The following is a 144,179-nucleotide window of genomic DNA, read 5'->3' on the forward strand; positions in this document are numbered from 1 at the left end:
ACCCCATTTCTTTTAGTCCGGTTCCATTACTACCCCTCATTTCCTATCTTTCAATGTTCTTCTCTTTACTTTCATCACCGAATCACTTTCTCTCAGTACCACTAGTTTAGTCCTCTTCTCCTCTCTTTCTTTCTTTTGCTCCCTTACTCATTTTCCTTTCTTCACTCATTGTACTCCACTTCACTCAGTCCTTCTCTTAGTCTCTCTGTGTACTAACTTCCTCACTCCTTTTCCCTCAATCCTTCTATATTATCCTCTCTCCCTTCATCCCTTCACTCTATGACTCTCCTTCACTTACTCTAAGTTATCTTCCATTCCTCATTCTTCTAAATGCATCCTTAATTAGACTCATTTCCCTCTCAGTCATTGTCTTTTTACTTACTCCTGTTTCCTGATTTAGTTTTGCTAACTCACATTCTTTTAGTATATTTCTTACCTTCAGTTCATTTCTCTCTTCTTATCTTCCTCTCTGTCAGTGAATCTATATGCCTTACTCTTAGTAATTTGCTCTCTTTCTATTTCTTTTACCCTCTTTTTGTCCTTCTACATTACTTTATTTCCCTTTCACTGTGTTTCACTCGTACTTTATTTCTTAATACACTGTTATGATTTTTAACCTCTTCATTTGTATCTTTTATTTTAAAATATATATTTTACTAATTATAACTTATTTTTTCTTCTCTCTTTCACAGATACAAAGTGTAGTAAAAAAATGTAATTAAAGTTACATTAATTATATGGTAAGTGTGACTATAAAAAAATGTAGTTTGTCATCACCCTTTGCTTTAACTTCACTATTATTCTCTCACCCTACCTCACTCCTGTTTCCTTACTCTGCTTCCCTCACTTATCCTTATCCTCCATGTTTACTCCCTTTTCCCTAACTCCCCTTCCACATTCAACTTCTTTCAGTCCCCCTGCTTTACTTCCCTTACCCTCTGTTCCCTTCCTTTGCTCCCTCACTCATTCCCTTTCTCTTAATCATTTACTTCAGTCCTGTCACTCCTTCTCTCAGTCCGTCTGTCGTCACAGTTCCTCACTTCCGTTCCGTCAGTCTGTCTTTCTTACCGTCGCTGTCTCTGTCCCCAGATTCTGTCAATATTCTTTCGTCATGCTCACTCCCTACAACTCACCCACACTCCTTCACTTACCTTTGTTTGCTGCTTCACTCACTCCCTTTCAGTCACTCCTTCCTTTACTCTCTCTCTCCTTTCTCTCTGTCACTCCCCATGTCTTACCCTTATTCACTTTTATCCACCCTCTTTCACCCCTCTTTACTTAGAGTCACTGCTCTTTTCTAATCCTCCCTCACTGTTTTACTATCTAATACACAGTCCCTTTGTGTTGCTCCCTCTAGCTCTCTTTCTCTTAACATCACTCTCTCTGTCCCTTTCCCTCATGCCCATGCTCACTCCTTCATTCTTTTTTTTTTCTTTTTTTTTTGGTGCGCGCCCCGGTACGCGTACCGGGGAGCGTACCGTTACGCGTACAATGGAGAAAACAGAATGACAGAGTTTTTAAAAAATGTTTTTTTTTTATAAATTAGAGGTAGTTCTAAAAAGAACTGTTTTTTTATTCTTTTTGTTGTTTTATTTTTTTTTTATTGTTTTTTTGAACATTTTTAATTTTGTTGGGCTTTTCTGAAGTTTTATATTTTTTTTGTATTTTTTATGGGGAGAAACAAAAAACAGGGAATTGAAAACGGCTCAACTGGAGCAAAAAAATTATCAGGAAAAATTAAGGTTTCTTCGGGCATTTGTGGTTATCACCAGCAACATTGATGAGTGTAATGCTTTGCTCACCATAACTAAGTGTTTTGTTACAATATATACAAACAATTTTGTATCCCCCAAACTTTGTTTGTATATTTGGAATCATCTGACTTGCCTCTGGACCCGATGGAGTGGGTTCTTTGGTTGTTGAGGTTCGGGAAGTTAATTGGGGTAGGTTTCTGCAGAGTTCTTTCACCTCTGCTGCAGAATAGGGTGCAAACGCTGCATGTGCCGAATCATTGTATGATTCCCAAAGGAATATTTTTTCGCAGGGTTCCCCCTGGATAGCACAGCACCATAGATGAGACAAGTCACCTTTGCAGCGTTGACTTTTTTGGAACCCCTTGGGATTTTATAAAACTCCCATATGAAGTGCTCCCTAGGCTTGTATGGGGTTGTGTCTTCAGGCAGGAACTGCCTTCTCTCCTCCTCCTCTTCCTCCTCCGCCTCCTCTTCTTCTTGATCACCAACATGATGTTCTGGTGGTCCTTGTGGTGGTGGTGGTGGTGGTGGGGCAGATGCTCCAGCTGCTGATAGTACTGTAGCCATATCTGTAAGCAAAAAGCAGGTCTTCCTCACTCAAAGAACAAACACCGGTGAGCGCAGCGGTACGCGCCCGGGAGCGCTCCGGGGCAAAATAAATAAATAAATAAACATAAAAAAATAGTATTACATAATTATACAATATAAAATTCATTATAAAAAATATTACATTTCATACCTATAGAGATTTGCTATTAAAAACCCATGAAATTCACTGAAAAAATCATAGGTTTCACACCAGTTATAGTTAGGAATTAGCATTTCAAAAACCTATTAAATTCACTGAAAAAACCATAGGTTTCACACCAGTTATAGTTAGCTGGAAATTTTACTCGCATAAAACCAATGAAATTCCCACGTTATAGTTAGTTGGACTCACTATGACTTGCGCGTGCAATGCACTGCTGATGACGTCACATATTACATCACTCATGACATGGTCAGTGACATCACTCATGACATCACTGATGACACCATCCTTGTGACAGAGTGACAGACCTCCTTTCACTATAATGTAACCCTTCAAACACATATTCAAAAATAGAAACTAAAATTTTCAAAAAAATGGAGATACCCATACCAGTTACAACAACCAATTCAATAATTCCACCATCGGTATACACATCCACACATTCACCAACAGTTCTATATAGTCACTCATACATATACTCACTCATCATATGTAGTGATACACCTATACATCCTGTTACACACTGACAGTCATCCAAAAGATACTCTCACACATACTCACACATGCAAATAAACTATTGAACATCCATTTATTTGCATATACAGCTATACACACACTACCACCTTACTTCTAAGGAAACTTACACATACTTACTCTCTTAAACAATCACTTATAGAAACACATACTTATTTAAACAGGAACTCTTACAATCCCTCACTTTCACATATACTCACTTATATACATCAATATTCACATATATTAGATTAAATCATATGTAGTTACTGATAAAGACACTAGTGAGACAGTCATTCACTCACTAACACACACATATACACACTCATCCACCCATACAGTCCTGCACATATGCTGTCTTCAAAACATATACAAAGAGAGAGTCAGTCATTCATGCATCTATGTGCTAAGTAATACCCCACCAAACCATACAAACACTCATACTGATACTAAGAAGAACATCTAATAACCCATATACATACACATGTAGCTACTCACCAACCCATGCAGCCACTTATACACAAAGTGAAACACTAATACATATATTTAAATATTTAAACATTACTCTCTAATATATGTATTCACTAAGATACACTTAATAAACCAGTTAACCAATCAATTTTTTTTTAAAAACATCCATGTAAACACTTAATTAAACATTTATTCTTTCATCAACTTTTACATATACATATATAACACATATTTATTTTTTTAAAAGACACACATTCACTGGATGGTGTCATCAGTGATGTCATGAGTGATGTCATTGACCATGTCATGAGTGATGTAATATGTGACGTCATCAGCAGTGCATTGCACGCGCAAGTTATATTGAGTCCAACTAACTATAACGTGGGAATTTCATTGGTTTTATGCGAGTAAAATTTCCAGCTAACTAACTGGTGTGAAACCTATGGTTTTTTCAGTGAATATATATATATATAAAATCTCCAAAATCAAACTATTATTCAGGAAATAATTCACCATGGAAAGTGTGTATGGAAGGCACAAACCTCACCCAATGCATTCCGGCGAGCTAGTCGCCTTGGTCACAGGTGGGTGGTTGCCGCCTCCTTACATCTTTTTAAAGATTTTGTGAACATGCATTGCTGCACATAAACAAAAAAGAAGGGCTAACATAATTATTAATAAGGCATTCTGCCACGGCAGCTATTTTATTTTGTGGCTTTGAATAATACATATACTCAATCAATCAATCAATCAATCAATCAAGAATTTGTAGAACGCACTACTTACTCGTGAGGGTCTCAAGGCGCTGTGGGAAAAAAGATGGGGCGCTACTGGTCAAACAGCCAGGTCTTGAGTAGCCTCCTGAAGGTCAGCAGGTCTTGGGTCTGTGGTAGGCTCAGTGATAGGGTGTTCCAGGTCTTAACGGCGAGATGGGAAAAGGATCTGCCGTCGGTGGTTCTTCTTCGGTTGCGAGGGACGGTGGCGAGGGCAAGGTCGGTGGAACGGAGCTGGCGGTTGGGATGTAGAAGAGGAGTTGTCTGTTGAGGTAGGCTGGGCCAGTCTTGTGGAGTGCCTTGTGTGCGTGGATGAGGAGCTTGAAGGAAATCCTTTTGTTGACAGGGAGCCAGTGTAGGTTTCTCAGGTGGGGGATGATGTGGCTGTGGCGTGGTACGTCAAGGATCAGGTGTGTAGAGGTGTTTTGAAAGCGTTGCAGCCGTTTGAAGAGCTTGGCCAGGACTCCCGCATAGAGGACGTTTCCATAGTCAAGTCTGCTGCGACGAGGGCCTGGGTGACTGTTCTTCTTGTATCTGTCGGGATCCACCTGTAGATCTTGCGGAGCATGCGGAGGGTGTTGAAGCAGGAGGAGGAGACTGCGTTGACTTGCTTGGTCATGGAGAGTGTTGAGTCGAGGATGACTCCAAGGTTGCGTGCGTGGTCGGGGGGTGTCGGGGCTGCTCCCAGTGCTGTAGGACACCAGGAGTCATCCCAGGCTGAAGGGTTGGAGCCAAGGATGAGGACCTCAGTCTTGTCCGAGTTCAGCTACAGTCGGATGATCATCATCCAGTCGGCGACGGCCTTCATTCCTTCGTGGAGGTTGGATTTCGCAGTGAGGGGGTCCTTAGTGAGGGAGAGGATCAGTTAAGTGTCGTCGGCGTAGGAGATTATGTTGAAGTCGTGCTGTCGGGCGACTTGTGCGAGCGGGGCCATGTAGATGTTGAACAGTGTCAGGCTGAGAGATGATCCCTGGGGTACGCCGCAAATAATCTTGGAGGCTTCGGATCGGAATGGGGGAGGCAGACGCTCTTGGTTCTGCCGGAGAGAAAGGAGGTGGTCCATTCCAGGGCCTTGTCTCAGATCCCTGCGTCGTGGAGGCGTGTGCGTAGTGTGCGGTGGCAGATGGTGTCGAAGGCGGCGGAGAGGCCCAGGAGGATGAGGGCAGCGGTCTCACCGTTGTCTACAGTGTCTTGATGTCATCGGTGGCGGCGATGAGGGCAGTCTCGGTGCCGTGGTTGCTGCGGAACCCTGACTGGGATGGGTCCAGGATGCTGTTTTCTTCGAGGTAACTGATTAGCTGTCTGTTGACGATCTTCTTGATGACCTTGGCTGGGAAGGAAGCAGGGAGATGGGCCGGAAGTTCTTGAGGTCTCTTGGGTCGCCTTGGTTTTTTTTGAGTAGGGCGTTGATTTCGGCATGTTTCCAGTTCTCTGGGAAGGTCGCGGTCTCAAAGGAGAGATTGATGACGTTGCGCAGGTGGGGTGCGATAGAGCTGCTGGCTTTGTTGAAGATGTGGTGAGGGATTGGGTCTGACGGTGAGCCGGAGTGGATTGTGCTCATGGTTAAGCATGGGCGGATTTTGCGAATTGGCAATCCGCGAAATTGCGTATTTACGGATTTGGAATCCGCAAAATCCGCGAACTCTCGTGAATTTTGCGGATTCCTTTTTTTGTGTGTTCGCAAGTGTTTCTGCCATTTCGCAAGGGTTTTTTACCAGTTCGCAAACGCGAACTTACTTGTCGGGTAGCAACGGTTGCGACCATGTTGTTTCTACATCTGGTTCATCACAGCACCCTCTGTTTCACCACTGCCACCCTCTGTTTCACCACTGCCACCCTCTGGCTCACCCATGCCACCCTCTGGCTCACCCATGCCACCCTCTAGTTCATCACTGTAGATTATGGGGGGGAAAGCACACCTGCCCTGCCTCAACTGACATGAATGAATTAGGGGCTGATTAATGTGTCACTGAATTTGAACTTCCAGGCTGGCACCTGCTTCCTTATCTGTAATTGCTTTCTGTTGCAGTGTAATTTATTTAACAGGACCTTTGTTGTATACTTGTAGCTATTCTCTGAGCCTGCTGTGAGGGTCAGAGCAGGGTCATAGAATAGTTGCAAGTAGGCAACTGAACTCTGAAGGGGCCCCTCAGGAAGCACTACAGGGAATGGTTACGAATGATAAGATTGAACTTTTGCACCTGCTGAGTGCTTTCAGTTTTGCAAAAATCCAAATATCCAGCAGCATCCACAAAAAGTAATCCTTCCAGGTCAAGATCCAAATCAAAGTGACCAGCACATGAAGAAAGCACTGGGAGGAGCCTGCTGGACAGGAACAGGAAGTTGGAGACTGTGGGGCACTTCCTTCCTCCCACCCCCCCCCCCAAAATGGACTCCTTGAAAAAAAAAAGTGCAGGCAAATGTCAACCTGAGGAGTTATTCTGATAAAAATCATAATTTTCAAGGTTTATGCTGCCTGCTGGTGGATTTCTTGTGCAAAATTGCAAATTTTGCAATCTCGCAATTGCGAGATTGTCGCTGCCCGCCGCATCTACGTGTTCGCAAGTGTTTACTCCCGCGAAATTGTATAGTATTCTAGTTGGCAAGTGCGACCAAGCAAAAAATCCGCTTCGCACGGATTTACGAATTTTCGGCAAGTTCGCGAGAGTTGGCGGATTGCGAATTTGCCAAAAATCCGCAAAATCCGCGAGCGGAACGGATTTTACGCCCATGCTTACTCATGGTGTTGATGGTGTCATCTATGTTCACGTTGGCCCAGGCTGGCAGGGGGTCGTGGTCGATGGTGTGCGGAGGGTCTGTTGTGTTGCTGTCTGTTGGGGGCTGTCTGGGCGTTGAAGCTGGCGTGGATGTTAGCGATCTTGCGGTGGAGGATGGTGGCGAGGGAGTCGTACAGGGCTTGCGACGGCGGGATGTCGTTGGTGTTGGAGCTGGGGTTGGAGAGTTCCTTTAAGATGTTAAAGAGCTCCTTGCTGTTGTGTGTGTTGTTGTTGAGGTGGTCTTTGAAGGAGGTCTTCTTGGCAGACCTGATGAGGTGATGGTGTTTGCAGATGGCGTCTTTGTGTGCTGGGAGGCTGTCCAGTGTCTTTTCATTTTGCCGTTTCCAGCAGGTTCGCTTGGAGGCTAGGAGTTCTGGGGTGAACCAGCTAGCTCTCTTGGTGGTGTCTCTGTGGGTGGGTTTCCTCAGCGGGGCAAGGGTGTTGGCACAGTCGTTGATCCAGCTTTGCAGGCGGCGGCGTCGATGTTGGAGGTGTCGGTGGGTGGGCTGAGAGCGAGGTTTGCGTGTAGTTGGTCTTCGGTGACTTTGCTCCAGCAGGGACGAGGGATCTGTTGGGTGCGGTGGTGTGTGGTGGGTTTCTGGAAGGCGAAGTGGATGCAGTGGTGGTTGGTCCAGAGGAGTTCGGTGGTGTGGCTGAAGGAGACGTGGGAGCTTGAGGAGAAGACCAGGTCGAGCGTGTGGCTAGTGGAATGGGTAGGCGTTGTGACGAACTGCCTCAGTCCGAGGTTGTCGATCAGGGTGGTGGAGTTGCTGCCCTTGTTGTTCTCAAGGTGAAAGTGCAGGTCTCCGAGGACGATGTAGTGGATGGAGGTCAGGGCGTGCATGCTGATGAAGTCGGCGATGGAGTCGCTGAATTAGGGTCTGGGTCCGGGGGGTCTGGGGTCTGTGTGGATCTGGAAGTGCATGTGTTTGGCAATGCTGAGCGTGTCGTCGGTGTTGGTCGAGACCCTGTTCTTGTGGACGATGGCAATTTCTCCTCCGACTCCGTTGGTGCGGTCTCTGCGGGTGATCTTGCAGCCATCTGGGATGGACATGGCGATGTCGGTTGCGGAGGAGTCGTTCATCCAGGTCTCTGTCAGGAAGGTGACGTCCGGGGATGATGTGTCGAGCAGGTCCCAGAGTTCAAAGAGCGCCATGAAACCGTCCGGTGACCGAGCGCGGTATAAATAATTGTAACATAACATAACATAACGGCGTGCTTGCGTGCGGGGCAGGTGTTCAGTAGGATGCATCGGAGGTGGTTGAGGTTTTTCTTGGCGGGTGGTTCGGCAGCTCTGAGGCTTGTGTAGCTACAGTTCCGGCAGGTGAAGGGACCATGTGTGCGTTTTGGTGCGGCCTTGAAGCAGGTGTGGGTCCGTCCGGGGTTGAGGGCGTGCAGTGTGCAGTGGTCTTCGTGCCTGGCGCGGTGGCCAGGGGTTCTATAGCTGGGCACGGGCCAGAGGCGCGGCCGCGCAGCAGCCTCCATATATGGGTAGGTGGGAGAGAGGAGCAGCTGGGAGGCGGGAGGCGGGGCCAGTGAATGGGCAGTCAGGGGGGTGGAGTCGCGGGGGACGCAGCGGCAGGACAGAAGCAAGGGTACAGAGTCCCGGGGGCAACGGAGGGGACAGAAGGAGAGAAAGGCACAGAATCATGGGGGCAGCGAAGGGGACAGAAGGAGAAAAAGGCACAGAATCACAGGGCCAGCGAAGGGGACAGAAGAAGAAAAAAGACACAGAATCACAGGGCAGCGAAAGGGACAGAAAGAGAAAAAAAACACAGAATCATGGGGGCAGTGAAGGGGACAGGAGAAAAAAGGCACAGAATCACGGGGGCAACTAAGGGGACAGAAGGAGAAAAAGGCACAGAATCATGGGGGTGGAAGGAGAAAAAAGGCACAGAATCACGGGGGCAGAAGGAGAAAAAAGGCATAGAATCACCGGAGCAAAAGGAGAAAAAAAGGCACAGAATCACGGGGGCAGCGAAGGGGGAAACAGGCACAGAATCACAGGGGCAGAAGGAGAAAAAAGGCACAGAATCACGGGGGCAGAAGGAGAAAAAAGGCACAGAATCACGGGGCAAAAGGAGAAAAAAAGGCACAGAATCACGGGGGCAGCGAAGGGGAAAAAAGGCACAGAATCACGGGGGCAGAAGGAGAAAAAAGGCACAGAATTACGGGGCAGAAGGAGTAAAAAAGGCGCAGAATCACGGGGGCAGATGGAGAAAAAAGGCACAGACTCATGGGGGCAGAAGGAGAAAGAAGGCACAGAATCACGGGGGCAGAAGGAGAGAGAAGGCACAGAATCACAGGGGCTGAAGGAGAAAAAAGGCACAGAATCACGGGGAAAGCGAAGGGGACAGAGGGAGAAAAAGGCACGGAGTCACGGGGGCAGTGAAGGGGACAGAAGGAGAAAAAGGCATAGAATCACGGGGGCAGCGAAGGGGACAGAAGAAAAAAGGCACAGAATCACGGGGGCAACAAAGGGGAGACAGACAACAGCAGTCATGGACAGCAAGAGAGTGCAATACAATGGAATGACAAATGACAAACAAACCTAAGGCCTACCACTGGCCACCATGGATGAGGCGCGGGTGGTAGCCTGTGGGTGGTGGAGGGCCTTGAACTTCCTCAGCAGCGGCAGCTGAGGCAGGGGACACATAGGCGGTGCTGTGCGGAGGAGGAGCGACCTACCTGGTGGGGTCAAGGGTAATGGAATAAATATACATTACATTTAGTGTAAAAAATAATAAAATCAAAGAGACTACAACACCACTCGGCATGTGATAGGGAAAAGACTGTTGCAGGGATTCTGCACATAGACACAACTATGCACAGGATTATGGGAGCTTGGTGTATAGGGACTATACCTCCTACCACCTTAGTACCTATGAGCCCTGGACCGACTAGCTATAGTGTCGCATTCACTCTCCTACACTCTCATGGAGAAGCAAATGATTGGACACCCCAGAACTCAACACTCCAGGATCTCTCAGGAATCGCTGTAACAAGACAAACCTTTTTGCTTACACCCTCGTACCTGTCCACAATAAGATCTGACTGAGACACGAATATAGTTTAAAATGTTTCTTTTAACTATCACGCTCTAACATGCAGTATAAATGTCTCAACAAGCAGAAAAATGCATAACTCCAATATAGTTAGCATTGCAGCTAGGCCATACATCATAAAGTGAGAAGTCATCATTTAAAGACAATGGAGAAAGGACTATAGTGCCTAAGCTCACCCCCTTTGTAAGAAGTAGTATTATTATATAATAGAAGATTTCTAGGGCAGACCCTATAGCTTAGACTATAGGTGGTATTTCTACATTATAGTTGCGTTTTGCTCTTCTCCCTGGAAAGGTCCCTCACCAAGTGTGTACTACGTAAACATGCATCCTCGTAATCAAACTACGAGCTTCCAGCAGCAGCTGAGTTAATGTGTTTTGTCTATGTGCTAGGGCCTGACCATAGCAGAATAACAAGGGGCATTGTTTATCAACCTTGCTTGCAATTGTCATACTAAACTCCAGGAACAGGCAGAGAACGAACACAACAGATGGTTCTTATGTGAAAGGTATAAACAAAGTCTTGCATAAATAAAGCCATATAGTAACATGCGTAAAAGCTGCATCATGGCTGCAAGGCACATGCTAAGCTAGTGATATTGACAATGTACCCATCGGCCACATGACAAGATGGAGGAAGAGGACATGGAGGAAAAAACCAAGGAGAGAGGACAACATAACAAAGGCAATAGACGCCATTGGAATCACAACAACGAGGGACCAGACGACAGGACAATGATGAAACAATACAGCACGGTAAATGTATCTAATCATACACTTTCTAATGAAGAGCTTAGAGTTTTCAAACTAGGCTTCTCTTTTTGTCCTACCAACTCTTTCACCTATGCTCAATCTCGCATTGACTTACAAAAATTTACCAAGAGGTTAAAACTCCATAAGTGGTACTCGCTTAAGAAACAGTCTTCTCCTATGATGATAACTAAGCTGAAACCTAGCAATTTAACTATCAGTGATATCGATTTGCTTCATACACGTGCTGAACTTGAGCCTGCGAGCAATCAACAGGGAACAAATTTCAAAATAACAGCCAATATGGACACTGACTTGGAGGTGAGTTGTCCAAGTCAATGTAGTTTGAAGGCCAAATCCACCTTCATGCCTACCATAGCATTCTATGCAATAAATACCTTTGAAGCAGTGACCACACAGCAACTGAAGAAATTAGCTATAGCCTGCAGAAGGAGAAATAGCTGGAAGGGTGGCATTCTTGACCTAAAAGAAAGAACAGCTATAAAGAGTTTGCAGGCTGCCAGCAGTATTGTCATCAGATAGTCGCACAAAGGGGGCAAGGCTGTCATCTTTGTCCAAAGAGATGTATCTGAAGTAGGGTTTCAAATAATTGAGTGTTAAGGACTGTTATGCAAATGTACAAAAAAGTGAGATCTTGACAGCTTTTCATGTCTACTTTGAGACATTAAGTAAATGGAGAAAGAGAGGTCTCATACAATGGGAAGATATACATTTCTAGCTTGAAAACATTCCCATATTCCCATTTTATACATGCTTCTGAAGATCAACAAGAATGAGACCAACTCTGTGGGAAGACCTATCGTATCCTCTATGGGTTCAGTGCTGGAGAATACCTCCAAAGATGTTGACTTTTTTCTATGCCTATTTATCTTCCGACTCGCTTCATACATACAAGACACCGAATACTTTTTGACGCATATTGATGGCATACATTGGGAACCAGACTTTGTGCTGGTCCCCCTTGATGTAGGGAGTCTATACACCAGCATAGACCACAAGACAGGAACACTGACTTCTAGGCACTTTCTGAAATTCGATCATTTTCTTACATTTTTCAGAGTTTGTAATGACTTGATGCTGAATTTAGAATGCAAGTGGTCATTGATGACATATGATGGAACCTGGAGTTTTGAAGAACAACAGCTAGTGAGCTGTACTCAGCTGGGGATGCTGTGATTTTGACTTCTTAATCAATAAATCCTTCTAAACATCAAGACCAAGATTACGAGTATCTTTACAGAGTTGATTCTGGAAATGATTGAGTTTTGCCTCAAGAACAACTTTTTTGTATTTGATGACAATTACTTTAGAACCTTCGCTGCGGTGCAAATTCCGCCGCAGTGCTGGGACATTCCAATCTTGGGCATGGCTCAAACGGCCCCAGGCCATCGTGAGCACACGCCCACCGTGACTCATGATGGGCGGGGGCCATCATGAGCACGGAAGAGGTTAGACAGAAACAGGGAACAGCTATGGGTACTTGTTTTGCCCCCAGTTTTGCTAACCTGTTTCTAGGTTGGTAGGAAGAATAAATTGTGGGCTCCCTTGATGCATTTAACTCTCATGTGATCTTATGGATTGGATTAATCGACAACCTGTTTATAATATGGAAGGGTGAAAGTGATGAAGCTGAGGACTTTGTGAGTCTACTGAATGAGAATGAACTGAATTTAAAATTCATGGGTAAAATGAGTAAAACATTCATCGATTTCTTAGATAGCAATGTGAAAATTGTTAATCACAGTTTAACTTTGAGTTTATACAGAAAATCCACTGCAGAAACACACCTTTGCAAGCTGAGAGCAGTCACCTCAAACCCTTGAACCATAGTATTCTATATGGAGAGCTAGGCACAAATGCAGTACTGAGGAAGATTTCCAACTGGAGAGTAGAACCATGTTGAGGAGGTTCAGTGAAAGGGGATACTTTGATTCCACACTGAGCACAGCAGTTGATAAAGTTAGCCAGATAACTAGACAGGAACTTTTTATCCCCAAAAGAACAGGTGACACTGTCAATGACTGTGGCAACATAAGATTCATCACACCTTTCAATAATCAATCAATCAAAACATTTATAGAGCACGCTACTCACCCGTAGGGGTCTCAAGGCGCTGGGGGAGGCGGGGTGCCGCTACTGCTCGAAGAGCCAGGTCTTGAGGTGCTTCCTGAATGTGAGGTGGTCCTGGGTCAGTCATAGGTGGGCGGGGAGGGAGTTCCACGTCTTGGCCGCCAGGTAGGAGAATGATCTTCCTCCGGCGGTGGTTCTGCAGATCCGTGGGACGGTGGCGAAGGCGAGGCTGGCGGAGCGGAGTTTGCGTGTTGGAGTGTAGAATGTGAGGCGGTTGTTGAGGTATTCGGGACCTATGTCGTGGAGCGCTTTGTGTGTGTGGGAGCCTGAACCTGATCCTTTTGTTGACGGGGAGCCAGTGCAGGTCTCTCAGGTGGGCTGATATGTGGCTGTGGCGGGGGATGTCGAGGATGAGTCGTGCGGATGCGTTCTGTATGCTTTGGGGTCTTTTCTGAAGTTTGATTGTGGTTCCTGCGTATAGGGTGTTTCCGTAGCCTAGTCGGCTGGTGACGAGGGGGTGACCATCTTTCTAGTTCCGGTAGGGATCCACCGGAAGATCTTCCGGAGGATGCACAGGGTGTTGAAGCATGAGGTTGAGATGGCGTTGACTTGCTTGGTCATCGTGAGAGAGGAGTCCAGGATGAATCCCAGGTTGCGTGCGTGGTCAATGGGTGTCGGTGCGGTGCCCAGTGATGTGGGCCACCAGGAGTCGTCCCAAGCGGATGGGGATGGTCAGAGGATGAGGACCTCCGTCTTGTCTGAGTTCAGTTTCAGACGGCTGAGTTTCATACATTCAGTGACGTTTTTCATTCCTTCCTGGAGGTTGAGTTTGGCGGTGGCTGGGTCTTTGGTGAGAGAGAGCATCAGCTGGGTGTCGTCGGTGTATGAGATGATGTTGAGGTTGTGTTTGCGTGCGATGGTGGCGAGGGGGCTCATGTAGATATTGAAGAGGATTGGACTGAGCGCAGAGCCTTGGGGTACGCCGCAGATGATCACGGTGGCCGCGGAGTGGAAGGGAGGGAGGCAGACTCTCTGGGTTCTGTTGGAGAGGAACAAGGTGATCCAGTCCCGGGCTGTACCTTGGATCCCGGCGTTGTGGAGGCGGGATATTAGGGTGTGATGGCAGACTGTATCAAAGGTGGCTGAGAGGTCTAGGAGGATGAGGGTGGTTGTTTCCTTGTTGTCGAGTAGGGTCCTGATGTCGTCGGTGGCTGCGATGAGGGCGTTCTCGGTGCTGTGGTTGGCTCGAAATCCGGACTGGGATGGGTCGAGGGATCCATTGGCCTTGAGGAATGCGGTCAGATGTTTATTGACGATCTTCTCGATAACTTTTGCAGGGAAGGGAAGAAGAGAGTGGGAGCGGAAGTTCTTGAGGTCTTTAGGGTACGCTGTGGGTTTCTTCAGTAGGGCGTTGATGTCTGCGTGCTTCCAGCTCTCTGGGAAGGTGGCGGACACGAGGGAGTTGTTTATGATGTTCCGTAGGTGGGGAGCGATGATGGTGAAGATGTGCTGAGGGCATGGGTCGGAGGGAGAGCCGGAGTGGATGGTGTTCATGGTGTGGGCGGTGTCTTCGATGCTGATGGGAGTCCAAGCGCTGTGGGTGGTTGTAGGGGATGTTGGTTTGGTGGCTGGGGGCGGAGTCTGGACGCCAAAGCTGTCGTGGATAATGGCGATCTTGTGGTGAAAGAACCTGGAGAGGGAGTTGCAGAGGTCTTGCGATGGTGTGATGTAGTTGCTGCTGGCGCTGGGATTGGAGAGCTCTTTTACGATGCTGAAGAGTTCCTTGCTGTTGTGTGTGTTGTTGTCCAGCCGTTCTTTGAACAATGTCTTTTTGGTGGTGCGGATCAGCTGGTGATGTTTGCGGGTGGCGTTCTTGAGGGCTGTCATGTTTTCTGTCGTCTGTTCGCGGCGCCAGGTTTTCTCGAGGGTTTGGCAAGATTTCTTTGATTCTTTGAGGTCGTCGGTGAACCTCGTTGTTTTCCTGTTGCTGGGTTTGCCTGGAGGGTTCTTCAGTGGTGCAAGGGCGTTGGCGCAGTTGGCGAATAATAAATCAGACCATCTGAGACATATCCTGGGGAAGAACTTGCAGATTTTACGCAGCAAAAAATGTCTAAACAATGTGATACGTGATCACCCCATGATTACATACAGAAGAGGGGTGAGTCTGAAAGGCAGACTTAGTACAAGTACCATCAAGAGTAAAACCACATGGATGTCCAATATGAGAAATGGACTCTGTGTGCAGGAAATGTAAAGCCTGTAAGAACAGTCAGTAAGTGAGTACATTTCTTCCACCTCGCCTAAATGAAGAATGGAATATCAATAAATATCTGACTCATAACTCAGAATTTACAGTGTATGTGCTCATATTCCCATGCAATAAATGGTATGTAGGAGCACCATCCAGGAGACATCGTTTAGTTAGCATGCAATACATCACATACCATTACAACGCGGTGTTACAATGACCCCGTTGTTACATCGCATAGGATTACATTTCAAGTCGTTACAACGACTTGCTTTTGGGGGCAGAAGGTGTTGGATTTAAAATCCAACACCTTCCCTGCTGTTGCAGAAACTGGAGTAGGAATAGTAAATAATACTATTCCTAAGTCTAGTGCGCCCCCTAAAGCAAGTCGTTGTAACAACTTGAGATGTAATCGTATGCGATGTAACAATGCGGTCATTGTAACGACCACGTTGTAATGGCATGGGATGCATCGCATGCCAACTAATGTCATATATTCGCACAATCCACCCAGTAAGCACAAGAGTTTTGGAAGGTCTGAGGGCCATCAACCATACACTACCCTGTAGCACAACATTTTGCAAAATTCCATTAAAGTGATACTAGACTTCTGAGGTTTTGCCATGAATAGAATAAACTCTACAGCTAGAGGTGGAGCTAGAGAAATAGCCATAAGGATGGTAGAGTCAAATTTATATCCTGGAACTACAATTTGTTTCCTACATTTTTGCCCTGCAGAAAAACCCCTTCTCTAATGTGGAATAGATCTAAATCAGTTTAAAGCATTTCACATCACACAAGCATCAAAAATTGTCCAAATATATTTGCTCTGCATTTTTGCACTGGTACATTGTTTACGTAATATTCCTTTTGTGTTCTCTGCCATTAAATATAATGGGGTTACCCTGTGTCCTTCCGAACCTGGGTATACAGCTATGTTTGTAGCTTTTGTATTATCTGGGCTATAGGCAGAAAATGGTGGTGGAAGCTCAGAAACGCCCCATCAACAAAGTTCAATCTACGTTTTATTTACTGCAGTTTTATCATCATATTTCACATTTTATCAAAAGTTATCCATGTAAACACAAACAAGCTGTATTCTTTTTATCAACATATACTAGCAGCCCGTCCCGACGTTGTCCGGGTATTAAATAGAATGTGTGTAATGTGTGTATTTGGCAAGGGCAATTTATTTTAAAATCTCGCGGTAGACAACATTTTTTGTTTCATTAGAATAGGGACAGAGAAGGCCCAGCTGCAGCCCTGGTTGATGTTAGCAGGCGCGTGTAATTGGTGTAGTGATCCGCCGCCTGAGCCCGGCTATAGCCCTGGTTGATGTTAGCAGGTGCGTTTAATGTCGTTGAATGAGAGAGTTATCAGCCGCGGGTAAATCCGTTTAATGAGAGAGTTGAGTGACAGCGAGTAGGAGAGGCTGCAGTAATTGTCCCCGCAGACACGCTCATTTGCGTGTTCCCCCGCTTGAGGCCCAGATGCAGTACTGTTTGATGTTAGCAGGCGCGTGTTCCCCCGCTTGAAGCCCAGCTGCAGCCCTGGTTGATGTTATCAGGCGCGTGTAATTAGTGTACTGATCCGCCGCCTGAGCCTGGCTAGAGCCCTGGTTGATGGTAGCAGGCGCGTGTAATTTCGTTGAATGAGAGAGTTCTGTAACAGCGCGCAGGAGAGGCTGCAGTAACGTTACTTACCAGGCCTCCAGGTGAACGCGTTTGTCACGCCCCCAGCACACGGCCACAGCAGACGATCTTCTGATTAATGTACGACCCACATAGCATGAAGGGAGGAACGTAGCAGACGCCCCCAGTGTTTCTCACGCCCCCAGCGTGCCCCTTGATGCGGCGCAATTGCGTTCACATGGCATGAAGGCCGGACACATGCCCCCAGCGTTTCTCACGCCCCAGCGTGCCCTTTGATGCTGCGCAGCAACTTAATTGGCGCTTGTATGTATGACTCACATGGCATGAAGGGCGGACACACACACGCCCCCAGCGTTTGTCACGCCCCCAGCACACGCCCATAGCTCACGATGTGATGGCCGTACCACACGCCCCCGGCTTTAGTCACGCCCCCAGCCCACGCCCACAGCACAATGCAGACACGCCCAAAAGGGACTACTTTGTTGGCACGGTTCTTTTACCTTTTAAATGTATAGAGGAGTTGGCCTAGCAGCTAAGGCGCTCGACCTCGGATTTGGGGATCTGGGTTCGAGTCTTGGTAACGACGCCAAACATCCTGTGAATTTGGGCAAACCACTTAATCTCTCTGTGCCTAACAAAAATGAATGTGTGTCCTCATGTAACGTAACTGGTGCTATGTAAAGCGCTCTGATACCTGATTCAGTTCAGGTCACGTTCGCGCTATATAACACTCTGCAAAAAAAAAAAAAGAATAATAATATGTTGGCTGTCTGCATAGCCTATGTCCTTCTACTGCAACTGCCCTTTCCAACGCTGTATTGGGTGTTGTGATTGGTGCTGTGGTTACTGAGATTACTCGCCTCAAAGGTTTGGTCTCTCTCTTTATAATATTAGTATGGATATATATATATATATATATATATATATATATACTAGCTGCCCGTCCCGATGTTGTCCGGGTATGAAATAGAATGTGTGTAATGTGTGTATTTGGCAAGGGCAATTTATTTTAAAATCTCGCGGTAGACAAAAATTTTTGTTTCATTAGAATAGGGATGGAGAAGGCCCAGCTGCAGCCCTGGTTGATGTTAGCAGGCGCGTGTAATTGGTGTAGTGATCCACCGTCTGAGCCCGGCTACAGCCCTGGTTGATGTTAGCAGGCTCGTGTAATGTCGTTGAATGAGAGAGTTATCAGCCGCGGGGAAATCCATTTAATGAGAGAGTTGGGTGACAGCGAGTAGGAGAGGCTGCAGTAATTGTCCCCGCAGACACGCTCATTTGCATGTTCCCCCGCTTGAGGCCCAGTTGCAGGCCTGTTTGATGTTAGCAGGCGCGTGTTCCCCCGCTTGAGGCCCAGCTGCAGCCCTGGTTGATGTTATCAGGCGCGTGTAATTAGTGTACTGATCTGCCGCCTGAGCCCGGCTAGAGCCCTGGTTGATGGCAGCAGGTGCGTATAATTTCGTTGAATGAGAGAGTTCAGTAACAGCGCGCAGGAGAGGCTTCAGTAACGTTACTTACCAGGCCTCCCGGTGAACGCATATGTCACGCCCCCAGCACACGGCCACAGCAGACGATCTTCTGATTAATGTACGACCCACATGGCATGAAGGGCGGAACGTAGCACACGCCCCCAGCGTGCCACTTGATGCCGTGCAATTTCATTCACATGGCATGAAGGCCGGACATACGCCCGCCAGCGTTTCTCACGCCCCCAGCTTGTCACGCCCCCAGTGTGCCCCTTGATGCTGCGCAGCAACGTAATTGGCGCTTGTATGTTCAACTCACATGGCATGAAGGGCGGACACATGCCCCCAGCGTTTGTCATGCCCCCTGCGTTTGTCATGCCCCCAGCACACGTCCACACCCACAAGAGACTACTTTGCTGGCACGGTTCTTTTACCTTTTAAATGTCTAGAGGAGTTGGCCTGACGGCTAAGGCGCTCGACCTCAGACCTGGGGATCTGGGTTCGAGTCTTGGTAACGACGCCAAACATCCTGTGATTCTGGGCAAATCACTTAATCTCCCCGTGCCTAACAAAAATGAATGTGTGTCCTCATGTAACGTAACTGGTGCTATGTAAAGCGCTCTTATACCTGATTCAGTTCGGGTCAAGTTGGCGCTATATAAAACTCTGCAAAAAAAATATATATATATGGTAGCCGTCTGCATAGCCTATGTCCTTCTGCTGCAACTGCCCTTTCCAACGCTGTATTGGGTGTTGTGATTGGTGCTGTGGTTACTGAGATTACCCGCCTCAAAAGTTTGGGCTCTCTCTTTATAATATTAGTATGGATAACAGCGTAAATTGTAAAATCAAAAACGTGTTGCTCTTTCTGAAAACACACATATTTCAAATGTCAGTAGCAGTTTTAATGTTTTCTTCTGTCATCAATTTTATATATCCTTCAGTCTTCCCAACCAGCCATGACCTTCAGTTTAATGAGCCATTGACATCTGTCACCTACATTTCTTTTGCTTGAACAATAAATTGTCCCATTCTAAGATACATAATGTGGTGACGTTGATTTGGCCAGGTCACTTCTGTGGATGCTGTATTTTTATTGTATAAATAGGCACTGTTTTGTAACACTAATATCTAGCGTATCCTTTTTAGGTCTCGCCTAGCGTTGCAGCATGCATGCGCTGCTCGCTCTGAGAGGCATTTTGTAGTAGGGTATGTTTTAGAAGTGGAGTGGAAGCCCCGCCCATCTTTTTTATTGGCTGGCATTATCGTCCATGGTAAATGCTGGCTTCCAATTCAAAATTAGGCTTCTTAGTCCCTCCTTGTTACCACCCTGTCTCCTTTTGGGACCGCCCATCAGGACTGGATTGTTTACTTGCAGCGTTAGACTGCCTCCTTCAATTTAGTCAGTAAGCACTTTTTTTTCATTCGCTCAATGGCGACAGCTTGTTTAACAATGCGGCAACCTCAGCACTAATGGCTGCCGTGCTATTCTTCTGTAACTTGCGATCGCCTACCGCAGTTGCATGCCTTTTTTTCTATTTATTTACTTTTTCTTACAATAGCGGCACCCGCGCTTTAACTATCTTAAGTTTGAATGCGGATGCCGACACTGTGACACCTTTCTTCTGGAGTCACACCTTTGTTCCGGAGTCATACCAGTGCAGAGTCATAGCAGGCTTCTGTGATCTCGTGCCACTGTTGTGAAACATGGCCCTTTTAAAGGTTACCAATTAAAAATTATCTTTGTTTCTGTACAAACGGATCGCGCCCCTTAACCTTCAAAGTGCCCTCAAACATTCGGTCCGTCTCTCCCGTTGTCGTCATGCCTACCTACATTGCCTTTGCACTCACTGGCCCTTTGTTTCTTTTTATGTCTTTTCTTCTTCTCTCTCTTTTTTTTCTCTTCCCCTTCTCTAATAGTCTGACATTGCCTCGCCCCGTTCCTTGTCAGTGCTCTGTCACGGGCATCCATTGCGTCTCCTCAGCCTTGCTCGGAGCCGTACCTTGAAGTGCGCAGTACGTGTTTGGAAGTTCAGCACTCCTCGCGGGGCTGTGCCCTCTTTCATGGACTGACTTCGAGTTGCTAAAAGTCTCTCTGCCCCTTCTCCCCTCTTCCTGCTCTCCCATACACCCGCTGAAGCAATTAATCAAATCTTTGACACACAGAAGGCTGCTAGGCCTGACGGTGCTCAGAGGAGCCTTAAGGCTGTCACCGGTGGCAGCCACAGGGCAGGGCGCAAGGCCCTGGGGAGCCGCCTGCTGGCACAGAGGCCAGGCAATCGCAGGGGCATTGTAGCTAACAGGGCACATCGACTTATGCACCACAACGGCCCTTTGGGGCACAGTCACCGGTCAGTTTATTACTATGACGCACGTTCGGGGTTATTTAGCCAGGGCCTCTGGAATCATGCATTAGTAGAGGACCAAGTTATGACGCAGGGTTGATTAAATCTTGTAGCAAGAAAAAGCAAATTATGCTGCATAATGTTGCATATTTTGTGATAGTTTTACTTCATTATTTTGACATTTTTGCCAATGCTAACACTTCTGGGAAAAGGTTTCCCTCATTAGTATAAGTTTCACACCCAAATATAGCATTGAGCAACTGAAAAGTGCAAGTGTAGCTGTGTTTTTAGTGACTTTTGATGCGTTTGTGCTAGAAATGAAATTTGTTTCGTTAAAATCCACAGATTATGCAGCAGATAATGGATTATATGGCAAAATCAGCAAATCCATAATGATGTGCAAAACAGCACAACCACATAACTGAATAATTCCAGTGTCCCAGGTTATAGCATATTCAGACACCGTTTGCAGTCTCAAGTGGAGTTAGTAGGCTCCATCTGCATGGGCCTGACTGCCCAGTTGTTTGAAGACGAACACTTTTTAGGCCCAACTGGAGATCTTGAAAGACAACATAGCTGCTAGAGTGTGCGAGTTGGTTATGGAATGTTGGGGCATAGACACTAAAGTGATTGCCTTCCCACTCAATAATGTTAAAGTATGGTAAGATTATGTGGCAGCAGTCAGGTGTAAAAGGGAGAAATGTATATGGGGACACCTCTGCTTCCAGATATTTGTACGTTTGAGGATTTTGATTCGGCCCTTGCAACTCGGTTGAAGCACGGAGAGGTTTATGCGGTTATCATTTCTCTTGGTGCAGATGGTGAGCCAGCTAACTGCATTATTGGCTTCCTTAATATAAAATGTGTATTTGTAGGGGGCACAATCATCACTTCTGTGAGCTGTGCTGTGTTGGAGTATGCAGGGCCGGCTCTAGGGCGGTGCAATCGGTGCGACTGCACCGGGTCTTGACTTAGGGTGTGGCCGTCATTTTTGAAAATGTATTTTCTCATTTTAAAATCACCTGCTGCTGCGTTCCTGGCCTCCAGCAATTTTCAGGCATCAATTAAAATGTCAGGATAACTCCTGTGATTAATCGTCTTTCTGGAAAGAGACTGGAGGTTTTTCTAGTATACGTTTTTTACTCATTCTAAGATAGTACAGTGGGTTAAAATGCTGCTGCTAAGAACATGTAGCATGCAGATAATGAAGTGTCTATAATTTAAATAGGTCAGTGGCTCCCTGCTTCTGTAAGAGAGCTCCTTTTGTTACTTGTCATTTATAAATCAAAATCCTAATATAGAACATTGAGCTATTAACTGTCATCCTAGAGCTACATGCAAACTGCAAGGTATATGTTAGAGCTACATGTTTTTTGGGCCAAGTCTTTCATCATCCTAATCTTGTGAAAATGGTTCATTTGGGTAGAAAACAATTCTTATTATGAAAGAAAACCCCTAACAATGATGTTACGTTTTAAATTCCAAATTTGTGCTTTTCCAGAACAAGGACGCAAACTATATTGCCTACCAGTATCAATGATGTATCACTCCCGTGCTACACCTTGTAGTCCTGTGTGATGTAGCAATTCCTATACACTGATTTACACACATATGATTGTCTCAATGAGCATGTGGTGTAAAGTGCTCTGACACTTTACACTGGTATGAGTGGTGTTATAAAACTAAATGAATCTGAGAGACAGTGGTTATAGAGGCTTGAGAGGCACTGTTAAAGGGCTGTGGTGAGGGAATCCGTGACAGAGGTGAACATTGGGGGTTGCCAACAGACATTGTCGCACAGGGCTCCACAAGTGCTAAAGCCGGCCCTGGGAGTATGGACTTGAAGCCCCACCCACTCTCCGCCCATATTTGTCATTGGCTTATGTCATTGTCCTTCGTAAAATGCAGGCTTCTGATTCGTTAATAGGCTTGTTAGTCCCTCCTTAGTACCGCCTTGTCTTCATTTGTAACCTCCCATGAGGACTGGTCCTTTTACTTCGGTTGCTACACAGTACATCTTATTTACTCTGTAAGCACTATTTTCTTTAATGGTTTCTCCTACTGCAGGCACTACGGGCATATTATCAAGAACGGCGTTAAAAATTATCGCCGGTTTAGCGGCAGAAAACTGCTGCTAAAGCGGGGATGATGGGCTTGATAATATGCCCTTGAGAATTCCAATATAAGTCCATGTTCTGGTGTGAACATGGGCTTCTATTGGAATTCTCCAGGGCATATCATCAAGCTCATTCTCACCGCTTTAGCTGCAGTTTTCTGCCACTAATCCGGCGATAATTTTAACACTGCCCTTGATAATATGCACCTACATGCTTTCCTGTAACATTCAGTGCATTCAGTGCGCCATGCATGCTTACACAGGGAGCTTTTACAAAAAAAAGCATTTGTTTGTCAACTTGACAAACAAATGTTTTTTTGGTAAAAGCGCCCCATACCACGCTTTAACTTTAATAGCGGCTGCAGTCCTTTCTTTAGAAAGGGGCGGTGCCTCTGTTAAAGTGAAAGCACAGCATGGGACGCTTTTAAACAACAAGCATTTGCAATCCATTAGGTCTTGCATTTTAGAAACTTTGACGTATTGGTATTGTAAATGACAATGCCTTTTAATATTGCAGGTTTTTTAACGCATATAAAATGCATTGTCATTCACAATGCCATTAGCTCAAAATCTTGCATTTGCGAGACCTATTGCATTGCAAATGCTTGTTAATTTCTTTCATTTAGCATTTCATTTTTGAAGTCTGTCGTAACGGGGATTTCTGTGGTAGATAGTACATTTTGAGGTAGTTAAAATATTCCCTTTGCTGAACCTTCAACAAGTGACCAAGTGGTTTTGGCATTTAGATGCTTCAAATTGACTTAGACCTTGCAATTGACACTGGTGTGCCAGGTAGGAGGCCTACTAACCTCTCCAGCGTCTTTTAATTGCAAGCTATTTTGCTGTCCACGCAAATGTTTTGCAATGTATACAATGTGTGCAATCCCTTCTAAATCAACTGCCTTAATCTAAAATAACATTACAAGTGTATTAGTACAGTGCATGTTCACCCAAGTGTTGAGTTTCTTGCTGCTGAAATAACAGATGCTTATTGTTACCCGGCTCAGCTGTAATCGTTTTATCAACCTCAGATGGATGGATGGCTGGACGGGCCCACTGGGATTTAAACCTGTGACACAGGTCAGACACTGAACCCTTGAGTGGATGCATTAGCCCACTAGACCATCAACATGGAACAAGGGAGGATAAAAACTCACTGCCAAAACTTGACTACATTAAATCATTGACTTGAAAAGAACAAGTTCCTCTTCTATCACAGCAAGGGATGCCTGTCTAAAGCTATTGCTATATCTTAGCCAGAAGCAGAAGAGGAAATAGCCACAGCTTTCAAGGCACAATTGTAAAATGTCCACGTTAACTGAGCCATGTGTAGGCCTCACTAAGCATCCAGACAGATGCACAAAAGGGCATGTGTCCACTGTTTGCCATTAGAAGTATCTCATCTCTGTCCTGGGTACTGGTTGCTCGTAGAAATATGTTTAAAGCCCTGAGGACGGTCCATGAGGTCCGTAGTAATATTATCCCACTTTATGGTTTCCAAACTGAGCTGATATACCTTCCCTTGAGCGCTTAGATACATGGATCGGGCTCTGCTGATGGTGGAGGGAAGAAAAACATTTTAGATTACAGATGCAAAACTTTAGGGCAGACTTGCTCATATTCAGGAAAGATCTGAAGACCAGCACCAGGAAACGTTTGTGGTTGTGCGTTCTATAAATAGCATTAACATGACATAAGGATGAGCAGAGGAGAGGCTCAGGATACGTAATGTTCTGCCCTTGGCATTTTCTTCAGACATACCCCAAGACTGTCAAAAATTAAATCACTTCGAAAGACAAAATATATTGCAATTGTCATTCACACATCCCTCCACACTGGCTTATACATGATGCATGAGATATCAAAACACACTGCAAACCATTAAAATAACGAATTTGTCATTTGTTCTACATAGAACATTTTTACACTGGATATACTGCTTTACAATCTGCTTAACATAAATACTTAAGACAGGGATGATGAGCATTCATCTAGGATGGCAAGATCCATGACAGGGTTTCATGATAACCATACTGCATAACCACAAAATAAATTGTAGCGGAAATCATTTACACAGCTGATGATTATCCTGACAATGAGACCAGGATTCACACCTTGGATATTTGAAATGCAAAACATGGAGTGAAATGGACCCATACATGGAGAAGTAGAACAGTATATTTGCCTGACAAGCAATTGCTCATAACTTAGGTCCAACTTTTTCATACATTTCCAGGCATACTGCTCAATTTCTCATGAATAAAATGCTTTGTGAAGTAAGCGCATCATTGAAGGTTTTTCAAAAACAACTTGGGTCTGGTTGTCGCTTTCAAGAAAATCTTAGGCGAAAGTGTGAACAAAGGATATCCTGCTTTGGACCCAATGATAAATTAGATGTTCATCAGCACGAAGGTAAGGAAAATATTTAGAAACTACGAACATGCAAAGGAAAAAACACAAATTTGCCAACAAATGTAGTGCATGATTGTTGCAGAGTTGCTCTTCAGTCTTCTGGCTTTGGGCATACTCAGGATAAGGCGACCTTCAATGTGGTTTGAAAGCAGGCATTCTTGTATTTACTTCTGTACTTCAGCTTGGAGTCAGTACAATAAGTTGGGTAGTTGAGTTCCATCTGTCCACAGCTGGTGCTTTTGTATCAACATATAATGGTAATGGCATACACAGGTGCGATCAGGAAAGAAAAGGTTCATGGGCATCCTGTTTCCGCTCAGCTGTCCTAGCACCTGTATCTTCGCTCCCTTCACTTAGTCGCTTGCTTTCACATTCTTTTGAAAGGACAGTGGCTGTAATGCACAATTCATCCACTTCTTCATTAGAATTTACTGGCGGGAATGGTATGTCGAAGACCGGCTGGCTGAGAAACTGACAAAAAAAGGGAAATGTGAGGTCAAATCCACTGTTTAGGACTTTAAATATTGAAACTTTGAAGACACTGCATGTAAAAAAAGTAATTCATTTCTGAATTATGGCATGCCTCGAGCTTTCACAAAGTTCAAAAGAGTCACACACTGTGTCCAAAAATGTACACATCCTAATATATTTAGTGAATATATTGGTCAACATGGCTTTAACTGAGGGAGAACTCTGGAAAATAGGCGCAAACAAGACCTTGCCACCTGCGTGTGTATTGAGTGCCTTTAGGGCTCATGTCTACCTCCCTTTTACCCAGGATAAAGGACAGAGGATGTCCTTTATCCTGCCTCCTACCTTTTTCAGGTGATTTGAATGTGCTGGCCATTAGGGCACACTCCAGGGGCCCTGGGAATGTGATGGCCAAATGCAATATCATGGAGGCATTGGGTCTTGGATCACTTAAGCCAGTGGGTCCATTTAGCCTGCATCTGGAGTATTCTCAGTCACATAGGTTTCTACAGAAACCTCAAGACCTGGTTGTCCCCATGCACATAACTACTGCTATCATTGTGAGTGACCGGATCATGCAGTATTGCCAACCATGTTCTTATCTATCATGATGTAACACAATACACCTAAGAGAAAGTCTCTACTCAGAGATCCAACTTCAGATAAACAACCCAGATTCAACAAATCTAGGTAGAATGCTCAATATTCGTCATAAAAACTCTCCATTTCCCTTGCAGCCCACGTTGGGAATACTCACCCTTACTTGCTTTCCACGGCTATCAAGAACCGTTTGTTCCTATGCGCATAACTTCCTTTATTGCAGTGCGCTCTCTGGACCATGACGACCGTTTTTAACTCTGGTATGAGACCCAGCTTGATCAATCCTACGCATCTCTAGCTGCCCATATCAACCACTTCCTCAATCTCACACTCAAGTGCTGGCAACTTTCCACGCAAGCTTCCTGCTGTCAGCCTCCTGTCCAAGTTCTTCTTGCGAAACTTCTTTCCAGTCAAGACTGCTGCACATATCTCATTAAACATGCATCACCCTATAATGCACATTAGTGACAATAACCAACACTCCACCCACCAGTAGCTTCAAATCCCTGAATGCTTTTCTGGACAAAGTAATAATGATGCCACATTAGAGGTGGTACTGCACTACTGAAATGCAAATTAATATTACATTATGCTAGAGTGTTAAATCATCAATAATATTTTTATAACTGGAGCTTGCATGCAGTGAGCACACACATGTTAATGTTTCTAGGAGGAATGAAAGTCTATGACATTCCTCAGTTAAAGATGGAGGACAACAGTTTACATTTTTAGATGGTTCAAAAATATCAGAATCTCAATTGGTGACCGAAGATGGATAGGAAGGGATTTACATTGGGATGAGACCAAAACCAAAAAGCTTTGATGCCTAAGGTTCTGTAATTTGAACAGTGGCGGCCGATGACTCTGAACAGTGGAGGGGCGTTGAGAGGACCGACAGCCAAACCCAGTGACAGGCATTACAATACATCACAATGCCTTTAGGCTCATATGCTAAAGCCCTCACACATGGCTCGTTAACAGATTGTTGTTTATAACAAGCCTTGACTGAGAGCTCTGGAGCTGAGGCTCATAGCAATTTGTGTGTTACCCACAGTAGGCAAAAAGGATAATAAAAAAAGATTTAAAAAAATGAAAAAAATGTACTCACTCACGTTTCCTCGTCCTCTGTGTTTTCTTATTGAAGCAGGTAAATATAGGGGGGGATTTACCCAAATAAGTCACTAGGGACCTGGGTGCTAAGTGATATACAAAAAGGAGGGTCCCAGTGAACCGTTCCCACCATCCTATGCCATGAGCAACAAAATTCTTGCCTTTGAGGATGTGGTCACCCGGGACGTGGAGAATATGTTGTCCAGACCAAAATACACCAGATTCAACATTAGTAAAGGGGAGAAACTAGCCTTAAAGGGTCTAAAGAACAACAATGAAGTAGTTATCAAGCCCGCCGATAAGGGCGGGGCGATTATGATTCAAGATGTTAACACCTACAAAGATGAAATCTATAGGCAATTACGAGATGGCATAAGCTACAAGAAAATCAGTAATGACCCTTCAAGGGAGTTGGCTTTGGCTATTTTACAAGTAACACAGAAGGGTCTAGATGAGGGTTTCCTGTCTGAGCAGGAGTTTAAATTCCTCAATCAAAGTCACCCACGCCTTGCGACCATTTACACCCTACTCAAGGTGCACAAAGGCCTAGACAACCCACCCGGACGTCCGATTGTGTCCGGGTGTGGTTCAATGTTGGAACCCCTTTGTCAATATATAGATTTTTTTCTGAAACCTCTGGCCACGCAGACTAGGGCCTATCTCCGTGACACTACTCAAGTAATCAACCTAATTGACCAAAGACCCTTTGACCCTAGTACACAACGACTAGTCACATGTGACATTGTGTCACTTTATACAAGTATTCCACAACTAGATGCGATTGCTGTTATGGAGAAGGCTCTAGACACTAGGACCGCTCCGGTCCCGGTGCCAACCACCTTTATTCTGGAGTTATTGGAACTCGCGATGATGAGAAATTTCTTTATGTTCCAAAACAAATTCTTCCTCCAAACCAAAGGTGTGGCGATGGGGGCCACCTTTGCCCCCAATCTGGCAGTGTTATACGCTTCGCTTTGATAACTTTATTGCGGTCGTAGACCATAAAAGCACAGGTAAAATATATACATACACAGAATAAAATACATAAATAATTATAAAATACATGGTTAAAAAGTTATTAAACTGTGAGTTATCAAAGTAATGGTATCAAAACATCCCAGTTAGTCACATATTGTTGCAATTCATTAAGGTGAGCCTTCTGCGCCACATGCCATATAAAAAATGGGATACCGCAAACACAATAAAGGGGGAGGTATCATGTCGAACAATTCTGACAGCTTGAGCACATTGTCTTAAACCAAGGCTTCTACATAGCGGTGCCAACCAGCATCTCCTTATTGTACTGTAGGCTGGGCAGAAGAATAAGACATGGACAGTATCCTCTTTGATGTTGTTACAAACTGGGCAAATTCCCTCTTCTCGTCCATTCCATTTGCAAGTAAATGCCCCAATAGGTAGACAACTATGTCTTAATTGTGTGTAAAGTTTTCTTGCAAGGGGAGGCTGTATTAAGTCCAGAAACTCCTCCTTCTTAGACACGAGTTTTACCTGCAAAAACTCTGCAGACAGACTGCCCAGCGTTGTCGAGCTATACAAAAGGTTTAGGTTATAATGTCTCAGGGAGGCCAATAGCTCCAATCTCTTCACTCTCGGGCAGCTCACCTCCGGGGTCTCCCATAATTGGGGCATACCAATTTGATGTACAACGGCCTTGATGTGGGCTAGCCAGGGGATGTTCTTGGTCTTTAGGTGCCCCCAGACTGCAGCAAACTCGGCTCTATAATCCTCAAGCTCAGGCACTGTCCAGAGCCTTCTCTAATACAGAAGAGGTCGGGTGGCTAGCAGTTCTGAAATGGACTCTAGGCCTAGGTCGAGTCTCAGGGGTATGAGCGGGGTGCTCTGGTGAAGGCCTATCAAATTCCGCATAAAGGCCTGTTCCACCTTGAGGAGGCTTGGTGTACTCTTATGGCCCCAGAGCTCTGCACCATACATCACAGCTGGTCTAGCTTGCGCCCCATAGATCTCAAGGGCAGGGGCAACTGGCTTAAACAGGGTTGCTCTGTAGAACTTGCCAATGCCCCCTCCGATCTGCGCAAACCTCAATGCAGATTTGGATATCTGTGGGCCCCAGCCAAAATCTTCAGTCAGGGTAACCCCCAGGTATATAAAGGTTCTCACCCTTTCGAGCGGGACGCCATTTAATACCGGGTTAGGGCCAGTTCGCTTTGGGGGATGGAAGATCATAAACTTCGTCTTTGCCAAGTTTATCTCCAATCCCCTCAGAGCGCAGAAGGATACAAAACCATCCAGGACCCTCTGGATACCTGTTGATGTTCGAGACAACAACAAGGTGTTGTCTGCGAACATCAGAGCAGGTACCCGGCCAGTGGCCAACCAAGGAGCATCACTGTCTCTGACCTTATCCAGTTCACCCACCAGGCCATTTATATAAAGACTAAAGAGCGTGGGGGCCAGGGCACAGCCCTGGCGTACGCCTCTAGTCACAGGGAACCGGGCTGATAATTCCCCATTCTTCCCACATCTCACCTTGGCGTAATTCCCTGCGTGGAAGCGCATCAGGACGTCTAGCAGATAGGGCGGGAGGTCTAGTTCTTTCAGTACCCTCCACAGGCTTTCCCTGGGGACAAGGTCGAAAGCAGCCCGCAGGTCTACGAAAACAAGATAGAGGCTGCCACCCTCTATACTTGCTGTCTTCCAAAAAAGGACCCGTAACCTAAAAATTTGGTCCAGGGTCGAAATTCCAGCTCTGAAGCCGGCCTGTAGGGTAGTCAATATTTTTTGCTCCTCCATACACCCCAACAATCTGTCCAGAAGGACTCGGCCAATTAGCTTCTGTGAAGTATCCAGGAGACTAATCGGCCGATAATTTGATGGCACTAAGGGGCAGCCCTTCTTGAAGATTGGCACAATCTCCGCTCCTGCCCAGGTGTCCGGTATCTTGGCTCCCCAAAGGACAGCGTTGAATAGAACAGCCAGGTACGGGGCCCAGATTTTTGGCTGGGAGCGGAAAAGGTCTCCTGGTAGTCTGTCGAGGCCTGGGGCTTTGTTGGGTAGTTGCCTGATGATCACCGATTCCACCTCTTTAACTGAGATGCTCTCGGTGTCTCCAGGGCCCTCCCTTGTCCTGGTGTCCTGCTGACCTAACGGATAACCCAAGTCCGAGACCCCCCGCAGTCGATACTCGTGCGGGGGGTCTGGGGCTCGGGGCATCCGGAGGGCAACATCTGTCACTGATATCTCTGCCCCATTTAGGTGTTCACTAGTATCAGTCTCAGGGCTGGTGTAAAGCGCAGCAAAGTGTCCCTCCCAGACTGACGGAGCAATGTTTGGTTGAAGAGGCTCCCCTCCCTCTTTTACACCAGAGTTTACTATTGCCCAGAATGATTTAGTGTCTTTTGCTAGTAAGGCCCCTCTTAGATCTTCCCACCTGGCTTCTTCCCACTCCCTCTTGCCCCTAGCGAGTTCCTTTTTATATAGCAGTCTGGTTGCCCTAATATTCACTCTGTTATTAGATTTGATTGCCGCAAGTAGCTTCTTTTTTAGTTTTTTGCATGCATCATCAAACCAAGGGTGAGATTTCGGGGTTCGCCTTTTAGTTCCTTTTACAGGGTAGAACAAGTCCCCCAATACCGTAACTAGCTGGCTGTGTGTCTCCACTGCCTGATGCTTACCGGATAGATCACCCATCTGGGTGATAAGTGGAGTTGCAAGTCGGTAAATTTTTGCTAGCCTGGATGGTGAATTTACCAGGTGGGGCCATTTAACCCTTCTTCTATTATTAGCCAACATAAGGGGAGGCATCGAAGCCGCAGGTTCGGGTACAGGATTAGTTAAACCAAAGGACCCTGGCTTAAGAGTTAGAACCAGGGCATTATGGTCGCTATCATGTCTTTGTACGACCCTAAATTCTTTTAGCTTATCCCAATTTTTTTCGTCTACCATAAGGTAGTCAATGATAGATGTTTGCCCTACTCGGTTAAACGTAACTATAGCTGGGGAATCAGGATCCAATCTCCCATTACATGCCCGCAAAGATGTTTCAAGGGAGAAGGATTTTATTTGGAGAGCCAAAGGAGTCCATGTCCTAACCGGGGTAATATTGGGCTCAGGAATATGCCAAAGTGCGTCAACCTCATCTTGCTCACCCAGCTCCAGACTTCCCAGTGGTTCGAATTGACAATTAAAGTCTCTCCCAAGGATTATTGAGATAGAGGGGTCTAGCCTCTGGATAAAAGAATTCAGGGCTTTTATTGTTTCCGACTCTTGTCCATTTCTGGATGGTCTGGAGTAGATATTTATTATTGCTACTTTGGGTTTGCTTGCGGGTTTTAATAAGACACACTGTATGTCCAGTGAGTTTGTTTGTATTTGGGTCGCCTGGATACCCAAGTGGGTACCTAACCAAATTGACAACCCACCCGATGGGCGGCCTCTGCCTGTGGACACGGCCAGGATGTCAAATGTTGCGAAAGACGAGCTACTGCTCTCTTCCAGTGCCCAGGTCTCTTGCAAAAGGCATATGTCATATGTTGCCATAAAGGCCGCCCACTCTGGGGTTAGTAGCTTATTTTTTAACCCGGCTATATTCCATGAGATCAACTTTAAACATCCTTCTTGTTGAATTTTGGAGCCCTCTCCTTCCCCTACTACATTTTTCCCCCCCAGAAGCTGGTGTAACATGGGGTACGGAGTAATTTCTTCTTCTTCTAAAGCCACCTGGGCTGCACCTTCTGAACTAGCAGTATGGGATTGTCCCCCAATACCCCACCTAGACTGTAAGCTTCAGTCACAATCATCCATACCACTAAACACATCAAACCTGTTAAGTGTCTCCAGGGGTGTGAAGGGCCTCAGATGGTCCATGCTTCTGTTAAATTTGTGTTGACTCTGGGGGGGGTACAGTATTCCAGCCGTAGGGATCAGCAGCAGGCATTTGGTATTGTGCATGTAACAAATGCCCGCTGTTAAATGGGGCTGAAAAATATGTATGGGTGTATGATTGTCCACTTGTATATTTTGGGGCGAACACTATGGATCTGGGGTAGAAGTAGGTCAGAGGGCGGGGGATAATGCTGTTATTACCATTCCCTGCAGGCCAGTTTAATATATAATTGACCGCACCCGAATCTCTAAAGTTGACTACGACTACATCTCCCTCAATGTCCTTACTTCTACTACCCAGCCAAGGAAGTTGGCGAACATGTACTATTTCGCCATTGATGTTACTTGCAATTGGTCTGTATACTCTAAACCAATGCATAATTTTATTCTTCAGCTGGGCAAACCCTTCCCTCTTGTTATCAGCCAATACAGAAACCCCTGTTAAGACAACCACATAAGGCACAGCTTCCGGGGGAAGTTCTACTAATGGACCCCTATTCGTGAGATCCCCTGTGTGTCTGGTACCTCTCCTCTCCTCACGTAATTTCCCTGCAGGTGCCTTTTCCTGATCCATCATGATGTTACTCGCGGGAATTACGACTGATTTTTTTGCCTGCTTAGGGGGAGATAGTTTTTGTTGGATGGGACCTGCCAGTTTGGGGGGTTTTGATGTGACTATAGTGGGTTGAGATGAAACTTTAGGGGCAGTGGACATAGCTGGTATAACCGGGATCGGGATCGAGAGCGGCACAGCCTCCCTCACCAGGACCTCAGGTAAGTTATCCTTCCTCCCAACACCCAACTCCATAACCTCGAGACGTTTCTCCACATTTTTCAACCTTTCAATGATAGGTAGAATGAAGGATCTAATTAAGTGTTCCATGCATTCTAATGAAACACTAGTATATGCTGATTTCAATGTGGAGTCTACGGGGGTATCGGCGGGTAGACTAATGCCGTTGTCCATTCCAATGTGCGGGGATGTTGAATCGACTGTCGGTTTAATAATTTGTCTTCTGCAAGTGCTAAAGACTGATCAGCTGAGGTACCGGGCTTGAGAGACTTGCCAAAATCAGAGTGAGAAATCTTAGGTTTTTGCATTTCCCCCCCCTTGCGTCTTCTTTTGCATGGTGGTGGGCCATGAACCTTAGGCAAAATTGGCCTTTTATTCTTACTACGTTTACATTTGTCAGAAGTGCGATTCGTACTGACTGAATCCTTTGTTAAAGTAATAGGGCTAGAGGGTGGGGTAGGACTCAAGGTCTGTCCAATAGAGGCACACGGTGTAGGGGTACAGTCTCGTAGCAAAAGTGGAACACTCTCTTGCAGAGTTAGATCTTCAGTTCCGCTGAGATTCCCCCCCCATTAAACCTGGGGGAAGATGGCGGCCGGGTAGGATGCTCAGCCGGTGAGCTCCTGACTCTGGGACTCCTCTGACATGAGGACATAGCAAACGAAGCCAAATTTGCACCAATCGTACAGAAAAGAAGACGGAGAACAGTGTTACATGCAAAGAAGAAAAGATTTATGGCCCACCGAAAAAAAAAAATCCACGGTATGGTAAATTACCTAACGGCGGAGAGCAGGGCTTCAGGGAGAGAGTCGGGCTTGCCCTTCCGAGCTCCGGGCCAGGTAGGGCGTGACATGTCCGGTGAAGCGGGACGCGACTCAGGAGTCTGGGCGGCCGCCGCGAAGGCTAAGACGAACTGCAGTAGAGCTTCCGGAAGACTGAGGTACCAGTTCCGGGGAGCAAGCGGCAGAGCAAGCGGCATAGCCCTTTCGATCTGCACGGAGCTGGGGACAGATACATGCAGGGGAGACAGAAGAAAACATTGCGTTCTGGGAGCCTTTCCTGACGACATAGAGCTAGTGCCGATTTCACGCTGGGGCAGCAGCTGGGGTTGTGATAGTGAAGCCTCTCTAGGCGGCGAGGAACTGGTGCCGGTTTCGTGCTGGGGCGTCAGGAGAGAGGAACACGGCCGCGAAGCTGGTAACAGCGAGAAAGGTGATCGGACAATTCGCTCCAAAGGTACACAACCAAACGACATCCAAAGAGCTTATGAAGGGGAGTTTAAATCCGACACATCACAGTGGCACATGAGTGAGTTATTGAAAGTAACAGAGGAGGGTGGAGAAGGTGGGTGCTGCGAACTTAAGGAATTTCTCAGTCAAACAAAAGTAGGAGAAGGAAAGAGCCTGGGTAGGAAACCAGTGGATATATAGGGCAAGCAGGTCATATCAAGCTACAGCCTGCGGAATAGGAACTTTCTTAAACAAGAACAGTATCCTAAAGGTATATCTCCTAGGGAAATCAAAAAAAGGGCCAACCGACTAGAGAGAACACCAAGATAAGCTCTGAAGGTGGGATAGTCTCCGCTAGAGAGAAAGTCGACTCATCCCTGAAAGGCAAAATTAAAGTGACCCCATCCTTAAGAACTTACTTCAAAGTTCAGCAACATCAACAACATCAGAGTCCACACACGGAGGAACAGGCCGAAATACAGGTACAGCTGTCACCTGAAGGCCCCCCCAATTCTGGGAGAAGAAGGAATCACGCTCTCTCCCGTCATAGTACCCATAGTACAACCCCCTCTCACAGTTGACATACAAACAATCCTGGAATTTGAAAAAGTGGCCCCAAGTAGCAGCAAGAAAAAGAATAAGAACAAGGTAGTAACTAAGTGCTTGGAGGACATCTGGAACACTAAAGCAGGAGGCAAGGGGGAAGCAGTAGCTACATTACAAAAAGTAATCATGGCGGAAGGGGGTGCAAAGGACACCGTTGCCGCAGAAAGAAGGGGGGAGATTACAGACGAGGAAGAGGGAGAGCATGAGCTGCAGAAGGGGGGAGAGTCACCCCCTAAAAGCCCCCCCTGTGGAGAAGTGTGGCTCAGGGGTTAGAGGCGGCAGACCCGGAAGCTGAGATCGGTCCTGGACCAGGGTTCAATTCCCCGCCTCGGCGGGTCTTGGACTAAAAATTCCACGGACTCGATAATTCTCGCCCCGGTGCCTCCTCGACTCACGGGCTCACACTCTGCGACTCTGGGCAATAGCTTGCTTAATCTCCACAACGGCCCCTCGCGGCGGGATGCCTGACTTTCACCTTGTGGATACCCTGCTATCTCACAGGGGAATATCAGGACGGGTTCCCTAAGCAAGCGCCGGGACACCCACTGCGGGTAGCCGTGCGCTATATAAGCACAATCTACATTTACATTTACATTTAAAAACCACACAGACGAATTCCTTGAAAGAATTTGGACAGAAATTAGAGAAAAATTTACCATATCAGAGGCTAAGCAGGATAAGATACAGGAAGTGTGTGAGAAGTTGGACAACAAACTAAATGCTCTGGGAAACAGAGTGACGGCCGTGGAAAGCGAAGTCGGCGCTTTGAACAAAAAGGTGGAAAAGAATCGGAAGGAGATAAACTCCCTGAGACAGGAGAGCAAAATAATGAATGAAAAGATGGAGTCGCTTGAAAATCAAGCAAGAAAAAACAATATAAGGATATTAAACGTTCCAGAAAATCAAGAAGGGTCAGACATTAAGAAATATGTGGTAGAACTTCTGGCAGAACATTTTCCCTGGGCCGACAAAACATTGCTAGAGGAAGACATACAGAGAGCACATAGAGACCCGTTTGGTAAAAACAAAGAAAGGAAAACACTGAGGAAAATACTCATTAATTTTAAAACCTATGTGCAAAAAGAAAAAATCTTGGGTGAGGCGTTGAAAAAGGGAAATTTCAACAAAGATAACTGGACCTTCGGAATTAGCTCTGACATGTCGAAGGCCTCCCAAACCAGGCAATGGGAACTAGGAAAGTTAATGTCAGAACTACAACAACTTGGTGCCACTGTACAGATGAAATTTCCTCCGTCACTGAGAATAATGTGGCGGAACAAGATGAGGAATATTAGGGATCCGGAGGATGTTAAATCCCTCATGGAACTAATGCGGGAACAAGGTCTGTCGGAAGAGCCATTAAGTTAAAAAGAAATCTTCTTAGAATCACAGGAGTGGTAGAAGAACGGCATTATAAAAGTGCAAGGCTTTGCAACTTTATATACACAAAGGTCAAGAGTCACGAGCCAAGGAGCTACTAAGGGTTACGAAGATAACCCAAGGAAAAGAAGAAGGAGGCTTCCCCAGGGAGGGTAACGACTACGCACAAAAAAGAAAACATAAAAACTACACGGAACAGAAAAAGGGTGGGGAGCAAAATAGGGAAAAAAATAAGAAAAAAATCCTCATAAGTTGGAGAAGATGGAAAATCGAGAAGGAGTTTCGTACTACGAACAATAATATATTTATTAGACCGGAGTGGAAAGTGTCAAAGGGAAACAGTACAGATGGGGAGTACTAGTAAAGAAGTTAAAATACCCTCCTGGAATGTAAACGGTATGAGGACGAAAAGCAGGAGGAATAAAATCCTTGAGTACCTCAGAACATCAGAAAGTGAAATATTAATATTACAAGAGACTCACCTACTGAAAGAAGAATGGGCTCAAATAACAAAGACCCTAAGATGGATAGACACATATGTGTGCACCAGACAAGAATGTAATATTAAAGGGATAGTGATAATTATTAAGAAATCACTCAAGGTTACCCTGGAATCAGCAGAAGTAGACTGTAAGGGAAGATGGGCAATAGCCAGATTAAAGATAGGAAATAACCCATTCACAATAGCAGGTTACTATGGCCCTAACTTAGATGACGCAGACCCTCTACGGAAACTTTACTCTCACTTACTAATAGTCACCGCCCTAATAATTTTGGGAGGCGACTTTAACTTAATAATGGACCCCAGTATTGACAGGTCCCCACCAGGAAGACAGGCGAACTTACCAAAAATGAGGGAGTGGATTAGTATCTATAAAAGAGACTTAGAGCTGGTAGACATCTGGAGAGACAAAGGAGAAAAGAATCAACCATTTACGCTACATAACAAAAAACTGGGGCACAGGTCGAGAATTGACTACTTTCTTATTGACCGAGACCTCTCAGGAAGGGTTAAAAACCTAGCACATCTCCCAGCTCATTTATCAGACCACTCGGCTGTCCAACTAACTCTTCAGGTAAAGTCAACAGGAACTCAAAGAAGATTTACGGTGGAGAGGGCGATATTACTAGACCAGCTTATTGTGAAGGAAATTGAACTGGAAACAAAAAACTTTTTCGACAATAATAAAATCGGTACGACAAAACAGGTCACCTGGGACACTTATAAAGCTGTGTTAAGGGGGAAGTTATTAAGCCTGGGAGCATATAAAAATAAAAAATGAAACAAGAGATTACAGACTTGGAAAAAAGTATTAACTCCTTCGATGCCCAAATAATAGTGGAACAAGATATAACCAGGAAAAAAGAACTAGGATTAGAAAGACAACACCAAAAAGAAAAACTTGAAGACATCCTGGAAGAGAGAGTGCGCACAAAGTGGGAATCAAGTAAATTAGCAAACCATGAATATGGCGAGGGTTGTGGAAAATGGCTTTCCTGGAAACTAAAAACAGATAAGGCTAGAAACAAAGTAAAGAGTATATATCAGGAAGGTCAGGTAAACCAAGGTACTGACGAAAATACAATTAGACAAGAGTTCATGAGATTTTTTGCTGAGCTGTATACAGAAGACACAAACCCACAAGAAAGCCAAATCAACGCATATCTAGAAGATGCCCCATCCTTAGCATTAACGGAGGAAGAGAAGGAAGAACTAAATGAAGAGATCTTAATAACTGAAGTAGAGGAGGTAATTAGAAGTTTAAAAAAAGGAAAGGCAGCAGGCCTGGATGCACTACCAAACGAGATATATATGACTCTAAGAGACATCCTGCTACCACACATTACGGAGTTGGCAAACTTGATTCTTAAGCATCAAAACAAAATACCCGACTCCTGGAACGACGCAATAATCACCATCATTTTAAAACCCGGTAAGGACCCTACTAGGTGCGAGTCATACCGTCCTATATTACTGTTCAATTCAGACTATAAAATCTTCACAAAAATCATGGCAGCCCGACTAGGAAGAGTAATGGCCAAACTTATAAACCCGGACCAAAAAGGATTTGTCAAGGGGAGACAATTGCATGAGGTCACACACGAACTTCTGAGCTCCATTGATATAGCCACGCAAAAGAAAGTCCCCCTTACCATACTTACTGTCGATGCCGCCAAGGCATTCGACAGAGTAAACTGGGCCTTTCTAGAAAAAACCATGGCTAAAAACAACATAGGTCAACCCTTCATGCACGTCGTGAAACAAATCTACAAAACACCAAGATCCAAAATCCTAGTTAATGGCAATCTTACAGACGATGTGAATATAGGAAGAGGAACTAGGCAGGGATGCCCTCTCTCGCCTCTGCTCTTCAACCTATATATTGAGCCGCTGGCGAATAAATTAAGAAGAGCCAAAGAAGTTACATCGTTCAAGTACCAAATGTGGGAAAAAAAGATCGCACTATACGCAGACGACCTGATGATTTTTACGGATAATTATGTCAACTCTAAGTCAGCTATTGAAGAGATCATAAGTGCGTTTGGGAAGGTCTCAGGTTACTTGGTAAATCATACAAAACCCGAAATTATGACCTGGAATACTCAGTGCAAAAGCTCGAACATCAAGAAGGAAATAAAATACTTAGGTATTTTAGTGAATCATGACTTAGAGAAGATTCTGCAACGTAATCTCAACAAGGTGGCAGGAGAGGTGAGAAAGCTGCTTAAAGTGTGGTCCAGTTTACCATTAAGTCTTATAGGAAGATCGAACATCGTTAAAATGTCAATCCTGCCCAAGTACACATATCTTTTCAACACCATTCCTCTGGAATTTGGAAAGTCCCTTTTAAAAAAAACACAGGGATATATCACCAGCTTTATATGGGCCTCGAAGGGAACGAGGATCTAATGGAAGAAACTTAGGAGGGGAAAGCAAGACGGAGGACTAGCAAGCCCAGATCTGGTGGAGCACCACAAGGCGTTTCAGTTCAAAAACATTCGGATACTGCTAAAAAGTCACCAATATTATCCAAAATATCTACAAGCAATGACAGACTCAGTAGATCACTTTCTTTTCAAATTCGGTCATCCTAAATATTTCAAAAAAATAAAACTGAAGACCGTAAGGGAGGCAGCAAAGTTGTGGGTACAAATCAGAGCAATTCTAAACATCCAATACTATAGCACAATGGCCCCTATATGGGAATCACCAGGAACCCCAGAATGCCTAAAAGACTCAATGGCAACCCCCTTGAAACTAGCCAACATCAACTATTGGGGTCAATTATTAAAAGGATCAACTCTGACTACATGGGAAGAACTTCGAATAATGACTAACGAATCAGTCTCCAAATTTAAATACTACCAAATCTCAAGCTGGGCAAAAACTATCCTCACAAATGATCAAGAGAACGAAAAATTGGAAAAGGTAATGGTAAAGAACTTACCCATAACCAAAGAGGTGGCAAAGTGGTACTGGGCTTTTGTAACTGCAGGTGATGGAGACATAAAAATCGAAGATCAAATTTGGGGGAGAGACATACACATAACTGACTTGGACAGAATCTGGGAAAAATCTGTTGGAAAATGTTGGTTAACTCTAAAATCTGCGACTTTGAAAAGAAATCATCTATACACAATACACCGAGCATACTGGACACCGAAAAAGCTGTCCAAATTTAAAAACGCAGGGGTAAAAAAATGCCCGAAGTGTGGGGAAGAAAGGGCAGACGACGTCCATATGTTCAGAAACTGCCCCCAACTGGAAGAATATTGGAACGAAGTTGGTAAGACCATGAGCATGATCATGAATAAACAGCTAACTGTAAGTACAACCCTTACTCTTTTTGGGATTGAAGATACAATAGATGGAGAGAGACTAACCAAATGTCAGGAAAACCTACTCTTTGTGTTAATTGTACTTGCAAGGAGGGAGATTTGTAGAGGGTTGGGCCCACCCCTCCAACACATGGAGACTGGATGAACTCTGTCTTAAGGATTAACAAACTAGATAGGAAGGGAAACACCTGTAAGAAATTTAAATTTTGGGAAATTTTGGAGAATCACCTGAACTCAAATACAGGGTTGGCACACACGGTCCCATGATTAATGCGAAACAACTTCTGGTAGACGAGTATGATATTTGTTGAGTAGCCAAGGCGGCTAGCTCCCCCCCACTTTCCCAGACCAGAACTGTCACTATGTAATGGCTTAAGGGTACTCCTCTAAATTCATCGGGCAGATGACAAACTCCCCAGACAAGAGAGACCAAGGGGCAGTTCCGCCAAGGAAACCAAGAAACCAGAGGCAGAAACCTGAAACTCCAATCACATAGAGCTTCGCAATATGAGGACAAAAAAAAAAAAAAAAAAAAAAAAAAGAGATTCCCCCCATTAGAAAAAGGGGCATTCAGCGTGGGATCTATTATAGTTTTGTTTTTCAAACTTTCTACCGAGCGACGGCGCTCCGCCCTTCGCTCTGCTAGCGTGGTCTTTTTTTCTAAGTCAATGAGGACCTTGGTGAAATAGTTGTCAAGAGTACCTTTTAACGGCAGCCCCCCCGGCTTATCCACAGACGGCCCGCCCTTTGCCCGGGCTTAGCCCGGCGCACTCCCGCGCGCTCCCGCGCAGCGTGAATTGGTCTACTAAATAAGCCACGTGGTGGCCGGTGGGTTTGGCCGAGCAGTAGGCGCAGACCAGGTGTGTTCGGTCTCGCAGGGACTCCTGGTTGACTGAGTCCCTGCGGCGTCCAGGCAGCCCACTCCTTCTCCACAAACACAGGCAATCACCAACCAAATCCTCACGGGGTCCTCAGACGCGAAGCGGCACCCGCGAATCGGGTGCGGCCAGATGCGACTCTGTCATGAAGGTACGGGTGAGTTCTGCGGCGTACTCCACAGATACAAGCTCCCCTGGTGCAGGTGTAAAGGAAAAGTCAATCCCACTCCTTTGCCCCCAATCTGGCAGTGTTATACATGGACGATTTTGAAAAGAGATTTATCTTCAGTGACACTAACCCATTTGGCAACCAGATGGAACTGTGGGTCCGGTATATAGACGATGTGCTGTGCGTTTGGAATGGTACACAGCCTGACCTGACATTATTCCATACTTGGCTTAATGGCAACAGCACCGATATCCAGTTCACTTTGGAATCTAGCAATGAGAAAATTCCGTTTCTAGACATCATGATCTATGTTGACAAAGAAACAAATCTCTTACAAACCACACTGTTCCGAAAACCATCAGAACGAAACTCTCTTTTAGAATACAGTAGCCATCATCCTAGAGGTCTGAGAGATAATCTACCTGTGGGTCAGTTTTTGCGCATTCGCCGAAATTGTTCGGATAAAGAAAATTACATGACCGAGTCAAAAGAACTCTCGAATCGCCTTCTAGAACGTGGGTACCCGGCACGCTTGGTGAAGCGTGCACGTAAGAGGGCATGGTACAATCCACGTGACGTATTGCTAACACCGGAGGCTAAACAAGACGTAGCCCTTAAACGTTTAATCTGTGTGACTACATTTTCAACCCGGAGTAACGACATCAAAAGAATCATAAATAAACATTGGGGTTTAGTGGCGGATGATATCGAACAGAAAGCCCTCCCTCTACACTCTTTCAAGAGGGCGCGCAATATCAAGGATGAAGTAGTTCAATCTTTTCTAAGCATACCTCAAAATCCTACAATTCATTCCTTGTGGAATCTCCGGCCCATTAAGGGCCATACCAGATGTGGGACATGTGCTGCATTTCCAACAACGATCCAGACAAAAGAGTTTTCATACAGAGGCCGTTCCTTTACACTAAGATCACACACTAACTGCAACACGTCAAACGTAATTTATGTGTTCAAATGTCCGTGTGACTTAGCATATGTGGGTCAGACCCAACAAAAAGTAAAGGCTCGGATTCTGCAACGTGGCAGCAGAATCAGGTGTAACGTACGTGGGGCCCCTTTGGTATACCACTGTACAAGACACGGCCATACTCCTGATGCCCTAGAATGCCTTGTGTTAGAGAAGATAGTCCTAGGCCCAAGGGGTGGTGATATTGCACAGATTCTTACACTTAGGGAATCTAAATGGATGAGTATTCTGGATACTATCCATAATGGGTTGAATGAGGCTGACAGCAGCTATGCATAACTGGCTAGGTTTGGGCGCTGATATTTTTATCAAATGAATGACTTTCACCCTCCTGTGTGAGAGGTGCGTCTCACTTGGTCAAAGATATGACCTTTAGGATAATCTGTTGTACGTAGTGAGGAACGCTGCTTCACCCTCCTGCGTGAGAGGTGTGTGGCTGACCTAGAGACTTGGGGTATTGAATGGTGAATTTTTAATTCTAACAATGAATATGTAGATTGTGTTCGAAAAATGTATCATAATTTGCTATATCACAGTCATTGGTATACTGCTATTAATTCATTATGATGATACTGTTTCCTCTTATACTTTTCTGTCTCATCTTTCTCAAAATATATTTTTTCAAATATTTTAAAATATTTTCCATCTATTTAAATTATTTAAAATATTTTCCAGCTAGAGAGATGTGACATATATCCTGCTCCGGGCCTCTTGCGTAGTCTGTTAACTAAATTCATAGCCGGGGAGTAGTCCTCTCTCTATAGCAGAGGTCTTCAAACTTTTGTAGGTTGAGCCCCCCCTGCTGAATTTTTGGAAGAAATTTCTGGAATGTAGTACGCTACATAATTGACCGCCACCCGCGTATCCCGGGCCATATCCGGCAAATAATGTTCAACGCAATAAGAGTTTAGTTTACTGTAGGTTTGTGAGTGGGCGTGGTTAAATCACAGAGGCTTATTACACAGCTCAAAACAAATTTTCCCAAGATAAAATGTGTGCAAATAGTTTTTACTAGAATGCTTTGTTTTACACATGACAGATTGATAATAACACCACCAACATTAATGTGACGGGTGGCCTGTTTTTCGCCACAGAGACGGTCAATCTGTGGATGGATTTTTGCCACTGCCATCCTCAGGTTGTGCTCCACATCCAGTCTTGAACGGTACTTAGTCTTTAGTACCGCAAGTGCTGAGAACCCAATCTCACATAAATAGGACGAGCTGAAAGGCAAGAGAGTTTTGATTGCAGGTTCTCGCAAAGCTGAATATTCTGCAGACATTTTCAGCCAAAACTCTCCCAGCGAGACTTTGCTGAAATGCATCTGCAGAGTGCGGTCACTTTGGAGATCAATTAGTTCTTCCTGCATACGGATTGGGAGATGGCTTGCCACCTCTGCCAGAAATGGCTGAAAGACCCAGTCATTTAAGTGATCATTGTCCTCAGGAAAATACTTTTGCAAACTGTCCCTGAGAGAAGTCAGATGGTTTTTTATTACCTCAGCAACCCTTGGAAGTTCATGTTCAGTCTCCGCAAATGCATCTACTAAACATGGAAACTGCTCAAACAGGCCATCTTCAACTAGTCTTCTCCATAATTCAAGCTTCTTCTTGAATGCAGTTATTCTTTTATTCATGGTAAAAGAAGTCATGTCAGCTCCTTGCAGATACAGATTCAGGGAATTTAATTTCTCAAAAATGTCAGCAAGGTATGCTAGAAGTACAAGCCAGCGGGAATTGCATAGTTGTTCTGCTTTGCAGGGGTCCAAACACAGAAGAAACTGCCGTACTTCATTCCTTAATTCAAAGATGCGAGACAGCACTTTCCCCCGGGATAACCACCGCACTTCTGTATGAAACAGCAAGCCATCATGCTCAGCTCCCATTTCTGCACATAAAATTGCAAATAGACGAGCTCTTGTGGGATGGGTCTTTATAAAATGTACTATTTTTTCAGCAGAATTCAGCACATCCTCTAGTTCGCTGTCCATGTTTCATATAGCAAGGGCTTCACGGTGTATCATGAAGTGGGTCCAAAGAATATGTGGAGCCACTTTCAATACGCTTGCTTTTAGGCCAGCCCTATCACCACACATTGAAGGAGCACCATCTGTGCAGATTCCAACACAGTTATCCCATTTCAAGCCATGGACATTCAGGAAGTCATTGATCATGGAAAACAAATCGGATCCTTTTGCCCGCCCCTTGATTGGTTTGCAAAATAAAAAATCTTCTAATACTAGTGTTTCATAACAGTAGCGAACAAATGCAATTAAATGGGCATCCTTTGACACCTCAGTTGCTTCATCCAGCTGTAAAGCAAACAAACTTGATTTCAACCTGGCTATGAGCTGTCCCTGGCTATCCTTTGACATGTCAGCGATGCGGCGGCAAACTGTTGTATCTGAGATTGGTATACTTTTGAACTTCTCTGCTGCTTTTTCACCAAGCATTGTCCTAGCTACGTCGAGCAATGCTGGGAGAATCACCTTTTCACCATCTACAAAGGGCCTTTTGTTTTTGGCAATGTGGTATGCTACTTGGTATGATGCTTTTAATGCAGTTTCAGGAGTACTTGCCACATGTTTCACAGCTTCTTTCTGCTGGGTTATCTCTGTCAACTTCCGGGCAAAAAAAATCTCTGCTTTTTCCTGCTAGAGACCCATGTTTCGTTTCAAAGTGACGCCTTAGTTTGGTTGGCTTCAAGCTGCCGTTAGCTAAGATCACGCCACAAATCACACACTGCGGTCTACTTTCTCCACTAACAACAATGCAGGTGAAACCAATATCCAAGTAGGAGGAATCATATTTCCTTGTTTTTGCAGCTTTTCTCTCTCCGTCGCTTTCTGTTTCAGCCTTTCGCTTGAGCACTCTACCACCGTTTGGGAGCAGAAAACGATCCATATCAAATGCTTGCTTAACCTAAGATACAAAATTTGAAGCTGCATGTTAATGAATAGTAAATGGCTGCAATTGTACAGCAGATAAGCAAAAACAATTGGAGGTACCCCTGGTTTTGTGCAACAGGGAGGGGGATTAAACAGTAGAAATATCAAGAAAACCCTGTCTCAGAAAAACAGCAAATCGCTGATGTAAAAGTTACTAGGGTTGGTCTGGGTCAGGGGGGTCTATTCTTTACCAATCTGTAGGCTCTACGTGCCAGTTAGTGCCATTACACCCTATTGGAATGAACTTTCGAACACACTTGAGTGTACCAAACAAGAAGAGATTTGTGTCTTAAAAAATAATCAATGATGATTTATTCACCTCCCAATAGGGTTACAATCTAGCATGTTATCACGATATTAAAAATAATTAAAAAACTTATAACTCCAGTTATACAGTCATATATAAAAAAAGTCAAAATTTAATCAAAAAAAACTGGGAGGTGAATAAATCATCATTGATTATTTTTTAAGACACAAATCTCTTCTTGTTTGGTACACTCAAGTGTGTTCGAAAGTTCATTCCAATAGGGTGTAATGGCACTAACTGGCACGTAGAGCCTACAGATTGGTAAAGAATAGACCCCCCCTGACCCAGACCACCCCTAGTAACTTTTACATCAGCGATTTGCTGTTTTTCTGAGACAGGGTTTTCTTGATATTTCTACTGCAATTGTACAGCTGCATGAGGTACAGAAGGTTTTTAACGTTGTAGTTGCAATTGCAAAAAACAAATCTTTAAAAAAAAATCTTCTTATGTTTTAAATAAAATAAATTTGGGTAGAAGAATAATTCTGTGGTAAGTGGCTAAAAAGTAATTCCAGCTTATCCATGCTTTAAGTAGGTGCTCCCAAAATTGCTGCAGCATGTATATGCTATATCCCACCGATGAGGCTCTGCAAGTTACTTGTTCAAAGGTTAGTGAGGGAAAACGTCAGCACTGCCCCTTCACCCATCACTCAAAAACAAATCCTCAGATGTTTCTTCTGCTTGAATAGGAGTCCTCAGCCTAGCGACCAAGTAGCTTTTTCACTTGCAATGAAGAGAAAATATTTACGAAATATTACTTGCATGTTCTCAAGTTATTAGTTAAAGTCCTGATGGCTGGTAAGCTGGCCATGATCTGCAAGTTAAAAATTTGATTTCTGGCAGGACCACATTAGCTTTCCATTCTTTTAATTTGTTAAATAGATTGCATGTACTTCCTTGAGGCTCATTCACTTCAATATCCCCCATACACAATACACCCACTCCCCTGTAAGCACAAATTTTGATTTTACTTGTGCCATGTTAATATGAAAAAGGCATCTGGAACAGAACAAGGAGGGCTCCTGGGATACTCCGTACCGCCACTCTGTGCATTTTTGAAATTTGTATTCAAAATATAAATCTTTCCTATGCCAAAGCTATGACTCCATTGGTTAAGATACCACCTTGATATATTAGGAAAAATCCTACGCGGTTCAAAAAAAAGCAGCTACCTAAAGCTGTATTTTCAGCACTTATCTGTGCATACTTTGAACAGCAAATATAAATAGAAAACACTTTACATTGTGTTCTAGGGCTGCCTGCAAGATCCGTGACTGAAAGGAAACAATGACAGAAAAGTCACATTACAAATGAATACATACTTCGTTATACATTCCCCAAATATATACAAACAGGTTTGAAATGGTGTAATTTAGCTTCTCTGTGCAGACCCAGGGGCTGCTGCCCTAAAGGTACCTCTGAAGGCATCCCCCAGAGATGGTGCCCCCCTGATAGTAAAACTCTGACTTAGTGTACCCTAACACCTCATTCCACATGGTAAACATCCCAATTGTCCCCAAATCTTTTGGGATTTCCATGTGTGGGATTATTAAAATCAACAGGTCTCCTGAGAAGTAGAGTGCTGCCAAGGTTTCAGATTGCTATGTGTGACATTTTCATAATTTTAGTGTCTTATGAGTGACATTTCAATGATTATATGAGCGACACTTTCTCGCAAGCAAATCAAGCAAAGAAGGTGAGGGAAACATACATATCAGAAATCACATCCAGTTGAGCAACATGTAACTCTTAAAAAGTCACTGACCTAAAGTGTGTGACAGGACTCAATACTTCATGACTAGGTAAAGCACTTGGTAAATATGTCATGGAGACTTAGATGTGGTCCTAAAAACAAAAAACACTTCAATTTTTTTGTTTTACCCTGGAACAGCCTGCACTTAATGAGTTTCACGGATATGTGTGCTCTCCCACTACTTTTACAAGCCCGTTTGTGAAGCATATGCTGCAAAAGGTACTTTCTTTTTCCCAAGGACCTGTTTGGGTACCTGGCTAAATGAAGAACCAAAATCTTGAACAATCAGGGTTGAAACCCAGTGTGAAGAGCAGTGAAAACATGAGTAACAGGCGTTTAAACCGGCTGTGAGGCTGTGCAAAAAAACAAGAGGAATAAACCAAAGTTTTCATTGAGTCAACCCAAAGACCCTGTGCGGCTGCATGAATACTGATTGGCTGGTGGGGAAAAGACAGGTGCAAACTCAATGTTATGACAGAGTGCTCAGAGAAAGGAAACAAGTGCAAAACCTTCCAATGTTGCGACAGATACACGGGTAAAAGTGCTCTAAAACATGCTGGCGCTGTTGTCACACTAGAAATGCTGAAAATGCATAAATAGAAAGTTATGTGCATACAAATAACCAATGGAACACCAGTGGACCTAGCAGACAAGACTTTCAACTAAAACATTCAGTACAAGGGTGATGCTGGCACTGTTGGGATCAGTGTACCGCAGATCATGCAAATGGCCTCGCAGAAAAGAGAGGAAAACAATGGTTTTATATGTGATAGAAAGCAGGTATTTTTCTAAGCAGAAAAATCTCAGAGATACAATAATATTGTACTTTGTACGCTTTTGTTACTTGCACACATGTCACTTTTTCCTCCTGTAATGTACGGTTTGCTACCTCTTGCATTTTGTTTGCTTTTGATACTTGCACAAGTGCTACATTGCTTGGTCTAGCAGTGGTGCAACCCGCCAGTGGCTGACATGCCCAATGGCCCCCAGTGACGCAATGGCCAGGCGCGATGTAAACATAGTGATTTGTTCACTAGTAATTTTTACTCATGCATCATTACTGTTCCTATTGTGAAGCGTTCTGACATTGGGTAAAGTCGGCGCTATATAGAAACGCATAAAATACAAATGAATACTTAAATTCGGCCAAATACCATTACAACACCCCCCTCCCCTCTGATGTGGAGAAAGCATGTAAAGTCGGCGCTATAAAAAAAACGCACAAAACACAAATGAATATTTAAATTATGGCCAAACAGCAGTACAACACCCCCGCCCCCTCTGATGTGCTGATGTGGAGAAAGTCTGTAAAGTCGGCACTATTAAAAAAACGCACAAAACACTAATAAATACTTAAATAAGGCCAAACAGCAGTTCCAAACCCCCATACCCCCCCCCACACCCTCTGATGTGCTGATGTGGAGAAAGCCTGTAAAGTCGAAGCCTGTAAAGTCGGCACTAGCAAAAAAATGCACAAAACAATAATAAATACAGCCAAACAGCAGTACAACACCCCCCCCTCTGGTGTGCTTATGTGGAGAAAGCCTGTAAAGTCGGCGCTAGCAAAAAAACGCAACACTAATAAGTACATAAATACGGCCACACAGCAGTACAAGATCCCCCCCCCCTTCTGATGTGGAGAAAGCCTGTAAAGTCGGTGCAAGCAAAAAACCGCACAAAACACTAATAAGTACATAAATACGGCCAAACAGCAGTACAAGATCCCCCCCCCACTCTGATGTGGAGAAAGCCTGTAAAGTCGGTGCTAGCAAAAAAACGCACAAAAGACTAATAAATACTTAAATAAGGCCAAACAGCAGTACAACACCCCCCCCCCCCCTCTGGTGTGCTGATGTGGAGAAAGCCTGTAAAGTCGGCGCTAGCAAAAAAGACGCAACACTAATAAGTACATAAATACGGCCACACAGCAGTACAAGATTCCCCCCCCCTCTGATGTGGAGAGAGCCTGTAAAGTCGGTGCTAGCAAAAAAACCGCACAAAACACTAATAAGTACATAAAAACGGTCAAATAGCAGTACAAGATCCCCACCCCCCTCTGATGTGGAGTAACTTGCAGAGCCTCATCGGTGGGATATAGCATATACATGCTGCAACAATTTTGGGAGCACCTACTTACAGCATGGATAAGCTGGAATTACTTTTTAGCCACTTACCAGCTCATTGTGATTAATTAGCAATGTGATTTAATGAAGTTATGTACTTAATGGTATTGTGAATAAATTTCTTATTGAAGCAGGCTGTCGCAAGACAGCCGGCCAAAGTGACATGTGCACTTTAAACTGGAAGGAGCACCACTCGCCTGCTGCCAGTCATCAGCAGTGGCCCGCCCTCAGACTGCACGGGCTGGGAGCACTGAAGAGTAAAATGGTAATTAATTTTATTTGCTTGTTCTTTTTCACCGTTGCTGCACTGGCAACTGGGGGGACAACGCTCCTCCTCCCTGATTGGGGGTCCCATGCTGCGTTGCATGGAGACGGATACCAGCAAATCAGCACAGGCACACAGATAAATGCAATGTAAAATGGGATATTAGCGGAGAAGCAAGCACTCTATGTGGCTGAATGGCAGCTACACTACGCATACTTATGCTGTGTAATGTAAAATACGAGAATGACCAACTATAGGGTACATGGCACGGTGGATGTGTACAGCTAGGAAGGATCCGTAGACCAAGCACTTTGCAATGGAAATTAAAAGGAGCACATAAAAACCCCCAGAGATGGTGTGTCTGCAAACCGTGAATGAAAGACGCATCACAGGGTAAATGCATTTGCTGTTGATAAGGAATGCAAGAATACAGAATGTGAAGTCCAGTAACCAAAGCAGCCTGTGGATTATACAAAAATACCACTGCACTGGGTAGTGGATCAACAGGACAAGCAAAACGGAGAGGGAGAAGTTGGGGGGCAGAAAATGATGCAGAGCAGGGAATTGGGGTGAAGAAGCACACAAGCGCAGGTGGGAAAACAAGCACACAGGAGAAAAGAAAACAAGCATTGGCAATGCAATAGGTCTCGCCTTTGTGAGAGTTTGAGCTATTGTCATTGTAATTTATGTGTTTTGATAACCTGCAAGCGGTCCGTAAACACGCACTTTGTACTAATAGCTGGAATTAAAAAGGCGCAGTTACTGCCAGCCTTGCTTCTCAAAAGCAATAACTATAAGTACAAAGTGTGTGTTTACGCACCGCTTCCATGTATTCAAACCAAATAAATAAAAGGCATTGTCATTTAAAATGCCAACAGCTCAAACTCTCGTAAAAGCGAGACCTATTGCATTGCAATTACAAATGCTTGTTGATATATACTCCTCACACTCCAGTTCACCCTGCCCTGGAGCAGATCTACTCCTGCCTTTTACAGGCGTAAAACTCAATTTGTTTATAGTGCGGGAATATGTATCTTAGAAGTCTATGAATACCCGCAAATTCACAGGTTTCTAGCTTTTCCCCCATCTCATAAGGCAATCCCACCCTGGAACGTCTGTCCCCACCATGAAAGCAGATTTACTCCATACAATTTCACCGCACTGGTATAATGATACATGTGAGCACACAATTGTACGAGTGTAAATTTAGTTTCAAAATGAAATCTTGGGTTTAATCTTCAACTGATCCAATAGTTTGTAATTCAGGAAAGATAGCCTCCAAATTACTAGGGTGGCAGAGATGGCGTGTTGTGCTATTTTGCTATAATACCATCCGTCCACCATTGCCACGGTCCCGAGTTGATGTCGAACATGATGCTCTAGCCCCTGTTAGAGGTCTACTGTTTCGGATGGGCGCGCGCAGTTTACATGGTCTTGAGAGGCCACCACCGCGGCTAGGGGAGGGGGGTCTTTAGTGGGATTTCCGGGCCTGGAGAGTGAGTTTCGTTTCTCCAAGGCTTGTCATGGGGAGGATCTCGCAGTAAGGTGAGATGCCAGGGTGGGCGTCTAAGAGCCCTCCCCCAAGTTGATAAAATTACGGCTCCCCAGGGAGCAGCCCTCTTTCGTCTCTCGCCTCGGGGGGGATTGCAGGAAAGGCTAGCCTCAACAGTTGTGCAGGACAGGCCCGGTGGGGCTGGTGACGATCTGTTGCGGCGCCGGTGCGATCTGTGAGGTGAGAGACTGTTATGTTACTGTGTCTTTAAGGGTATCATGGACAGTGACATCACAGTTAGAATGATTACATTCCAACTAATGTAAAAGCAGTTTGCTGTAACTTCTACTGTTGATGGTTGTACCATTAAAAGCTCCTTCTGCTACTTATTTGACTCAGAGCTTTTATCACTGGCGACGAGGGTCAAGGCTTGATTGGGGACAAGCACCTACGACCATCAATTCCCCTACCTCAAGAATTTCGTTAAGGACTTGGTAATATTCGTTTTTCTAACTACTGGATTGCATTGGACACATTGAATGCAGCATACTTGTCTTGGATTTGGTTTCAACCTTCTGGATCAATCTTCCACAGTCTGGCTGTGTTGCCCTGTTGAATTAGATTGGATTTTGGGACTTTTGACACTGTTTTGGCTGACTATGTTGTTTTGAACTGCCCTTGGAATCACAGTGTGTTCATCCTGCTTCAACTGTGGATGACTCGACAGTGCCGCTTTGCCCTGCCTGCCTGCCTGCGAGTTGGGACAATAACGGAGGAATTACATGACTTTGGATACAGGTACTGTCATTGATTTACCTCCTGCTCGAGGCTTACCGTTTATCCTGTTGCCATTTAAATTGCATCGCGTGCACTCTACTTCGCGTGTCACCGCGTGGATGCAGCCAGCCTTCTTCTCCTCGCTCTGACTGTCTAAGGCGAGCGTGCGCCTTACGCGAACACTGTGAACCTTGACACCTGACGTCCGACGCGTGACGTCACCACGCAGCGGCCATTTTAGATTTCCATAGTAACCACGCCGAAGCGCACGGCAACGCGCATCAACACAATTAACTACGCCGATGCGCACAGTAGCGCACTTTAACCATTTTTTCCACAACAGCAACAGAATATCATCTCACTCACGCTGATGCGCACAGCAGCGCACTGCATTGAATAAAACTCACCGATGCACTTGAATTGTGCACAAATGTAACTATGATGTAACTTGGATTAATGATTACACATTACTGAACATTCTAAGGTTTGGATCAAACCCAATTTCTATAGTGTACCGTAATCTTGATTGGTTATTGATTAATTGTTAATATAAGTAAGTAGTACATTTTCAATTGACCTATATTCTATTTACGTTTGGCCAATAGAATATTAAGTTCAATTCTGTTTGTTTTTAGGACATTGTTCTTAAAACATCTCTATAGTAGCTGTGCAATTTCTTCACCATGGCCACTACGTCTAGCATGTCACAACCACCTCCATTTCTTTCGGAGGAAGGTGAACCCATTCTTCCTTGGAAGAGGTGGAGAAACCTATTTGACTCGTACTTAGTTGCCATTGGAGGAGAAAAGTTTTCGGCTTTTAGAAAACAAGCCATCTTACTGCACAATCTAGGGGTGGAAGGCAGACACACCTACGACAGTATGGACACCATACCTATTGGTGGGGCTGATGGGGAACCTGCAGATATTTTTGAAATGTCAATGACAATGCTGAAACAATATTTTGGTCCAAGGATTAATGTTGTTCTAGAGCGACATAGATTCTTTACTCGTGTCCAAGGTTCTCGTGAACGCGTGGGCACATATGTCGCGGCTCTGAAAACTCTCTCTCGAACTTGCGAGTTTGGTGACTTGTCCGAATCTCTGGTTAGAGACCAACTTGTTCGATGCACGAACAGTTCAAGGGTTCAAGAGAAGGTATTATCCAAAAACCCTACATTGAAAGAAGCTTTAGACATTGTAGAAGGTATGGAGAATACCTCTACAATGGTAAAAGAAATTAGAAAAAATAAAGAGGATGATAGTCACACTGTCAGTGATAGTAAGAAAAAGGTTTCTGACTCTGTACATATGTTGGAAGATAAAGATCTATTTTATGAAGATCATAACGAAGTAGCAAAAGTCAATGTGAATTCAAAGAGCAAACCTTTCCAAAAGACGTTTGCTCAGAAAAACACTCTCGATAATCGCCCCTCTTCCTTCAAAGAGTCTACCCTCTCTAAAGAACGTGACTCTCGCCAACAACGTCCTATAAGTAATCAAAGGATGCGTTGTTTCAGATGTGGGAGTTTCTCCCACTCCTCTAATTTTCCCCATTGTTTCGCTAGGGATAGCATCTGCAATAATTGTGGTATCAAAGGACACTATGCACGGGTATGTAGATCTGGAAAGAAGAGAGAAGTTAGTGAACCAACTTCTGATGTTATACGCACACTTGTGGTGTCCAATGTTAGTGATGCAGAAGCTCCTTCTGCTACTTATTTGACTCAGAGCTTTTATCAGAGACCTTAGCGTAGCGAATGTATGGCGGCTCAGTTGCAAGGAAAGATCATACACAATGTGGAAGCGCGGCCCGGGTGCGTAGAGGTGGCGCTGTATTCGGGAGATGCAGGCCTTCGGCAGGGGGTCAATTAATTATTTAGACGATTGTGTATAGCGCGGTCTTTACCCGAAGGTGTCAGAGCGCTTCACAATAGAAACAGTAATGATGCGGGCCTTCGGCAGGGGGTCAATTATTTACTCACGTGATTGTGTATAGCGCGGACTTTACCTGAAGGTGTCCCAACGCTTCACAATAGAAACGGTAATGATACGGGCCTTCGGCAGGGGGTCAATTATTTATTCACGCGATTGCGTATAGCGCGGACTTTACCCGTAGGTGTCAGAGCGCGAAGGTGTCAGAGTGCTTCACAATAGAAATGGTAATGATACATGAGGGGGAAATTTCAAGGGAACAGATTACAAAAGCAAACGTTAGGTTACACGACACGAAAGTGGCAATAGGGTGCAACCAAGATAGTAGCGAAGCGGGGCAAGACGTCGAAGGGAAGGGTGTGGCCAGGCCTTTATCCCGGGCAAAGCGTGATACGTCATAATGCTGCTAGTGAGTCAACATTTAATTTAATAAATAAAAGGCGTATAAAAAAAAAATTAGTGCATATTACGCTGTCCCTAGTGCGTTCTTGATATGAACTATAAAAACCAGACTTATCACCTCCACTACATTCTTTAAGAAAGAAGTGAAAGCTATCCTCATGGCTAAATTCACCTGAACATGTACCTAACTTTGGAACTTTTTGAGACTCCTGACTATTTGTAATACTTGTTTATCAGATTGACTATTTGTATTATTGTTTAACTGATTGTTTATGCTCCCTCTTTTATCTACCTTATTTTTACTACCCATTTACTACCTCAACTATCTGTCGCTCAAAAGCTTGTTAATTGCTCTCTTGTTTTTACTACCCCCTTGTTGTAAAGCGCTCTGATATCTGCAAAGATCTTGTTCGCGCTATATAAAACTCTCAAAATAAAAATAAATAAATAAAAGGGGGGCCTAATGGGGGCATACACTAAGGTAAAGGAGCTCGACATTTACTAAGATGTGTTCAGGTAGGCGATCAAGCGGCATGGTGCAGGCGTGCATGCTAGCCTGATATAGGGGGCATGAATACAAATTGGATATGCTGGCACGCTAAAACGGGGATGATGGGCATGGCATGTAATGTCATTGACTTGGGGGAGTTGCGATACCCCCGGGGTGCTCAGCCAGTAGGTATGTTGAGCAGCCCGTGGAGAAGGCAAAGCAGTCGTTGGCAGGTGCACGTGGCATGGTATATGGTGGGGACGGTGCATGGGGCATGGTGTGAGGTAGTGACGTATGTTATACGGGGGCACTAGGGCGGTAAGTATCTCTGGTGCCCGGGTAAAAGGGGCGTGGCTGGCACATGAAAACAGAGGCGCGCCGGTGCAAGACCTGTCGAAGGGGCACAAAGGGATTGATCAGTTAGTAATTTTGCTTTCTTTTCTTATTAGACGGGATGCCGCCCAAACGGACACGGGGGGCAAGGAGGCCCCAGCGTCAACGGAAGAATTCAGCTCGTTGGCGGCATTGTGGGAGGTCGCAAAGAAAGGTGGTATCGATTGGGCTGGATGCAGGAACAAGCGGACAGCAGGTGCCTCCCTTGCCAAAACGTGTACGGAGGATGCCTATTCGCTTTAAGGACATGCATCAGGAGAAGACCAAGCTGGTCTCGGAACCGCGAGCATACCTTCCAGGTGAGGCGATGGCAGTGGGCCAGCCCCTGGTGGTCACGAACAATATGCGGGTGACTGGCGTTGGCGCGCAAACTGGCTCAGCAGAAGGCGGGTTGTCCCTTACGGGGGGGCCTACACAGAGTGCGGTAAATGCCAACAGGGTCAGCAGGGGGGGGGGCTGGTAGTCAGGCAAATACGGTGGTACAGGGGGAGGGGGGGGCGCGTCTGTTACGGCAGCGTGGGCTCTGGTGGAAACAATACAGGCCCCGGTGGTGGCGACACAAGGTGGTGGGGTGGCTCAGGTGTGGGTCCAGTCAGGGGGAGTATTGCAATCGCCTATGGTGGTGGCTACCACGGCTCAGGGCCCGGTGAGTAACTCAGGGGCTGCGGGAACGGGGCTAGTTACGGTGACACCAGCGGCCCCCCCAGTGACGGTGGCGTTGGCGCACGCTCCTCTACTACACAGCCCAGTGTTATACGGTTCAGCATCATTGGCAATGTCACCGTCAGCAAGTATGACTTGGCATGTGCCTGCGGATACAAGGAAGAAGATCTTTAAAGGGGAGTATGTGGACGTTTTTGATTTGATTAATGCGGGTGTGGTCCCGGGGAAGACCAGGTCGGGTAAAGATGGGGAACTGAAACAAAAGAAGGTTTGGGTGCAATGGTCTTTGAAGAACTGGGTGATCGGGTTTGCTATTTATGCAGCAATTATGGTTGAGCGGTTCCCTACATTGGCGGCTCAGTTGATAAGCTACATGTCATTGATTCATTGGGCAGCTTCAGAATTTCAGGGGACGGCCTGGTTGCAATATGACACAAAGTTCAGGCAGATGAAAGCAGTGATGCCTGAAGTAGCATGGGACCAACGGGAGATTCATATATGGCATGGGGAGTTTTATTCGGCGGTGCCAGTTAGCAAACCTACACATTCCTTTCGGGGAGACAGGGGAGCCGGGGACAAGAAGCAAGCATGTTGGCAATTCAACAAGAATGAATGTAATAGGGGCACAGCATGTAAGTTCAAGCACATTTGTTCCTTCTGTGGGGTGCTCGGGTAATCAGAGATTACGTGTTTCAAGAAAGGGGGTAAGCCCAAGGAACACCACCCTCCCACAGCTACTTCTCAACCAAAAGGCCGCCCTACCCAATAATGCCCAGAACTTGCCCACTCCCATACACCTGCTTGTATTAGCCCATCTGCTCGCCAGATATGAGAGGGGGGCAGAAGCGCAATTTTTGTATGAAGGTTTTAGATCTGGTTTTCACATCCCGTCTGCCGCAGTGCCAAGTGCAGTTCCCCCGCGCAATCAGCTATCAGTGTTAAGAAACCCTGAAGTGACTTGGGAAAAAATTGAAAAGGAGATAGCGTTGGGGAGGGTGGGGGGTCCTTTCCAGGCACTGCCGAGGCAGGACCTGGTCTGTTCACCATTGGGGCTGGTACCAAAGAAGGAAGTGGGAAAATATCGTCCCATACACAACTTGTCAAGTCCATCGGGCAAGTCAGTCAATGAGGGGTTGGATCCAGATTTGTGTAGGGTGCGCTACACCACTTTTGACTCAGCGATTAAAAAGCTGCAGAGGCTGGGTGGGGGGCACTGATGGCTAAAGCAGATATTTAGTTAGCCTTTTGTCTCTTGCCGGTGCACCCGCATGACACTAGGTTGCTAGGCTTCACTTTTGATGGTAATTTCTTTGTGGACCTATGTATGCCTATGGGTTGTTCCATGGCATGTGCAGTATTCGAAACATTCAGTTGTTTTCTGGAATGGACAGTGCGGGAAGTGGTGGGCACGCAAGAGGTCGTGCATTACTTGGATGATTTCCTCTTTATGGGGCCACCAGGCTCGTCAGATTGTCAAGAAGCGTTGGTGGGTTTCCAGCGATTGGCGGAGGCATTGGGGGTGCCACTGGCAGCGGGGAAGACAGAGGGACCTACGACCCAATTGACTTTCTTGGCTATTGAGATACACACGGTGGAGGGCGTGTGCAGATTGCCGCAGGACAAAATTAAAGCTTTTCAAGGGTCGCTGGACGAATGCTAAAGGGCACGCAAGGTTACACTGCATCAGTTGCAGGTGTTGGTGGGGCAACTTAATTTTGCACTGCGGGTGATACCTATGGGCAGAGTCTTTTCAAAGAATATAGCCAGGGCAATGTCTGGTTTGAGGGCAAAACACCACCACACTAGGCTGACAGCTGAAGTGAAGGATGATTTGGTCACATGGAGTGATTTCTTGGAGCACTTCAATGGATCAGTGATATGGCAACAACCAGCACAGGACAATAGAGAATTAGAACTCTACACGCATTCAGCGGGCAGTGTCGGCTTCGGAGCAGTGCTAGGAGCAAGGTGGTGTATGCAGCATTGGCCGGCGGATTGGTTCAGGAGGGGGTTGGTCCGCAATATCACATTCCTGGAGTTATTTCCCATAATAGCGGCGCTTCAGATATGGGGTGCATTGTTGGAAAATAAACAAATTGTGTTTTGGTCAGACAGTATGTTGGTGGTCCTGGCGGTGAACAACCAAAGGGCAAAATGCCCATGGGTACTCCGTTTGCTGAAAGTGTTGGTGCGGGAGTGCCTCAGGCGTTATGTGCATTTTACTGCCAAGCATGTGCCAGGTGTGGTAAACACACTAGCTGACTCTCTGTCTCGTTTTAAGTTGACAGAATTCAGAGCGCGATGGCCACAAGCAGACGGTCAGATGACGGGCTTCCTGGAAAGCCTGTGGTAGCTTGGTGCCCCATTGCTTCTGACCTCATAGTGGCTTTGGTTGCACCCAAGACTAAGAGTAGGTATGAAAGGGCATGGCAGGTGTACATAGCGGTCCTACAGAACAAAAGGGGTGCAGGGGAGTTTACACCGCAGGGGGTTCTCATGTTCATAGTCAGCCAGAGGGAGGAGGGAAGGTCATTGACTCTGGTGCACGCACAATTGTCGGCAATAGCCTTCTTCGCAGGAATAAAAGGGGTAGCAGATCCCACTAAGGACCTCAAAGTTAGAAGGGCTATGAGAGGTTGGGAACGACTGGCTCCAAGGGAGAAGGATACCAGGAGACCTATAGATTCCAACAGGTTGGTGAATATCTTGGGGGTGTTACCACAGGTATGTTGGTCGCATTATGAGGTGCAATTGTTGCGATTAGCCTATTCGTTAGCATTATTTGGGGCGTTTCAGATATCAGAGCTAGTGCCAAGCTCCAAGATGGACAGACAAGGGGGAATGGCTGTGGGGGATGGGGTGGTTGCTGCAGAATTACTGCAGGTGAGAGTGCGGAGGTCAAAGACAGACCTGCTGGGGAAAGGGGTATGGGTGCAACTAAGAGCGGTTCAGGGTGCGGGTTACTGCCCGGTGATGTTGATGGGGAAGTTCCTGCAGATTAGACCGGGGTGTGGTGATGATAGGCTACTGGTACACGCAGATGGTACACCTTTGACGAGATTCCAGTTCACACGATTATGTAAGCAGGCGCTGGAATTGTTGGGTGAGGACATAGCTCATTTCACATCACACTCGTTCCGTATTGGGGCGGCCACTACAGCAGCGGCATTGGGACTCTCATCGAGTGCAATTAAGAAGGTGAGCAGGTGGAGTTCATCGAGTTTTGAGCGCTATGTGCAACCGCAGCTGGTGTAGGTAGGGTCGGTATTTGCGGCATATCGGTATTGATGCACCTCTTTCTTTCTCTGTTCTCTTTTGGTCTCGTATGCAGTGGTTGCAAGTCAGAGGACGCAAGTATGCTGGTGTGGAGATTCGGTCATATTCAGAGCAGGGCAATGGTTCGGAGAGTCCGAGGTGGACAAGACGCAAAGGGCTATGGGAGTCGTTCATGATTGGATAGGGATTGGGGGGCAACGGGCCGAGGATGTCTCAGCTCTTTGCGGAGTGCGCTCAACAAAGGTTTGCCTATTCCAGATGTGCTGGTGATTCACTCGGGGGCGGAAAACATGATCACTGGGGGCAGGAGGGGAGCCAAGGAGGCCTTAGTCTCTCTACCTACATGGATCAGGAGAGTATTGCCGGACACTACGATTATTTGGTCAGTGGTGCTCACTCGGAGAGTATGGGGGGGTGACATTCCATCATCTGCAGTGAACACGTGGGTGAGGAAGATGAATAGGGAGGTAGAGAATCTGTTGAAGGGGTCACAGATACGTGTTATCAGACATAGCCTGCTGCAGGCATTGAACTCAGATGAGTACAGGGCAGGGGGGATGCACCTGTCCAGGGCAGGGTTGGAAGTGTTTGTGCAAAACATTCTGGGGCTATTGCCTTACACCTTGGAAGAGTAGCAGGGCATTAGTGAGGGGGGAGGGTAAGAGCGCCAGTGGGGCTTCTTGCCCTGTGGCAGGGTCCCGGATAAGAGAAAAGGCCGGGGGACTCTTTTTGGGCGGAAAATGGATGACCCTGCAGCAGGGGAGGCAGTTATGGCTGCTCTGGGCTGGTGGGAGAGGGGGCCGTCCTGCTGGTTGTCCTGGAATCTCTGGCCCTACCCTAGCCGCTGGCGCTTAGAAAAGGGGGTGGTGTTGTGTCCTGCTGGTACAACACACCTCTAGAGATGACGAATTGTAAATACATGTTACCCTGTGGTGCATATGTATGGAGCACATCATTTATATGTGAATGTAATAAAATGGTCAATGTGGGAGGTTTTACCCACAAATAAAATGGTGTTATGGTATAATAATAAAGCTACGCAGTGGACAACAGTCACGTGTAAGCGTTTCACTGAGGGAGGGGTGATCAAAGGGTGAAGAGCGAATGGCACGAGATATCCCCACTATAAGAGGCCACCCCCTCGGCTAGGGGAGGTGGGCCTTTAGTGGGATTTCCGGGCCTGGAGAGTGAGTTTCATTTCTCCAAGGCTTGTCATGGGGAGGGTCTCGCAGTAAGGTGAGATGCCTGGGTGGGCGTCTACGAGCCCTCCCCCAAGTTGATAAAATTACGGCTCCCCAGGGAGCAGCCCTCTGTCGTCTTTCGCCTAGGGGGGATTGCAGGAAAGGCTAGCCGATCAACAGTTGATCACCCACCCATCCCTAAGTTCAATAGTGAGTGGTGGGGTCCCGGATAAGAGAAACGGCCGGGAGACTCTTTTTGGACGGAAAATGGATGACCCTGCAGCAGGGGAGGCAGTTATGGTGGCTCTGGGCTGGCGGGAGAGGGGGCCGTCCTGCTGGTGGTCCTGGACTCTCTGGCCCTACCCTAGTAGCTTGTGCTTGGAAAAGGGGGTGGTGTTGTGTCCTGCTGGTACAACACGCCTCTAGAGTTGATGAATTGTAAATACATGTTAACCTGTGGCGCATATGTATGGAGAGCATCATTTATGTGTGAATTTAATAAAATGGTCAATGTGGAAGGTTTTACCCACAAATAAAATGGTGTTTTGGTATAATAATAAAGCTACGCAGTGGACAACAGTCACGTGTAAGCGTTTCACTGAGGGAGGGGTGATCAAAGGGTGATGAGCGAATGGCACGAGATATCCCCACTATGACTCATCCTCAAGTGCCCCTGCCCGCTGTTCACTGGTCTGCGCTCACGCGTTGTAAAATGTTTGCTGCTAACAATGAAAGTCTACTTGCTAGTATATTAAAGTGGCACACCGTAGAGGCACACATTACTTGTTTTATTAGCACAACTAAATTTTACTGTTATCTGCTGAAGGCAGTTTATATTTTCTCCCTACAGACGATGCAACAATTGGGCAATGTTTTAAAAACTCATCAGAGAAGCAGGTTGCCAAGCGGACAAATTTACGTGGCGTCTGGGCTCAAAATGCTGCCTTTGCTGCCTTTGCATTTAGATGTGGTGATGACCGGCATATAACGCTGCAGCAATGTACTTGTCAGAAACAAGTCAAACTGCTGATCAATGGATAACTACCAGCAATATTCAATGGTGATTTAACTGCGAATGGGACGCAGGGTAATTTGGGTGATTTAAAAACTGCGCATCTATAAATTCAAGAGTATGCTAGCCCAGAGTTCACCGGATCGTTCATTACCAAGTGCCGGATATTTCTTTTTTTTTATTTTTACAGAGTTTTATATAGCGCGAACTTGACCCGGTATCGGTATCAGAGCGCTTTACATAGCACCAGTTGCATTACATGAGAGCACATTCCTTTTTGTTGGGCACAGGGAGAATAAGTGATTTGCCCAGAATCACAGGATGTTCAGCGTCGTTGCCGAGACTCGAACCCGGTAAAGCGCAAGGCACATTCATTATCAGAAATATAAATAAATATTATGTATGTACTGACAACCCAATCCAAAACAATAATATATCAACACAATTAATAAAGAAGTGAAGTCCCTTTCTTGGCAGGACTTTGAAACTCTTTTTTCATGAGCTGCTGCCTGCATTAGTATTCAGGTGTAGCAGCCGTGTAAGATGTGGAGATGTTGCTTGATTGGTATTTGGTTATGTCATCTGTCCTGTCAAGTATGAGGGTGTGATTAACTCTCCCTTTCAGCTCGTCACTTTGGGTTTCATTTATTTAATCATTTATTTATTTATAATTTTTAATGAAGCAATGTAGTCCAAAAATTGCACCATGGTGCTGCTAAGGTATTAAACAATCATTAATCATACACCATTGGTGTAACAACTAGCGTAAAATGTAAATCATAAAAAACCCATAGAACTTAAAGAACTCTAAGCCAAACATATAGTTGGTGGTAAATAACGAATCCTTAAAGCACATGAGCACTGTTTAAAGTGCTTCCTACATGTCATTTACCGATTCGGCAAATACCGAACCGGTAAATGATGATTCGGTGGATACCGAATCGGTAAATACCGATTCGGTATTTACCGAATCTGTAAATTGGCCCCCTACATAACAAAAGCCTATTACCGGTCGGTAACGGCCGATTTCGGCCGTTACCTACCGGTAATGGCCTTCCTACATCTGGCCCTAGGTCTTTTACGACCAGAGATCTGTACTGTTTGAAAGGTGCAGCCTGAAAATCTCAAACAAAATGCACATATAGGCTGCCCTTTATCTCCATTCTTTGAATAAATTATGTTTATTATTCTGAAGTTTTTACACAATCCCAAGTAGACGCCATCGACCGCCCACCCAGCAGACGCCACTGGCCGCTAATAATCCTCCCGCTCCACTCCCTACTCCCTGCTCTCTCCCACTTCCAGTGTGGCGGGCCATTCTTCCCCCATGCTTGGCGGCCACTCACTGCCAAAAGAAGTAGTGGGGGAAGTACGGGGAGGGTGGGGCAAGGGTTATCAGAGGATCCTCAGGTAACTCACAGGAGGCTGGGACAGTTGTTTCATCATTGTGCAGCTAAAATACGGGGTTGGAGTAAACAGCCAATTAACAATATTGGTTGGTGCAATATTGTGAAGGTGAATATTTTTCCAAAATTTCTATATCTTTTTCGTTCTATCCCTCTACTGGTTTCTGACACTTATTTGGGCATCTGGAGGGGGTGGTGGGTGGCTTCCTGTGGGGATATGAAAGGGCCAGATGGGCTATCCACCTTTGAAACTCCACCCTGTCAAAGGCAGTTGGGCACTACCCAATTTTAAGAGGTATTTCTGTGCTGTATTTGGATCCCGCCTTCAATGTCTCCTTATAGATTGTGAATGAATTGATGAATGATGGGTGTACCCTGGGTATGTCGAACAAGGAGGCCAATAGTCATGTGGTGTACCTTCTGATGTGTTTATTGAGATGGGCAGGACCAATGCCGTAAAGTGTCTTGTGAACAATGACCAATGATTTAAATTGAATCCTCTCCATAACTGGCAGCCAATGCAGATTACAAAAAGCTTTTGAAACAGAACTAAACTTCGGGATTTTAGGTAGAATACATGCTGCTGCGTTTTGAAGTGACTGTAGCTTCAGTACAATCTGCTTTCCGCTCCCAGGTAGAGAGTGTTACAGTAGTCTATCCGTGATAATTTCAAGACTACAACCACTGGTTTCTGTAGATTCATCGGGATAAACGGGAGGACTTTCTTAGGATTTTCAGAGTTAGAAACAAAATGATGTGGTAAGATTGATCTGGTCAGAGAAAGTTAATTGGTCGTCTAACATAACCCCCAGGTTCTTTGCCTTTCTCACTGGGGATGGACAGTGACCCGTCACTGCTGGCCACCAGGAGTCACTCCAAGATGTGGTATTTTTACCAAACAGTAGTACCTCAGTTTTTTCTGGATTACATTTTAAACAGTTGTTGAGCATCCATGTAATGATGTGGGCCATGCAGAGGTTGAACCTCTTCGCTCCTGTGTCTGTCTCTGATGTCAATGATGCCACAAGTTGTGTATCACCTGTGTAACAATTCACGGTGTACCCGTAGGAGTGGATATGTTTAGTCACTGGAGCAACATAAATGTTAAATAGATTTGGGGATAATGAGGACCACTGGGAGACTCCAAAAGGCAAAGCAAAGCGGTGTGATTTATGTCCTCCCAACATTAGGGTTTGTTCTCTATTAACTAAAAATGAGCTGATAATTTTTGAGGCCATACCTGTAACCCTGGTTTCAGTTAATCGCTGCATGAGTATTTGATGGTTCACCGTATCAAATGCGGCCGAGAGGTCCAGCATAATGAGAATTGCTGTCCCTCAGCCATCTGCTAGAATGCGAATATCCTCAGTGGCCGCAATTAAAGCTGAGTCTGTACAAAGTCGCGGCTGGAAGCCATACTACGAGGAGTCCCGTTTATGGTTTGACTTTGGAAACTGTACCAGGTCTTCGTTTAAACTGGTTACAGACGCTCACAGAATCTGGGCTCAAATTTGTTCTGTTTTTAAAGTTCACCATTGCATTATTATACAACTCACTGGAGAATCCTTCCTTACCAACTATTTTAATGCTGCAGGTGCCAGGTCATGGTCTCTTGGAGGTCTAACAGCTGGTCAATTATTTGACGGTCAAGGGTTTTGCTCTTTTTCCATCTCGAAAACTGCATATGACCTTTCTTATAAGACCTTCTTTAAACCAACAGGTAAGTGACTGTTTCAACTGCAACGTTTCCAATAGAAATATCAGTGATGACCCAGTGCTTCATATATATATGTATACACATATATATATATATATATATATATATATATATATATATATGCAAGCCAACAAACTCCGGTTCTGAAAGAAGCCGACAAGCAGGGCGGTCCGTGAGCAGGGCACCGGCAGCCCTGTGTATTATCAGATCCAGCACTCCCCAGCTACGGAAGAAACACCACGGACACCTTGCAAGGATTTGCAGGTAATTTATTCCAAATGTAGAACTGCACCGCAACGCGTTTCACCTTTCGGCTTGATCACGCTAAAGAAGCCTAGCAGTGTACACATTTAAATATTAGTGAAAGACATAAACACAAACAAAGGACTCAAAAACACCGTGAATTAAATGTCACTGAACCACTTACTAACTAGTACCGCCATTTTGACCTAGTCACAATCAATGGCCAATGTATGAATGCAAACCCATTTCTAGTTCATGAAATACATGCTGCCGCAGTGATAATTAAGCGTGGTATATAACAGTATTGATCGCACTGCTAGTAGTCAAAATAACTGCCCAAGTGGGCCACAATTATTCAAAAGTAAATACAACACTGCGCTGTATGCAAGTCAGATTGTCTACATAGACAAAGAACGTAAAAAGTCTCGCCCTAGTGGGCATGAACATAAAAAGGGTATACTAAACAGTCTGGCTTTGCTGGTCAAGATCCAATAGGCGAGTCCCACCATCACCAAAAATGTGCCATCACCTAAAAATCATACAGTCAAAAAACATATGTACAAATTTCTAAAAAACAGTTCAGAAAACGGCAGCAACTGAAAAAACACAATTCAATTGTATTAAATGTATCACAATATGTGGATAACCAATATAAGGACAGATCAATTCTACCTGGAGTAACACTGGCCATTGATACTAGTTAATTACACTATATACATATATTACAGTTTAAGCAGATCAAGGAGGGCACTGAATAGTTACTCCCTGTGCATGACTGATTATGTTGGGCAGTTCTTAATGCAAATGAATTGACAGTTCTTCACTTGAGTTCAAACCCTGCGGCATCATCGTTTCCATATCGATGATGTATTTGGACTCAAGTTTACGAAGTGCCAGTCTGCGGTTGCCCCCACGAATGTTAATGGGAATTTCAATTAGATTGAAAGATGACACCTCAATTGTGATTCGGCCTTCTGATAAGGGAGGTAATGTTGTGGTTCTGGATAAAGATGCATATTTAAAGGAAGGGCTCAGACAACTATCAGATAACACTTGTTATGAGATATCTGATATGTCTCAAGTGACTGAATCTAACAAAATCTATGGTGAAATGCTTAGTGACTGGCAAGCGCGTGGTCTTATAGAATGGGAGGAGTACAATTATTTGAAATGCTTATATCCTCGTATTCCCGTTCTATACCTGTTACCCAAAGTCCACAAAGACCCCACTAATCCACCAGGGAGACCCATTGTGTCATCTATTGGGTCTCTTCTTGAAATGACATCAAGATTCATTGATCATTATTTAAGACCTTATGTTGTCAGCCTGCCCTCATACCTTAAAGATACCACCCACTTTCTCACAATCATAGAAGGAATCCATTGGGAACCTAATTACATTATGGTCACGCTGGATGTGTGCAGTCTGTACACATCCATAAGACATGACTTTGGATTAAAAGCTGTGGAATACTATCTGAGGCAACGTTCTATCGCCTTCCTCTCCCACTCTAAAATGATTCTCCACATGATGGAATTTTGCTTGCGAAACAATTTTTTCGTCTTTGATGAGGTTGTGTATCATCAGTCACAGGGCACAGCGATGGGCACCTGCTTTGCCCCCAGCTACGCCAACCTGGCGATGGGCTGGTGGGAGGAGCGGGTGGCCGCCCACTTGGAAAATCATGATCGCTGTGTCCTGTGGCTGAGGTACATAGATGACATTTTTCTAATTTGGGATGGGGATATGGAATCAGCACGTGCCTTTGTGGAGCGTTTGAATGACAACGATTACAATCTGAGATTCACTGAACATATGAGTAAAACCAGAATCGAATTTCTGGATGTATTAGTGGAAATTGTTGACAGTACCATGCAGACGAGATTGTTCCGCAAGGGCACGGCGGGTAACAGTATCCTGAATGCTGCCAGTTCACACCCTAGACAGCTAATACATAGTATCCCCTACGGTGAATTGTTACGGGCAAGACGTAATTGTAGCTCTGAGACAAACTACCAGTCCGAAAAACAGACCATGATTGGTCGGTTTTTGGAACGGGGATACAGTCCCAAAAGTATCCAGGAAGCATGTGCGAAGGTTGACACCATGCAAAGAACCAAGTTACTTCATCCTGAAGTAGAGGCCATAGAGAAGAACACCCTACGGTTTATTACCAAATACTCGGGTCAAGCCTCACAAGTTCGTAAAATATTGCATAAGCATTGGCATGTATTGCTGACTGATACACACTTGGAGAAACATCTAAGTGTCAAACCTCAGATAACTTTTCAAAAAAGCAATTCTCTGAGAGATGAGCTAAGTCCAAACCTGATAACTGGCAAGCTTAGAAAGGACAGGCCTGTGTCTATAGGTTTCACCAGGTGCAGGAAGTGCAAGGCCTGCAGTAACAGCTCTGATTGCAAAATTCTATCTATTGCAGGCACTGAGAAAAAGCTAACGATCAAAAAGAAACTGAACTGCAATACCATGTATTGTGTGTATGTACTACTGTGCCCATGTAACAAGGCATACATAGGAAGTACTATTAAATGTGCCAAACACCGTGTGCTGGAACACATGAGAGCTATAAGACACCACTACAGACAGTATCCGGTTGCACGTCATTTCTTCGAACAACATTTTCAGAATGAAAAATTACTGAGAATGGTTGTTATCGATGAAATTCCCATTAACATTCGTGGGGGCAACCGCAGACTGGCACTTCGTAAACTTGAGTCCAAATACATCATCGATATGGAAACGATGATGCCGCAGGGTTTGAACTCAAGTGAAGAACTGTCAATTCATTTGCATTAAGAACTGCCCAACATAATCAGTCATGCACAGGGAGTAACTATTCAGTGCCCTCCTTGATCTGCTTAAACTGTAATATATGTATATAGTGTAATTAACTAGTATCAATGGCCAGTGTTACTCCAGGTAGAATTGATCTGTCCTTATATTGGTTATCCACATATTGTGATACATTTAATACAATTGAATTGTGTTTTTTCAGTTGCTGCCGTTTTCTGAACTGTTTTTTAGAAATTTGTACATATGTTTTTTGACTGTATGATTTTTAGGTGATGGCACATTTTTGGTGATGGTGGGACTCGCCTATTGGATCTTGACCAGCAAAGCCAGACTGTTTAGTATACCCTTTTTATGTTCATGCCCACTAGGGCGAGACTTTTTACGTTCTTTGTCTATGTAGACAATCTGACTTGCATACAGCGCAGTGTTGTATTTACTTTTGAATAATTGTGGCCCACTTGGGCAGTTATTTTGACTACTAGCAGTGCGATCAATACTGTTATATACCACGCTTAATTATCACTGCGGCAGCATGTATTTCATGAACTAGAAATGGGTTTGCATTCATACATTGGCCATTGATTGTGACTAGGTCAAAATGGCGGTACTAGTTAGTAAGTGGTTCAGTGACATTTAATTCAGTGTTTTTGAGTCCTTTGTTTGTGTTTATGTCTTTCACTAATATTTAAATGTGTACACTGCTAGGCTTCTTTAGTGTGATCAAGCCGAAAGGTGAAACGCGTTGCGGTGCAGTTCTACATTTGGAATAAATTACCTGCAAATCCTTGCAAGGTGTCCGTGGTGTTTCTTCCGTAGCTGGGGAGTGCTGGATCTGATATATATATATATATATATATATATATATATATATATATATATATATATATATAGTGATCGGAAATTAACTATTCATTAACTCTATCGTATATTGACTTAGCATAAAGGAGACGATCTAGGCTGATTGGCGAGCAATTGGAGTCTTATCATAGGGGCAGAGTTTCAGGAGTCTGATTTAAAGGGTGCTTTTGAAGTTGTCTATTCTTGTGTGACCTCAGTAAACTTGAAACTGCAACAATTTAAAACTCTATACATGTTGTATTACACCCTGGAGAAAATATGCATTTAGGAAGGGGATCAAAGTTGTTATGGGAGTAGGAAAAACTGATCTCGATGTGGGCTCCCTGCTGCAGATATCATTCATATCCCACAACTCTGGGGTGGCATTGCAAGCTTTTTCACAACAATTACAATGTGATCTGCAACTTAATATTAGGGATATCATGCTGGGTCATAATCAGATTGCAGATAGGTGTAACTGTTGGATTGTCTCTATTGCTATTGAAATAGCTCGATGTTTATTGCGAGAGATTGGGCGATGTCGATGCCCCCCACAGTACACCATTGGTTGACATTATTTGGCTAGATATATGAGATAGATGTAGCAATCCTTTGGTTACAAGTGAATAAAGATGCCAGAATCACAAGCAAGCTTCGGGCTCCGATCTTTACTTGTTCACTACCTGTTTATCTTTTGCGGTCTAATTCTACTTGATCAATCCTTAATTTTATCTTATCGAGCATTCTTTGGCTGTTGAAGGGCGATAGGCAATTTATTGTATAATGTGATATGAAGGTATAAAAGTGGCAACTATTTTCGCCTTGCTTTTCCTCCCTCTGTTTTCCTCTCCCTTGGCTTCTTTTTAATTTGTCCTTCTCTAATGAATTGCTGGACGTATTATCGCCTGTTCTATATTTGTATTTGTAAGACATTTAGGATCGAACTCTCTTTATTTTTAACCACACAGTAATGCTTAGAAAAGGAATACAGAGAGGTCCCGGTCGCTGCCTGTCGCACTGTGCATGCCTCTCAATAAGGCAGAAGATGCTCCTTCAAAGAATGGGCTTGAAACAAGGCTGGACTGAACGTACCAGTCTCTTGGTGTTTTCCCTGGAGGCTAGAAGGAGGGGTGGGGAGGGGCTGGTTTTGTTCCTGGCGGGCAGTTTTGCTACTGTGGGCCGGATTATCGCTGAGCTGGGGGCACTGTGTTCTGCAAATTGTTATGGATTTAAAAGCGCCTCCGTTGCAGAGTTCCTTTTATATTCAGGAGTATTCAGGCAGCAATAAAAATGTCAAGATAAATCTGGCGATCAATGTTCTTGCTGCAGAGAGATTGGAGTTTTGCCTAGTGGCAGTTTTGACTCATCTCATGTAGCTCAGAGGGTTAATTGTATTGTATTGTAATTGCATTTATACAGCGTTTACTACCCCTGACGAGGCGTTGAATCGCTTTTTCGGCAAGTAGTGCACTACTCCGGGACGAATAGAGGATTAGTGTTGAATTAGTATAGTACATTTTAAGTGGTGGATAGGTTAGTCAGTTATTTGGATGATAGCAGAAGGATAGAGGAGGAAAAAAGGTTTGTATTTATATAGCGCTTGTTACCCCTGATGAGGTGTTGAAGCACGCTACTCCGGAAGCCCATAAAGGATGAGGTGAATTAATATGGTGAAATATGAAAGTAATTTCAGTGGTGGATATTAGTCAGTTATTTGGAGTGAGAAGGATAGCTGAGGGGTCAGTTATTTGGAGTGAGAAGGATAACTGAGGGATAAAAGGGGAAGAAAGGTTTGCATTCATACAACACTTGTGTAACCCTGATGGGTATTGAAGCGCTTTTCTGGCGAGTAGCACACCACTCCGGAACCCATAAAGAATTAGTATTGAAAATTAGTATAGTGAAATATGAAGTAATTTGAGTAGTGGATATGTTATTCAGTTATTTGGGTAGAGGGGTTAACATGCCGGCTGCAAAAAACTGTATTTTATGTGAATAGCTTAGTGTGTTATTACTTTTGTCATAAAGAAACTTTTGCTACTTGCAGTTCATAAGTTACAATCAAAGAACTGCATGCAAAATGCATGATACAGGCTAGGAAGTTATGTTTTTCCCAGTCTTTCATTGTCGTCATTTTGCTTAAAAGGGTTTGTTTGGGTAGAAATTATTAATTATTAGTAAAGCCAACCCTAACCAATGTGTTGTGTTTTGAATCCTAAATTTGTGCTTCTCTAGACCAAACACTCTTAAAATAATGCCTAATAATATATATATAATATATATATTTGAATCCTACACCTTGTAGTCACCTGTGTCTTGTGTAACATTTTCTATACACTGATCTACACATGTGATTCATTGTCTCTGTATGTGTGTGTGATTTATAGTTCTCTGACACCCTACACTGGTACAAGAGGGGCTATGGAGAAGTGAGGGGTACAGTTGAAGAGTGAAAGTGAGGGAATCTGTGGAGGAGGAGATCATGAGGGTTTGGGGGAGTGGCCCCAAACATATTGTCACACCGAGCCCTACCAGTGCTAAAACCTCACCTGCCATGCCACTTATTGGGGTGGAAGATGCTAACATCCCTCAAAATGGTCTTTTACTGTGTTCTAATGTTCTTGGCTGTGCTTAACAGTGAATGTGTGCACTTATGTTATAGTTAAATGCATGTTTCATGCTTGACATCTTATTTTTTGTGTTTTTATAAGAATGTAGTCTAAAGCAACAAGGGGACCCAAAACAGTTGACCAGGGACCTTGAGAATCAATTATTTTAAACAACAGTGGTCCCTAGAAGGGTCCAAATAGGAAACGAAGCAATAAATATAGACTCAATCGTTGCTATATTAAGTGGACATGTCCACCCGGATAGAGGTCTGATATTTACTTGTAAGCAATAAAGACAATAGTTACACAGTGATACATAAAATGGAACACAAGCCTGTGTCCTACTTAGCCAGTAGAGTACACAACAGGGGCAAACGAACAACAGGGGGCTCAGGCAAAGCTTTTTGGTTTGTTACACATAGACAATACGCAGTGTCATGAAAACATATCGCAAAGAACACCTTTACAGCGAAATAAACAAAAGTTGTTGGCGTATAAGGTATATTAAAGTGTCAACGGCGTTTTGATCCATAGAGAAATTAGGTGGATCATCATCAGGACATTCAATTCATGCCTGTTAGGTAGAGCCTTATTAGCCAGCAAGGTACAATAGTGGTATTACGGTAATACCACATGAGAGAATCCCGCTATCTAGCCTTCTTTCACACTAATACCGGCGACTGAGCCGGCTGAGTATGCGAACGCGACTCCACCTCAATCCGCCTTGAACTCCTACGCAATTACCCTTGGAGCCGCCATTGCAGCACCACCCGCTCCCTCGCCCAAGTTCCCACTATTGTACCTTGCTGGCTAATAAGGCTCTATTTTGTACCTTTCTGGGGACCACTGTTGTTTAAAATAATTCATAAGAATGTAGGGCATCTGACTACCCTGGTGTACCATAAGCTCATCATTTACTATGCTTTAAAAGCTAATAGTATTGAATATTTAATAAAAAATGTGTTCTAGGGTGAACCATTTTTGTCCTTGCTCGCTTGTTGTGGTTGCTTGTAATGCACCATATGGGGGCTGGTTTGACAAAATTGGCCAGGACTACTTTGGGTTCTCAGCCCAGACCTGGCTAGGAATCCTTCAGGCAAATTTATAGCTGTGAGTTCATAGTACTGCTATATACATAAGAAAATCCAACTAAAAGAGTTTGTTTCTAAACTATCATGACCATGTTCTCCACAAGGGGACCTTCATATGCAATTAACAATTGTCAGCTTAACTGACATCTACAGTCCTATAAAAAAGTGGCTTAAAGGATGGAAATCCATTACGAGTGATGCATGAAGCAATTTTTGCAGAAATGGTTATCCTTGGAAAAAAATGAGTCGGAGAAGCTCATCAGTCTAGAAGGGTGAAAACCCTTTTAGGGAGCTGATTTATTTGACTCTTGCGCACTGAAGGTGTTTCATGTACAGGCAGGCTTAAGTCAAAAAGCAGATGCAACAAGTCCAACAAGCACTGGACCAATATTGCTAGTAATCCTGGCCCCTGACTATACCTCCGCAAAAAATTGTTGTCCTGAGATATTAATTTTTGATTTGTATTTTTGAATCATTAGAGAAGTAATTTAGCTTGGGTAGACATCGGTATTCTGACCAAATTTTTCTGGACGACATTTTTAAAAATGGCAGATGTGTTGCCGTGATTATGTAATATTTCAGGAACCATGAGACCTATATAATTATTTTGGTGTCAAAACGTAGGTTTTGGGAATCAAGTAGTCTTATAGAGACAGAAAATTACTCCTCTGAGCAAGCTATAAGGATTTAGCCATCATATTTGTAATTTATTTTAATATTGTTTCCGTTGATTCAAATTCATAAACATGAGTGAAGCAGGTGGCAGCAGAGGATATTTATCTCCAAGACAGTGTTGCTAACTACAAAATCTGAGGACTCCTTCAACGAGAAAAATGTGTCATATGCCAAACTAATCCGAAAGAAAAGCTAACACCAACTGCGGTGACAGAAGAGAGTTTGAGATGCTGCAGAATACGGCCAAAGTTCACAAAAGAGTACACAAGAGGATCAAATATTTGATCAGTGAACAAATGCTACAAGTCATATACAATCGAAAAGAAGCCTGGAAAAAATGTGTCACAAGAATTAGAGTCTGCTGCGAAAGCGACAACAACCAAACCCAATGCCCATCCACTTAAAGATCAGTGGCTACCCCTCGCCCACCTCCAACAACTGATCAGAAAGCAGAGGTTTTTCAATGTGTTATCTGTTGTTTAGCAACAAAGGCCAATGGGACTGACGGCAAGGGCAAACATGTTTTGATCTGCAGCTAGCTTCTTCCAAGATGAAGTTTCCAGCCAAGTAGCTGATCTAAAGAACGAGAGGAATGCACCTGCAGTAGATTTGTATGCCCACCCTTCTTCCAAGATGATGTTTCCAGCCAAGTAGCTGATCTAAACAACGAGGTGAATGTACCTGCAGAGGATTTGTATTCCCACCCAAAATGCATGTGCACATACATTCAAAAATATGAATGCACAATGAGCTCCCAGAAGAAACACAACCGCCAGCATTCAGTTAATTTTAAACTCTTTGAAAAAGCAAATGAAGTTTCAAAGCCATTCTTGAGTGCTGGCTATAGGTTTGCACTCAGGGAGATCAGAGAAATAATGGTCAATATTGATGAAACTGTATTGAGCCATAATAATGAAATTAAGGTTTTTCTGGTGAGAATGTACAATGACAACATTTGTTTTTATCAGTCTATCAAAAAGAATGAGCCAATTATGTTGTGTTCAGCTGATTTGACTCCTGAAGTTCTTGCTGCCAAAATAAGATCACAGGATGCAGTAAAACAGCAGGAACCATTTTAAGAAACATCCTGAAAATGTTGATTTGGGACTTAATGACAAATCTTGTGATAAGAGGAAGAATGGACAGCCAGGACACCCAAAAACTTTAGCCTTGAATGTGCGAGACTAGCTTTGAAAAGGAACTTTTTTTGAATATGAGGGCGCCCTCTACCTCCAAACTGGAGGTACTTCAATGGGCAGTACTTTTGCCCTTAGTGTGGCTGGTCTATATGTGTTTGATTTTGAACAGAAATACGTTCTTAATGAACAGAACTCTTTCAGATCCTAGATTATATTCTGGAAAAGGTATATTGATGACGTCCTTGCCGTTTGGCAAGGGCCAGAAGACACCCTGATATCTTTTTTTGACTGGATCAATACTTGTGATCACAATCTGAAGTTTACCTACACCAAAGTCCCAAAAACTATGGTCTTCCTTGACATAGTCATCAGCAAGGAGAATGGCCGCCTGGAAACTAGGACTTACTATAAACAGACAGCCAAGAACAACCTCTTAAGATTTGAGAGCTTTCACCCTAGGCCTCTGAGGGAAAATCTGCCTTAAGGACAATACTTGAGAATCCGCCGCAAATGCAGCAAAATCAAGGAGTACCATAGGCAAGCCATTGATCTCACTAAGAAGCTAGCTGAAAGAGGGTACCCAGAGAAAATCCAGACTTAAGGGGCCGATTATGATGGCGGACGGACCTGAGTCCGTCCGCCACCATAAAGTAGGAGGGACCGTCCGCAGGGGCAGCGGCGGTCCCTCTGTGCAGATTAGGATGTGACCGCCAGGGTGGTGGTCACATCCTCTATCTTTAACATTGCGGCGGGTGCAGCTTCAAGCTGCACCCGCCGCAATGTTAAAAATGCATGCACGGCATTTGCGTGCACAAAGCAGCAGGCACCGTGCGGTGCCTGCCACTTTGTTCACGCAAATGCAGGGGGGTACCATAGGTACCCCCCATGTGCACCCCCCACCCCCCCTTCACCCAGGGGGCCCGTATGCTTTTCCACGGCCCGTATGCAAAAGCCGCCGTGGAAAAGCATACTTTCAACTCCATCCTAATATGGCTGGTGGTGTCTGATAGACACCGCCAGCCATGTTAATGCTTTTCCGCCGCGGTCGGAAGGCGTCCGTGGCGGAAAAGCGGAGGACAGATTGCAAGACCCACCAGCCATTGCAATTTGGAGGTGGGTCTTTCAAGCCTCCACGGCGGATTTCCCGCATCCTCCGGGCCGGCGGTGGCTTCCGCCGGCCTGGAGGATGCGGGAAATCTGCTATCGTAATAAGCCCATGAATGCCAAAAAAGAGCACGCAACCAACCAAGAAAGGTTTTACTGGAAAATACTCCAAAGAATGAAAGCGAAATTCCTTTTTTTGTTTTTTTCTATTTTATTCATTCAAAGCAGCGGGTTTAGTACAAAACAAAGCGCAAATCAAAGCAGAAATAATACACTTACATTCCCGTTACATTCATAATGAGAAAAAAGAAAAAACATCAGTCCAACATATGGGCATAAATCCAGTAAAATCTCATTCATCTATGTATTCCCTAAATGCTCCCCATATGCTCAGGGTGATCTTACGCTTCCATACAAAAGAAAACAAGTTGTCTGTATTCATATAAAGGGTTATTACTGTTACTCTCGGGCCCCATCCCAATAACCATCATCACAGGAGTAATAGTAATCCGTACTTTCATAGCTAAAGATAAAAAATTCTCTATATCTGCTATAAATCTAGACAACTTTTCGCATTTACAAAAAATATGAACACTGTCTGCATTATCCTCTTGACATCGGAAGCATTTACCATCGAATTTGGTCCCCCACTTAGCCATACGTGCGGGAGTATAATATAAATCAAAGAAAGATTTAAAAAATTGAGCCCTCAAGTTTGCAGACATCAATACCTCCCTAGATAATGCAATACGTTTCTCGGTATTAATTTCTGACTCCCCCAGATCCCTGTTCCATTTAACCTTGCACTTTTCCAGGTCATCCAAATGCTCGGCAAGTAACAATTGATAAACTTCTCCTATTCTGCGTTTGCGCCTGATTTTTTCCACTAAGGGATGGGGTACACTAATGATAGTACGCTGCTGCAAAAAATCCCTTATCTGCAGATATTTGAAGAAGTGTATCCTGGGAATGCCATACTGTAGAGCCAGCTCATCAAAAGATTTACAATCCCCTTCCTTGGAATAGAAGTTACCTAAGGTTGTAATGCCCATTTCCTCCAAACCAATACAGTATTATCCAGAAATATTCCTGGTAACAACTTCGCTGCATGCAAGGGTGTATATTATGAAATTTTCCCCAGTTTAATAAATGCACTTCACTAAATAGACATTGCCTAGCAATAGAACTCGTTAAAATTTCAAAGAAAGAAGGCGAGTTAGCCATTCTACTAGGCTCTTCCCCCGTAAGCATCCAACGCATTTTCAACAAAATGCAAACATAATAATACAAAGCAAAGTCCGGGACAGCTAAGCCCCCTCTCTCTAAAGGTAAAGTCATATGGTGCATCGCCCGCCTGGGCTTCCCTGGACGCCAAATAAATTTGCCAGATTGACTGTAAATTTTGTAACCTAGCCTTTGTTACTTCTAGGGGGATGGAGCCGAATAAATAAAGAACCTTGGGCAAGATCTTCATTTTAACAATGTTACACTGTCCTATTATAGTAAAATTAAGCTGTCCCCATCTATCCAACGAGTTTTTAATATTTTCAATCAAAGAGTTCCAATTTACCTCCATCAGCTCATTAATAACAGAGCGTATTTGTATACCTAGGTATGTTGCTTCTTTAATTACTCACTCATCTCTATACTGGGTGCTATTTGAGCACAAAATTTGTGTTTTAGACACATTTAACTTATACCCTGACTTCGCACCAAACTCCAAAGCTAACCTCTCAATTTCAGACATTGCACCAGCAGGATCCACAGTAGTCACAGCAATATTATCAGCATATGCAAAAACAGAAAATTCATAATCGTGAACCAAAAAGGGAAGAATTCGAGTATTATGTAACAACTGTTCCAAAAATGGATTTATGTAGAGGGCAAACAATAAGGGAGAACAGGGACAGCCCTGCCGTGTACCTCGAGTGATAGGTACCACATCTGACAGTAAACCCATTGCCGAAATCTTTGCAGTGGGTGCGTTGTAGAGTGCCTGTATAGCTGTTAAAAACTTCTGCCCAAAGCCATTTCGATCCATTAATTGCCATAAATACCCCCACTCCACTCGATCGAACGCTTTTTCCGCGTCCAACAATATTAATGCTAGTTTCCTGTTTTCGGTACTGGCGATATCAAATAATGTAACCACTTTGTTGATATGTTCCGTAGTTCCGCGTTGGGGGATAAAGCCGTGCTGATTCACTGAAACCAGGGAGGTGTAGACAGAGGAAAGTCGATTAGCCAAAATTTTAGAGTAGATTTTATTATCGGCATTTAATAAAGAAATCGGGCGGTAAGACCCAACCCGATCTGGAGGTTGTCCCTTTTTACAAAAGATGGCTATTGTTGCTTCTCACCATGATTTAGGTGGTTGCCCCGTCTGTGCCTGTTGGATTACCTGCAGCATCTCTTCTTTTAAAAGTGGGAAGAAAAGCCTATATACCTCGACCGGTATTCTATCAGGTCTGCTGCTTTTCCTACAGCTAAGCTTTTTACTGCCCTTTCTAGTTCTGTCATAGTTATAGGGGAGTCGAGCCGCTCCGCAATCAAGGAATCTAATTGCGGCAATAGTTGTAACACTGCCTCATCTCCCAATCCATAATCCCCCCATTTCCAACTCCCTGCTGAGTATACAGACCAGCATAAAATTCTTGAAATATTGAGAGTATCTTTTGCGGTTGCGAATGTGCCGCCCCAAACTGGTTTTTCATTGCATGTATTGCTCTAGCAGATTCCTTCATTCGCAAGCGGAGTGCCAACGCTCGCCCAATCGTCTCTCCAAATTCATGTAGCTGTTGTTTAGAGACAAGATATTTCCTGCCGTTCTCTTCGCTCCAAAAGCACAGAACCCTTGACCTACATTTAGCTACTATATTTACTAACTCTGTTATATCCTGCATACCGGCAGTAATTCCTCTCATTAAAGAGCTTTCTGCTACCCTAAGCGCCTCATAGTGCCTAGCCACCTCCTCCTTGCTTTGCTTCTGGAGATATAGACTAATACTAAGCACTTCCCCTCGAAAGCAGGCTTTAAAAGAATCCCAGATTACATTAATGGGTGCTGACAACCTGTTCCAGACAAAAAAATCCTTAATCCACCCTCCCATATGTTCCTTAAATTGATAATTTAGGCATAGTTTCCTGTCAAACGTAAAATAGTTATGCGGACTTCTGGCCCTACTGGCCACCAGCTCCAGAACTACTGGAGCATGATCGGATGACACTCTTGGGAATACCTGAATAGATGCGCCATTTATCAAAGAAGAAGAAGCAAAAAAAAAAACAACCTAACTAATTTTTTGTGAGGATGTGAATAAAACGTAAATCCCAACTGCTGTCCCTTTATTTTACCCCATACATCCACCAATCCGTGGTCTTGAGTTAAGTCATAAAGTGCTTTAAAAACTTTGGGTTTCCGTCCAATATATTTCTGGGGCCCCTCTAAAAGTGCCTGATTTCTCATATTTATATTTATATCCCCACATATTATCAGAGGAGTTGGCCATGCCGCTAATTCTGTGTTTAAATCATACAATATGCCTGGCTCATCCAGGTTGGATCCATATACTGTGCAAAGTGTAAAACAATACCCTTCCACCTCACACTCAACAATGGCCCACCTACCCAGCTTATCCGCCAGCCTCCGCCCAACTTTCACGGATCTGCTAGAAGCTAGAATTGCTACGCCCCTAGTTGTACAAAGCTGCCCAGAAGCCGATAATAAAGCAAACCCTAGATCCTTCATTGCTACTCTATTGGGCCAGGGTATATGTGTCTCTTGTATGCACAACAAGTCAGGCCGAATTAAATGAATTTCAGCTGCTACTTTTTGACGTTTTGCCCAGTTGTTAAGCCCTGCTACGTTTAACGTACATATCTTTATTCCTTTACCCGTCATTTTTAAACTTATACATCAATCCTCTCTCCACAACCCCTGCTGGACTATGGCATTGAAAAGAAAAACAAAGACGACAAAGTAGGCTTGCGTCTCCCACTTGACATTTATCACCTCTTGCATATCTCTTTAAATATACATTCTGCACTTTGTACCATTCCCTGCTGCTTTGAAAAATGTTCCCCCATTTTACACCCCACCAAAAACACGCCCCATCCCCCTTCCCCCTTTCACCCTTAAAGCCCCCCTCTGGCTGTCCTCCCCAATAACGGGGCTTTAAGACTTATGGTCCTGTAGATGCGAGCTTACCCACACACCCCCTGCCTTTGCCCGCGGGCATAGTACCATCCAAGCATTACGTAAAGCAAACAGAAAAAAAGCCACTAGAGAAAAGCAAAAAAGAGGAAAGACTATCAATAGATAGATTCGTTGCCCTCTGCGAAAAAAAGCACAGCATTCATTAAATTCAACATATACTACACCCTACATTGATCCCAAAAATTCTTTAGCTGATGCAATTGTTGTAAAAAAGCGTGTATGCTCCTTGTAAGTTACTTTCATTTTTGCAGGAAACATTAAGAATGCCTGAGCCCACTTAGCTTGAAATTCAGGAATCATCTGACGATACAGCCACCGTAATACAACTGACTGCTTGCATAAATCAGGACGTACGAAAAATTCACAGTCAAGTCCACTTCTTTTTTTGTCCGGCCGCGCTTTCAAGAATATCTCCTCCCGTGCAAGGAAGCTATTAAATGTCACTAGAATGGCTCTCGGTTTCTGATTTCGCTGGTCCGCTCTAATAGAAAATGAGAATCGATGCGCCCGCTCAACCTCCCTTTCCCAGTCCCACTTCATAGTTTCCGGCAGCGCTTTTTTTAATAGCTCAATTATAAACCCTCGGGGTTCCGACCCCTCCTTCCCCTCGGCAATTTGCAAAAACCTCAGATTATTTCTGCGAGACCGGTTTTCTATGTCCGCTAGTTTCCAATTGTTGTTTTCCTTGGTAGCCAGGTGTGTCTCAATAACTGTCTTCAGTGGGGCTACTTCATCCTCTAGGCTGGATATACGAGCCTCTGCTTCATTTACTCTTGTCAGAAATTCCCCATGTGATTTGGCCAACCGCCTGACCGAGTTCTGTATTTACCGACAAGAGTTCTGAGCCCTCAGGCTCTCTTTGCGGGTTTCTTCACTATGATGCATGATGGATTTATAAATCAGGGCCAATGAGATTTCTTCAGCCTCTGACCCTGGGTCAACAGATTGAGCTCCCTCTTCTCCAGTATTTTCTGTAGCCGCCTTTTTCCCATTCGTATTCAAGTAAAGTTTCCGCACTGTTTGAGAGTCAATGTCTGGCTGATCCTCAAGATCCACACTGCTGTGTATACTTTCATCTTCCATACTCATATGTGTGGTGTACTGTTGAACAAGGTCCTCCGAAGAGGACATCGACTGCTCTGAGAGGGAGTAGAAATCAACAGTCGGTCTCGACAGCCTGTGGTTGTGTCTGCTGGCCGCACTGATCAACCCCTTTTAAGTTGGGATGGCTCGCCTCACCTGGAGCAGTGCCTGCAACAGTCACATCCCCACTATTAACAACAACAGCTACCATGCCAGCGCAGTCTGTTAGTTGTTCTGTCATTTCAGTTGCCAACAAATTATCCATAATATTAGACACCAAGCTGCCCTGAGCTCCATCAAGATTATATCCACACACCTCTACTCCCCCTTCAACCGGAGCCCCAGGGCTATTCACTACTATCTGGTGTTTACTCGGCTGCTGCTGCTGCTGTATTTCAGTCTCCTTGTTTTTGGCAGCCAAAAATAACTCCGGAATTTTTTTCCCTGTAGTGGCTGCTGCAGCTGCCACTTTAGCCCGGGTTGCAGCAGCCCCAGAACCGATGTCCGTTACCTTGCCTTGTTTGTCGGTCTGCACGGCTCCTTTCACTTGGGCATCCATAGTCGCGCCCTCCACGCCGTCTAATGATTCCACGGCTGCTCCTAGTACTCGACCTCCTCCCTGAAGACTTTTCGGCGGCATCGCCCCACAGCTTTCCTCGCAGCTTTCCTTTCCGTGAGCAACCCTCCGACAAACCGCTGAATGCCGTCCAGGTGATCTGCTCCTGTAGAAACGCCCACTGACTACTTCGCACACAGCACGCTCTCAGAGCCGCCGATAGCCACAGCTACAGCATCCGGGCGTTTACTCCCGCCGATCCCGCTCAGCATAGACACGTATACCCTCTGTAGTAAGTATATCACAGGTTTAAGCAGAGCGAAAGTCGGCCGACATTTCTCCTCTCCTTCCTCCAGCCACTTCTCTCTAGCAGCAGTATGCCCCGCGAGGTCCGGCAGGAGCGGCTCGCTCACGCGTCCATCGCGGACGCCATCTTGCCCCCGAGGCCATGAAAGCGAAATTCCAATGACCTGTGTCATCTAACAGCACGGCATCTAACTTGGTGACTAAGGGCTAGATGTAGGTAATCAGATTTTACCGATTCTTAAATACCGAATTTTACCGATTCGGTATTTAAAAATCGGTAAATGAGATGTAGATGAAAAATCGTAATTTTTTACCGAATCGGTAAAAATCGGTATCTGATTTTCGGAAAATACCGAATCGGTATTTACCGATCGGTATTTACCGATCGGTATGTCCAATGCTATCCTATGGGCCAAAAGTCCCATAGGAATGCATTGGAAATACCGATCAGTATTTCCCGATTCGGCCAGCAAACAAAAGTGAAACTTAACACAACAGCCAATCAGGTGCAACCACCCTCCCCCTTCCTGGCAGGAAGTGACTACACAGGCAGCTGTAACTAATTAGAAGGTTCTGGAAAGGCAGTTGGAGCAGAGAGACTGGGAGCAGCAGCAGCAGCAGACAGAGCTTGTGAATTCAGAAAACTTTAACATGGAAAGCAGCAGGGACACTGAGCAGGCTGAAAGGAAAAGAAAGCTTAAATTCAGTAGTACTGAGCTACAGGTCCTCTTTGAGGAGGTGGTAAAAGTACACCACAGACTTTTTGGAAAGCAGTCCCTCACTGTGCCAGAATCAACAAAAAGGAAAATATGGCTGGACATCTTAGATAAAGTTAATGCAGTGGGAGTGACCACCAGAGTCACAGAAGATTTAAAGAAGAGGTTCTATGACCTAAGGAGCCTCACAAAGAAAAAATTGGCTGACCGTCACAAACAGTCACAGAAAACAGGTGGAGGAAAGAACACTGCACCCCCCCCTCACCGACCTGGAGGAGCTGGTAGCCACAACCCTGGAGGCTGAAAGTGTCCATGGACTGGGAGAAGTGGACAGCTCGGCAAAATCTGCAAAACAAAAAGGTAAGATGCATGCACAGCAATCCCCCTCCCACCCCCATCCATCCCTCACCCCTTGCAGCTAAGTTACCCCAGTCCCATGGTGTCTGTGCAAAACTGTAGCAATGCATCATGGTACACGTAGTCAGTGATTGAAAGACCATGTCACAAGCACTGTAACCAACAAGTTATTTAAATGATTGCAGACAAAATGAAGGGCAGGCAGCATGTACAAAGTGTAATGTTACATGTTTAATTGTAGTGGCTGTGACACATTTGCACCTAGCTGATATGTGCTCATATGTCCACAGGTCACACATCCAGAAGGCAGTCCGAGGAGGCAGAAGGCACCGCACCCCAGAGGGATGACAGTCAGGAGCCAGGGCCCAGTGCATCCCAGGACACAGGTGTTCCGAGTGGGCAGCCACCCTCCCAAGAAACAGACATCAGTGAAGAAATGCAGGGCTCCCCAATTCCTTCACAGTCACCACTATTGGTCTCATCACCAGAAATGCCTGCATCCCTTGTAGTAGTAACACCTGTTGCACACCCTAGCAGGAGGCATGTCGTTTCCCCACTGCTGGAAATGGAGTTAGGTGCTGAGGAAATGGTGGGTGAAGACTCACAGAACTTGTCTCAAGCTGACATCACTGCCACACTGCAGCCCAGCACAGAGCCTGTACCAAGGACCACTAGAAGGCGCACAGTACAAGGAAGGGGTGTAGGTGCACGTGGGGAGGGGTCCAGTGTCTTCCAAGGCCTGGAGGGATCGATGGTCAGGATTCAGAGGATGCAGGGCAAGGGCATCATGGCCTGTCAAAGACAAATGAGAAACCTGAACATTAACATGCAGGAAATTGGAAAGGGCATACAAGAGCTGGTGGAACTCAACAAGAGCATGGCAACAGGCATACAGCAACTGTGCACTAAACTTGACTCAGAAATTACTGCAAGGCGCAGGGACAAGCAGCGCGCAGAGAAATCCATACACCGCCTGGCAACAGCCACATCCCTGCTATGCAGGCGTAGCATCAATAGTCAGGAAGTCCTGACTAATAATAGCAACCAGTTGACAAGGGGCATAGCTGGAATGACTGGTGCGCTGGAGGCCCTACTCAATGCACAAAGTGCACAAAGTTCTGCATTTGACGTGCCGGAGAGTGAAGCTAGCACCAGTAGGAGCAGCACAGCTAGCCCCCATGGCGTAGAGCCAAGGAGGAGCAGCAGGCGACAGGGTGAGGCTACAGGCCAAACGCCCAGTGAACAGGCTGAGGCACAGACACCTGCCAGTGCAAAGCGTGGCCGAAAATGAACAGTTTTAACTATGGCCTACTGCCATTGGACATTTGATTCATAGTTGATAAAGTTTTATTTGCACATTTGTGCCATTTAAACCTGCCTAGTGACAATGTACAACTACGGTGGGTGGATTCAAGACCTGTCTGAGTGTGTCTGCTCACTGTGAGCATTGCTGTCAAATGCTTACTGTTGCACTTTTGTTCTTTAACATATCTTTAAAAAATGTAATTAAACAGAAGCTTGTGCTTTCACTATAGCTCAGTGTCTTCACTTACTCAGAAATAGTTGCATGTTATGTCATCACGTCTGTATCTGCCATCACTTGGTGTTGACACTCCAGCAGGTTGTCTTTCAGGCACAGCAATGTCGTCGTCATGATCCTCATAGTCAGTTAACTCCACCTCAGTCCCCTTCTTAACAGCCAGATTGTGCAACATAGCACAGGCAGCAATTATCTTACAGCAGGTGATGGGGGTATACTGCCTTGCACCTCCGCTCTTGTGCAAGCATCTAAACCTGCTTTTCCAGATACCAAATGTTCTCTCAACAACATTGCGTGTGCGCTTGTGTGCCCGGTTGTATCTCCTTTGGCTGGTGTTGAGGGGTTGAGGTAGGGGGTGAGTATGAATGAGCGGAGGGCATATGCACTGTCTCCTAAAATGAAAAGGGAATAATTTACTCACATGCATACATGTACTGCTTATTGCAATAGGTGTAATAGGTGTTGCACACTGTCTCTTACCTAGGAGGTAGCCTTCACCAAATTCCCCTGCAGTCAGGCGTGCATAGATGCCACTGTTCTGAAATATATATGAGTCGTGGGTACTTCCCGGGAATTTTGCAACAAGGTCTGTGATGAAGTTCTTTGCATTGCAAATCACCTGAACGTTGATGGTGTGGCTTGACTTCCTATTGCGGTAAATGTATTCTGTGGCAGCAGGGGGACAAATGGGGATGTGCGTGCCATCAATGCATCCGATGATATGGGAACATCTTGCCATCTGGTAGAAGTCCGATTTGGTTTGAACCAGTTCAGCATGGGTGGATGGAAAAGAAATGTAATGGTCCATCCTATGCAACATGGCGTCAAGGAAATTGTGAAAAAACCATGAGGCTGCTCTGGCTGACCCCTCCCACCGCAGCAACCACACTCTGGTAGCTCCCTGACGCCAGCAGGTGGATGCTGCACAGCACCTGTACATGTGGTGGAATTGCATGTGCCCTTGGGGTGGGGTGCTCCAACAGTGGTTTTAGGTCCCTGATGAGCTCCATGATGGTGTCTGGAGCCAACCTGTACCTTTGCAGTATCTCTTCCTCTGTGAGCATGAACAGGGTCACCCTCTGCCTGTAAACCTGCTCCTGTCTCAGCCATTCCCTCTCTCCTTCCTCCTGTAGCCGTAGCCGTCTTGCAATGACATAAAATGCCGCCATTTTGCAAACAGATTTGCATTTTGGGTCCATTTTTATAGGCTGCACCTGATTACCACCTGATTTGAATCCATGGTAAATACCGACTCTTAAATACCGAATTTGGGGCAAATTCGGTATTTCAGAGCCTCCCTACATCTCAAAATTCAATTTTAACATTTCTTACTTACCGATTCGGTATTTTACAGATCGGTAAGTTTACCGATCGGTAAGTTTACCGATCTGTAATTTCTCCAATTCGGTATTTTACCGATCGGTAATTTTACCGAATCGGTAAATTTACCGATTCGGCCAATTTATCACCTACATACCGATCGCTCAATACCGGTCGGTAACGGCCGAAAATCGGTATTTTCGGCCATTACCGACCGGTAAAAGCCTACCTACATCTGGCCCCTAGTCCCTTAACAAACATTGGACTATGTTGAATACGGGCAATCTGAAGTGGGAGAAGCCAGTTTTCTCTTTTAAAAATGCAAGGAGCATAAAAGACTCTGTTGTGAACACACGACCAAGAGACACACATGAAAAACCGCCAACAGTTCTGAATTCTTGGGGTTTGCCAGATATCACTGGACATTACAAATGTGGAAACTGCAGTGTCTGCCACCTAACTGAAAACACTAAAACATTATCCTTGGAGCCAGGAAAGTTGTGGACTTTACGAGCACACACCAACTGCAACAGTACCAACGTGGTATACAGGATTGTATGCCCATGTAATCTACAATATGTGGGAATGACAAGCAGAAGAGTGAAACAAAGAAAATGGGAGCACCGTAGCTAGCATGATCAGGTGCAAATAATCAATGACCAAACTTACTGAACATTTCCTCACACATAACCACACTCCTAATGATATGATGTGGACTGTCATAGAACAAATCGAATCAGGTAATAAACTACAACAACGCCTGTTTGAAAAGGAGTAGCGGTGAATTTATAGGGCACCGCACTGATCACGCGTCGCGTTTCATGCTTCACGGATCTAACCCTCTTTCTTTTCGACGTAGATCGTGGCAGGATCTAGTCTTGTCAAACCCGACACCCATGAGGCAAACTACCCTAGCGCCTCAAGTAAGCATCCTACCCCCCTCGCTGTGTGTATGTGTGCCTATGGTTGCCTGCCTTATCTCAGACTATATGCCAGTATGCCGTTTCTGCGATCTTTTAATTATGCTTGTTATTGCATGAGCTTTGACACCCACCTCCACACAGTATTAATTGAGCATGCGTGTATATAAAATGGGGAACATCCCCGTGAACAGCACTCTCGATGAAATTCACGTTTTGAATCAGTGAGCATGGTATGAGTGCACATACACACACCACTGAGTGGGTTGTAATATACATTTATGGGCTCACTTCTAAGCCCTATAGGGCACACCTCACCCCCTTTTGTCCCGCTTTTGGCCACCATAAGTGTGGCAGGGTATGCTCAGACGTGAGTCCCTTGCTCACTTTGCCACTGGATTCAAGCAAGCCGGGCTGAAGATGGCTGGAATGCCAGAAACCGGTCCTCGGAAGCTTGTTTCCGGTCCAGCGAAGACATGGCTTGGCAGTTCGGGCTGGACTGTTCCCATGAGGCACAGGGTCAGACTGATTTGCATATAGCCATGTCTGAACTGGGGTGGCAGAGTGGGCTAAAGAACGGTGATGGATTAAACCCAGATCTTTTGACTGGGTGTGAGTGTTTGATTGATTCAGATGTTCCGTCCATCACCACCCCCTTTTGTCCCGCTTTTGGCCACCATAAGTGTGGCAGGGTATGCTCAGACGTGAGTCCCTTGCTCACTTTGCCACTGGATTCAAGCAAGCTGGGCTGAAGACGGCTGGAATGCCAGAAACCGGTCCTCGGAAGCTTGTTTCCGGTCCAGGGAAGACATGGCTTGGCAGTTCGGGCTGGACTGTTCCCATGAGGCACAGGGTCAGACTGATTTGCATATAGCCATGTCTGAACTGGGGTGGCAGAGTAGGCTAAAAACCGGTGATGGAATAAACCCAGATATTTTGACTGGGTGTGAGTGTTTGATTGATTCAGATGCTCCGTCCATCACCACCCCCTTTTGTCCCGCTTTTGGCCACCATAAGTGTGCAGGGTATGCTCAGACGTGAGTCCCTTGCTCACTTTGCCACTGGATTCAAGCAAGCCGGGCTGAAGACGGCTAGAATGCCAGAAACCGGTCCTCGGAAGCTTGTTTCCGGTCCAGGGAAGACATGGCTTGGCAATTCGGGCTGGACTGTTCCCATGAGGCACAGGGTCAGACTGATTTGCATATAGCCATGTCTGAACTGGGGTGGCAGAGTGGCCTAAAGAACGGTGATGGATTAAACCCAGATCTTTTGACTGGGTGTGAGTGCTTGATTGATTCAGATGCTCCGTCCATCACCACCCCCTTTTGTCCCACCTCACCGCAAGGGCACCCCTCTATGATCATTGTACGAACCATGCATTAACATCCACTAGATTTCATCATCATCCTGGATGTTTATTATGAGGAGCACTGCTAACACTCTCTATGTTTAATGTACTGTATTGGGTGTTTGTCCCTTTCTTTCTTTGTAGGTTTTCTTTTCCAGGAATTTCGGAGAAGAACATCTTTTAACCACCGTCATTTTTCAGTCTTTTTTTTCTTGTAAACAAGGGCAGGGTACACCTTAGCGAGTGTATACCACCCGGGCTACCACCATTGGCCCTGACAAAAACCCTATAATTAAATTGATGGTTGAAACATGTAGACCTATTTTATATCACAAAATAAATCTGTGACACCACAAGCCTACCTAACCTGCCATGGTGTCCAACTGATAATTTTTACTGTTGCCCAGCCACTCCAGAATAAAGTTTTTACAGTGAGTAGCCAACTGGACAACTTTTAACATCAGTAACAAAAAACCTTTTTACTCTCACAAAAACCAAAAACAAACCCGCTCCACTGTAGTCAGGTGTTGCAGCACAAGTCCGAGTGGGACCCCGATGATGAAGCATGTCACCAACTAGGTTGGTGAGTGAGGGGTCTTCTAACAAACGATGAATCTTTCCTTCCAAGCATTTCTGTGCTCCTCTATAACTTGAAACTGAGGCATTGAAACGCCTCCTTGGGGTACTCCTCCATTTGTTGTTTATCATTGGTCAAGGGGACAAGGGGTATTCCCTCTACATTAGGAAACCCTTTCTCTCTCATTGTTTTTCCCAAATCTTGTGACGCCCCAGAGGTCCACAAATCATGGGAGTCAACAAGACCTCACACACGGTAAGCTTCACCTCACTATCTTCTAGGCATATGCCTAAACAACCCACCTTCCCCAGAGTTAGTGCACTAAAGGAAGATTGTATCCTCCTAAATGCTTGCTTGCTCATTAAAAATAACATCTTGTTCAGGGAATTCATAGCAGATAGGAGGCCTTCCCTAGTCTTTGTTACGGAAACCTGGGCAAAGGAATCTTCCGGTCCAGATCTTATTGAAGCAATCCCGGAAGGATATTGCTTGGCTCGACAAGATAGACTGGGCCGGGTGGGAGGAGGACTAGCAATTCTCTACAGGGATCATTTCCACTGCCATATTGTTGCTATCTCTGACCCAAAGGACAGCTTTCAAGCCCTTTCCTTTTCCATAAGAAGTGGTCATAGAGCACTTCTTAACGGAATCTTGGCATACCGCCCCCCTGGTCCACGAATTGATTTTGGACAACGGCTGCTCCATGTCCTAGAACCTTATTTTGGGCAAAAAGATTTTACGGTTCTGGGAGATTTTAACTTCCACTTAGAGAGGCACGACATCAAGGATACCATGTCCCTGTTGGATGCCATGGCAGCCTGCGGCTTTGTCCAGCTGGTTAAAGGGTCCACTCATCGAGCTGGTCACACGCTCGACGGAATCTTTTCCAACGACGAGAGGTTGATGATTAAGGACTCTATTCCGCTGTCATGGTCCGATCATCTGGCCGTTCCATTTGAGCTAGTCTGTCCGCTCATGGATGTGCCCAAAAATATACCCAGCAAAAAGGAACTTCGTAGGAACTTCAAGGATATTTCAAATAGCTCCATTTCCCCGTGGGCACCCAATTTGTTTTTATCTCAAGAAGAAAGTGTTTCTACAGCTGTCATGCAGTTTGAAAGAACCATGACTGAGGCTCTGGATGAACTAGCACCGTTCCAACCCTGCCGCCGAGTCAGAAAAAGGCCCTCGGCCCCCTGGTATTCGGAACACCTTAGACTCCTGAGACAGGAAGTAAGGAGGCAGGAGCGCCTTTGGCACTCTGGATGGAACCTAAAAGATAAGGAAGTTCATAAAACTTTTATGAGGAAGTATAAGGCGGAAATTATAAAGGCCAAACAAGAGCATTTTATGGCCCTGACAACCTCATTGTCCTCCCCTAGAGAGCTCTTTAGGGTTGTGGACTCCCTTATAACCCTCCAAACCCCTGATCCTGTAGTAGCATCCCAAGAGCTTTGTAACAACATTGCCTCTTTCTTTCAGGCAAAAATATTAGATATCTACTCTGCCTTGGAGCTGCAAAAATCTCTTATGAGTGGACTTCCTGCTTTAGGGGCTATGGACCATGCCCCGGCAGAAAATCTCCCTTTGGGAATTCTAGATTCTTTCCCCCCACTCTCGTTAGAGGATTTGGATTGCCTCCTTAATAAAACTAAATCGGGCTCTCCCTTGGATGTATGCCCCCTCAGGATTCTTAAACAGTACAGGGAAACTCTTTTGCCCCCCCTGGTTGATATTATGAACAGAGCCATGAGGGATGGCCTCTTCCCCACCCAATGGAAAAGCGCGGTGGTAAAACCTCTTTTAAAAAAGGCCTCCCTGGATCCTTCGATCTTAAAAAACTTTCGGCCCATTTCATTACTTCCAGCTCCAGCTAAGATGTTAGAAGCACATCTTAACATGCATCTTGCTGCTTTTGTAGAGAGCTCGGCCTGCCTTGACTCCTCTCAACATGGTTTCAGGAGGGAACACAGTACTGAGTCGGCCCTCACCATAGTGTTGGATAATATCCGCACGCGTGTTGATGAGGGCCAGACCACCCTTCTGATCCTTTTGGATCTGACGGCGGCCTTTGATACCCTTTCTCCCTCAGTATTAACAACTCGGCTGAGTGAGATTGGGGTGCGAGGTGCAGCTCTAGATCTACTCACTTCTTTCCTCAATCATCGAGTGCAAAGAGTGCAGTTGGGGGAGTATCTATCTCCATCCCTACCTGTGCAATGTGGGGTCCCCCAGGGGTCGGCTCTTAGTCCGACCCTATTCAACATCTATGTGACCCCACTTGCCAGGCTCATTAAATCCTTTGGGATGGAGATAGTTTCCTATGCGGATGACATCCAGATCCTCGTCTCTCTCTCCCAGTCTAGTGTGCCGACTGCCTCCAATTTTAGATCCTGTATGGAGGCAGTCGGTCAATGGATGATTCTTAATTCATTGAAACTGAATGGAGAGAAGACGGAGGTAATGGTGTTTGGAGGGAAAGATGACGTATGGTCATCCTGTTGGTGGCCAGACTCATTAGGAGTCTGCCCCACCCCTACCTCCTCTGCAAAAAATGGGGCATTATCCATGTCCGTTCTGAGGAGGATCAGGCATTATCTATCTCTGCAGGCAAGGAAACAGCTTGCTGTTGCCTTCATTGGTTCCCGGCTGGACTACTGCAATGCGCTGTATGCGGGAATGAACAAGAGTTTACTGCAGCGCTTGCAGATAGTCCAGAATGCGGCTGCCAGGTTTGTCCTGGATCTTCCCAAACGTGCCTCAGCCACAGCGGTCAGAAAGCTGTTTCATTGGCGTCCAGTTGAGGACCGCATCCACTTCAAGACCTTATGTATGACATATAGGGCTTTAGCCAAAAATAGTCTCACTGGTGTAGGATCCATCCTGTCCCGCTATATGCCCTCTAGGGATCTACGCTCCTCTGGCAAACTTCTTCTATCCACTCCTCGAATCAGGAGAGCGAAATGGGGCGGCAGGGCTTTCTCCACCTTGGCGCCCAAGTGGTGGAATGCCCTTCCGCTGGAAATAAGATCCCTACCCACTCTTCAGGCTTTCAGAAGCGCTCTGAAAACGCATCTTTTTGTGCAGGCATATCTGTAGTGGTGTCGTGCTCACATTTATGATTTGTTAGGCGCCTTGATGCCTTCGGGTATTGTTTTGCGCGGTATAAATTTTATTCAATTCAATTCAAGAATGCCTGATGCTGTCTTAACATTTTTTACATCATTGGTTAATATCGGCTAAGAAAAACTGTTACAAAATAAAGTTCTTGAGTTCAGCACAAAAGCCAACAACATTGATGATGCCTTTAAAGATATAAGCAAAGAAGTGGAAGACAATCCCATGAACCGACAGGCTTATGCTGTGCAAAGTACTGTCTTTTCCAAATCATGTTTTATGAATTACATCACAGCAAAAAGTAAACTCTGCTACACAAGATGACTGCCCAAGCAATCTATGACACGTGAAAAAGTAGAGAGCCTATCACTTCAATGAATAGGACTGGTGTATCAACAAGTTGTAATGTCAGAGTATGGCGCAGGAATTTGTTAGCAGCTCATGCTGTAAAATCTTGTGAATCCGAAAGCACACCACTTCCAAGTCACTTTACCAGGAAAGGATTTACAATTGCTGCTCTTGATAATTTAGATTTTGAAGACAGCTCTTCTTTGTCTGGAATATCCAGCACACATGATACTGCCATTGTGCTGTACCGAAGCTGTGGCTCCAGATATGAAACTGGAACAGATGATCAAGGGATTACAGAAAATTGTTGGTCAGACACATAAAAGTGAATATGTTGCTCAATGGTAAGTAGTTTACCATGAAGTCCTTTTTATTTGCAATGTTTTAAGAGAGATGACAAACTAAAATGAATGGACTAATGTGAAACTGTTCCTCACCACGAACTGGTGGGGAAGAGAGGGGAAAGTATTGATAAACATGTTGACAACCTTCTTCATTTTATGCAGCAGGAAGGAAACCCCTTTAAAAAAGACTGAGCTGTGCAACTACGCAACTTTGTGACCAAACAATATGTGGGTAACAATAAAAAAACACGTTTACTAGATGTCGTGGGACATGGATACAAAACAGGTTACAAAAAAACAACTTTTGCAAGCACACAAGATATGGATGAAGCAAAAGGAAAGGGTGAATTTATCAAGGCCATTCTGTCATATGATCTTCAAACAAATGCATTATTTGATGGAGATGCTGTAACCAAACCAGTGAAGCACAAACTCATACAAGAGCTCCATCCGAAAATTCCCTCCTGAAAAATTTCAATTTGAAAAGTTGTCCAAATTGAAAACTGCTGGTGTTGTAGTCTATATGTCAAAATTGCAAATGGCCAAGATTTCATTTTTACAACCATGCAAAACTTCAGTGAGGTTGTTCAGACTGTTCTACAGAGTCAGGGTGCACATTGCAAGAACTGCACATTGTCTTTGTCAGTTATCTTGAACTATCTGTCAAAAAATGTGAGAGAATCAGACAAATGTCTACAAGTGGAACAATTGACCTTGCCAGCATCAAAAATTTGACACCTGTACCAGTGTAACTTGAGAAATTAAGGTCATCAACATCAAACAAGATGTACTTGGAGATGTTAACTTGCCAAAACATTGCTGATGCTTCAGTGAACACTGAATATCCAATTATTGCAAGTGGAATGATTGTCCATGAGGAGTTGGTACCTGCAGGGATATATTTAAAAAGTACTGCCCATTTTGTGCAAGCACTTAACAGCAAATTAGAGCAAGCTGACCTAATCCAGATACATTTTCTGTACAAGCAACTTGATCAAAAAAATGTACAGTGTTCTTATCAAGGCACATATTCTTACGGGCAATGACATTGTGAGCAAAATTGAAAGAAAGGGGCCGATTATGATGGAGGATTTTCCGCATCCTCCTGGCCGGCGGATGCCACCGCCGGCCCGGAGGATGCGGAAAATCCTCTGCGGAGCCTCAGAAGACCCACCGCCACATTAGGATGGCGGTGGGTCTAGAAATCTGTCTGCAGCTTTTCCGCCGCGGTCGCCTTCCGATCGCGGTGGAAAAGCTTTAACATGGCTGGCGGTGTCTATCAGACACCGCCAGCCATATTAGGATGGTGTAGAAAGTATGCTTTTCCACGGCGGCTTTTCTGCCGTGGAAGCATACGGACCTTCACTTTGGGGGCCCGTTGTGGGCCCCCTGGTTGAAGGGGCGTGGGGGATGCACATGGGGGGTACCTATGGTACCCCCCTGCATTTGCGTGAACAAAGCAGCAGGCACCGCGCGGTGCCTGCCGCTTTGTGCATGCAAATGCACAACTTACATTTTTAACATTGTGGCGGGTGCTGCTTCAAGCAGCACCCGCCGCAATGTTAAAAATACAGGATGTGACCGCCAGGGTGGCGGTCACATCCTAATTTGCACGGAGGGACCGCCGCTGCCCCTGCGGACGGTCCCTCCTACTCTATGATGGCGGACGGACTCAGGTCTGTCCGCCATCATAATCGGCCCCAAAGTTTGGAACGTTCATTGCTGCACATGTAAAGTTTCTAAAGGATTTGCTGAGACAGAAGAATGTGACTTAAAAGATGTAGAAAATTCCTTGTGCGTGTGGTAAAAGATTTCTGACTTTCACACATTTAATGATATTATGTACAGTGAGTTCAAGAGATCAATCCTGCTAAGTGACCTTCCACCGATGTCATGTTCTTTGCGTGGACACATTAAAAGAGCGCTGCACTTGATCAGAAGATGTATAGATGTTTTGCATCATGCATATTTAGAGAAAGATCCATGTGAATTTGGTTGGGAAGATATTGATGGGGTGCTAAAAGCTACAACATTTCTAAAGCCCCCACCTACAGAAATTACATGTGCTTGCTAAACCTGTGCTACAAAAAAATGTCAGTGGATATGCTCTTTTCAAATGTTCAACATTCTACAAATATACCAAGAGTGATTGCAGAAACAAGTGAACTATGAAAATGTCGTTAAAACAGGAGTGATAAACACATATATTTTTTCTTATACAGATCATGAACACTATTTGGTGTATACATAAAAGGATTACAAAACATTATTATCTGTTACATTTCTATATATGTCTCTTTTTACTCTATTATACCCACCAATTAGGAAAATGGCGGAATAGATTGCTCTGATGAGTTATTTTCCGTCTCTATAAGACTACTTGACCCTCAAAACCTATGCTTTGACACCAAAATTAAGCATATAGGTCTCATGGTTCCTGAAATATTACGTCCTCACTGCAATACATCCGCCATTTTTAAAAATGTTTTCCAGAAAAATTTGGCCTGGATCAGCAATGTCTACCCAGGCTGAATTACTTCTCTAATGATCCAAAAACACAAACCCACAATGAAAATCTCTAGACAACATTTTTTATACAGAGGTATATCAGAGGGCGGGTATTATAGCTGAAGACTTCAGTACTCGGGCTCTACAACTAGCTGTGAGAAGCAGGTGACTCTCGCCTGGGAAAAAGGCTAGCAGTGCTTAGTGTCCCCGAGCATTATTAGGCCCTGGAAACCCCAACCACCAAGGGCCATAATTTCTAATTTGAGGTGAGGATGGCGGCATGCCCCTTCAGCCTCATTAGGCCCTGGTGTCCCCACCCCCCAGGGCCAATTTTTTATGAAAGGAGAGAGGGGCCCGTGGTCCCCCTCTCCAAGATTTGTTAGACCCTGGGCACCCCATCCTCCGGGCCACTAGTTCAATTAAAGGTGAAGGGGGCCAAGTGGCTCCTCTCCCCGAGCCTTATCAGGACCTCATCCTCCAGGGCCTTTTTCTCATATTTAACGGAAGGTCTGAGTGCGTGGCCCCACTTGTTAGGCTACAGGTACCCCATCCCTCAGGGCCAATACATAAAATAAAGGGGAAGGGGACAGTGAAGCCCACCTCGAACCTTTTAAAGGCCTGGGGACCCCACCCCCGGGGTCCTCTTATAAAATTAAAGGGGCACGGGGCTGTGGGCCCCCTTCCCTGAGTCTTTTTTAACTAAAGGGAGGGAGCCACGGGACCTTCCACGAGCCTTATTATGCCCTGGGAACCTCATCCCCAGGGCCACTACTTAAAATAAGGCAGAGGGGGCCTGGGCGGTCCTCCCTCCTTGAGCCTTGTTAGGCCCTTGGGTCCCCATACTTGAAGAACCACTACTACAATTAAAGGTGAGGGATACATGTGGACCCCGACCGGAGCATTGTTAGGCCCTATGGACCTATTCGCCATAGATGCTTCTTTTAATTAGGGGGGAGCATGGCCACCATCCCCAAACTTGTTAGGCTCTGGGGACCCCATCCCCGGGGTTTTTTTTTTTTTAAATAAAAAAGCAGCAGTGCCGCCCCACTACCTGAGACTTGTTAGGCTTTGGGGGGACCCCATCCCAACCACCTAGGCCCCTGCACCCTCATCCAGATTCCCGCATGCAGTGTGAGCCATCATTGCAACTGTCGAGAGGTAGCAGCTACTAATGTTGCTCCCTCTGGGTGAGTGCAGTATTTTGATCTGTTTCCCTGCCCTGAAACAGATCAAAAGTTTGTCCCCAGCCAGCGGGAGTATTTTTAAAGTTCCTGCCAGCTTGGAGCAAACTTTGTGTTTGCTCCCGCTTGGTGATAGATTAAAAAATGTTCTTGTCAAGCGGGAGCAAATGCCAGTTTGGGAAATTGCTATGTCTCAAGGTGAGCTCACTGGGACATAGCATGTGAGTTGGCCCAGGGGATTGGGTCCTCAGGGCCATTAATGGCACAGGGATGGGGCCAGCGCAGGCCCCTTCCCATTTTGAAAAACGTCAGCACTGAGTGTGGGTCCTGTTATGGTTTGGGGAAGGGGCAAAGCAGCCCCCAGTTCCTTATTGAATACAGCCCCTGCGGTGTGCTCCCCGGGCCCAAACTTTATACCGCTATCTTTTTATGTCACAATTTTCCAACAATGTATGCCCATTTTTTTGTTTTTGGCCCCTGGAGGGGTTCCCCCATGGGGCCTAGGAGGTCAGGGTATCCCCAACCTGCCCCTTTTATTTCTTTAAATGTTTTACTTCAGGACAGGAGACTCAGTTCCCAAGTAATGTAATAACTGCCAGAAAAAATTCTGATGTTGCTGGCAGCAAATCAGGGCTTTCGCAGTTGTCTGACGCGCGTAGGAGCAAAATGGACCATAGGAAATAAAGCTGCCCAGGCCAACCAGAACACTCTATTTTTAAAATGGCGCCCCCCCCACAAGAGTCTGAACCTCTAGCGGACCCAACCGTCAAGATATACAATTATGTTTAAACCTTAATTTCTTGAAAACTACAGAAGTGCTCCAAATCACAAAAGCACAATCTGTGGACCAAGATCAAGCTTCCTGCTAAATTTGGTGTAATTTCGTTCAACAGTTTTTGCTGCAGCCTTGTCTAAAGAAGTTCATGGATAATGCATGGGGATTTTGCATTCTGGGACTCTCCTTTTTTCTTGGCCCCTGCTTGACGGATCACCCTAAAACTTTCCATGCACAAACTAGTCAAAAAGTAGTGCCTATTGGAAAGTTTTGTGGAGATTCGTCAAACAGTGCCAAAGTTATTAGCAACACAAAAATGCTTTTCCTATTGAACAGCTGACCGAATTAGAACTACCCAGTGTCAACCGCCAGCGGTAATATATATATATATATATACATTGTTATAATAATGAATTCCTTGAGAATGCACTTTTAATGCAGTCTTTCAGCACCGAAGTTCAATGAAACTAAAAACAAGTTAAAAAAAAACGTCCATGGCTGTAGCACGGTTTCTCGTGAGATCATTTATTTGTGTTTCCACTGTGGCTTCCCTTCCTCATTTGACTGTGCATCCTTTGATGTACAAAAGAAGGTCACTTGTGTTTAAGCAGTATTTTTATTCTCGCCTGTGTGCCCACCATTTAAGGAGCGAGCAAGTTACATAAAGTTGACTTTCAAAGCAGCAGGAGTTTGCAGCGCCTTTTCGAATTTTTTTTCTTTTCTTATTTCCTGCTGCTGCTACACCATACATGATACCATTCTTGACTTAGCCATGAGAGCTTTCTGTGGGTGGAAGCAAGTATATATTTCTTTCCCTTAAATATTTTTTTTTAATTGCTTTTTAAATCATTGTATATATATATATATATATATATATATATATATATATATATATATATATATATATATATATATATATATATATATATATATATATATATATTCACTGAAAAAACCATAGTTTTCAGGCCTTATATAGTTAGGAATTAGCATTTTAAAAACCTTGCACATTCACTGAAAAAAACATAGGTTTCAGGCCTTATATAGTTAGGAATTCGCTTTTAAAAAACCTTTGAAATTCACTCAAAAAACTATAAGTTTTAGGGGTGTTATAGTTAGCTGGACATTTCACTCATACAATACCATTGAAATTGCTCCTATATAGTTAGTTGTACTAACTATATTTTGCGCACCCGCAATCCACGGCTGATGATGTCATATATTACATCATTCATGACATGGCCAGTGACATTGTAGTGTAGTTCCTATTATCCCAATAGGCTCTGCGCATTGGAATAATACCTTCAATAGTATAGGCCTAGACCAGACGTTAACTAGGTCTTCTATTGTCGATATTAGACTTAAAGTTTTGGGTTTGCCAGCTAGCTCAGAGTTCACTAGAAACTTTCTCGAATAGGCAAGGAGGAGTTGAACCTCCCTGGATAGACAAGAAGGGATTTAGTTTCTGACAACCATAGAACATGACAACTTTGCTCTCCCCTAATCAAGAGTGTATCTCCAGAGTCGTGTGAAAACAAAAGACAACTTATTTTACTCAGTCAGTACGTGCATTCTTAGTCTCACCAGATTGTAGAGAAAATGAAGAGACGGGCGTGTTCAATAAAAGATGGTATTTATTGATCAGTCTCTTTTCTCATACAAGAGAAATGGATCGATATTACCGCAATACTTATGGTTAAGTAAAGTGCATACAATAAAAGCAGAAGTATAAAATAATACTGTAAAAACATTTATATGGTTTCTAAGCCATATGCAGGTTTAAAATGGATAAAATATATATATACATATACATTTGACTAATCGTACTCAACTGGTGTTTCTAACTACGCCTACCCCGGTGTACCTGACCTAAGCCTAATACGTGGGCGGGAATAGAAAGTAGCAGTTTAAGTTAAGTTTGTTTTGCCAAGTGACTGACTCAAGAATTCTCTGCGAGGGGTTATTCAGTTCTGTACCTGGAATTTAGGATGAATGAGGGATGGTATCTCTCGTCTCTGGTCTCGATATTCCAGGCTGCCTGCGAGGGCTACCCGGAAGCGCCGGAGCTGGATTTCTCGGCAGGAGAAAGCAGCGTCTCGTTCTCAGCGCATCAGGAAGGCGGGGCTGCGCCAGCGGGGTCTGCTCTGCTCTGGGCTTCGGCAAGTCTGGCTGCTCCGATCTCGTCACCACCGCGTGTGTTTGCTTAAGGCAATACCGGTAATATTTATACCTGTAAGGTGCCGAGATTGACGTAAGGATGGACATAGATACGTCAATAAGGATGTCATACGACTTGGTCGTTAGCACATTCTTTTGCTGAAGTTCTCGATGAAATCAAAACAATGGCCGCAGGGTTTTTCCCAGGTTGTCATAGGTTTGATTTGTTTTGAGAACTCCGTATGCCTTATCAGGGGCTGGAGGAATATCGCTTGTCTAATTAGATGGCAAGCGTTATGACATAATCAGATAACACGTTCCTGTGCCGTGGTGTGGCTTAATCAGATAACGGTTTCTGCATCATGGGATGGCTGCTAGTTAACTTGTTAACCAGAACAGGGTCAGGAATAGGGGGATCGATACAGAACCTATAGGAATACATCACACCCACTCCACGCTAACTATGGCCATATTTACAAATCTAGGCATAGTAAAACATACTGTAGAGTATCGTGTATACCTTACCACCCCAAAATACATATTATGCATTTCGAATTTATCTAATATACGAAAAAATAGTCACATGTATTATATGCACTCAAGCTGTAGAATAATGCCAAAGTAATCAAGCATATGTATACATTATTACTAATCGAATATGAGAATTACACATGAAATGGCTCTTAAGACAGAAGAAAAAGTTCGAGACCATTCCATCACAGAATAAAATAATTATGAACATACCAGCGGGCAGCTAATGTCTATAAAGTATCTAAAAGTAGAAATTTTAGTTCTCTAAGAATAGTTCTTACTTTAAGCAGAAGATAAGTGTCCCGAAAAATCTTAAAAATATTTTGGGGCTGCTGAAAAAATTGCTGTCCGTGAACTGGAGGGAAAATTGTTCATGGTATTTTGTTATTAAAGTTGAAGGCCAAATTCAGGGTGTTGGGAACGCCGTGTGCTAGCTTGCTCAAAAGTCTCTATTTCTGCTCAGGTGAGAACATCATATCATTTAGACTGTCGAAAAAGCTGTCAACAGCTTCCTGGGAGAGTTCAACTAACTCGGAAAAGGATGTAACCATGCATTCATGTGCATGATTGTCTCCATTGACGTTTTGATTAGTATTGCTGACAGAAGGTCGTACCTGATCAATGCTGTTTTCATCTTGAACTTCACTACCCCTTAATCGTAGCGGTGAAGTCTCCACGAATGCCGTCATCAGGATTGGCAGCCGTTGAGGGCAGCACAAAGCATGAGCCTTTATCGGACCCAACAATGTTTCTGCATTCATAGGCGCATCCGATTGTAGCGTCAGACAGGAGTCCAACACACATTCTTCTCCGCACAGCAAGCACCTTAATACAGGTAAAACACATCGATGCCACATTGGTCGAAACGAAAGAAACCAAGTCATGTTCAGGTCTCTAAGCCGGGTTAGTCCCAGGATTTTTGATATCCGGTCCCGGTATCCAATGGCTCGGATTGTTTCTTCCCTTGTCGCAGGTGTTTTGTCTGTGACACGGTTTGCCATAACGAAATATAAGGACTAAGAATAGAATTCCTGCAATTAGTCCCAAAATGAGGGGCAGTCCGCCAAAAATCGAATGGACGAAGTCTGGAAAAATACCCAGTATGGCTTTGAATGGTGTTAATGCCATTGAAAATACTGTCTTAAATACTTTTGAGACTCCACTGGTATCAGAAATATTTAAGATTTCATTCAGGATTTCTGCGAAATGTATGGGGGAATTAGTTGATAACAATGAGTGAATCTCTGCAGTCGTCCTTGCGACTAGGAGATCATACGTTTCTTTTGATGACGTGAGCCTGGTTGGCGTCTGAGGAAGCACTGTTTTCATTCTGCTTAAAGTGTCTATTCGAATAGAAGTAATTTTCAAGTTGGGCCATGCCCTTGCCTCCCTGTCTGGAAAGGAGCTGGGGAACAATAAGCGTCCACAGCACTTGACCTTCGCAGTCGTAGTTATGAGATAAGGAGTCACGGGCATAAGACTACAGCATCTGCGGTCCACAATTAGAATGTAACTCCCATTATAGAGTCTTTGAAAAAATGGTTCTATCTCCGTTGCAGGTGTGCCTAGCTGGTGACATGAAAGGTTATTCGAGTTCCCTTCACAGGCTCCATGCAAACTAATTCCATTACACAGAAGTGTACCGCTTAGTGACATCGCACAATTATTGCCACTAAGAAACACTTTCTGTCCTTTATTACTGACACATGCATGTGAATAGGGCAAGTTCCATGTTGTCTTAATGTACCCTTTTCCCAATTTTTCGTACATGCCAGCCTGTATATATTTTTGGCAGTATTGAAACCTGAAGGTTGATATTGGAATATTAATTATCCCATGTATTATCCATTCACTGACAGGTCGTTCTGACATTGTCACTGGTAATCTCTTGAGTTTCTCAATGCTCAGGATTGTATAATCAGCACCCTTTTGTGCCATACTGATTTGTTTATCAGTAAGGTTAAAGATATTGAATAGTGACGTTGTGTTGATTAAACGCCAAGGCACATAGCCTGAACGCAGATTTTGTAACGTCCAGCCAAGCTGTACAATAGAACGCAATTGAGACTGACCGTGTTGTAACAACAGTAAGTCTTGCGATAAAATGTCGATTGCTGAAGACACAATGCTGTCCAAAGAAAAAATTCTGGAGGACAGAGTCATTAACCCATTGTCCACTACAGAAAGTGATTTTTCCAAATTAATACGGTCAATTTCCCGTATTCTTTCTGCTGTCTCAATTTGAGTCACCTTCCAGGCCTCGTTGTAAGCTGCATATACAGAGGCTGCAATGAAACGTTTCTGACGCTGTTTGCGCGGTCCCATAATGAAATCACGCAAGTCAGCACCATCAGTAAGTAAAGTTAGGTGTTGCTTAATTTCTGTCAGTGTGGAAATTTGTAGCTATTGAAGGCATAATTTGCCCACACTGTAGGTAGTTATTATCCCTGGGTGTTGTCTTTGGGAATATCTAGGGTCTGGCCTGGTCAATGTGAACACCTGTGTTTTGTTCAGGAATCTATCTTGACAGTTATTAGTATCTGTGGGCCAGATCAACCATTCTTTCCAATCAGGATGTGTTCTGTTTTGGTTTAATACATAGTTTACGTCTATCTCTTCATCTGTAGAGCTATTGCTGTCCATTGTTGGCTTTGGAATAGACGGTTTATTTAAGTCTTTGATTTTGGCTAAGCCAAGACAGGTGGTTTGTTGAACAGTGTCATTCAAAAATATAATTTGTACTGGGATCATGCAGGCTCTAAACAATGATTCTATACCTTGTACTTGCCATTCTTTTGTACCCCAAACACTTTTTACTTCAACATTTTTGTCCCAATAATCAAAACCAAAAGTATTCATTTGTTCAAAAAATGAGTCTGAATATATCAATTTCGTGTTTGTTAGCATGATCTTTGTCCCTGTCTTATTTGACAATTTGAAATAAAATGTTTCAGCATTACTTGTGTTGAACCCTGAAAAGTATGAATATTTGTCGTAAAAGGTTCTTGAGCTTCCTTTTGGAGGGGTCGCACAATGTTCCCATTGATTATAATTTAAAACATTTCTAGGTTGTGCCGATTTATGTAGAAAATGGTTACCATAGTGGTTGTAACAGTTCATACTATCATAATTAGTCGAACCCTGCAAATAATCATGTTTGGTAAATTTAGCAGACATCACTAAGTCAGACATCATATCATTTATGTTTTCAAAGTCCCAATCATCAGCAAATGAGCTTGGTTTTACAAAGTCACTTAACGAGATCTTGATTTGGTGTGGATATTTCAGGATTTCAACCGGACCATAAATTTCGTAGTCAGTATTGTCCCATGCTACCCCACCTGGTATAGGATTGGCTGTGAAGTTGACTGAAGAAAGTTCTCTTTTCTCGACATGTGAAGATGTGTGTGGCTTGAGGATCAAGTTGATTTTCTGACTTGCTGTGTCCATTTTAGCATATTTTCCCTCAATGAAGCGTCCCAAAGTTAGTACCATGATGAGCCAAAGTATGAGGATAAATGCACCGAAGCCCACCCAAAATTCAATCCATGGAGAAATCAGATATGTTTCTTTCAGTTGTTTCAAAAGTTCTTTAGCTTTATCTTTAAAGGTTTTTGATGATGGCTGTGTTTTTGATTCACTTAGGTCTTTAGAGGAATCATCGAAGTTTATGAAGTAGCCGGATGCAGTTCTGTCAATTGTTCCAATTGCTTCAGGATTATTGTTTCTTGCATATTCGTTTGTTACTTCATTGTAGGTCGGTGTGTCTCTACTAAATGTTTTTATTTGGGTTGTTAGAGGTCTGAGTTCCAATGCATTGTTGCATAGTCCTTGTTGTTTTTCTGTAGGCGTTTCGAATGTGATTAGCCTCTTAGTTTCGACCTCTGTATTTGTAGCAAACCTTGGTGTTCTGCTACTTATCGGGAGTCCACTTGGCCTACTGTTTGTTATCGGCCACATGATTGTGGTTTTACCAAGTCGATGGATACAACTCGGTTCTCCTTTTTACCAGCAAGCGGCGGTAGTACAACTGATCTTGTCCCGTTGATAGACAAGACAGGAACTACTTTTCTGTAAGAAGGCCCAAATTCCTTCTTTACCGCGATCTTTTCTCTGACTAGATCCCCGACTTTTGGAATCCAGACAGGTCTTGCTGGGACAGGTGGTGGTTCTTCAGTGGTTGTTGGCTGCTGTTTCAACTTTATGTTGCTCAGGTCTTTTCTTGTTTTGTTTAAGTCCTGTAAAATAGCCAAACGATCTTTGATATCAAAGCTTTTTTCCTTCACCACTGAAGTCTGACTGTCAAGATCTAAGACTAACATCCTAGTTCCAAACAATAATTCGTACGGACTGAATCCCTTCAGAGAATTTCTTGGCAAGTTATTTAGACTACGTTGGACACTTATTAGATGTTTGACCCACCCAGCTCCCGAACCTAATACCCTTTCCGTTATAGATAGCTTTATGCCTTGGTTTTTTCTTTACACCATCCCGTATCCCTCAGGAAGGAAGTGAGAAGAATCCCGCTGTGCTATGCTCATTTGGCCGAGCTTTCCCCCAAGCTTGAGGGCTCAAGTGAAAACATTGGTCAAACGTAGCATGCTCCTAGCGTATATGCCATTTAGACTCGCAAATCTTTGTATAACAGTCCAGACGTCAGCCGAGTGCTGGGGATCTACATTATAAGTGGAAACTAGCCTGTATATGTTAATCGGACGCTTTTCTTTTTACTGTCGATTCTTTCTGGAGTGAAACGCCAAGGTAGTATAACGTTTCTCTCTCCACTGCGATCTCTGTTGCAGTCCGGGCATGTTTTTTACAAAAATGTCATGCTGCAGGCTCATGCCTGGCCACCAGTACACTGATTGTAGTTCTTCCAGAGAATCTTTTAGTTTGAGGTGTCTGAGACCCTCGCCCATATGTGCGTCTGCAATTAACAAAGTTCTCCTGTCCATGTTTGGAATTACTCTATCCCCCACTCCAGGGATTCGAGCAAAAGAGACGGAGTTTGCATCGATTCTGTATGTATAATTGAGTGGATAGTTGATCGGTAGCGCTGAGCAGTCGCCTTTTGATGACGTTTTCACCGCCAGCACTGTTTCACCGTCAATGTTTTTCATTGTACGCTTTTTCCTAGCTACGGAAGCCGATTTAGTTGCTACCGCTGTGGCTGTCTCAGCCAATGAATTCCCTGCAACGTGAACGCCATCACGCTGATGACTCAGTGTATGTATCACGTGAGTCTTTGGTAGTTCTTTTTGTAACAGAACTATGTGTTCCCAAAGCAGTTTTTGCTTTATTGTTGCACCTGTGTCATCTTTGTAACCGTTTTTAATCCATTTCTGCAAATCGTTGTTATATGATTTGATGCAGTAATATGAATCGGACACTATAAGTGTCGGGAATTCGCGATCTGCATTATCTAGCGCCATTTTCAATGCTATTATTTCAGTCTGTTGTTCTGAATTAGTTTCTACTGAGTGTGTTTTTGTTAATAGAGGTCTTAGTTTACCTCCGCGCCACACTTCTTTTGTAATCTCACTTGTGGGGTTGTATGCTTGTTCTCCCCAAACGGAGGGTTGAGCATGTCCGTCTGTATAGATTACACAAGCGTACTGTCGTAATGGCAGAATGTCGGCCAGCAGAGGGAATATTCTTTCATATTCTAGATTTTTTAATTCCTTTAGTTCTGGATCAAAGTAGTAGTATACTTTGTCCGTTGTAATTGAATTCACCCATTGTATCCACTTTGGATTCAATGCTGTGGTTGGTAAATTACACGGGGTTGTTAATGCCTCAAAGGCTGATTCTGCTGTTCTGACTGTGATACGTCTACCGTCAGCTTTATGTTTTTCTCTAGCTATGAGCTTTGAACTGCATGAACAATGTTTTCTTTAATGCTGAATTTCTTTTCAGCTTCTGTGTACAAGTGTGATTTGAATGCAATTGGTACCTTTTCTCCCTCGTTAGAGGTCAGGTATGTGAATCCGCATCTTCCTATGATGACTCGAATCACAAGATTGCGTGTGTTATCACGTGTTTCTAATTTTGTTTTAATTAACATATCTGTTTGTAAGGATCTCAGAATTTCTGTGTGTATTTGAGTCCAATTGGTTCTTTTAAAATCTGGTTTTATTAGATCATAAAGGGGTTTGACCCTTTCTGCGTAATTTGCAATGTATGTTCTTCCGAAATTTAGGAAGCCTAGAATTGACTGTAGGTTTTTTAGTGTTCTAGGTGCTTGGAGTACGGCACATTTCTCTAGGAAATTGTCAGCCAGGCTTTTGCCTTCACTTGATAATTCATATCCTAAGAACAGGACTGTTAGATGGGCAATTCTGGATTTTTTGAAGTTGAATTTGTAACCCTCTGCTGCGAACCCAAGTATTATGGTGTTCACTCTCTTCAAGTGAGTATCCAAGTCATCATCTGTTAGGTATATGTCGTCGACATAAGATAATGCCTCTTCGTCATATGTTTGTAATAATTCTGTTACTCTCGCTGAGAATAATCCTGGGCTGTTCTTGAACCCTTGGGGTAACCGACAGAATTGTTTTTGAGCGCCATTTATTGAGAACGCAGACAAGTATCTGCTCTCTGGTGCTACATTTTGACAGAAGAATCCATTAGAGATGTCTAATGTTGTTTTGTATTTTTTGCGCACTATGTTATTCATTAGTGCTGCACTATGCGAGTTTTGTACTGCAAAAGTTTTGCAACATGAGTTAAGGTGTCTGTAATCCAAAACTAGACGATATGAATTGTCTGGTTTGGAGACAGGAAACAAAGGGTTGTTCATTTGTGAGGTGGAAGTTTCAATCACCCCCTGGTATTCTAATTGGTCTAGGATTTCTTTTACCTGTTTTTTAGCTTCTTGCTTAATTGGGTACTGTCTTTGTGCAGTAGGTTGTGATTTTAACTGGATTTTGTGAGGAGGAGAATCCTCATCCCATCCTACATGATTTTTATATAAAGCAGGAGCTTGAGCTACTGCCCACTTTCTTGCAAGTGTATATTTTTTATGAATTGGGATATGATTTGAGAAGGCAGGCATAATTATTTCTTCGCCATGAGGGCAGTCCCTGACAAATTCTGGTGGCCAGTCTTTTTCAGCTAGAAGGATGTCATAGCCCTTGGAGAGATTATCCCAAAATAGTCCCCTTATTTTTCTAGTCTTATCCCCCTCTATACGTAATGTTATTTCATATATTTTGTGAGGTTTGCTAACTCTGGTGTCTGCAGTTTCCACTTGAAGGTATTCATTCGTGTCCACTGTCTCCAGATGATTCATAAGGACTTTGCGAGCTATGCTCACTTCTGCTGCGCTGTCTAGCATTGTCTGAGCCCACTCTCCGTTTTTCAGTTGGTTCCTCAGTATTCTCGGCATTGTTAACTACTTTAATACTGGCTACCTTCTTTTTTGGAAATTGTAATTTCTTATTTGGATGATCAGGTTCCTTGTCTTTGGACTTGACGTGCCCTTCCCTGGGTTCCGATCGTCCTCTTCTTTCCGATTTCTGCGAGGAAGTCTGAAAAGATTGAGAGGGACGTGTATCAAAATCTTGATATCTATCCGGTTTCTTTATATTATCCCTATTTCTAAGGTTGTATTTTTTCCCAGAGGGCTCACTGTGGGGAGACCTGTATCCTTGGTTTGGAGATTTTTCTCTCCGCCGAGGAGACCTTCCTCTGGACTGGAATCTCTTTTCTTTCGGATTGGATTGTTTGTTTCCATCCCAGTTCTTCTTTTGTGATGTTAAATTATTTTTAATAAATATTTTTTCAGGACTTTCAATCAGTTGGGGTTTTACTGGTATTTCACCTAACCTATCTCTACCTAGTTCCTCATAGGATTTTTCTATGATTCTGGCAATTTCAGCTGGTTGGTCTGCTATATCTGTTTCTTTTAACCTCTGGCGGATCGACACGTTTGCTGCTTCTCCCTTTATGTTGGCTAGTAGTATTGCCGAGACCTGCTTGAAGTCTTTCAGTAATTTCATACCAAGAGTTAAAGCGGGTTCTGGACCGTATTCGTCTTGAATTTGTTTTAGCACATCTGGTATTACCGAGATGGATGGAACACCATGCGTTTTTGTGTAGATGGAAGCAAAGACTGTACCCCAAGTGTCACAGTCCTCCACGTGTGGTGCGATTCCCATTGGAAGACAGATAGTCAGAATCCTGTGTTTATCCACAGGAGTGGTGTCTGGAAACACCGCCTCTATTTGGGTGATTTTTTGTGCTAACCAGAATGGTATTTGTTCCCTTTTAGCTGGTACCTTACCTAGGCAGGACTGTATGTTCTGTGGTGTAATTTTATTTGTGTTCCCCTGATGAGGGGTCAGCTGTGGAATTTTAATTGCTGGTTGGATTGTTGAAGTCCGCATTACATATTGGACTAATTGTCTATGTACTTTTATTAATTGTTTTAGTTGTATTAGAAGATCTGCTGCAGACATTCTTTCGATGTCTGGATGTGGTGTGTATCCGGCTAGGACCGGCCACGTTGCTCCTGGTCTACCTAGTGGACCGAGCCTGGTGATGTGATCATTATGTTTTAGGGCGCCATTAAACAAGAGCAGGTGCTCTTGAAATTTAAGTGGTACTTCCACCTCCTCGAAAGGAGTGTATTCATCAGGAGGTTCCTCTGTTTTGTAATAGTGGAAGTGCTTTGTTACAGCGTTCGCTGCTGGAAAGTGTATCCATGAATAGAATACCTCTGTCTGCCGATATTCGTGTGCCTCAATTACGAATATGACTGTGCCACCTCTAGGTGTCAGTCCATTTTCTATAAGTTTTAAAGTTATAGATTTCCTTTTGTTGACCGGGATGAGTATTATATCCGGGTCTGCTTCTTGGATAGTATTATCAGCTGCTACGAGTTCAGCTGCTAATCTAGCTGTCTCTCTTTCTTCATCACTGTCTACCATTTTACCGACAGGAAGGTTATTTTGTTTGTTTGCAGATCAGGTTTCTTATGGAAACAAAGATTAGATGCACAATATTTTGGAACAGTGTATCCTTCAACGTTGACTAAACCAAGAACCATACATAGGAGTTTCCTCCTGCGAGGTTTGGCGGATATGACCTTTCACCCACTCCAGACGTCTTTGGAGTATTATGGGAAAAAAAGGGATCTGAGTGAAAAAGCACGACTGAGTTACTCTAATGTCTTGCGTTAGTTTTATCACCTTTCCAAACGTTTGGGCGCCATGTAGTGTAGTTCCTATTATCCCAATAGGCTCTGCGCATTGGAATAATACCTTCAATAGTATAGGCCTAGACCAGACGTTAACTAGGTCTTCTATTGTCGATATTAGACTTAAAGTTTTGGGTTTGCCAGCTAGCTCAGAGTTCACTAGAAACTTTCTCGAATAGGCAAGGAGGAGTTGAACCTCCCTGGATAGACAAGAAGGGATTTAGTTTCTGACAACCATAGAACATGACAACTTTGCTCTCCCCTAATCGAGTGTATCTCCAGAGTCGTGTGAAAACAAAAGACAACTTATTTTACTCAGTCAGTACGTGCATTCTTAGTCTCACCAGATTGTAGAGAAAAGGAAGAGACGGGCGTGTTCAATAAAAGATGGTATTTATTGATCAGTCTCTTTTCTCATACAAGAGAAATGGATCGATATTACCGCAATACTTATGGTTAAGTAAAGTGCATACAATAAAAGCAGAAGTATAAAATAATACTGTAAAAACATTTATATGGTTTCTAAGCCATATGCAGGTTTAAAATGGATAAAATATATATATACATATACATTTGACTAATCGTACTCAACTGGTGTTTCTAACTACGCCTACCCCGGTGTACCTGACCTAAGCCTAATACGTGGGCGGGAATAGAAAGTAGCAGTTTAAGTTAAGTTTGTTTTGCCAAGTGACTGACTCAAGAATTCTCTGCGAGGGGTTATTCAGTTCTGTACCTGGAATTTAGGATGAATGAGGGATGGTATCTCTCGTCTCTGGTCTCGATATTCCAGGCTGCCTGCGAGGGCTACCCGGAAGCGCCGGAGCTGGATTTCTCGGCAGGAGAAAGCAGCGTCTCGTTCTCAGCGCGTCAGGAAGGCGGGGCTGCGCCAGCGGGGTCTGCTCTGCTCTGGGCTTCGGCAAGTCTGGCTGCTCCGATCTCGTCACCACCGCGTGTGTTTGCTTAAGGCAATACCGGTAATATTTATACCTGTAAGGTGCCGAGATTGACGTAAGGATGGACATAGATACGTCAATAAGGATGTCATACGACTTGGTCGTTAGCACATTCTTTTGCTGAAGTTCTCGATGAAATCAAAACAATGGCCGCAGGGTTTTTCCCAGGTTGTCATAGGTTTGATTTGTTTTGAGAACTCCGTATGCCTTATCAGGGGCTGGAGGAATATCGCTTGTCTAATTAGATGGCAAGCGTTATGACATAATCAGATAACACGTTCCTGTGCCGTGGTGTGGCTTAATCAGATAACGGTTTCTGCATCATGGGATGGCTGCTAGTTAACTTGTTAACCAGAACAGGGTCAGGAATAGGGGGATCGATACAGAACCTATAGGAATACATCACACCCACTCCACGCTAACTATGGCCATATTTACAAATCTAGGCATAGTAAAACATACTGTAGAGTATCGTGTATACCTTACCACCCCAAAATACATATTATGCATTTCGAATTTATCTAATATACGAAAAAATAGTCACATGTATTATATGCACTCAAGCTGTAGAATAATGCCAAAGTAATCAAGCATATGTATACATTATTACTAATCGAATATGAGAATTACACATGAAATGGCTCTTAAGACAGAAGAAAAAGTTCGAGACCATTCCATCACAGAATAAAATAATTATGAACATACCAGTGGGCAGCTAATGTCTATAAAGTATCTAAAAGTAGAAATTTTAGTTCTCTAAGAATAGTTCTTACTTTAAGCAGAAGATAAGTGTCCCGAAAAATCTTTAAAATATTTTGGGGCTGCTGAAAAAATTGCTGTCCGTGAACTGGAGGGAAAATTGTTCATGGTATTTTGTTATTAAAGTTGAAGGCCAAATTCAGGGTGTTGGGAACGCCGTGTGCTAGCTTGCTCAAAAGTCTCTATTTCTGCTCAGGTGAGAACATCATATCATTTAGACTGTCGAAAAAGCTGTCAACAGCTTCCTGGGAGAGTTCAACTAACTCGGAAAAGGATGTAACCATGCATTCATGTGCATGATTGTCTCCATTGACGTTTTGATTAGTATTGCTGACAGAAGGTCGTACCTGATCGATGCTGTTTTCATCTTGAACTTCACTACCCCTTAATCGTAGCGGTGAAGTCTCCACGAATGCCGTCATCAGGATTGGCAGCCGTTGAGGGCAGCACAAAGCATGAGCCTTTATCGGACCCAACAATGTTTCTGCATTCATAGGCGCATCCGATTGTAGCGTCAGACAGGAGTCCAACACACATTCTTCTCCGCACAGCAAGCACCTTAATACAGGTAAAACACATCGATGCCACATTGGTCGAAACGAAAGAAACCAAGTCATGTTCAGGTCTCTAAGCCGGGTTAGTCCCAGGATTTTTGATATCCGGTCCCGGTATCCAATGGCTCGGATTGTTTCTTCCCTTGTCGCAGGTGTTTTGTCTGTGACACGGTTTGCCATAACGAAATATAAGGACTAAGAATAGAATTCCTGCAATTAGTCCCAAAATGAGGGGAAGTCCGCCAAAAATCGAATGGACGAAGTCTGGAAAAATACCCAGTATGGCTTTGAATGGTGTTAATGCCATTGAAAATACTGTCTTAAATACTTTTGAGACTCCACTGGTATCAGAAATATTTAAGATTTCATTCAGGATTTCTGCGAAATGTATGGGGGAATTAGTTGATAACAATGAGTGAATCTCTGCAGTCGTCCTTGCGACTAGGAGATCATACGTTTCTTTTGATGACGTGAGCCTGGTTGGCGTCTGAGGAAGCACTGTTTTCATTCTGCTTAAAGTGTCTATTCGAATAGAAGTAATTTTCAAGTTGGGCCATGCCCTTGCCTCCCTGTCTGGAAAGGAGCTGGGGAACAATAAGCGTCCACAGCACTTGACCTTCGCAGTCGTAGTTATGAGATAAGGAGTCCCGGGCATAAGACTACAGCATCTGCGGTCCACAATTAGAATGTAACTCCCATTATAGAGTCTTTGAAAAAATGGTTCTATCTCCGTTGCAGGTGTGCCTAGCTGGTGACATGAAAGGTTATTCGAGTTCCCTTCACAGGCTCCATGCAAACTAATTCCATTACACAGAAGTGTACCGCTTAGTGACATCGCACAATTATTGCCACTAAGAAACACTTTCTGTCCTTTATTACTGACACATGCATGTGAATAGGGCAAGTTCCATGTTGTCTTAATGTACCCTTTTCCCAATTTTTCGTACATGCCAGCCTGTATATATTTTTGGCAGTATTGAAACCTGAAGGTTGATATTGGAATATTAATTATCCCATGTATTATCCATTCACTGACAGGTCGTTCTGACATTTTCACTGGTAATCTCTCGAGTTTCTCAATGCTCAGGATGGTATAATCAGCACCCTTTTGTGCCATACTGATTTGTTTATCAGTAAGGTTAAAGATATTGAATAGTGACGTTGTGTTGATTAAACGCCAAGGCACATAGCCTGAACGCAGATTTTGTAACGTCCAGCCATGCTGTACAATAGAACGCAATTGAGACTGACCGTGTTGTAACAACAGTAAGTCTTGCGATAAAATGTCGATTGCTGAAGACACAATGCTGTCCAAAGAAAAAATTCTGGAGGACAGAGTCATTAACCCATTGTCCACTACAGAAAGTGATTTTTCCAAATTAATACGGTCAATTTCCCGTATTCTTTCTGCTGTCTCAATTTGAGTCACCTTCCAGGCCTCGTTGTAAGCTGCATATACAGAGGCTGCAATGAAACGTTTCTGACGCTGTTTGCGCGGTCCCATAATGAAATCACGCAAGTCAGCACCATCAGTAAGTAAAGTTAGGTGTTGCTTAATTTCTGTCAGTGTGGAAATTTGTAGCTATTGAAGGCATAATTTGCCCACACTGTAGGTAGTTATTATCCCTGGGTGTTGTCTTTGGGAATATCTAGGGTCTGGCCTGGTCAATGTGAACCCCTGTGTTTTGTTCAGGAATCTATCTTGACAGTTATTAGTATCTGTGGGCCAGATCAACCATTCTTTCCCATCAGGATGTGTTCTGTTTTGGTTTAATACATAGTTTACGTCTATCTCTTCATCTGTAGAGCTATTGCTGTCCATTGTTGGCTTTGGAATAGACGGTTTATTTAAGTCTTTGATTTTGGCTAAGCCAAGACAGGTGGTTTGTTGAACAGTGTCATTCAAAAATATAATTTGTTCTGGGATCATGCAGGCTCTAAACAATGATTCTATACCTTGTACTTGCCATTCTTTTGTACCCCAAACACTTTTTACTTCAACATTTTTGTCCCAATAATCAAAACCAAAAGTATTCATTTGTTCAAAAAATGAGTCTGAATATATCAATTTCGTGTTTGTTAGCATGATCTTTGTCCCTGTCTTATTTGACAATTTGAAATAAAATGTTTCAGCATTACTTGTGTTGAACCCTGAAAAGTATGAATATTTGTCGTAAAAGGTTCTTGAGCTTCCTTTTGGAGGGGTCGCACAATGTTCCCATTGATTATAATTTAAAACATTTCTAGGTTGTGCCGATTTATGTAGAAAATGGTTACCATAGTGGTTGTAACAGTTCATACTATCATAATTAGTCGAACCCTGCAAATAATCATGTTTGGTAAATTTAGCAGACATCACTAAGTCAGACATCATATCATTTATATTTTCAAAGTCCCAATCATCAGCAAATGAGCTTGGTTTTACAAAGTCACTTAACGAGATCTTGATTTGGTGTGGATATTTCAGGATTTCAACCGGACCATAAATTTCGTAGTCAGTATTGTCCCATGCCACCCCACCTGGTATAGGATTGGCTGTGAAGTTGACTGAAGAAAGTTCTCTTTTCTCGACATGTGAAGATGTGTGTGGCTTGAGGATCAAGTTGATTTTCTGACTTGCTGTGTCCATTTTAGCATATTTTCCCTCAATGAAGCGTCCCAAAGTTAGTACCATGATGAGCCAAAGTATGAGGATAAATGCACCGAAGCCCACCCAAAATTCAATCCATGGAGAAATCAGATATGTTTCTTTCAGTTGTTTCAAAAGTTCTTTAGCTTTATCTTTAAAGGTTTTTGATGATGGCTGTGTTTTTGATTCACTTAGGTCTTTAGAGGAATCATCGAAGTTTATGAAGTAGCCGGATGCAGTTCTGTCAATTGTTCCAATTGCTTCAGGATTATTGTTTCTTGCATATTCGTTTGTTACTTCATTGTAGGTCGGTGTGTCTCTACTAAATGTTTTTATTTGGGTTGTTAGAGGTCTGAGTTCCAATGCATTGTTGCATAGTCCTTGTTGTTTTTCTGTAGGCGTTTCGAATGTGATTAGCCTCTTAGTTTCGACCTCTGTATTTGTAGCAAACCTTGGTGTTCTGCTACTTATCGGGAGTCCACTTGGCCTACTGTTTGTTATCGGCCACATGATTGTGGTTTTACCAAGTCGATGGATACAACTCGGTTCTCCTTTTTACCAGCAAGCGGCGGTAGTACAACTGATCTTGTCCCGTTGATAGACAAGACAGGAACTACTTTTCTGTAAGAAGGCCCAAATTCCTTCTTTACCGCGATCTTTTCTCTGACTAGATCCCCGACTTTTGGAATCCAGACAGGTCTTGCTGGGACAGGTGGTGGTTCTTCAGTGGTTGTTGGCTGCTGTTTCAACTTTATGTTGCTCAGGTCTTTTCTTGTTTTGTTTAAGTCCTGTAAAATAGCCAAACGATCTTTGATATCAAAGCTTTTTTCCTTCACCACTGAAGTCTGACTGTCAAGATCTAAGACTAACATCCTAGTTCCAAACAATAATTCGTACGGACTGAATCCCTTCAGAGAATTTCTTGGCAAGTTATTTAGACTACGTTGGACACTTATTAGATGTTTGACCCACCCAGCTCCCGAACCTAATACCCTTTCCGTTATAGATAGCTTTATGCCTTGGTTTTTTCTTTACACCATCCCGTATCCCTCAGGAAGGAAGTGAGAAGAATCCCGCTGTGCTATGCTCATTTGGCCGAGCTTTCCCCCAAGCTTGAGGGCTCAAGTGAAAACATTGGTCAAACGTAGCATGCTCCTAGCGTATATGCCATTTAGACTCGCAAATCTTTGTATAACAGTCCAGACGTCAGCCGAGTGCTGGGGATCTACATTATAAGTGGAAACTAGCCTGTATATGTTAATCAGACGCTTTTCTTTTTACTGTCGATTCTTTCTGGAGTGAAACGCCAAGGTAGTATACCGTTTCTCTCGCCACTGCGATCTCTGTTGCAGTCCGGGCATTTTTTTACAAAAATGTCATGCTGCAGGCTCATGCCTGGCCACCAGTACACTGATTGTAGTTCTTCCAGAGAATCTTTTAGTTTGAGGTGTCTGAGACCCTCGCCCATATGTGCGTCTGCAATTAACAAAGTTCTCCTGTCCATGTTTGGAATTACTCTATCCCCCACTCCAGGGATTCGAGCAAAAGAGACGGAGTTTGCATCGATTCTGTATGTATAATTGAGTGGATAGTTGATTGGTAGCGCTGAGCAGTCGCCTTTTGATGACGTTTTCACCGCCAGCACTGTTTCACCGTCAATGTTTTTCATTGTACGCTTTTTCCTAGCTACGGAAGCCGATTTAGTTGCTACCGCTGTGGCTGTCTCAGCCAATGAATTCCCTGCAACGTGAACGCCATCACGCTGATGACTCAGTGTATGTATCACGTGAGTCTTTGGTAGTTCTTTTTGTAACAGAACTATGTGTTCCCAAAGCAGTTTTTGCTTTATTGTTGCACCTGTGTCATCTTTGTAACCGTTTTGAATCCATTTCTGCAAATCGTTGTTATATGATTTGACGCAGTAATATGAATCGGACACTATAAGTGTCGGGAATTCGCGATCTGCATTATCTAGTGCCATTTTCAATGCTATTATTTCAGTCTGTTGTTCTGAATTAGTTTCTACTGAGTGTGTTTTTGTTAATAGAGGTCTTAGTTTACCTCCGCGCCACACTTCTTTTGTAATCTCACTTGTGGGGTTGTATGCTTGTTCTCCCCAAACGGAGGGTTGAGCATGTCCGTCTGTATAGATTACACAAGCGTACTGTCGTAATGGCAGAATGTCGGCCGGCAGAGGGAATATTCTTTCATATTCTAGATTTTTTAATTCCTTTAGTTCTGGATCAAAGTAGTAGTATACTTTGTCCGTTGTAATTGAATTCACCCATTGTATCCACTTTGGATTCAATGCTGTGGTTGGTAAATTACACGGGGTTGTTAATGCCTCAAAGGCTGATTCTGCTGTTCTGACTGTGATACGTCTACCGTCAGCTTTATCTTTTTCTCTAGCTATTGCGGTTTGAACTGCATGAACAATGTTTTCTTTAATGCTGAATTTCTTTTCAGCTTCTGTGTACAAGTGTGATTTGAATGCAATTGGTACCTTTTCTCCCTCGTTAGAGGTCAGGTATGTGAATCCGCATCTTCCTAGGATGACTCGAATCACAAGATTGCGTGTGTTATCACGTGTTTCTAATTTTGTTTTAATTAACATGTCTGTTTGTAAGGATCTCAGAATTTCTGTGTGTATTTGAGTCCAATTGGTTCTTTTAAAATCTGGTTTTATTAGATCATAAAGGGGTTTGACCCTTTCTGCGTAATTTGCAATGTATGTTCTTCCGAAATTTAGGAAGCCTAGAATTGACTGTAGGTTTTTTAGTGTTCTAGGTGCTTGGAGTACGGCACATTTCTCTAGGAAATTGTCAGCCAGGCTTTTGCCTTCACTTGATAATTCATATCCTAAGAACAGGACTGTTAGATGGGCAATTCTGGATTTTTTAAAGTTGAATTTGTAACCCTCTGCTGCGAACCCAAGTATTATGGTGTTCACTCTCTTCAAGTGAGTATCCAAGTCATCATCTGTTAGGTATATGTCGTCGACATAAGATAATGCCTCTTCGTCATATGTTTGTAATAATTCTGTTACTCTCGCTGAGAATAATCCTGGGCTGTTCTTGAACCCTTGGGGTAACCGACAGAATTGTTTTTGAGCGCCATTTATTGAGAACGCAGACAAGTATCTGCTCTCTGGTGCTACATTTTGACAGAAGAATCCATTAGAGATGTCTAATGTTGTTTTGTATTTTTTGCGCACTATGTTATTCATTAGTGCTGCACTATGCGAGTTTTGTACTGCAAAAGTTTTGCAACATGAGTTAAGGTGTCTGTAATCCAAAACTAGACGATATGAATTGTCTGGTTTGGAGACAGGAAACAAAGGGTTGTTCATTTGTGAGGTGCAAGTTTCAATCACCCCCTGGTATTCTAATTGGTCTAGGATTTCTTTTACCTGTTTTTTAGCTTCTTGCTTAATTGGGTACTGTCTTTGTGCAGTAGGTTGTGATTTTAACTGGATTTTGTGAGGAGGAGAATCCTCATCCCATCCTACATGATTTTTATATAAAGCAGGAGCTTGAGCTACTGCCCACTTTCTTGCAAGTGTATATTTTTTATGAATTGGGATATGATTTGAGAAGGCAGGCATAATTATTTCTTCGCCATGAGGGCAGTCCCTGACAAATTCTGGTGGCCAGTCTTTTTCAGCTAGAAGGATGTCATAGCCCTTGGAGAGATTATCCCAAAATAGTCCCCTTATTTTTCTAGTCTTATCCCCCTCTATACGTAATGTTATTTCATATATTTTGTGAGGTTTGCTAACTCTGGTGTCTGCAGTTTCCACTTGAAGGTATTCATTCGTGTCCACTGTCTCCAGATGATTCATAAGGACTTTGCGAGCTATGCTCACTTCTGCTGCGCTGTCTAGCATTGTCTGAGCCCACTCTCCGTTTTTCAGTTGTGTCCTCAGTATTCTCGGCATTGTTAACTACTTTAATACTGGCTACCTTCTTTTTTGGAAATTGTAATTTCTTATTTGGATGAGCAGGTTCCTTGTCTTTGGACTTGACGTGCCCTTCCCTGGGTTCCGATCGTCCTCTTCTTTCCGATTTCTGCGAGGAAGTCTGAAAAGATTGAGAGGGACGTGTATCAAAATCTTGATATCTATCCAGTTTCTTTATATTATCCCTATTTCTAAGGTTGTATTTTTTCCCAGAGGGCTCACTTTGGGGAGACCTGTATCCTTGGTTTGGAGATTTTTCTCTCCGCCGAGGAGACCTTCCTCTGGACTGGAATCTCTTTTCTTTCGGATTGGATTGTTTGTTTCCATCCCAGTTCTTCTTTTGTGATGTTAAATTATTTTTAATAAATATTTTTTCAGGACTTTCAATCAGTTGGGGTTTTACTGGTATTTCACCTAAACTATCTCTACCTAGTTCCTCATAGGATTTTTCTATGATTCTGGCAATTTCAGCTGGTTGGTCTGCTATATCTGTTTCTTTTAACCTCTGGCGGATCGACACGTTTGCTGCTTCTCCCTTTATGTTGGCTAGTAGTATTGCCGAGACCTGCTTGAAGTCTTTCAGTAATTTCATACCAAGAGTTAAAGCGGGTTCTGGACCGTATTCGTCTTGAATTTGTTTTAGCACATCTGGTATTACCGAGATGGATGGAACACCATGCGTTTTTGTGTAGATGGAAGCAAAGACTGTACCCCAAGTGTCACAGTCCTCCACGTGTGGTGCGATTCCCATTGGAAGACAGATAGTCAGAATCCTGTGTTTATCCACAGGAGTGGTGTCTGGAAACACCGCCTCTATTTGGGTGATTTTTTGTGCTAACCAGAATGGTATTTGTTCCCTTTTAGCTGGTACCTTACCTAGGCAGGACTGTATGTTCTGTGGTGTAATTTTATTTGTGTTCCCCTGATGAGGGGTCAGCTGTGGAATTTTAATTGCTGGTTGGATTGTTGAAGTCCGCATTACATATTGGACTAATTGTCTATGTACTTTTATTAATTGTTTTAGTTGTATTAGAAGATCTGCTGCAGACATTCTTTCGATGTCTGGATGTGGTGTGTATCCGGCTAGGACCGGCCACGTTGCTCCTGGTCTACCTAGTGGACCGAGCCTGGTGATGTGATCATTATGTTTTAGGGCGCCATTAAACAAGAGCAGGTGCTCTTGAAATTTAAGTGGTACTTCCACCTCCTCGAAAGGAGTGTATTCATCAGGAGGTTCCTCTGTTTTGTAATAGTGGAAGTGCTTTGTTACAGCGTTCGCTGCTGGAAAGTGTATCCATGAATAGAATACCTCTGTCTGCCGATATTCGTGTGCCTCAATTACGAATATGACTGTGCCACCTCTAGGTGTCAGTCCATTTTCTATAAGTTTTAAAGTTATAGATTTCCTTTTGTTGACCGGGATGAGTATTATATCCGGGTCTGCTTCTTGGATAGTATTATCAGCTGCTACGAGTTCAGCTGCTAATCTAGCTGTCTCTCTTTCTTCATCACTGTCTACCATTTTACCGACAGGAAGGTTATTTTGTTTGTTTGCAGATCAGGTTTCTTATGGAAACAAAGATTAGATGCACAATATTTTGGAACAGTGTATCCTTCAACGTTGACTAAACCAAGAACCATACATAGGAGTTTCCTCCTGCGAGGTTTGGCGGATATGACCTTTCACCCACTCCAGACGTCTTTGGAGTATTATGGGAAAAAAAGGGATCTGAGTGAAAAAGCACGACTGAGTTACTCTAATGTCTTGCGTTAGTTTTATCACCTTTCCAAACGTTTGGGCGCCATGTAGTGTAGTTCCTATTATCCCAATAGGCTCTGCGCATTGGAATAATACCTTCAATAGTATAGGCCTAGACCAGACGTTAACTAGGTCTTCTATTGTCGATATTAGACTTAAAGTTTTGGGTTTGCCAGCTAGCTCAGAGTTCACTAGAAACTTTCTCGAATAGGCAAGGAGGAGTTGAACCTCCCTGGATAGACAAGAAGGGATTTAGTTTCTGACAACCATAGAACATGACAACTTTGCTCTCCCCTAATCAAGTGTATCTCCAGAGTCGTGTGAAAACAAAAGACAACTTATTTTACTCAGTCAGTACGTGCATTCTTAGTCTCACCAGATTGTAGAGAAAAGGAAGAGACGGGCGTGTTCAATAAAAGATGGTATTTATTGATCAGTCTCTTTTCTCATACAAGAGAAATGGATCGATATTACCGCAATACTTATGGTTAAGTAAAGTGCATACAATAAAAGCAGAAGTATAAAATAATACTGTAAAAACATTTATATGGTTTCTAAGCCATATGCAGGTTTAAAATGGATAAAATATATATATACATATACATTTGACTAATCGTACTCAACTGGTGTTTCTAACTACGCCTACCCCGGTGTACCTGACCTAAGCCTAATACGTGGGCGGGAATAGAAAGTAGCAGTTTAAGTTAAGTTTGTTTTGCCAAGTGACTGACTCAAGAATTCTCTGCGAGGGGTTATTCAGTTCTGTACCTGGAATTTAGGATGAATGAGGGATGGTATCTCTCGTCTCTGGTCTCGATATTCCAGGCTGCCTGCGAGGGCTACCCGGAAGCGCCGGAGCTGGATTTCTCGGCAGGAGAAAGCAGCGTCTCGTTCTCAGCGCGTCAGGAAGGCGGGGCTGCGCCAGCGGGGTCTGCTCTGCTCTGGGCTTCGGCAAGTCTGGCTGCTCCGATCTCGTCACCACCGCGTGTGTTTGCTTAAGGCAATACCGGTAATATTTATACCTGTAAGGTGCCGAGATTGACGTAAGGATGGACATAGATACGTCAATAAGGATGTCATACGACTTGGTCGTTAGCACATTCTTTTGCTGAAGTTCTCGATGAAATCAAAACAATGGCCGCAGGGTTTTTCCCAGGTTGTCATAGGTTTGATTTGTTTTGAGAACTCCGTATGCCTTATCAGGGGCTGGAGGAATATCGCTTGTCTAATTAGATGGCAAGCGTTATGACATAATCAGATAACACGTTCCTGTGCCGTGGTGTGGCTTAATCAGATAACGGTTTCTGCATCATGGGATGGCTGCTAGTTAACTTGTTAACCAGAACAGGGTCAGGAATAGGGGGATCGATACAGAACCTATAGGAATACATCACACCCACTCCACGCTAACTATGGCCATATTTACAAATCTAGGCATAGTAAAACATACTGTAGAGTATCGTGTATACCTTACCACCCCAAAATACATATTATGCATTTCGAATTTATCTAATATACGAAAAAATAGTCACATGTATTATATGCACTCAAGCTGTAGAATAATGCCAAAGTAATCAAGCATATGTATACATTATTACTAATCGAATATGAGAATTACACATGAAATGGCTCTTAAGACAGAAGAAAAAGTTCGAGACCATTCCATCACAGAATAAAATAATTATGAACATACCAGTGGGCAGCTAATGTCTATAAAGTATCTAAAAGTAGAAATTTTAGTTCTCTAAGAATAGTTCTTACTTTAAGCAGAAGATAAGTGTCCCGAAAAATCTTTAAAATATTTTGGGGCTGCTGAAAAAATTGCTGTCCGTGAACTGGAGGGAAAATTGTTCATGGTATTTTGTTATTAAAGTTGAAGGCCAAATTCAGGGTGTTGGGAACGCCGTGTGCTAGCTTGCTCAAAAGTCTCTATTTCTGCTCAGGTGAGAACATCATATCATTTAGACTGTCGAAAAAGCTGTCAACAGCTTCCTGGGAGAGTTCAACTAACTCGGAAAAGGATGTAACCATGCATTCATGTGCATGATTGTCTCCATTGACGTTTTGATTAGTATTGCTGACAGAAGGTCGTACCTGATCGATGCTGTTTTCATCTTGAACTTCACTACCCCTTAATCGTAGCGGTGAAGTCTCCACGAATGCCGTCATCAGGATTGGCAGCCGTTGAGGGCAGCACAAAGCATGAGCCTTTATCGGACCCAACAATGTTTCTGCATTCATAGGCGCATCCGATTGTAGCGTCAGACAGGAGTCCAACACACATTCTTCTCCGCACAGCAAGCACCTTAATACAGGTAAAACACATCGATGCCACATTGGTCGAAACGAAAGAAACCAAGTCATGTTCAGGTCTCTAAGCCGGGTTAGTCCCAGGATTTTTGATATCCGGTCCCGGTATCCAATGGCTCGGATTGTTTCTTCCCTTGTCGCAGGTGTTTTGTCTGTGACACGGTTTGCCATAACGAAATATAAGGACTAAGAATAGAATTCCTGCAATTAGTCCCAAAATGAGGGGAAGTCCGCCAAAAATCGAATGGACGAAGTCTGGAAAAATACCCAGTATGGCTTTGAATGGTGTTAATGCCATTGAAAATACTGTCTTAAATACTTTTGAGACTCCACTGGTATCAGAAATATTTAAGATTTCATTCAGGATTTCTGCGAAATGTATGGGGGAATTAGTTGATAACAATGAGTGAATCTCTGCAGTCGTCCTTGCGACTAGGAGATCATACGTTTCTTTTGATGACGTGAGCCTGGTTGGCGTCTGAGGAAGCACTGTTTTCATTCTGCTTAAAGTGTCTATTCGAATAGAAGTAATTTTCAAGTTGGGCCATGCCCTTGCCTCCCTGTCTGGAAAGGAGCTGGGGAACAATAAGCGTCCACAGCACTTGACCTTCGCAGTCGTAGTTATGAGATAAGGAGTCCCGGGCATAAGACTACAGCATCTGCGGTCCACAATTAGAATGTAACTCCCATTATAGAGTCTTTGAAAAAATGGTTCTATCTCCGTTGCAGGTGTGCCTAGCTGGTGACATGAAAGGTTATTCGAGTTCCCTTCACAGGCTCCATGCAAACTAATTCCATTACACAGAAGTGTACCGCTTAGTGACATCGCACAATTATTGCCACTAAGAAACACTTTCTGTCCTTTATTACTGACACATGCATGTGAATAGGGCAAGTTCCATGTTGTCTTAATGTACCCTTTTCCCAATTTTTCGTACATGCCAGCCTGTATATATTTTTGGCAGTATTGAAACCTGAAGGTTGATATTGGAATATTAATTATCCCATGTATTATCCATTCACTGACAGGTCGTTCTGACATTTTCACTGGTAATCTCTCGAGTTTCTCAATGCTCAGGATGGTATAATCAGCACCCTTTTGTGCCATACTGATTTGTTTATCAGTAAGGTTAAAGATATTGAATAGTGACGTTGTGTTGATTAAACGCCAAGGCACATAGCCTGAACGCAGATTTTGTAACGTCCAGCCATGCTGTACAATAGAACGCAATTGAGACTGACCGTGTTGTAACAACAGTAAGTCTTGCGATAAAATGTCGATTGCTGAAGACACAATGCTGTCCAAAGAAAAAATTCTGGAGGACAGAGTCATTAACCCATTGTCCACTACAGAAAGTGATTTTTCCAAATTAATACGGTCAATTTCCCGTATTCTTTCTGCTGTCTCAATTTGAGTCACCTTCCAGGCCTCGTTGTAAGCTGCATATACAGAGGCTGCAATGAAACGTTTCTGACGCTGTTTGCGCGGTCCCATAATGAAATCACGCAAGTCAGCACCATCAGTAAGTAAAGTTAGGTGTTGCTTAATTTCTGTCAGTGTGGAAATTTGTAGCTATTGAAGGCATAATTTGCCCACACTGTAGGTAGTTATTATCCCTGGGTGTTGTCTTTGGGAATATCTAGGGTCTGGCCTGGTCAATGTGAACCCCTGTGTTTTGTTCAGGAATCTATCTTGACAGTTATTAGTATCTGTGGGCCAGATCAACCATTCTTTCCCATCAGGATGTGTTCTGTTTTGGTTTAATACATAGTTTACGTCTATCTCTTCATCTGTAGAGCTATTGCTGTCCATTGTTGGCTTTGGAATAGACGGTTTATTTAAGTCTTTGATTTTGGCTAAGCCAAGACAGGTGGTTTGTTGAACAGTGTCATTCAAAAATATAATTTGTTCTGGGATCATGCAGGCTCTAAACAATGATTCTATACCTTGTACTTGCCATTCTTTTGTACCCCAAACACTTTTTACTTCAACATTTTTGTCCCAATAATCAAAACCAAAAGTATTCATTTGTTCAAAAAATGAGTCTGAATATATCAATTTCGTGTTTGTTAGCATGATCTTTGTCCCTGTCTTATTTGACAATTTGAAATAAAATGTTTCAGCATTACTTGTGTTGAACCCTGAAAAGTATGAATATTTGTCGTAAAAGGTTCTTGAGCTTCCTTTTGGAGGGGTCGCACAATGTTCCCATTGATTATAATTTAAAACATTTCTAGGTTGTGCCGATTTATGTAGAAAATGGTTACCATAGTGGTTGTAACAGTTCATACTATCATAATTAGTCGAACCCTGCAAATAATCATGTTTGGTAAATTTAGCAGACATCACTAAGTCAGACATCATATCATTTATATTTTCAAAGTCCCAATCATCAGCAAATGAGCTTGGTTTTACAAAGTCACTTAACGAGATCTTGATTTGGTGTGGATATTTCAGGATTTCAACCGGACCATAAATTTCGTAGTCAGTATTGTCCCATGCCACCCCACCTGGTATAGGATTGGCTGTGAAGTTGACTGAAGAAAGTTCTCTTTTCTCGACATGTGAAGATGTGTGTGGCTTGAGGATCAAGTTGATTTTCTGACTTGCTGTGTCCATTTTAGCATATTTTCCCTCAATGAAGCGTCCCAAAGTTAGTACCATGATGAGCCAAAGTATGAGGATAAATGCACCGAAGCCCACCCAAAATTCAATCCATGGAGAAATCAGATATGTTTCTTTCAGTTGTTTCAAAAGTTCTTTAGCTTTATCTTTAAAGGTTTTTGATGATGGCTGTGTTTTTGATTCACTTAGGTCTTTAGAGGAATCATCGAAGTTTATGAAGTAGCCGGATGCAGTTCTGTCAATTGTTCCAATTGCTTCAGGATTATTGTTTCTTGCATATTCGTTTGTTACTTCATTGTAGGTCGGTGTGTCTCTACTAAATGTTTTTATTTGGGTTGTTAGAGGTCTGAGTTCCAATGCATTGTTGCATAGTCCTTGTTGTTTTTCTGTAGGCGTTTCGAATGTGATTAGCCTCTTAGTTTCGACCTCTGTATTTGTAGCAAACCTTGGTGTTCTGCTACTTATCGGGAGTCCACTTGGCCTACTGTTTGTTATCGGCCACATGATTGTGGTTTTACCAAGTCGATGGATACAACTCGGTTCTCCTTTTTACCAGCAAGCGGCGGTAGTACAACTGATCTTGTCCCGTTGATAGACAAGACAGGAACTACTTTTCTGTAAGAAGGCCCAAATTCCTTCTTTACCGCGATCTTTTCTCTGACTAGATCCCCGACTTTTGGAATCCAGACAGGTCTTGCTGGGACAGGTGGTGGTTCTTCAGTGGTTGTTGGCTGCTGTTTCAACTTTATGTTGCTCAGGTCTTTTCTTGTTTTGTTTAAGTCCTGTAAAATAGCCAAACGATCTTTGATATCAAAGCTTTTTTCCTTCACCACTGAAGTCTGACTGTCAAGATCTAAGACTAACATCCTAGTTCCAAACAATAATTCGTACGGACTGAATCCCTTCAGAGAATTTCTTGGCAAGTTATTTAGACTACGTTGGACACTTATTAGATGTTTGACCCACCCAGCTCCCGAACCTAATACCCTTTCCGTTATAGATAGCTTTATGCCTTGGTTTTTTCTTTACACCATCCCGTATCCCTCAGGAAGGAAGTGAGAAGAATCCCGCTGTGCTATGCTCATTTGGCCGAGCTTTCCCCCAAGCTTGAGGGCTCAAGTGAAAACATTGGTCAAACGTAGCATGCTCCTAGCGTATATGCCATTTAGACTCGCAAATCTTTGTATAACAGTCCAGACGTCAGCCGAGTGCTGGGGATCTACATTATAAGTGGAAACTAGCCTGTATATGTTAATCAGACGCTTTTCTTTTTACTGTCGATTCTTTCTGGAGTGAAACGCCAAGGTAGTATACCGTTTCTCTCGCCACTGCGATCTCTGTTGCAGTCCGGGCATTTTTTTACAAAAATGTCATGCTGCAGGCTCATGCCTGGCCACCAGTACACTGATTGTAGTTCTTCCAGAGAATCTTTTAGTTTGAGGTGTCTGAGACCCTCGCCCATATGTGCGTCTGCAATTAACAAAGTTCTCCTGTCCATGTTTGGAATTACTCTATCCCCCACTCCAGGGATTCGAGCAAAAGAGACGGAGTTTGCATCGATTCTGTATGTATAATTGAGTGGATAGTTGATTGGTAGCGCTGAGCAGTCGCCTTTTGATGACGTTTTCACCGCCAGCACTGTTTCACCGTCAATGTTTTTCATTGTACGCTTTTTCCTAGCTACGGAAGCCGATTTAGTTGCTACCGCTGTGGCTGTCTCAGCCAATGAATTCCCTGCAACGTGAACGCCATCACGCTGATGACTCAGTGTATGTATCACGTGAGTCTTTGGTAGTTCTTTTTGTAACAGAACTATGTGTTCCCAAAGCAGTTTTTGCTTTATTGTTGCACCTGTGTCATCTTTGTAACCGTTTTGAATCCATTTCTGCAAATCGTTGTTATATGATTTGACGCAGTAATATGAATCGGACACTATAAGTGTCGGGAATTCGCGATCTGCATTATCTAGCGCCATTTTCAATGCTATTATTTCAGTCTGTTGTTCTGAATTAGTTTCTACTGAGTGTGTTTTTGTTAATAGAGGTCTTAGTTTACCTCCGCGCCACACTTCTTTTGTAATCTCACTTGTGGGGTTGTATGCTTGTTCTCCCCAAACGGAGGGTTGAGCATGTCCGTCTGTATAGATTACACAAGCGTACTGTCGTAATGGCAGAATGTCGGCCGGCAGAGGGAATATTCTTTCATATTCTAGATTTTTTAATTCCTTTAGTTCTGGATCAAAGTAGTAGTATACTTTGTCCGTTGTAATTGAATTCACCCATTGTATCCACTTTGGATTCAATGCTGTGGTTGGTAAATTACACGGGGTTGTTAATGCCTCAAAGGCTGATTCTGCTGTTCTGACTGTGATACGTCTACCGTCAGCTTTATCTTTTTCTCTAGCTATTGCGGTTTGAACTGCATGAACAATGTTTTCTTTAATGCTGAATTTCTTTTCAGCTTCTGTGTACAAGTGTGATTTGAATGCAATTGGTACCTTTTCTCCCTCGTTAGAGGTCAGGTATGTGAATCCGCATCTTCCTAGGATGACTCGAATCACAAGATTGCGTGTGTTATCACGTGTTTCTAATTTTGTTTTAATTAACATGTCTGTTTGTAAGGATCTCAGAATTTCTGTGTGTATTTGAGTCCAATTGGTTCTTTTAAAATCTGGTTTTATTAGATCATAAAGGGGTTTGACCCTTTCTACGTAATTTGCAATGTATGTTCTTCCGAAATTTAGGAAGCCTAGAATTGACTGTAGGTTTTTTAGTGTTCTAGGTGCTTGGAGTACGGCACATTTCTCTAGGAAATTGTCAGCCAGGCTTTTGCCTTCACTTGATAATTCATATCCTAAGAACAGGACTGTTAGATGGGCAATTCTGGATTTTTTGAAGTTGAATTTGTAACCCTCTGCTGCGAACCCAAGTATTATGGTGTTCACTCTCTTCAAGTGAGTATCCAAGTCATCATCTGTTAGGTATATGTCGTCGACATAAGATAATGCCTCTTCGTCATATGTTTGTAATAATTCTGTTACTCTCGCTGAGAATAATCCTGGGCTGTTCTTGAACCTTTGGGGTAACCGACAGAATTGTTTTTGAGCGCCATTTATTGAGAACGCAGACAAGTATCTGCTCTCTGGTGCTACATTTTGACAGAAGAATCCATTAGAGATGTCTAATGTTGTTTTGTATTTTTTGCGCACTATGTTATTCATTAGTGCTGCACTATGCGAGTTTTGTACTGCAAAAGTTTTGCAACATGAGTTAAGGTGTCTGTAATCCAAAACTAGACGATATGAATTGTCTGGTTTGGAGACAGGAAACAAAGGGTTGTTCATTTGTGAGGTGCAAGTTTCAATCACCCCCTGGTATTCTAATTGGTCTAGGATTTCTTTTACCTGTTTTTTAGCTTCTTGCTTAATTGGGTACTGTCTTTGTGCAGTAGGTTGTGATTTTAACTGGATTTTGTGAGGAGGAGAATCCTCATCCCATCCTACATGATTTTTATATAAAGCAGGAGCTTGAGCTACTGCCCACTTTCTTGCAAGTGTATATTTTTTATGAATTGGGATATGATTTGAGAAGGCAGGCATAATTATTTCTTCGCCATGAGGGCAGTCCCTGACAAATTCTGGTGGCCAGTCTTTTTCAGCTAGAAGGATGTCATAGCCCTTGGAGAGATTATCCCAAAATAGTCCCCTTATTTTTCTAGTCTTATCCCCCTCTATACGTAATGTTATTTCATATATTTTGTGAGGTTTGCTAACTCTGGTGTCTGCAGTTTCCACTTGAAGGTATTCATTCGTGTCCACTGTCTCCAGATGATTCATAAGGACTTTGCGAGCTATGCTCACTTCTGCTGCGCTGTCTAGCATTGTCTGAGCCCACTCTCCGTTTTTCAGTTGTGTCCTCAGTATTCTCGGCATTGTTAACTACTTTAATACTGGCTACCTTCTTTTTTGGAAATTGTAATTTCTTATTTGGATGAGCAGGTTCCTTGTCTTTGGACTTGACGTGCCCTTCCCTGGGTTCCGATCGTCCTCTTCTTTCCGATTTCTGCGAGGAAGTCTGAAAAGATTGAGAGGGACGTGTATCAAAATCTTGATATCTATCCAGTTTCTTTATATTATCCCTATTTCTAAGGTTGTATTTTTTCCCAGAGGGCTCACTTTGGGGAGACCTGTATCCTTGGTTTGGAGATTTTTCTCTCCGCCGAGGAGACCTTCCTCTGGACTGGAATCTCTTTTCTTTCGGATTGGATTGTTTGTTTCCATCCCAGTTCTTCTTTTGTGATGTTAAATTATTTTTAATAAATATTTTTTCAGGACTTTCAATCAGTTGGGGTTTTACTGGTATTTCACCTAAACTATCTCTACCTAGTTCCTCATAGGATTTTTCTATGATTCTGGCAATTTCAGCTGGTTGGTCTGCTATATCTGTTTCTTTTAACCTCTGGCGGATCGACACGTTTGCTGCTTCTCCCTTTATGTTGGCTAGTAGTATTGCCGAGACCTGCTTGAAGTCTTTCAGTAATTTCATACCAAGAGTTAAAGCGGGTTCTGGACCGTATTCGTCTTGAATTTGTTTTAGCACATCTGGTATTACCGAGATGGATGGAACACCATGCGTTTTTGTGTAGATGGAAGCAAAGACTGTACCCCAAGTGTCACAGTCCTCCACGTGTGGTGCGATTCCCATTGGAAGACAGATAGTCAGAATCCTGTGTTTATCCACAGGAGTGGTGTCTGGAAACACCGCCTCTATTTGGGTGATTTTTTGTGCTAACCAGAATGGTATTTGTTCCCTTTTAGCTGGTACCTTACCTAGGCAGGACTGTATGTTCTGTGGTGTAATTTTATTTGTGTTCCCCTGATGAGGGGTCAGCTGTGGAATTTTAATTGCTGGTTGGATTGTTGAAGTCCGCATTACATATTGGACTAATTGTCTATGTACTTTTATTAATTGTTTTAGTTGTATTAGAAGATCTGCTGCAGACATTCTTTCGATGTCTGGATGTGGTGTGTATCCGGCTAGGACCGGCCACGTTGCTCCTGGTCTACCTAGTGGACCGAGCCTGGTGATGTGATCATTATGTTTTAGGGCGCCATTAAACAAGAGCAGGTGCTCTTGAAATTTAAGTGGTACTTCCACCTCCTCGAAAGGAGTGTATTCATCAGGAGGTTCCTCTGTTTTGTAATAGTGGAAGTGCTTTGTTACAGCGTTCGCTGCTGGAAAGTGTATCCATGAATAGAATACCTCTGTCTGCCGATATTCGTGTGCCTCAATTACGAATATGACTGTGCCACCTCTAGGTGTCAGTCCATTTTCTATAAGTTTTAAAGTTATAGATTTCCTTTTGTTGACCGGGATGAGTATTATATCCGGGTCTGCTTCTTGGATAGTATTATCAGCTGCTACGAGTTCAGCTGCTAATCTAGCTGTCTCTCTTTCTTCATCACTGTCTACCATTTTACCGACAGGAAGGTTATTTTGTTTGTTTGCAGATCAGGTTTCTTATGGAAACAAAGATTAGATGCACAATATTTTGGAACAGTGTATCCTTCAACGTTGACTAAACCAAGAACCATACATAGGAGTTTCCTCCTGCGAGGTTTGGCGGATATGACCTTTCACCCACTCCAGACGTCTTTGGAGTATTATGGGAAAAAAAGGGATCTGAGTGAAAAAGCACGACTGAGTTACTCTAATGTCTTGCGTTAGTTTTATCACCTTTCCAAACGTTTGGGCGCCATGTAGTGTAGTTCCTATTATCCCAATAGGCTCTGCGCATTGGAATAATACCTTCAATAGTATAGGCCTAGACCAGACGTTAACTAGGTCTTCTATTGTCGATATTAGACTTAAAGTTTTGGGTTTGCCAGCTAGCTCAGAGTTCACTAGAAACTTTCTCGAATAGGCAAGGAGGAGTTGAACCTCCCTGGATAGACAAGAAGGGATTTAGTTTCTGACAACCATAGAACATGACAACTTTGCTCTCCCCTAATCGAGTGTATCTCCAGAGTCGTGTGAAAACAAAAGACAACTTATTTTACTCAGTCAGTACGTGCATTCTTAGTCTCACCAGATTGTAGAGAAAAGGAAGAGACGGGCGTGTTCAATAAAAGATGGTATTTATTGATCAGTCTCTTTTCTCATACAAGAGAAATGGATCGATATTACCGCAATACTTATGGTTAAGTAAAGTGCATACAATAAAAGCAGAAGTATAAAATAATACTGTAAAAACATTTATATGGTTTCTAAGCCATATGCAGGTTTAAAATGGATAAAATATATATATACATATACATTTGACTAATCGTACTCAACTGGTGTTTCTAACTACGCCTACCCCGGTGTACCTGACCTAAGCCTAATACGTGGGCGGGAATAGAAAGTAGCAGTTTAAGTTAAGTTTGTTTTGCCAAGTGACTGACTCAAGAATTCTCTGCGAGGGGTTATTCAGTTCTGTACCTGGAATTTAGGATGAATGAGGGATGGTATCTCTCGTCTCTGGTCTCGATATTCCAGGCTGCCTGCGAGGGCTACCCGGAAGCGCCGGAGCTGGATTTCTCGGCAGGAGAAAGCAGCGTCTCGTTCTCAGCGCGTCAGGAAGGCGGGGCTGCGCCAGCGGGGTCTGCTCTGCTCTGGGCTTCGGCAAGTCTGGCTGCTCCGATCTCGTCACCACCGCGTGTGTTTGCTTAAGGCAATACCGGTAATATTTATACCTGTAAGGTGCCGAGATTGACGTAAGGATGGACATAGATACGTCAATAAGGATGTCATACGACTTGGTCGTTAGCACATTCTTTTGCTGAAGTTCTCGATGAAATCAAAACAATGGCCGCAGGGTTTTTCCCAGGTTGTCATAGGTTTGATTTGTTTTGAGAACTCCGTATGCCTTATCAGGGGCTGGAGGAATATCGCTTGTCTAATTAGATGGCAAGCGTTATGACATAATCAGATAACACGTTCCTGTGCCGTGGTGTGGCTTAATCAGATAACGGTTTCTGCATCATGGGATGGCTGCTAGTTAACTTGTTAACCAGAACAGGGTCAGGAATAGGGGGATCGATACAGAACCTATAGGAATACATCACACCCACTCCACGCTAACTATGGCCATATTTACAAATCTAGGCATAGTAAAACATACTGTAGAGTATCGTGTATACCTTACCACCCCAAAATACATATTATGCATTTCGAATTTATCTAATATACGAAAAAATAGTCACATGTATTATATGCACTCAAGCTGTAGAATAATGCCAAAGTAATCAAGCATATGTATACATTATTACTAATCGAATATGAGAATTACACATGAAATGGCTCTTAAGACAGAAGAAAAAGTTCGAGACCATTCCATCACAGAATAAAATAATTATGAACATACCAGTGGGCAGCTAATGTCTATAAAGTATCTAAAAGTAGAAATTTTAGTTCTCTAAGAATAGTTCTTACTTTAAGCAGAAGATAAGTGTCCCGAAAAATCTTTAAAATATTTTGGGGCTGCTGAAAAAATTGCTGTCCGTGAACTGGAGGGAAAATTGTTCATGGTATTTTGTTATTAAAGTTGAAGGCCAAATTCAGGGTGTTGGGAACGCCGTGTGCTAGCTTGCTCAAAAGTCTCTATTTCTGCTCAGGTGAGAACATCATATCATTTAGACTGTCGAAAAAGCTGTCAACAGCTTCCTGGGAGAGTTCAACTAACTCGGAAAAGGATGTAACCATGCATTCATGTGCATGATTGTCTCCATTGACGTTTTGATTAGTATTGCTGACAGAAGGTCGTACCTGATCGATGCTGTTTTCATCTTGAACTTCACTACCCCTTAATCGTAGCGGTGAAGTCTCCACGAATGCCGTCATCAGGATTGGCAGCCGTTGAGGGCAGCACAAAGCATGAGCCTTTATCGGACCCAACAATGTTTCTGCATTCATAGGCGCATCCGATTGTAGCGTCAGACAGGAGTCCAACACACATTCTTCTCCGCACAGCAAGCACCTTAATACAGGTAAAACACATCGATGCCACATTGGTCGAAACGAAAGAAACCAAGTCATGTTCAGGTCTCTAAGCCGGGTTAGTCCCAGGATTTTTGATATCCGGTCCCGGTATCCAATGGCTCGGATTGTTTCTTCCCTTGTCGCAGGTGTTTTGTCTGTGACACGGTTTGCCATAACGAAATATAAGGACTAAGAATAGAATTCCTGCAATTAGTCCCAAAATGAGGGGAAGTCCGCCAAAAATCGAATGGACGAAGTCTGGAAAAATACCCAGTATGGCTTTGAATGGTGTTAATGCCATTGAAAATACTGTCTTAAATACTTTTGAGACTCCACTGGTATCAGAAATATTTAAGATTTCATTCAGGATTTCTGCGAAATGTATGGGGGAATTAGTTGATAACAATGAGTGAATCTCTGCAGTCGTCCTTGCGACTAGGAGATCATACGTTTCTTTTGATGACGTGAGCCTGGTTGGCGTCTGAGGAAGCACTGTTTTCATTCTGCTTAAAGTGTCTATTCGAATAGAAGTAATTTTCAAGTTGGGCCATGCCCTTGCCTCCCTGTCTGGAAAGGAGCTGGGGAACAATAAGCGTCCACAGCACTTGACCTTCGCAGTCGTAGTTATGAGATAAGGAGTCCCGGGCATAAGACTACAGCATCTGCGGTCCACAATTAGAATGTAACTCCCATTATAGAGTCTTTGAAAAAATGGTTCTATCTCCGTTGCAGGTGTGCCTAGCTGGTGACATGAAAGGTTATTCGAGTTCCCTTCACAGGCTCCATGCAAACTAATTTCATTACACAGAAGTGTACCGCTTAGTGACATCGCACAATTATTGCCACTAAGAAACACTTTCTGTCCTTTATTACTGACACATGCATGTGAATAGGGCAAGTTCCATGTTGTCTTAATGTACCCTTTTCCCAATTTTTCGCACATGCCAGCCTGTATATATTTTTGGCAGTATTGAAACCTGAAGGTTGATATTGGAATATTAATTATCCCATGTATTATCCATTCACTGACAGGTCGTTCTGACATTGTCACTGGTAATCTCTCGAGTTTCTCAATGCTCAGGATTGTATAATCAGCACCCTTTTGTGCCATACTGATTTGTTTATCAGTAAGGTTAAAGATATTGAATAGTGACGTTGTGTTGATTAAACGCCAAGGCACATAGCCTGAACGCAGATTTTGTAACGTCCAGCCAAGCTGTACAATAGAACGCAATTGAGACTGACCGTGTTGTAACAACAGTAAGTCTTGCGATAAAATGTCGATTGCTGAAGACACAATGCTGTCCAAAGAAAAAATTCTGGAGGACAGAGTCATTAACCCATTGTCCACTACAGAAAGTGATTTTTCCAAATTAATACGGTCAATTTCCCGTATTCTTTCTGCTGTCTCAATTTGAGTCACCTTCCAGGCCTCGTTGTAAGCTGCATATACAGAGGCTGCAATGAAACGTTTCTGACGCTGTTCGCGCGGTCCCATAATGAAATCACGCAAGTCAGCACCATCAGTAAGTAAAGTTAGGTGTTGCTTAATTTCTGTCAGTGTGGAAGTTTGTAGCTATTGAAGGCATAATTTGCCCACACTGTAGGTAGTTATTATCCCTGGGTGTTGTCTTTGGGAATATCTAGGGTCTGGCCTGGTCAATGTGAACCCCTGTGTTTTGTTCAGGAATCTATCTTGACAGTTATTAGTATCTGTGGGCCAGATCAACCATTCTTTCCAATCAGGATGTGTTCTGTTTTGGTTTAATACATAGTTTACGTCTATCTCTTCATCTGTAGAGCTATTGCTGTCCATTGTTGGCTTTGGAATAGACGGTTTATTTAAGTCTTTGATTTTGGCTAAGCCAAGACAGGTGGTTTGTTGAACAGTGTCATTCAAAAATATAATTTGTTCTGGGATCATGCAGGCTCTAAACAATGATTCTATACCTTGTACTTGCCATTCTTTTGTACCCCAAACACTTTTTACTTCAACATTTTTGTCCCAATAATCAAAACCAAAAGTATTCATTTGTTCAAAAAATGAGTCTGAATATATCAATTTCGTGTTTGTTAGCATGATCTTTGTCCCTGTCTTATTTGACAATTTGAAATAAAATGTTTCAGCATTACTTGTGTTGAACCCTGAAAAGTATGAATATTTGTCGTAAAAGGTTCTTGAGCTTCCTTTTGGAGGGGTCGCACAATGTTCCCATTGATTATAATTTAAAACATTTCTAGGTTGTGCCGATTTATGTAGAAAATGGTTACCATAGTGGTTGTAACAGTTCATACTATCATAATTAGTCGAACCCTGCAAATAATCATGTTTGGTAAATTTAGCAGACATCACTAAGTCAGACATCATATCATTTATGTTTTCAAAGTCCCAATCATCAGCAAATGAGCTTGGTTTTACAAAGTCACTTAACGAGATCTTGATTTGGTGTGGATATTTCAGGATTTCAACCGGACCATAAATTTCGTAGTCAGTATTGTCCCATGCTACCCCACCTGGTATAGGATTGGCTGTGAAGTTGACTGAAGAAAGTTCTCTTTTCTCGACATGTGAAGATGTGTGTGGCTTGAGGATCAAGTTGATTTTCTGACTTGCTGTGTCCATTTTAGCATATTTTCCCTCAATGAAGCGTCCCAAAGTTAGTACCATGATGAGCCAAAGTATGAGGATAAATGCACCGAAGCCCACCCAAAATTCAATCCATGGAGAAATCAGATATGTTTCTTTCAGTTGTTTCAAAAGTTCTTTAGCTTTATCTTTAAAGGTTTTTGATGATGGCTGTGTTTTTGATTCACTTAGGTCTTTAGAGGAATCATCGAAGTTTATGAAGTAGCCGGATGCAGTTCTGTCAATTGTTCCAATTGCTTCAGGATTATTGTTTCTTGCATATTCGTTTGTTACTTCATTGTAGGTCGGTGTGTCTCTACTAAATGTTTTTATTTGGGTTGTTAGAGGTCTGAGTTCCAATGCATTGTTGCATAGTCCTTGTTGTTTTTCTGTAGGCGTTTCGAATGTGATTAGCCTCTTAGTTTCGACCTCTGTATTTGTAGCAAACCTTGGTGTTCTGCTACTTATCGGGAGTCCACTTGGCCTACTGTTTGTTATCGGCCACATGATTGTGGTTTTACCAAGTCGATGGATACAACTCGGTTCTCCTTTTTACCAGCAAGCGGCGGTAGTACAACTGATCTTGTCCCGTTGATAGACAAGACAGGAACTACTTTTCTGTAAGAAGGCCCAAATTCCTTCTTTACCGCGATCTTTTCTCTGACTAGATCCCCGACTTTTGGAATCCAGACAGGTCTTGCTGGGACAGGTGGTGGTTCTTCAGTGGTTGTTGGCTGCTGTTTCAACTTTATGTTGCTCAGGTCTTTTCTTGTTTTGTTTAAGTCCTGTAAAATAGCCAAACGATCTTTGATATCAAAGCTTTTTTCCTTCACCACTGAAGTCTGACTGTCAAGATCTAAGACTAACATCCTAGTTCCAAACAATAATTCGTACGGACTGAATCCCTTCAGAGAATTTCTTGGCAAGTTATTTAGACTACGTTGGACACTTATTAGATGTTTGACCCACCCAGCTCCCGAACCTAATACCCTTTCCGTTATAGATAGCTTTATGCCTTGGTTTTTTCTTTACACCATCCCGTATCCCTCAGGAAGGAAGTGAGAAGAATCCCGCTGTGCTATGCTCATTTGGCCGAGCTTTCCCCCAAGCTTGAGGGCTCAAGTGAAAACATTGGTCAAACGTAGCATGCTCCTAGCGTATATGCCATTTAGACTCGCAAATCTTTGTATAACAGTCCAGACGTCAGCCGAGTGCTGGGGATCTACATTATAAGTGGAAACTAGCCTGTATATGTTAATCGGACGCTTTTCTTTTTACTGTCGATTCTTTCTGGAGTGAAACGCCAAGGTAGTATACCGTTTCTCTCTCCACTGCGATCTCTGTTGCAGTCCGGGCATTTTTTTACAAAAATGTCATGCTGCAGGCTCATGCCTGGCCACCAGTACACTGATTGTAGTTCTTCCAGAGAATCTTTTAGTTTGAGGTGTCTGAGACCCTCGCCCATATGTGCGTCTGCAATTAACAAAGTTCTCCTGTCCATGTTTGGAATTACTCTATCCCCCACTCCAGGGATTCGAGCAAAAGAGACGGAGTTTGCATCGATTCTGTATGTATAATTGAGTGGATAGTTGATCGGTAGCGCTGAGTAGTCGCCTTTTGATGACGTTTTCACCGCCAGCACTGTTTCACCGTCAATGTTTTTCATTGTACGCTTTTTCCTAGCTACGGAAGCCGATTTAGTTGCTACCGCTGTGGCTGTCTCAGCCAATGAATTCCCTGCAACGTGAACGCCATCACGCTGATGACTCAGTGTATGTATCACGTGAGTCTTTGGTAGTTCTTTTTGTAACAGAACTATGTGTTCCCAAAGCAGTTTTTGCTTTATTGTTGCACCTGTGTCATCTTTGTAACCGTTTTGAATCCATTTCTGCAAATCGTTGTTATATGATTTGACGCAGTAATATGAATCGGACACTATAAGTGTCGGGAATTCGCGATCTGCATTATCTAGCGCCATTTTCAATGCTATTATTTCAGTCTGTTGTTCTGAATTAGTTTCTACTGAGTGTGTTTTTGTTAATAGAGGTCTTAGTTTACCTCCGCGCCACACTTCTTTTGTGATCTCACTTGTGGGGTTGTATGCTTGTTCTCCCCAAACGGAGGGTTGAGCATGTCCGTCTGTATAGATTACACAAGCGTACTGTCGTAATGGCAGAATGTCGGCCGGCAGAGGGAATATTCTTTCATATTCTAGATTTTTTAATTCCTTTAGTTCTGGATCAAAGTAGTAGTATACTTTGTCCGTTGTAATTGAATTCACCCATTGTATCCACTTTGGATTCAATGCTGTGGTTGGTAAATTACACGGGGTTGTTAATGCCTCAAAGGCTGATTCTGCTGTTCTGACTGTGATAAGTCTACCGTCAGCTTTATCTTTTTCTCTAGCTATTGCGGTTTGAACTGCATGAACAATGTTTTCTTTAATGCTGAATTTCTTTTCAGCTTCTGTGTACAAGTGTGATTTGAATGCAATTGGTACCTTTTCTCCCTCGTTAGAGGTCAGGTATGTGAATCCGCATCTTCCTAGGATGACTCGAATCACAAGATTGCGTGTGTTATCACGTGTTTCTAATTTTGTTTTAATTAACATGTCTGTTTGTAAGGATCTCAGAATTTCTGTGTGTATTTGAGTCCAATTGGTTCTTTTAAAATCTGGTTTTATTAGATCATAAAGGGGTTTGACCCTTTCTGCGTAATTTGCAATGTATGTTCTTCCGAAATTTAGGAAGCCTAGAATTGACTGTAGGTTTTTTAGTGTTCTAGGTGCTTGGAGTACGGCACATTTCTCTAGGAAATTGTCAGCCAGGCTTTTGCCTTCACTTGATAATTCATATCCTAAGAACAGGACTGTTAGATGGGCAATTCTGGATTTTTTGAAGTTGAATTTGTAACCCTCTGCTGCGAACCCAAGTATTATGGTGTTCACTCTCTTCAAGTGAGTATCCAAGTCATCATCTGTTAGGTATATGTCGTCGACATAAGATAATGCCTCTTCGTCATATGTTTGTAATAATTCTGTTACTCTCGCTGAGAATAATCCTGGGCTGTTCTTGAACCCTTGGGGTAACCGACAGAATTGTTTTTGAGCGCCATTTATTGAGAACGCAGACAAGTATCTGCTCTCTGGTGCTACATTTTGACAGAAGAATCCATTAGAGATGTCTAATGTTGTTTTGTATTTTTTGCGCACTATGTTATTCATTAGTGCTGCACTATGCGAGTTTTGTACTGCAAAAGTTTTGCAACATGAGTTAAGGTGTCTGTAATCCAAAACTAGACGATATGAATTGTCTGGTTTGGAGACAGGAAACAAAAGGTTGTTCATTTGTGAGGTGCAAGTTTCAATCACCCCCTGGTATTCTAATTGGTCTAGGATTTCTTTTACCTGTTTTTTAGCTTCTTGCTTAATTGGGTACTGTCTTTGTGCAGTAGGTTGTGATTTTAACTGGATTTTGTGAGGAGGAGAATCCTCATCCCATCCTACATGATTTTTATATAAAGCAGGAGCTTGAGCTACTGCCCACTTTCTTGCAAGTGTATATTTTTTATGAATTGGGATATGATTTGAGAAGGCAGGCATAATTATTTCTTCGCCATGAGGGCAGTCCCTGACAAATTCTGGTGGCCAGTCTTTTTCAGCTAGAAGGATGTCATAGCCCTTGGAGAGATTATCCCAAAATAGTCCCCTTATTTTTCTAGTCTTATCCCCCTCTATACGTAATGTTATTTCATATATTTTGTGAGGTTTGCTAACTCTGGTGTCTGCAGTTTCCACTTGAAGGTATTCATTCGTGTCCACTGTCTCCAGATGATTCATAAGGACTTTGCGAGCTATGCTCACTTCTGCTGCGCTGTCTAGCATTGTCTGAGCCCACTCTCCGTTTTTCAGTTGTGTCCTCAGTATTCTCGGCATTGTTAACTACTTTAATACTGGCTACCTTCTTTTTTGGAAATTGTAATTTCTTATTTGGATGAGCAGGTTCCTTGTCTTTGGACTTGACGTGCCCTTCCCTGGGTTCCGATCGTCCTCTTCTTTCCGATTTCTGCGAGGAAGTCTGAAAAGATTGAGAGGGACGTGTATCAAAATCTTGATATCTATCCGGTTTCTTTATATTATCCCTATTTCTAAGGTTGTATTTTTTCCCAGAGGGCTCACTTTGGGGAGACCTGTATCCTTGGTTTGGAGATTTTTCTCTCCGCCGAGGAGACCTTCCTCTGGACTGGAATCTCTTTTCTTTCGGATTGGATTGTTTGTTTCCATCCCAGTTCTTCTTTTGTGATGTTAAATTATTTTTAATAAATATTTTTTCAGGACTTTCAATCAGTTGGGGTTTTACTGGTATTTCACCTAAACTATCTCTACCTAGTTCCTCATAGGATTTTTCTATGATTCTGGCAATTTCAGCTGGTTGGTCTGCTATATCTGTTTCTTTTAACCTCTGGCGGATCGACACGTTTGCTACTTCTCCCTTTATGTTGGCTAGTAGTATTGCCGAGACCTGCTTGAAGTCTTTCAGTAATTTCATACCAAGAGTTAAAGCGGGTTCTGGACCGTATTCGTCTTGAATTTGTTTTAGCACATCTGGTATTACCGAGATGGATGGAACACCATGCGTTTTTGTGTAGATGGAAGCAAAGACTGTACCCCAAGTGTCACAGTCCTCCACGTGTGGTGCGATTCCCATTGGAAGACAGATAGTCAGAATCCTGTGTTTATCCACAGGAGTGGTGTCTGGAAACACCGCCTCTATTTGGGTGATTTTTTGTGCTAACCAGAATGGTATTTGTTCCCTTTTAGCTGGTACCTTACCTAGGCAGGACTGTATGTTCTGTGGTGTAATTTTATTTGTGTTCCCCTGATGAGGGGTCAGCTGTGGAATTTTAATTGCTGGTTGGATTGTTGAAGTCCGCATTACATATTGGACTAATTGTCTATGTACTTTTATTAATTGTTTTAGTTGTATTAGAAGATCTGCTGCAGACATTCTTTCGATGTCTGGATGTGGTGTGTATCCGGCTAGGACCGGCCACGTTGCTCCTGGTCTACCTAGTGGACCGAGCCTGGTGATGTGATCATTATGTTTTAGGGCGCCATTAAACAAGAACAGGTGCTCTTGAAATTTAAGTGGTACTTCCACCTCCTCGAAAGGAGTGTATTCATCAGGAGGTTCCTCTGTTTTGTAATAGTGGAAGTGCTTTGTTACAGCGTTCGCTGCTGGAAAGTGTATCCATGAATAGAATACCTCTGTCTGCCGATATTCGTGTGCCTCAATTACGAATATGACTGTGCCACCTCTAGGTGTCAGTCCATTTTCTATAAGTTTTAAAGTTATAGATTTCCTTTTGTTGACCGGGATGAGTATTATATCCGGGTCTGCTTCTTGGATAGTATTATCAGCTGCTACGAGTTCAGCTGCTAATCTAGCTGTCTCTCTTTCTTCATCACTGTCTACCATTTTACCGACAGGAAGGTTATTTTGTTTGTTTGCAGATCAGGTTTCTTATGGAAACAAAGATTAGATGCACAATATTTTGGAACAGTGTATCCTTCAACGTTGACTAAACCAAGAACCATACATAGGAGTTTCCTCCTGCGAGGTTTGGCGGATATAACCTTTCACCCACTCCAGACGTCTTTGGAGTATTATGGGAAAAAAAGGGGTCTGAGTGAAAAAGCACGACTGAGTTACTCTAATGTCTTGCGTTAGTTTTATCACCTTTCCAAACGTTTGGGCGCCATGTAGTGTAGTTCCTATTATCCCAATAGGCTCTGCGCATTGGAATAATACCTTCAATAGTATAGGCCTAGACCAGACGTTAACTAGGTCTTCTATTGTCGATATTAGACTTAAAGTTTTGGGTTTGCCAGCTAGCTCAGAGTTCACTAGAAACTTTCTCGAATAGGCAAGGAGGAGTTGAACCTCCCTGGATAGACAAGAAGGGATTTAGTTTCTGACAACCATAGAACATGACAACTTTGCTCTCCCCTAATCGAGTGTATCTCCAGAGTCGTGTGAAAACAAAAGACAACTTATTTTACTCAGTCAGTACGTGCATTCTTAGTCTCACCAGATTGTAGAGAAAAGGAAGAGACGGGCGTGTTCAATAAAAGATGGTATTTATTGATCAGTCTCTTTTCTCATACAAGAGAAATGGATCGATATTACCGCAATACTTATGGTTAAGTAAAGTGCATACAATAAAAGCAGAAGTATAAAATAATACTGTAAAAACATTTATATGGTTTCTAAGCCATATGCAGGTTTAAAATGGATAAAATATATATATACATATACATTTGACTAATCGTACTCAACTGGTGTTTCTAACTACGCCTACCCCGGTGTACCTGACCTAAGCCTAATACGTTGGCGGGAATAGAAAGTAGCAGTTTAAGTTAAGTTTGTTTTGCCAAGTGACTGACTCAAGAATTCTCTGCGAGGGGTTATTCAGTTCTGTACCTGGAATTTAGGATGAATGAGGGATGGTATCTCTCGTCTCTGGTCTCGATATTCCAGGCTGCCTGCGAGGGCTACCCGGAAGCGCCGGAGCTGGATTTCTCGGCAGGAGAAAGCAGCGTCTCGTTCTCAGCGCGTCAGGAAGGCGGGGCTGCGCCAGCGGGGTCTGCTCTGCTCTGGGCTTCGGCAAGTCTGGCTGCTCCGATCTCGTCACCACCGCGTGTGTTTGCTTAAGGCAATACCGGTAATATTTATACCTGTAAGGTGCCGAGATTGACGTAAGGATGGACATAGATACGTCAATAAGGATGTCATACGACTTGGTCGTTAGCACATTCTTTTGCTGAAGTTCTCGATGAAATCAAAACAATGGCCGCAGGGTTTTTCCCAGGTTGTCATAGGTTTGATTTGTTTTGAGAACTCCGTATGCCTTATCAGGGGCTGGAGGAATATCGCTTGTCTAATTAGATGGCAAGCGTTATGACATAATCAGATAACACGTTCCTGTGCCGTGGTGTGGCTTAATCAGATAACGGTTTCTGCATCATGGGATGGCTGCTAGTTAACTTGTTAACCAGAACAGGGTCAGGAATAGGGGGATCGATACAGAACCTATAGGAATACATCACAACATCACTGATGACATCTCAAATGACATCAATGATGACATTCGTTTGCAGAGGAGGAACTAATTCCCCTTGCATACTGGGGGTCCCTGGGGGGCAACTAGGCCACCAGGAGCCTCCAGTATAAGCCAGGGGGCTGCATTGCAGAGAGGGGTAATGAGGCCACACCCTTTTTTACACCTCTCTGCAACGCAGCCCCCGGGCGTGTTTGCAGAGGGGGAACCAATTCACCTTGCATACTGGGGGTCCCTGGGGGCCAACTAGCCCACACTGAACCTTCAGTATGCACCAGGGGGCTGCATTGCAGAGAGGTGTAATGAGGACACACCCTTTTTTACACCTCTCTGCAGCGCAACCCCTGGCGTGTTTGCAGAGTAGGAACTAATTCCCCTTGCATACTGGGGGTCCCTGGGGGCCAACTAGCCCATCAGGAGCCTCCAGTATGCGCCAAGGGGCTGCATTGCTATGCCCCGGGGATGGCGGTCCCCGGGGAAGTGTGGGGGATTGTGGATCACTATGCCCCCGTGATTTGGTCCCCCCGGGGGGTAATTTTTTAAAAAACAGACCAGGTTTAAAAAAAAAAAGAATTTGGTCCTTTTTTGTCCTTGTGGGTCCACCTGGGCAGGCCTAGGGTGTATCTACCCTGCCCCCTTTTTGTGTTCTTCAAGTTTGTTTTTTGCTTTCTTTTGCCTTTGTCTATCGAGCACAAAATGGATGTCAACACTTCCTGGTTAGAAGTGTTGATAGCCAATGAGTATGCAGCTTTCTTGGGAAGGCATGCTGATTGGCTGCCACTGTCTGTCAACACTAGCACAAGATGGATGCCAACACTTCCTGGTTAGAAGTGTTGACAGCCAATGAGCATGCAGCTTTCTCGGGAAGGCATGCTGATTGGCTGCCACTGTCTGTCAACACTCCAAACCAGAAAGTGTTGGCAGCCATCTTGTGCCTCGGTAGAACCAAGGCACAAGAAAGCAGTGAAACAAAGGTGCAAACCACGCAAAGGGAAGCACCCTGAACCCCTAGGCCTGCTCAGGGGGTCCCACAAGGACCCCCAGGGCCCCAAAAAACCATTATTTTTTTAAAAATCGCGGGGTACGCGCACCTTACGCGTACCGTACAGAGTACAGTAAGCTTACAGTAAGCTTACTGTACTCTGTACGGTACGCATACTCCACGATTTTTTTTTAAAAAAAATCCATTTTTTTTTGGGCCTGGGGGGTCCTTGTGGGACCCCCTGAGCAGGCCTAGGGGGTCAGGGTGCTTCTACCCTGCCCCATTTTTGAGTTCTACACGTTTGTTTTTCTGCTTTCCTGTGCCTCAGTCTACCGAGGCACGAGATGGCTGCCAACACTTTCTGGTTTGGGGTGTTGACAGACAGTTGACAGCCAATTAGCATTCAGCTCATGCTCGGAAAGGTAAGCTTACAGTAAGCTGCTATAGATATATATATTTTTTCTCTTTTGATTTTCTCAGGAACTACTGGAGGGATTTTCACCAAATATAGAAAAGGCACTTCTGCGTACCAGTCCCTACAATTTTGCAAAGTTTGGTGTAATTCCGTTCAGCGGTTCGGGCTGTAGCCTTGTCTATTCGTCCTATGGAAATTAACATGGATAGGGCCGTGCTTGCTATTGCGGGGAGGTCCAAGATGGCGGATTGATGCCGCCAGTGCGGAGAACGGCTGCTGAGGGTCCGCCGTGCTTGCTATGGCTCATCACTTTCTAACCTGTCAGGATCCAATCTGAACGTCTATGCCAGAAAAAAATTCGGGGACAAGTAGAGCGGCGCTTAAGTAGTGATATTGCCCGACAGTGGCGGTGGAGAAGGTTATACACGGCTGGGGAGCAGCGGCTGTTTGAGAGCGTCCTACCTGCATCTCGTTAGTAGAGAAACGTGGAGCAGGAGCAGGAGCAGTGGAGCAGTGGGTGGAGAGCCACGCGGGAGCTGAGGATACCTGCAGTTGGGGAGGAGCGGTCTGCCTGTATCATGGCAGTAAAGGAACACGGAGCTGATTGAGAGCACGGCATGCAGAGCAGGACGCAGAGCAGGAGCAGTGTGTAGAAAGTTAAAAGAACCGAAGGTTACCTGCGGCTGGAGAGGAGCGGCTTGCTGGTCTTACGGCAGTAGCAGAACGCGGAGTAGGTTCAGAGCGAGAGCCGGATGCTGTGGTCATTCCGTCTTCCGCACTTCTACCCCGTAGCTCCAAGGGGGGGCCGGTGTTTGGCTGGCTCAACTTTCGACTTACTGGGGCTCTAACTCCGGCTCTGGTTTTGGGTCGTCAACGGCATCAGCGGAGTGCTTCACAATGGCGCCAAAACCCCAAACTAGAAATGCGCGAGTGATGAAACAGACGGGGGCAAACAATGTCTTGGATTGCGATGCGACATCTGCAGCGGTGGCAGTGGCAGGAGCTACTACGGAGGAATCAGTATTGAAAATTTCAGATGGGGGAAGAAAATTAGGAAAACCGGAGAAACCTGTCTTAAATGTCAGTAACCCACTCCTGCCGCTTTTAGGTAAACCTAATCTAGCACTTAATAAAAGCACACTGAAGTCAGCTGCTGGTGATTTTACAGCGTTGTCGAATACTCCTGACTCTTCGGGCCCACAGTGCAACATTGTTGCTACCTCAAACGAATGGAGAGAATAACACTACAATTACTGCTTTAGAAACTGCTTTAGAAACGGATGCCTATATTTCCATTGATGCCGAGGTAGTGAATGCAACACTATTAAAAAACTGTAATGCCAGTGTACTCAGATTCAGGTAGAGGTTCAACCAGAGACTACTGGTATCAGCAATGCCAATGTTAATCTTATGCCATCTATACTGGCTTCCGTTTTACTAACAGAGACCTTAGAAGATCTTTGCGATAAAGACCTGATTGAAGATGAGGCGATAGTAGCAACAGGAGAGGGGATAACCAGGGAAGCGGAGGGCACAGCGGAGACTATACCTAATGAACGTGGGGAGGGGACTGAAGCGGATGAGGAATATAGCAACATCCCTGATTTAGGTA

Source organism: Lissotriton helveticus, chromosome 8 (assembly GCF_964261635.1).
Source record: "Lissotriton helveticus chromosome 8, aLisHel1.1, whole genome shotgun sequence".
NCBI lineage: Eukaryota > Metazoa > Chordata > Amphibia > Caudata > Salamandridae > Lissotriton > Lissotriton helveticus.